The sequence below is a fragment of the Pan paniscus genome, chromosome 6 (assembly GCF_029289425.2).
Source record: "Pan paniscus chromosome 6, NHGRI_mPanPan1-v2.0_pri, whole genome shotgun sequence".
In the NCBI taxonomy this organism is placed as follows: Eukaryota; Metazoa; Chordata; class Mammalia; order Primates; family Hominidae; genus Pan; species Pan paniscus.
Genome location: NC_073255.2, coordinates 165576080 through 165711724, shown reverse-complemented (window position 1 = coordinate 165711724; position 135645 = coordinate 165576080). Strand labels below are relative to the sequence as shown.

At 53.3% G+C, this 135645-nt stretch overlaps 7 protein-coding genes and 1 non-coding gene across 32 annotated transcripts in view; 3 read left to right on the top strand and 5 right to left on the bottom strand.

The window, feature by feature from the left end:
* Positions 1 to 30284, top strand: part of KCP (kielin cysteine rich BMP regulator) — a 34134-nt gene extending 3850 nt beyond the window's left edge. The window contains exons 4-40 of the mRNA XM_055114852.2: positions 1 to 66; positions 804 to 888; positions 3022 to 3104; positions 3340 to 3433; positions 4302 to 4384; positions 12841 to 12934; positions 13079 to 13158; positions 13235 to 13328; positions 13667 to 13752; positions 13824 to 13905; positions 14121 to 14273; positions 14348 to 14454; positions 14535 to 14628; positions 15318 to 15491; positions 15604 to 15686; positions 15859 to 15952; positions 16041 to 16232; positions 16618 to 16788; positions 18080 to 18256; positions 19869 to 19954; positions 20203 to 20293; positions 20432 to 20514; positions 20612 to 20705; positions 21891 to 22064; positions 22298 to 22380; positions 23041 to 23161; positions 25145 to 25224; positions 25436 to 25535; positions 26076 to 26164; positions 26440 to 26542; positions 26633 to 26775; positions 27076 to 27248; positions 27332 to 27443; positions 27538 to 27639; positions 28439 to 28603; positions 29359 to 29665; positions 29838 to 30284. The exon at positions 1 to 66 is cut by the window's left edge and continues 11 nt beyond it. Coding sequence (XP_054970827.1) covers positions 1 to 66; positions 804 to 888; positions 3022 to 3104; positions 3340 to 3433; positions 4302 to 4384; positions 12841 to 12934; positions 13079 to 13158; positions 13235 to 13328; positions 13667 to 13752; positions 13824 to 13905; positions 14121 to 14273; positions 14348 to 14454; positions 14535 to 14628; positions 15318 to 15491; positions 15604 to 15686; positions 15859 to 15952; positions 16041 to 16232; positions 16618 to 16788; positions 18080 to 18256; positions 19869 to 19954; positions 20203 to 20293; positions 20432 to 20514; positions 20612 to 20705; positions 21891 to 22064; positions 22298 to 22380; positions 23041 to 23161; positions 25145 to 25224; positions 25436 to 25535; positions 26076 to 26164; positions 26440 to 26542; positions 26633 to 26775; positions 27076 to 27248; positions 27332 to 27443; positions 27538 to 27639; positions 28439 to 28603; positions 29359 to 29665; positions 29838 to 30106 — 4467 coding nt within the window. The 3' untranslated portion in view covers positions 30107 to 30284. The remainder of the gene's footprint in view (positions 67 to 803; positions 889 to 3021; positions 3105 to 3339; positions 3434 to 4301; positions 4385 to 12840; positions 12935 to 13078; positions 13159 to 13234; positions 13329 to 13666; positions 13753 to 13823; positions 13906 to 14120; positions 14274 to 14347; positions 14455 to 14534; positions 14629 to 15317; positions 15492 to 15603; positions 15687 to 15858; positions 15953 to 16040; positions 16233 to 16617; positions 16789 to 18079; positions 18257 to 19868; positions 19955 to 20202; positions 20294 to 20431; positions 20515 to 20611; positions 20706 to 21890; positions 22065 to 22297; positions 22381 to 23040; positions 23162 to 25144; positions 25225 to 25435; positions 25536 to 26075; positions 26165 to 26439; positions 26543 to 26632; positions 26776 to 27075; positions 27249 to 27331; positions 27444 to 27537; positions 27640 to 28438; positions 28604 to 29358; positions 29666 to 29837) is intronic.
* Positions 30285 to 35097: 4813 nt separating this feature from the next.
* SPMIP1 (sperm microtubule inner protein 1) lies at positions 35098 to 40802 on the bottom strand. Its single transcript, XM_008966048.5, has 2 exons — positions 40302 to 40802; positions 35098 to 38484 (listed from the first exon to the last, which is right to left on the bottom strand). The coding sequence occupies exons 1-2, from the start codon at positions 40720 to 40722 to the stop codon at positions 38375 to 38377; spliced, it is 531 nt and encodes a 176-aa protein (XP_008964296.1). The 5' UTR covers positions 40723 to 40802; the 3' UTR covers positions 35098 to 38374.
* Positions 36833 to 38205, top strand: LOC100992754 (uncharacterized). 2 transcript variants are annotated; one of them, XM_063606384.1, is made up of 4 exons: positions 36833 to 37053; positions 37612 to 37701; positions 37896 to 37987; positions 38072 to 38205. In XM_063606384.1, the coding sequence occupies exons 1-4, from the start codon at positions 36833 to 36835 to the stop codon at positions 38188 to 38190; spliced, it is 522 nt and encodes a 173-aa protein (XP_063462454.1). In that variant the 3' UTR covers positions 38191 to 38205. The 2 variants fall into 2 exon arrangements, with proteins under 2 accessions (XP_063462454.1, XP_063462453.1); XM_063606383.1 differs by having other exon boundaries at positions 36833 to 37192.
* Positions 40803 to 41280: 478 nt separating the features above from the next.
* Positions 41281 to 44572, bottom strand: ATP6V1F (ATPase H+ transporting V1 subunit F). Its single transcript, XM_003813504.6, has 2 exons — positions 44093 to 44572; positions 41281 to 41768 (listed from the first exon to the last, which is right to left on the bottom strand). The coding sequence occupies exons 1-2, from the start codon at positions 44248 to 44250 to the stop codon at positions 41567 to 41569; spliced, it is 360 nt and encodes a 119-aa protein (XP_003813552.4). The 5' UTR covers positions 44251 to 44572; the 3' UTR covers positions 41281 to 41566.
* A 3304-nt stretch (positions 44573 to 47876) lies between these two features.
* Positions 47877 to 76807, bottom strand: FLNC (filamin C). 5 transcript variants are annotated; one of them, XM_063606381.1, is made up of 48 exons: positions 76141 to 76807; positions 71564 to 71812; positions 69885 to 69982; positions 69594 to 69744; positions 69387 to 69505; positions 69078 to 69155; positions 68713 to 68875; positions 68339 to 68539; positions 66983 to 67120; positions 66469 to 66595; positions 66173 to 66309; positions 65780 to 65973; positions 65576 to 65689; positions 64770 to 64913; positions 64446 to 64569; positions 64190 to 64350; positions 63825 to 63915; positions 63567 to 63736; positions 63231 to 63348; positions 62878 to 63140; positions 61888 to 62485; positions 60981 to 61154; positions 60683 to 60845; positions 60241 to 60401; positions 59282 to 59449; positions 59078 to 59201; positions 58430 to 58586; positions 58165 to 58354; positions 57943 to 57966; positions 57569 to 57816; positions 57073 to 57171; positions 56664 to 56763; positions 56204 to 56344; positions 55787 to 55915; positions 55519 to 55692; positions 54398 to 54559; positions 54119 to 54322; positions 53529 to 53681; positions 53313 to 53435; positions 52934 to 53176; positions 52468 to 52737; positions 52238 to 52375; positions 51836 to 51951; positions 50500 to 50632; positions 50229 to 50405; positions 49814 to 50032; positions 48929 to 49142; positions 47877 to 48814 (listed from the first exon to the last, which is right to left on the bottom strand). In XM_063606381.1, exons 1-48 carry the CDS (start codon positions 76490 to 76492, stop codon positions 48766 to 48768), a joined length of 8043 nt encoding a protein of 2680 aa, XP_063462451.1. In that variant the 5' UTR covers positions 76493 to 76807; the 3' UTR covers positions 47877 to 48765. The 5 variants fall into 5 exon arrangements, with proteins under 5 accessions (XP_063462451.1, XP_003813550.1, XP_063462452.1 ...); XM_003813502.5 differs by having other exon boundaries at positions 48933 to 49142; positions 76141 to 76806; XM_063606382.1 differs by lacking the exon at positions 57073 to 57171.
* An 8170-nt stretch (positions 76808 to 84977) lies between these two features.
* CCDC136 (coiled-coil domain containing 136) lies at positions 84978 to 119102 on the bottom strand. Of its 20 annotated transcripts, XM_034964940.3 has the most exons (19): positions 116001 to 119093; positions 115103 to 115210; positions 112929 to 113183; positions 112763 to 112837; positions 105586 to 105909; positions 102359 to 102470; positions 101596 to 101761; positions 101221 to 101361; positions 100727 to 100885; positions 100264 to 100434; positions 99577 to 99762; positions 97478 to 97672; positions 96754 to 96981; positions 94795 to 95307; positions 94178 to 94399; positions 92168 to 92449; positions 91180 to 91473; positions 89247 to 89353; positions 85268 to 85309 (listed from the first exon to the last, which is right to left on the bottom strand). In XM_034964940.3, the coding sequence occupies exons 1-18, from the start codon at positions 116056 to 116058 to the stop codon at positions 89252 to 89254; spliced, it is 3591 nt and encodes a 1196-aa protein (XP_034820831.2). In that variant the 5' UTR covers positions 116059 to 119093; the 3' UTR covers positions 85268 to 85309; positions 89247 to 89251. The 20 variants fall into 20 exon arrangements, with proteins under 20 accessions (XP_054970814.1, XP_054970815.1, XP_008964299.3 ...); XM_055114839.2 differs by lacking the exon at positions 89247 to 89353 and having other exon boundaries at positions 84978 to 85309; positions 105613 to 105909; positions 116001 to 119102; XM_055114840.2 differs by lacking the exon at positions 89247 to 89353 and having other exon boundaries at positions 84978 to 85309; positions 105622 to 105909; positions 116001 to 119101.
* A 4926-nt stretch (positions 119103 to 124028) lies between these two features.
* Positions 124029 to 124100, bottom strand: TRNAP-AGG (transfer RNA proline (anticodon AGG)). The gene has a single exon. It is a non-coding gene; the product is annotated as a tRNA-Pro (tRNA).
* Positions 124101 to 127279: 3179 nt separating this feature from the next.
* Positions 127280 to 135031, top strand: OPN1SW (opsin 1, short wave sensitive). The gene is made up of 6 exons (XM_003813511.5): positions 127280 to 127867; positions 129043 to 132136; positions 132421 to 132589; positions 132910 to 133075; positions 133684 to 133923; positions 134912 to 135031. The coding sequence occupies exons 2-6, from the start codon at positions 131785 to 131787 to the stop codon at positions 135029 to 135031; spliced, it is 1047 nt and encodes a 348-aa protein (XP_003813559.1). The 5' UTR covers positions 127280 to 127867; positions 129043 to 131784.
* The last annotated feature ends 614 nt before the right edge of the window (positions 135032 to 135645 follow it).

Here is a 135645-nt window from a genome sequence, read left to right as displayed (position 1 = left end):
AATGGCCAGACCTACGGCAACGGGGAGACCTTCTCCCCAGATGCCTGCACCACCTGCCGCTGTCTGGTAAGCTCCCAGGACCCACCTGGATATCCCTCACCTGTCTGCCTCTCTTCAGCTACCTGTCACTGCAGTGTGGCACTCAAGATGTCGCATAATGGGCTCTGCCTGCCACTCCCACACCTTGCCACGGTGGCTTTCAGTTGATTCCGAGTAGGAAAAGGAGCTCAATGCCCACGGACACTGGGGGGTCCCCAGGCCACTCAATTCAGACCTGGCCAACAGTGGCATGGAGGGCAGAGAATGTATTAGGTTGGTGCAAGAGTAATTGCGGTTTTTGACATGACTTTTAGTGGCAAAAACCGCAATTACTTTTGCACCAACTTAATAGTTGCTTGTCCTCCTATATCACCTCCCACACTTCCACTGCCCATCTTCTACTTCGGAACCCCCTGGCCTGCCTATTCTCCCTCACCAGGTGCCACATCCACCTTCCCCCAGTCTTTCCTTCCTCCTTCCTCCCTGAGAAAGTCTTCGGTCTTCTTCCTAGGATCTCCCCTCTCTGGGGAATGTGCTGGCACCTGGAAGAGATGGTTTCCTAGGGTTAAGAGCATCAGGAGACGATGGGAGTGGGGGCAGGATGTCTCTTTTCTGCCTTTACACAGAGGGTAGCCCACATCCACAGAGCCAACTCATCCTCTTGCCCCTATGACATGTCCCAGCCTGGGCTGAGGTTTTACTTCCAGAGGCCCTGCCCTCCAGGGCTCTGATGTCTGTGCAGCCACCTCAGTCTGCTCCCACAGGAAGGTACCATCACTTGCAACCAGAAGCCATGCCCAAGAGGACCCTGCCCTGAGCCAGGAGCATGCTGCCCGCACTGTGAGCCAGGTCAGCCTCCTGCCAGCCTCAGCCCCACCTCCTGCATGCCTTCTCTGGCCCACAGACACAGCCTGCCACCTCAGTGAGTCTGGGACATGCCCAGGGGTGCCTACCCACTCACTCTGACAGTGGCCAGGGGAGTGCAGAACCCATGCGCAAATCAGCAAATACTGGCTCTGGCCGGGGACTGAGCCAGAGACCATGGGGAAACAGGCACAAAATCTTTTTCCTGCCCTCAGGGAGCCTCCAATCTAGTTGAGAAGATAAGTTCATAGCCAAGCTACCACAAGATTGAAGACCCAATGAGCAGATTAAGAGGAGGTGTAGAAGGCAGTGCAGTGTGTATTTTACCAGAGGAGGGTGAGGAGGCAGGGGAAGCCCGTCAAGGCTGGGCAGTCAGGGGGCCTTTACAGACAATGGGTCCTTTGAGCTGGGTCTTCATGGGAAAGTGGGGTTTCACCTGAAGGAGAAGGAGTACGTGAGGTTCCTCTGGGCACAAGGACAGGGTGGAGAGAGGTGGGTTGCAGGAAGTCCATGTGGGAAGGCCAGTGGGAACAGGCTGCTGTAAGCCATGCAATTAGGACTTTTTTCTATGGGCAGTGGGGGGTATTGAAGGCTGAAGCAGCGTGTGGCATGGTCAAGGGGGCGCTTGAGGAATATTCACCTGGTGAGGGCTAGATGCAGACAGAGGCGTCGGGGCTGTGACAGCAATTGTCTAGGCATGGAGCCAGGGATGGCAGTGGGCTGGAGAAAGGGGGACATTTCTAAAGGACGGGCAGGAGCCGATGACTGGCTGGGTCCCCTGGAATAGTGGAGGCCGAGCTTGGGACACTAGGATAGCAGTGGTGCTGGGGACATGAAGAGAGCTGGGAGGAAGAGGAGGTCATGGCTATGCAGGGGGGTGTTACTGGCTCATAAGGTGATAGTGTTGCCAGATTTAGTAAATGAAAGTCTAGAATGCTTTGTTAAATCTTAATTTCAATAAACGGCATGTAAGTTTTTAGTATAGGTATATCCTATGCAATATTTGGGACATTCTTATACTAAAATTGATGTCTTATTCTTCTGAAGTTCAAATTTTACTGGGCATCCTATATTTTATCTGGAAGCCCCTCCAAGAGAGGAGTCTCAGTTGGTAATAAGAAAGGTGGGACAAGGACTCAGACCAGTTGGGTCTGGAAATGCAGCCTGGAGTGTTGGCTGGAGATGAGGACTAAAATCTTGGGGGTTGATGGATCTCAAAGAAAAGACACACAAAGAAAAGACCCCCGACCCCCCCCCCCCCCACACACACACACACACACACTCTTCAGGGCACGTGGTGCCTCAGGGCCACTGCTAGCCTATATGATATCTTTGGTGAAATTTTAAAAGGCACCCTTTCCTCAAGACACTACTTCCATCTGTTGTAAAATAATGGAACCATGCTGATGATGTGCCTGTCGGACACTTTACTGCCATCTGCTGGAAAGGGGTAGTAAATATCAAAGTCTCTGATGTCTGTCACGTGAATGGTGCCCCTTTAATGTGGCACCCAGTCCTTTGGGTCTCTTACTTGGGGGTCTGGGCCTGGTTTTCTGGGCTGCCCCGGGGCCACGGGGTTGGGGAAACATGGCATCCAGAGCCCTGTGTCATCTGCACCTGCCAGGTAAAGGAATCAGCCACCACCCACATCCCTGCTGCTGGGCAGACTGCCAGCCTGGCCATGCCAAGCCCAAATGTGGGGGCTAGGCAGGGCTGCTACTGCCACTGCCCAGGCATCAGGGCTGAAGCCTGCTAGGCCTGCAGAGTAAGCCAGCTCTGGCAAAGGAGAGGGACGGAGCAGGAAGGGACGAGGAGGGAGAGCAGGAGAGAGAGAAAGAGGGAGGATGGTGGGGGAAGGGAGGGCTGGCTCAGTGTCTGCCCTGCAGGCAGGAGCCATGCGGTGCCAGGGGCCCTCGTGTTCAGAGCTCAACTGCTTGGAGAACTGCACCCCACCTGGGGAGTGCTGCCCTATCTGCCAGCCCAGTGACCTCCTGCCCTGCCCCGCCATCCCTTCAACCCCAAGGGTCCAGTACCTACTTGGGGTCATACCTTACCTCAAGTGATGTCCACCCACCCTGCTCCCTGGTGACCCACTTGTCATCCTGCCAACCTTCCCAGGCTGTGATTATGAGGGGCAGCTTTATGAGGAGGGGGGCACCTTCCTGTCCAGCTCCAACCCTTGTCTGCAGTGCACCTGCCTGGTGAGTCCACCTGTCCCCTCTGTCCAGGCCCTGCTCCTCCCTGGACACCTGCCCTGCCCTGGGCCCTACCTGCCACTCCTCCAGCCCCCTCACATGCCTCCCGAGAGGTGGAGCCAGCTAGGTTCTCCCTCCATCCCTGCCCTGTGCCACCCTCCTCCGAGGGTGCCCAACACCCGCCCACCCAGCCCTCTGCAGGAGCCAGACCTGAAGCCTCACAGCCACTGGTGCTTTACAGAGGAGCCGAGTTCACTGCATGCCCCTGAAGTGCCCGCCCAGCCCCTGCCCAGAGCCAGTGCTGAGGCCTGGGCACTGCTGCCCAAACTGCCAAGGTGAGAGCCCCTGGCCCCTCCCTGGTAGAGCTACAGGTAGGTTGTCGTGCCATTTCTTGAATTCCAGAGCCCACCTTGCCGGCCTCCGGTGGGTTTGGTCCATGGGGGAGATGGAATGCCTGAGCTCAAATTCTGCCATTGTCACCTAGTGCTTATGTGACTCTCTTCCTCAATTTCCCCATGTGTAAGGTGCAGATAATGATATTCCATGCCTCATAGTGCAGCTTAATAAATGTTTGCTTTCTACTTTGTGCTCCCCAATCATGAGACATGGGGTCAGCCCTCAGGGATGACCACTAGAGTGTGACACTGGGTCATACACTAATGCAAAATCTTGTAACAGCCAAGGGCAGGAATAGAAGCAGGCACCAGCTAGTGTGCGAATTCAGAGGAAGGAGACCGAAGCCAGCCTGGGCACAGGAGGGAAAGCGTCCTGGAGGCAGCTGGTCCCCAGGTGGCCCTTAAGGATAAAGAGCAGTTAGCTTGGTGAAGGGCTGAGGAAGGCAGTGAGCCTTCTAGGAAGAGGGGAGAAATCAAGCACAGGCGTGGCCCTGACACGGAGGGTGAGTGTGCAATGTTGGCTGGGAAGGTGTGAGAGGTGATGAGGGGCCGGAGATAGGTGGGGCACATGGGTGTGGCTATGCTCTGTCCACGGAAGACCAGAAAGGGCGGGCTAAGGAACTGAGGCCTCACCCTGCCTGGGGCACTGGGAGCCACTGGGGAATCTTAGGCAGAGATCTGACCCCATCTAGTCTTGGCTCGGGAGAGAGCCCTCAGAGGGCATGTGGACGAGGAGGGTGGGCAGGCTGAGGCTGGGGTCCAGGCCAGCTCCCACCAGGCCTCCTTCTTCTCAACCCCTCAACCCTAGGCTGCACAGAAGGTGGCTCTCACTGGGAACATGGCCAAGAGTGGACAACACCTGGGGACCCCTGCCGAATCTGCCGGTGCCTGGTGAGTCCTGAGGCTGCTCCTGGTCTGTCCCCCTCCCTGCCCTCAGGCCCACTGTATTCATTTGTTCATTCCATGGAGTACTTCGCAGAGGTTTTGAGAGGGGACCCAGTGGAGAAGACCTAGATGCTGTCTGCTGGGGGCTGTGCAGGCGGGGGCTGGGCAGAGCTCATCTGCGTGCCCAGCTCTGAGCCCAAGAGGTGCTCAGCCCGGGTTAGTGAATGAACTCAAGGAGCTCACAGGTTAGAGAAGGAGACCGGGCAGGATATGGCGAGCGGCAAAAGCTCCAGAGTAGGGGAATCACGGTTTGACCTGAGGCATCTAAAACTGTGCTGTCCAATTCACAGCCACTACTACCTGTGGCTACCGAGCACTTGACATGTGGCCAGGTTCAAAATGAGGTGTGCCATAAGTGTAAAATACATGCCAGATTTCAAAGACTTCCTATGAAATAGGGGAATGTAAAATAGTAATCCATTATATGTTGATTACATGTTGAAATAACAGTTTGGATACATTGGACCAAATGAAATATGTTGTTAAAATTAATTTCATCTGTTTTGTTTTACTTTTAAACATTTGTGAGGCTGAGCATGGTGGCTCATGACTGTGATCCCAGCACCTTGGGAGGCTGAGGCAGGAGGATCACTTGAGCCCAAGAGTTTGAGATCAGCCTGGGCAACATAGCAAGACTTTGTCTCAAAAAATTAAAAAACATTAACATTTGCTGGAGCACTTAAAATGACATAAGTGGTTAACATTGTATTTCTACCGGGCAGCACAGATCTAGAACATCTTCATGGGAGGGGTGGTGTTTACTTAGGCCTCAAAGGGTAAGTAGGATTTGAGCAGGGAAAAAGAGGGGAACGTACCCCAGATATAAGGAATAGCCTGGGGGAGGTAGGGACATGTAAGCCGTGAAGGCCAGGTGGGGGCACCTGAGGAGGGCTGTGTTTCATGGGAGCTTCCTGACAGCTTGCTGAGGACTAAGGACTCTGTGCGAAAGCTACAGGGCACCCAACCCCACTGCAATTGTTACAGGAAAGGGGTCCCAATCCAGACCCCAAAAGAGGATTCTTGGATCTCGCGCAAGAAAGAATTCAGGGCAAGTCCATAGAGTAAGGTGAAAGCAAGTTTATGTATTTTTTTTTTTTGAGGCGGAGTCTTGCTCTGTCATCCAGGCTGGAGTGCAGTGGCGTGATCTTGGCTCACTGCAAGCTCCGCCTTCCAGGTTCACGCCATTCTCCTGCCTCCGTATCCCGAGTAGCTGGGACTACAGGAGCCCGCCAACACGCCTGGCTAATTTTTTGTATTTTTAGTAGAGACAGGGTTTCACTGTGTTAGCCAGGATGGTCTCGATCTCCTGACCTCGTGATCCGCCCCCCTCTGCCTCCCACAGTGCTGGGATTACAGGCGTGAGCCACCACGCCCAGCCGAAAGCAGTTTATTAAGAAGGTAGAGGAATAAAAGAATGGCTACTCCATAGACAGAGCAGCCCTGAGGGCTGCTGGTTGCCCATTTTTATGGTTATTTCTTGATGATATGCTAAAAAAGGAGTGGATTATTCATGCCTCCCCTTTTTAGACCATATAGGGTAACTTCCTGACATTGCCATGGCATTTGTAAACTATCATGGCCCTGGTGGGAGTATAGCAGTGAGGACGACCAGAGGTCACTCTCGTCGCCATCTTGGTTTTGGTGGCATTTAGCTGGCTTCTTTACTGCAACCTGTGTTATCAGCAAGGTCTTTATGACCTATATCTTGTGCTGACCTCCTATCTCATCCTGTGACTTAGAATGCCTAACCATCTGGGAATGCAGCCCAGTAGGTCTCAGCCTCATTTTTATCCAGCTCCTATTTAAGATGGAGTTGCTCTGGTTCAAATGCCTCTGACATTTTCCCTCTCCCTTTTATAAGAGAACCCTTGATCCTAAGGGGTGCAGAGGGACAAAAATCCATCTTTTGTAATTTCTTCAGGCTGAATAGGGGCAATGATATTCCTGCCTAACTGTTAGGGTCTCTCTCTCTTGTGTTCAGGGTACAGAGGTGCTTAATCAGAAAGCATCAGCATGGCGAGGGCCATTCATAACTCTGAGTTCCAACAAAAGTTGATATCTGGAAGATTAATAAAAGTTTAATTTAAGAAAACATTGAGTAAGCTTATCCTTATTCCTACCCAAAGAGTACAACAGAAATATATTCCACAAGAGTAAAGCAAAATCAGTAAAATTATCTCAAGTAAATTAAATCAGAAGGCTTTCCATGAACTGGGCAACTGTTGGAACCAAGCTGTTATGGGGTTGCTAGATGATTCCAGTACATGCCCAGAATTAGAATATTGACTCCAGATTTTTACATAACTTGTCCTTTTTGTTTCTTTTGAGCAGCAGCCAGAGATCTCTGGTTGGGTCACAGGAGCAAGCAGTCAGTCTAAATTGCAAAAACTTAAAAACAACTGCTGAGACTAGAATTTAATAACAAGTATACCATAGTTCTTAAAATATAATATTTCTGTCTCTAGTTTCCCATTTTTACTAAAGACTAATCATGGTAACACTGACTTGCTTTATTATATTTGGCCTGATTATTTGTATAAAGTGCCGCAAGAATAATTATTTTTTATATAAGCTCTTTGAAATTGGCTTTGATGGAACTCTGTTTCATAAAGAATCTCAGATAAGATTTTTTTTTGAGCCAAGCCTTGCCATGGGTTTGTGCCCTCAAATACCTATGAGTTGAGGAAATTCCTCTCCTTTTGAGGTTCCAAGATAACTTGGGGCTCCTGGGCCTGTTAGAAAGTGACATTCTTTACTTACCACAGGTCAGAAACCCTGTACAGAGACTGTGTAGGCAAGGTATGAGGCTGGTTTCTCCAAGGGGCATTTATTGGCTCTACAAGTCAAATTTGATTCCTTAAGGGAAAGTATGCCATTCCAGTCGAAGCCTTGGTAAAATAGCCAGTTTCTCCAATTGTGTCCTGTTACAAAAGAGAACAGATTCTTATTGCACTCATGCAAATAGCTATATTGCCATAAATTAAGAATACTCACAAATAGTTTCCAAATTCTGGATAAATTAGGTAGAGAGAAATAAATATGCTCCAATTTTGTTCACAGGAGTGTACTTTACTCAATTGCCAAAAGCTGTAAATAGCTCAGAAAAAGTGTCCTTGACTATGAAAAACAAAACAAAGGATCAGCAATGTTTTGAGCAAAAAGTCAAATAGATAATGTCAGAGTCCATGCAGTTAACTTCTGTTTGATACTCATGAACATTTCAGCTCAGCTCTCTGAGTTCTGAAAGTTTTTTCTTCTATTCTGATGTCACAATCTCCAAAGTTATCAGAAAACCTGCATTTAAGAGCACCTGTTGAAGTCCTATAGTTGGTTATAAAACCACCTTTTAAAGAGGGTTAAAACAAGACAACAATTGTTTGTGGATGGCAAAAAGTTTTAGGACAGCCGCTATTAAAGCCACAATTGATAAGGAAATTTGGTTACTCTTGTGGCATATAACAATTTCACATAACAATTATAATTATTAATAACATACACTAAGTCATATCAGCATTATAGGAGTTTCTTATAATTTTGGAACACATACCAGTAACACATTTATACAAATACAGCCCAAAGAAAACCAAATACCATTTCATATTTGACAATACTTCCCATATGACTTTTATACCAAATAAGCCAAATGTCACTGTTGCATGGGTGCATTATTGATGTCAAACCCAATTCTTAATAAAACCTTATAGACAAATATATTTCTTAATCAGTTTATGGTAAGATTTTTATAAATGTTTTATAACCCTTTACAAATTTTTGTTAAAGAGCAGATTACAAGCAGGTTTTGCTTTAAGAAAAACCTGTTGTACTTTTATTCCAATGCTCAATTTACAGAAAAACTGAATAATACCCCTTTAACTTTAACCAATATGTTCACACACAATTTCTTTTACAAGATTAATTTTTCACAAACCTTCCACAACTTGCTCAAACCTTCAGCTTTATTCTATCTAACTTAAAACAATCCTTTAACTCTCTAAACTTAGGCTAGAAACCCACATTCCCATGACTTTTTATAATCTTTTACCAAAAGCACATTCTACTTTTCTTACATGCCTTGCATGTAGAACTGCTTTTTCAGTAGTCTCAATTACATGTTACAGTGTTAATCCTTAGCAACTTTTACTTTTGGTGAAAACCTTGGTAAGTTCAGGATTTTAACTATGTACTAGGTGTGGAGCCTAGCCTAGGACACACCAGGCAGAAGTGCAGAATAAGGTCTGACATTTTCCAGCACAGCTAGGGGGTGTGGCAAAATCCACATGTCCCAGGCCTTACCTAACTGTAAAGCAGGCAAGTTGTATAGTTAAGAGTCATAGTGGGGCTGGGTGCTGTGGTTCACACCTGTAATCCCTGCACTTTGGGAGGCCAAGGTGGGCAGATCATTTGAGGTCAGTGGTTTGAGACCAGCCTGGGCAACATGGTGAAACCCCATCTCTACTAAAAATACAAAAATTAGCTGGGCATGCTGGTGCATGCCTATACTTCCACCTACTCAGGAAGCTGAGGCAGGAGACTGGCTTGAACCCAGGAGGCAGAGGTTGCAGTGAGCCAAGATCGCACCATTGCACTCCAGCCTGGGTGAAAACAGTGAGACTGTCTCAAAAAAAAAAAGAAAAAAATAGTCACAGTGGCATTTTATGACACATTTAGGAGGCCTAACAACCTTTAAATTGTACAACATTTCTTGCATAAATTCCCTTTCATGAATTCTTTCATGACTCACACAGACAATCTACAATATGCTTGGGACTTTCTGACTTGTCCTAAACATTCCTCTTTTTAAACAACCAGTCATTTTACTTTAGGACAAGAGTTTACCACACAAGATCCTTTCTTATATAAAATCTCTTTGCTTTATAACCTTCTTTGCATAGCTAGGAGACATGGCTAATTCCACATGTCCCCAGGCCTTATCTAGAATCTAAAGCTCCAAAATAAATTGGATAATTTTCAAAAGTCAAAGAAGCAGGTTATGACCTTAAAGCATTTAGCAAACCTAATATCTGACCTGCATAATTTAGACCAAATGTCTACATTTTTGAAGATATTTTTATTTTATCAATAATCTTTAAAACTGTCCTTATTTCCCAAAGATTACTTAAGTCACATGAACTAAAAGGCATTAGACTTTTTACTTTTCTGACAAAATATTTAAGCTCTTATTAAACCAATTAGTTAAAGCTCTTTTCTATATAAACATCACACACACAACACATATAAATACACAGACGAAAGAAGATAAAGGACTCATCCTCTAAGTTGTGAGCTGAACCCTGAACCCAAGTCACCATTGTGATGGCAGAGACCAAGAGAAAGTACTGCCATGTGGTTACAAGGTCAAGTTCCCAAGGACATACAAGACGAGGGAAACCTTATCCAGTTATTTTTCAGGGACTTGCAGCAAAGTTTGTAACTGACAAGTTTGCTGGGCTGTCTTGCAAAGCAGGCTTACAGGTGTCCTAAGCCTGTGTTCTATTCTAAGGTACCTTTCTTTATGACAGAACAATACAGAAAGACACACAAAGCATACCAGATTCACTATAGCTTAAGACTAGCTCACACATTCTTCTTTTCCATTAATCAAAAGTTTGCAGAGGAAATAAACAGTGATTATTACTATTCATTCACCCAGCTTGCAGTGGAGGGCACAGGGGGACACATTGCCTGAGGCAGAGTGGGAAAGGCAAAGTGCTCAGGGAGGCCAGAGAAAGACCCACCTATTGCTCAAAAGTTTGGGTAGCTGTGTATCGGTAGAGAAGGGAATTTTTTTTTTTTTTTTTTTTTTTTCTTTTGAGATGGAGTCTTGCTCTGTCGCCAGGCTGGAGTGAAATGGCGCCATCTCAGCTCACTGCAACTTCTGCCTCCCGGTTTCAAGTGATTCTCCTGCCTCAGCCTCCCAAGTAGCTGGGACTACAGGCGTGTGCCACCACGCCCAGCTAATTTTTGTATTTTTAGTAGAGACGGAGTTTCACCGTGTTGGCCAGGATGGTCTCAATCTCTTGACCTCGTGATCCACCCTCCTCGGCCTCCCAAAGTGCTGGGATTACAGGTGTGAGCCACCGCGACCGGCCACGGAGGGATCTTTTTTGGCAGTCCTATTAGCTCTTAAGTTTTCCCTTTTAGGGAGGAAAAAGCTCCGCATGTCCCATGATCCTGTACTTGCCTAATCCTGTCACCCATAGCCGTCAGCAAAGAGTACAAGGCAGATTAATCCCAAGAGAATAGCAGTTAACATCCCGTAGTGCCAAACCCATTCTTAACCGGGAGGGATTTTACCCAGAGGGGCCTCTAACCCTCTAAATATTAGAAGGGACTGTAACCCTCCCCAGTTGGGCCTCTATCCCAAGGTCCATCAAGCATCCTTGCCTTTTATTAAGAGAGGCCTCTAACTCCCCTAAATTGGGCCTCTAACCCAATCCCATTATTTACCCGGGTATATGCACCCCACTTACCCACAGTCCGCCAGTCAGTGCTGCAGCCTATTTCCTTCTGGTCGGGGGGTTTCTTCAGTATTCTCCCTTCCATGGCTCACCAGAAAGATGTTACCAGACCCCACCACTTACCAAAAATTAGCCTTTGGGTCGGGGGTTTCCGCACTATCATCCCTTCAGTGGTCGCCAGAAAGATGTTACAGGAAAGGAGTCCTGATCCAGACCCCAAGAAAGGGTTCTTGGATCTTGCACAAGAAAAAATTCAGGGTGAGTCTATAAAGTGAAAGCAAGTTTATTAGGAAAGTAAAGGAGTAAAAGAATGGCTACTCCATAGACAGAGCAGCCCTGAGGGCTGCTGGTTGCCCATTTTTATGGTTATTTATTGATGATATGCTAAACAAGGGGTGGATTATTCATGATGCCCCCTTCTAGACCACATAGGGTAACTTCCTGACATTGCCATGGCATTTGTAAACTGTCTTGGCACTGATGGGAGTGTAGCAGTGAGGACGACCAGAGGTCACTCTCATTGCCATCTTGGTTTTGGTGGGTTTTGGCTGCAACCTGTTCTATCAGCAAGGTCTTTATGATCTGTATTTTGTGCCGACCTCTTTTGTCATCCTGTGACTTAGAATGCCTAACCATCCGGGAATACAGCCCAGTAGGTCTCAGCCTCATTTTACCTAGCCCCTATTCAAGATGGAGTTGCTTTGGTTCAAACGCCTCTGACACAACCACGTCCTCCCTCTCCCCACCCATGAGAAGTCATTGGCTGCTCAGACCCTGATGGGGCTGGAGGCAGTGAGCCCAGTGATGTGGGTGTGAATTCAAGGCATGGGGTCTTTTGGGGTCAGGCCATGGGGTAGTGGCAGTAGCCACCATGCTAAGTACCAGCTTCTAGAGGTAGATGCCACACCAGACCCCTTGTTTCCTTTCATCCCACAACAAGCCTATGAGAACAGGACTATTTTTTCAGGTCCATTTTTTTTCAGACGAGTAAACTGAGTCACAGAGAGCTTAAGTGACATGCTAGTTTATGTATCTGTATGAGTTTCCTGGGCTGCTGTAACAAAGTGCATAAGTGCATACTGGGTGTCTTGAACAACGTAAATATATTCTCTCACAGTTCTGGAGGCCAGAAGTGTGAGATCAAGGTGTGGGAGGGTTCCTTCTGGGACTGTGAGGAGGAATCTGCTCCAGCCTCTGCCCTCGCTTCTGGTGATTTGCTGGTGATCTCTGGCATTCCTTGGCTTCTGCAGCACCTGAACCTCTGCCTTCTCTTTTCCATACCGTTCTCCCTGTGTGTGTCTGTGTGTGAATTTCCCCTTTTTAGAAGGATATTGCCTGGAACAGTGGCTCACACCTGTAAACCCAGCACTTTGGGAGACCAAGACAGGTGGATCACCTGAGGCCAGGAGTTTGAGACCAGCCTGGCCAACATGGTGAAACCCCATCTCTACTAAAAATATAAAAAATTAGCTGGGCGTGGTGGTGCGTGCCTGTAATCCCAGCTACTTGGGAGGCTGAGGCAGGAGAATCGCTTGAACCCAGGAGGTGGAGGTTACAGTGAGCTGAGATCACACCATTGCATTCCAGCCTGGGCAACAAGAGCGAAACTCCATCTCAACCTGCAACCTGCAAACCTGCAACTTGTTTTATCAGCAAGTCTTTTTTATCATCTCAAAAAAAAGATACTAGTTATATTGGATTAGGGACCCATCCTGCTCCAGTATGACCTCATCTTAACTAATTACATCTGCAATGACCCTGTTTCCAAATAGTGTAACAGGCTGAGGTGCTGGGGATGAGGAGTTCAACATATGGATTTGGGGGCGGGGACACACAATTCAACCCGTAAACACATCTAATAAGTGGATAGCTGGGATTCTAATGCCATTTCCACCTCTCAGTTGAGCCCTGTCGGCCCCTTCCCCTGTTCATTCTCCCCACCAGGAAGGTCACATCCAGTGCCGCCAGCGAGAATGTGCCAGCCTGTGTCCATACCCAGCCTGGCCCCTCCCAGGCACCTGCTGCCCTGTGTGCGATGGTGAGTCGGTGGGTAGGGCAGGGACCTGACCATGGTGGGCAACCTGGAGAAAACTGATGGGTGGCCCTGCTCGGGGGCCCATGAAGGCCAGGAGACGGCGGGGAGGGGCCCCTGAGGAACATCTAAGGCCCCCCTTCCCAACAGGCTGTTTCCTAAACGGGCGGGAGCACCGCAGCGGGGAGCCTGTGGGCTCAGGGGACCCCTGCTCACACTGCCGCTGTGCTGTGAGTGTGGCTGCCTGGCGGGGAGGGCCTGGCTCCGGGGCCTGCCTCTGGCGTGCTGACCAGGCCCTGTTGGCAGAATGGGAGTGTCCAGTGTGAGCCTCTGCCCTGCCCGCCAGTGCCCTGCAGACACCCAGGCAGGATCCCTGGGCAGTGCTGCCCTGTCTGCGATGGTGAGTGGGGGCCGGGGTCTCTGCGGGAGGGGCAGGCCTTGGCTGTAGAGAGGCTGTAGGTGTGGGGGATTTGCTTCTCTTGGACCTAAGCCCCTGTTCCCCTGTTCCCCTGTTCCCAAAGTGAGTCCTCACCACACCTTCTCATGGCAAACTGGCACCATGCTGGGGCCTGCGCTTCTGTGGCATAGCTGTGGGGGGGCAGGGGGCTGCTGGCAGGGCGCCCTGGAGAACTCAGCTGGGTCTTCTTTGTCAGGGTGGGGGTTGGACACCTCAGGGTGACATGAAGCTTCCCCTCTGCCTCCAGCCCTATACCCCCACGCCCCTGTCATCCCATCCAGGCTGTGAGTACCAGGGACACCAGTATCAGAGCCAGGAGACCTTCAGACTCCAAGAGCGGGGCCTCTGTGTCCGCTGCTCCTGCCAGGTAGGCGGTCCCTCCGCTCACACCCAGATCTGCCTCATTCCTTCAGGGTGTCTCACCTGCTTCCCTCCTAGGCTGGCGAGGTCTCCTGTGAGGAGCAGGAGTGCCCAGTCACCCCCTGTGCCCTGCCTGCCTCTGGCCTCCAGCTCTGCCCAGGTGTGTGTGAGGGGGGAGGAGCAGCTGCTATGGGCGCTGCCTCTGAGGGCTGCAGAAGGAGGGTGCTCCTTCCCAGGACGGGGTACGGGTTGCTAAGTCCACTAGCCATTCTACAGTGTCAGTGGGGATGGCGAAGGTGGGGTCCCTGTGTCCTGGGAAGGACAGGGATGGGTGGGAGGTGTGCAGGCTGCCATGTGACAGCCCCCTTACTACAGCCTGTGAGCTGGATGGAGAGGAGTTTGCTGAGGGAGTCCAGTGGGAGCCTGATGGTCGGCCCTGCACCGCCTGCGTCTGTCAAGATGGGGTACCCGAGTGTGGGGCTGTGCTCTGCCCCCCAGCCCCCTGCCAGCACCCCACCCAGCCCCCTGGTGAGTGCCTGGGCTGATCCTGGCTTTCTTCCCCTGCATTACCCAGCTCACCCTGACCAGCCTGCCCCACCCAGGTGCCTGCTGCCCCAGCTGTGACAGCTGCACCTACCACAGCCAAGTGTATGCCAATGGGCAGAACTTCACGGATGCAGACAGCCCTTGCCATGCCTGCCACTGTCAGGTAGCTGCCCAGCCTTGCTGCTGCCCTGCTGAGCCCCTCCTGGGCATGCCCCGATTGCTCTCTCCCCTGCTCTTTCGCAGGATGGAACTGTGACATGCTCCTTGGTTGACTGCCCTCCCACGACCTGTGCCAGGCCCCAGAGTGGACCAGGCCAGTGTTGCCCCAGGTGCCCAGGTATGTGGGCACTCACTGGGCCTGAGGGAATCAGGGCCCCAGAGGCTGCTGTCCCACAGCCCCATGGGCCCAACAGATACCTTAGAAAGCAATGGCCTTCTGAATGGTTTCAGTCTTGTTTCAGAGCTTAGAACTCTCTGGAACTCACGGGGTGTGGGTGGGAGGGAGAGTAGAGAGATTTGTTTATTCCTGCCTGTACCTACACCACCCTCTCCTCCCATGCTCCATTTCCTCTTCTAGTAACTACTGCCCACCCCACCACCACCACGCTAGGGCCCCCACCCCCCTACCCCCCAGGTAAACCCATGTATCTACCTGGATAACACAGGTTCATGAGCAGGCACTTGAGCCTGCCACGTAGGAGGCCGGGTGCTGGGATGCATGGGACACGTCCCTGCCCGCATAGAGAGTCTGTGTGAGGGCGTGTGTCAAACACAGGTACACACGTGTGTAAGCACTCCCCTTCTTCCCCTCAGAGACACACATCTGCCTGCAGGTGAATGACCCCCAATGCGCGCACACACTCGTGTGTGCTCACAACGATACACATGCCTGTGCACATGGCCACTTCCTCCTCTTTCCCCTCGAGTCACCTTCCAAGTGGGTACTTGCGTGGCGGCTCTGGACTCCAGGGCTGGAGGGACTGTCAGGCTTTGCCCTCATACCTGCCCCCACCGTCCACTGCCCAGACTGCATCCTGGAGGAAGAGGTGTTTGTGGACGGCGAGAGCTTCTCCCACCCCCGAGACCCCTGCCAGGAGTGCCGATGCCAGGAAGGTCATGCCCACTGCCAGCCTCGCGCCTGCCCCAGGGCCCCCTGTGCCCATCCGCTGCCTGGGACCTGCTGCCCGAACGACTGCAGCGGTGAGATGGGCGGGTCACGGCGGCCTTCTGGGATGGGATGGCGTGGCCCTCGGAAGGCAGCACGCCCTGGGGCAGTCGCCCTCTCCCAGGCTATAGCCGCTCCCTCCCCCAGGCTGTGCCTTTGGCGGGAAAGAGTACCCCAGCGGAGCGGACTTCCCCCACCCCTCTGACCCCTGCCGTCTGTGTCGCTGTCTGGTGAGTCTGCACCTGGGTGGGAGGAGCCCAGGGGAGTGGAGGCAGGACTTGCAGAGGCCAGGAGAGGCCCGCCCAGGTGGGAGGGGTGGGACCTGGTGGCACTGGGTGGGAGGGGTCTCCTCGGCCTCCCCCAACTAACCCACTGACCCGTGGTGCGTCTGTCGGTCCGTAGAGCGGCAACGTGCAGTGCCTGGCCCGCCGCTGCGCGCCGCTGCCCTGTCCAGAGCCTGTCCTCCTGCCGGGAGAGTGCTGCCCGCAGTGCCCAGGTAGGGGCCGCACCCCTCGGCTGCTCCTCCCTGGGGGTCCCCTCGGAGGCCTGTTCCTGGGCCCCTTTGATGCGCTCTCTCGCCGCAGCCGCCCCAGCCTCCGCCGGCTGCCCACGGCCCGGCGCGGCCCCCGCCCGCCACCAGGAGTACTTCTCCCCGCCCGGCGATCCCTGCCGCCGCTGCCTCTGCCTCGACGGCTCCGTGTCCTGCCAGCGGCTGCCCTGCCCGCCCGCGCCCTGCGCGCACCCGCGCCAGGGGCTTTGCTGCCCCTCCTGTGACGGTAACGCCCTGGCGGTGCCCCTCCCGGCCACCCGCGTCCTGCCGCCCCGCCCCGGAGCGCCCTGCCCAGTCCCCTTCCTCCAGGCCCGCTCCGCCCACGTCGGGGATCTTGTTAGGAATGTAGTGTCCGGTCAGCACGGCCTGGGAGCCAGCCGGCACGGCCCTCCATCCCCCACGGCCCCAGCCCCCCACGACACCCATCCTCCACGGACCTCAGCCTCCACGGAGCCCACGGCCTCCCCGCCCTCACGGACCCCCAGCCCCCACGACCCCCAGCCCCCACGGCCCCCACGACACCCATCCTCCACGCCCCTCAATCCCACGACCACCAAGTCCCCACAGCCCTCCAGTCCCCACGGCCCCCCAGCCCCTGCCCTTCTCCCCAGGCTGCCTGTACCAGAGGAAGGAGTTTGCCAGCGGGGAGCGCTTCCCATCGCCCACTGCTGCCTGCCACCTCTGCCTTTGCTGGGAGGGCAGCGTGAGCTGCGAGCCCAAGGCATGTGCCCCTGCACTGTGCCCCTTCCCTGCCAGGGGCGACTGCTGCCCTGACTGTGATGGTGAGGGTCATGGGATAGGGAGCTGCCGGGGTGGGATGCGGGGGACCAGAGGGCTGGGTCAGAATAATCTTTACTGCCCTAGGGTGGATCTAAAATATTTATTACAGTAAGAAAAAGCCCTGAGGCTGGGAGCCATAGCTGAAGCCTGTGACCCCAACAATTTGGGAGGCTGAGGCAGGAGGATCGCTTGAGCCCAGGAGTTCAAGACCAGCCTGGGCAACATAGAGAGATCTTGTCTCTACACAAAAAATTTAAAATCAGCTGGTCCTGGTGCCTCTTGTAGTTCCATCTACTCCGGAGGCTGAGGTGGGAGGATTGCCCAGGATTTTGAGGCTACAGTGAACCGTGTTTTCGCCACTGCACTCCAGGCTGGGTGACAGAGTGAGACCTTGTCTCAAAAAAAAAAAAAAAAAAAAGCCTGAGACTAAAGCCTGGATCTTCTCCTGCCTCTGTTGCTATTTGCCGTGTGGTCTTGGGCAAGTTACATAGCCTCTCTGGGCCTAAATTTGGCTCTTGTAAAAAGACCCAGTCCCCCAGTCCCCCGTCTTCCCTCACTCTTGTGCGATCTTGGCCATTTTGGCCACTTGCCCTTACCAACTGTAATTTTATTTACTATTTGCCTTCCAATTAACTCACTTATTAATTTAAATTGATTTAGAAAGGAGTTTTATATCACACTGTGAGTGGAAAATTAGACTTGCCAGAACCACATTACCATAAAAATGAATGTAATTAAAATTATAATGTTGTTAAATCCTTGTCAGATACTTTTGCCCACTAAGGCTTTGAGCCTGAAATTCACCCCTCTTTTTTAAAAAGGGAGGTGAGCAAATGGCAGAGGTGCCAAGAGCAGGCTGCCACCACCCTGGGACCCCACCCCTTCCTGGATTCATCAGTGGGCTCGGAAGAGCGTGGGAAAGGCGCTACCTTGGGTCCACACCACCTGAGTCAGCTGGGGCTACTCCCAGCTCTCCGGGTTGGGAAACTGGTGCCTCTGGCAATGGCCTGCTGAGTATTTAACCCCAGGGGCAGCAGATTCCTTGTGGGTGTTTTTCTACAAATTAAACAGGAAGGTTTTTTGCAGGATAAAGGGGAGAAAGTTTGCCTTTTGGCCAATCCAAACCCCGCCCCCCTCACGGCTGCTTTGCCCCCTGGGCTTGGCCTGTGACCCCCCAGCCCCCAAGCTAGATCTTTGAGATCTTGGATGCATAACAGGCCCAAGCTCAGAGCCTATGACCACTGCCCTCTCATCCCTTTCTGTCCCTCCCCTCGGCCTCTCTCTCTTTGAAAGGCTGTGAGTACCTGGGGGAGTCCTACCTGAGTAACCAGGAGTTCCCAGACCCCCGAGAACCCTGCAACCTGTGTACCTGCCTTGGAGGCTTCGTGACCTGCGGCCGCTGGCCCTGTGAGCCTCTGGGCTGCAGCCACCCACTCATCCCCTCTGGGCACTGCTGCCCGACCTGCCAGGGTAGAGCCACACCTGCCCTTCCATTCCCCCTGCTGGGGCTCCCGGGGTGCCTTTCTCACCGATTCCACTTTCCTCCCAGCCCTCCCACTGCCTGCCGCTCCACCATACTTTTCTCTCACTCTCCGACTCCCTCACCTTTGATAGAGGTCCCGGGCACGGCTGTGTGTTTGTATGTATGTGTGTGTGTATGTGTGGCTCTGTGTGTGTGTGGCTGTGTATGTGTGTGTCTGTGTGTATGCATGTGTGTGTGTGTGTGTCTGGCTGTGTGTGTGGCCATGTGTATATGTGTGTATGTATGTGTTGCTGTATGTGTGTATGTGTGTATCTGTGTGTGGCTGTGTGTTGGCCTGTGTGGGTGTATCTGTGTATCTGTGTGTGTGTTGCTCTGTGTGTGTGTGGCCATGTGTATATGTGTGTGTATGTGTGTATCTGTGTGTGGCTGTGTGTGTTGGCCTGTGTGTTTGGGTGTATCTGTGTGTGTGTGTGTGTTGCTCTGTGTGGGTGTATCTGTGTGTGTGTGTTGCTCTGTGTGTGTGACAGTGTATGTGTGTCTGTGTGCGTGTCTGTGTACATGTGTGTGTGACCGTATGTGTGTCTGTGTATGTGGCTGTGTGTGTGTGGCTGTGTATCTGTGTGTGTATGTGTGACTGTGTGTATATGTGTGTTTGTGTGGCTGTGTATGTGTGTGGCCCTGTGTGTGTGTGTGTGTGTGTGTGTGTGTGTGTGTGTGTGTATGGCTGTAGCTGTGTGTATGTGGGTATGTGCGTGTGTATCTGTATTTGTGTCTGTGTATGTGGGATGTGTGTGTGTGTGGCTGTGTGTGTATGTGGGTGTGTGTGTATGTGTGTGTGGCTGTGTGTGGGCGTGTACGTGGGGGGGTCTCTGTGTGTGGGTGTGTGCATGTCTGTGTATGTGGGGATGTGTGTGTGGCTATGTGTTTGTATGGCTGTGTGTGTGGGTGTGTATGTGCGTGGCTGTGTGTATGTGTGTGGCTGTGTATAGGTGGGTATGTGTGTATGTGTGTGTGTATGTGGCTATGTGTGTATATGGGTATGTGTGTATGTGGGTGTGTGTGTGTGTGTGGCTGTGTGTGTATGAGGGTGTGGGTGTGGCTGTGTGTGTCTATGGCTGTGTGTGTATATGGGTATATGTGTGTGTATGTGTGTGTGTGGCTGTATGTATATGGGTGTGGTTGTGTATGTATGTGTGTGTGGCTATGTGTGTGTGGGGGTGTAGGTGTGGCTGTGTGTGTATGTGTGAAGGGGGAGGGGCTGTGTGTGTATGTGACAGTGGCAGTTCTGTTGATGGCAGATTTTCTGTTGCACTCCCACCTGCTGTGTGTGTATGCGTGTATGTATGTGTGTGGCTGTGTGTGTGTATGTGGTGGTGGGTGTGGCTGTGTATATGGGTATATGTGGGTATGTGTATGTGTGTGTGTGGCTGTGTATATGGGTATGTGTGTGTATGTGGGTATGTGTATGTGTGTGTGTGGCTGTGTGTGTGTCTGGCTGTGGCTGTGTGTGTATGCGTGGAGGGGGAGGGGCTGTGTGTGTGTGTGACAGTGGAGGTTCTGTTGATGGCAGCTCTTCTGTTGGACTCCCCGCTCTGCCAGGATGCCGCTACCATGGCGTCACTGCTGCCTCCGGAGAGACCCTTCCTGACCCACTTGACCCTACCTGCTCCCTCTGCACCTGCCAGGTGAGGCAGCCCCTTTAGGACCTTGGTAACCTTTCCTCCCTTGATACTCCTCTCTGGCCAGGAAGAGGCTGTCTCCTCCACTCAGGTGGCAAGGGCTACGCTCTGCCCTTCACATCTCATGGGACAGGACTGGGCTCAGGTGTCCCGGGCCAAGGGAGGGTGTTTGGGCCCCTGCAGGCTCAGTAGGGGCTCCAGCCCTGGGGAAATGTGCAGTCCAGTTGAGGGTGTGACGGGCCTCTCTCCCCCAGGAAGGTTCCATGCGCTGCCAGAAGAAGCCATGTCCCCCAGCTCTCTGCCCCCACCCCTCTCCAGGCCCCTGCTTCTGCCCTGTTTGCCACAGTGAGCTGCCTTCCTCATGCGCGGCCCCCATGCCCTTCCCCGCCTCTCCCTCCCCCTTCCCTTCCTGCCAGGCCCAAGGCTGGGCCGAGCAGGGCAGGGTGGCACAGGCCCCCCACCCAGGAGGTGTGTCCCCCACAGGCTGTGTCTCTCAGGGCCGGGAGCACCAGGACGGGGAGGAGTTTGAGGGACCAGCAGGCAGCTGTGAGTGGTGTCGCTGTCAGGTATAGCAGGAGGTGGGGGGTGTGGAGTGACAGCTGGACCATAGCACCTCTGGGCCCCAGTCTAGGCAGCGAGCCAGTGTCCCTGCATCTCCTACAGGCTGGCCAGGTCAGCTGTGTGCGGCTGCAGTGCCCACCCCTTCCCTGCAAGCTCCAGGTCACCGAGCGGGGGAGCTGCTGCCCTCGCTGCAGAGGTATGGCCGCCTCTAGCCCTACCCCTTGCTTCAGCCCCTTGGCCCTGTGTCCCTCTGTCCACCCCACCTCCCTCCCCTCAGCCAGCTCTTCTCCCACCTCCCTGCCCCAACAACTGGCCCTTGCATACACCCTTGCCACCTTCAGCTTCTCCTACCTCTCCCTGTCCCGGACTGCCCAGACCATCCCTCTTCCAGGTGCTGGTTAGAGTTCCCTCAAAGCTGCCTGTCTTGGGCTGGGTGCAGCGGCTCACATTTGCAATCCCAGCACTTTGGGAGGCCAAGGTGGGAGGATCACTTGAACCCAGGAGTTTGAGGCTGCAGTGAGCTGCATTTGCACCACTGTGCTCCAGCCTGGGCAACAAAGAAGACTCTGTCTAAAAAATAAAACAAAAAGCTGCCCCTCTTCCTAACCACACCCCATTCATCATCATCATCATCATCACCATCATCATCAAGATACCTGACATTCAGTGAGCAGGTAGCATGTGCCAGGCCCTGAGCACTTTACGTGTATTATCTCATTTAATCAGCACAACAACCTTACCAGATAAGCACTCTTAGTCCTCCTATTTTACAGATGAGAAAGTGGAGGTACAGAGAGGTAGAGAAGGTGGCAGAGTCAAGATGGACACTTGGACCATCTGGCTCTGAACTTGAGCCTTTCTTAGCCTGCCCACTGCCCCCTCGTCCCACACCCTGCCCAGTGTGGTGGTGTTTCTACAGAACCACAGAACTGTCATAGCATTTCACTTGCTCTGGGAGGGAGGCAGGACAGAGGAAATCCCCATTTAACAGATGAGGAGACTGAGGCCCGGAGAGAGTGAGTTACCTTGGGCCCATGGTTAGCGATGGAGCCATTCACCTGGTCCACATGCATTTATGACACAGCTGCTGCATGCCAGGTCTGTGGCCGGTGCAGGCTGCACTGGGCAGTGCCTGCTGCCTGGAGCTTGGTCTTGAGAGCAGGTAGGAACAGAACAGGATTAGAACCCAGGTGTTCTGAACCCCTCCCAGTGCCTTTCCCCTCCACAACAGACAGGAGTTCTGCCCCATCGCACCTTCCCGCCATATCCCTGCAAACTCACTCCTGGCGCCACGTGCCTAGCTGACCACTGAGGGTGGGGGCCAGGAGCAGATGTCCAGATCTCAACCTCCGAGCTTGTCCCTGCCCACTTTGCACCACAGGCTGCCTGGCTCATGGGGAAGAGCACCCCGAAGGCAGTAGATGGGTGCCCCCCGACAGTGCCTGCTCCTCCTGTGTGTGTCACGAGGGTGTCGTCACCTGTGCACGCATCCAGTGCATCAGCTCTTGCGCCCAGCCCCGCCAGGGGCCCCATGACTGCTGTCCTCAATGCTCTGGTACTGGAAGCCTGGGGCGGGAGGGGAAAGGCGAGGAGGGAGCCCTGGGCCCACACCTCCCTGCCGCTGCTGGGCCGGGTGGCAGAGACAGGCAGTTGGAGAAGTGGCCTCTGTCCTTGTGCACACTCCACTCCCTGGGGTCAGGGGGAGGCTGGAGATAGAGGACTCCACCCCTGCCTCGCTGCCAGCCTGAAGGACCCCTGGTCCCGTTCTGCTCTCACTCCACCCCAAAGACTGTGAGCATGAGGGCCGGAAGTACGAGCCCGGGGAGAGCTTCCAGCCTGGGGCAGACCCCTGTGAAGTGTGCATCTGCCAGGTAGGTGAGGGCACAGTGGTGGGGCTGGGGCACCTCGAGGTGGCGGGGAGTGGGCAGCATGGGATGAGGCCCAGCCAAGCTGGTCACTGCATGGAGCAGGCACTCTGGGGGCCAAAGGAGTGTATCCCTGTGGCCAGGAGACAAGGCAGGGTTGGGGCCAACAGGGCCAGGAGGTCTGGGTTTAGACAAGGAGTGCAGGTTCCAAGTGTGCAGGAGGCCGTAGGTGGCCCCCCTGGCTGCAGTGCAGGGCGGGTGTGTATGGCCGGAGAGCCACCTGGGACGTGGCTAGGGGTCATATTGTGGAGATTTTATTTGCAAGGCCATGGAAGGGCTTGGAGCAGGCAAATGACATCACAGGTCAGGGTACTAAGCCATGGGCCTGGGGAGGAGGATGGCATGAGCCTGCCGGAGGATCAAAGGTCACATGAGGGCTCAGGCCCAAGTGACTTAAAGGAGAAGGAGACATCATCTCAGAGACTAGGGCATGGGGTGAGGAGCACGTCTAGAAGACACTGAGTCTCTCTTCAGCCTTGAGTTCAGGGCCCAAGACATGTCCCGGAAGAGGCTGCAGCAGGCAGAGGGAGGGGCCGGAAGTCCCGGCCAAGGGCAGCTCTGGGTTTTCGTGGCCCAGGACCCACCGCTGCTCACTCATTCTTGTAGCCACAGCCTGAGGGGCCTCCCAGCCTTCGCTGTCACCGGCGGCAGTGTCCCAGCCTGGTGGGCTGCCCCCCCAGCCAGCTCCTGCCCCCTGGGCCCCAGCACTGCTGTCCCACCTGTGCCGGTGAGTCCAGGGATGTGGGGGTAGATGAGATATGAGGTTAGGGCTGCCACCCCCCGCCGCCCTTCCTCACCAGTCCCAGCCCCAGATTCTTCCTGACTCCAGTGGACTGTTCTGGAACCCCATGCCTGGCCAGCGAGGGCTGCACCATCCCTAAGGGAACTGGGGAAGCTGACAGGAACCCTTTGCCTCTCCGCAGCTGGGTGCAGTTTGTGGAGCATCTTGGCCAGCAGGTGGCACTGCAGGGCGACAGTTGTGCTGAGACGTGAGGCCCAGGCAGGCAGGGGGTAGCCCAGCCACAGGGGTGGGCGAGCTTTTTTTGTTGTCGTTGTTAGAGTAAAAATTTATTAAGATTGGGGGGAAAAGTAAAGAAACAGTTTTATTTTTGTTACAAATATTGAAAGATGGCCAATTTCTGTCTCCTGGATTTAATAGTTGTTTACCCAACACAGCCATTTTACATTTGTTGTGGAGGGAATGTTTTTCTGTTTCTGGTCCTATACCAGCACTGAAATGATAACCTACCTTTGCAATACAGGTGAACGTTATCCTTACATAGAAAAAACAGGCCGAGGTTGGTAGCTCACGCCTGTAATCCCAGCACTTTGGGAGGCCAAGGTGGGAGGATCACAAGGTCAAGAGATCAAGACCATCCTGGCCCAAATGGTGAAACCCTGTCTCTACTAAAAATACAAAAATTAGCTGGGCGTGATGGGGCATGCCTGTAGTCCCAGCTACTCGGGAGGCTGAGGCAGGAGAATAGCTTGAACCCGGGAGGCAGAGGTTGCAGTGAGCTGAGATGGTGCCACTACACTGCAACCTGGCAACAGAGCGAGATTCTGTCTCAAAAAAAAAAAAAAGAAAGAAAAAACATACTTTTTTTTTTTTAAAATGATAGTCCTATTTTCTCCAATTTGGTTTTTTTATTTGGGTTTTGGTTTTTTTGAGACGGAGTCTCGCTTTGTCGCACAGACTGGAGTGCGGTGGCACAATCTCGGCTCACTGCAACCTCTGGATTCGAGGGATTCACCTGCCTCAGCCTCCCGAGTAGCTGGGATTATAGGCATGCGCCACCAAGCCTGGCTAATTTTTGTATTTTTAGTAGAGATGGGGTTTTAACATGTTGGCCAGGCTGGTCTCGAACTCCTGACCTCAGGTGATCCACCCGCCTCAGCCTCCGAAAGAGCTGGATTACAGGTGTGAGCCACCTCGCCGACTTTTCTGTTTTTTGTTTGTTTGTTTGTTTTTTATGGTGGTAAGACACTAAAATGTACAATCCTAACCATTTTTAAGTGTACAGTTTGTGGTATTAAATACGTTCATAATGCTGTGCAGTCATCCCTGGCATCCATCAGGGAGGGTTGCTCTGATCAACACCTGCTAGGGGGTGCTTCAGGGGAAGGGAAGAAGACTAACATTGATTAAGCACCTGTTCCATGCCACAGACTGTACTTGGTGCTCTTAATAAAGTCTCTCGCTTCATTTTCGTAGTTACCCAGTGAGGGAAGTATTATTAATCTCTTTTTACAGATTAAGAAACTGAGGCTCAGAGAGGTGGATTAATCTAACCTAATAAGCACAGGCACTGAGTGCTGGCATCAGGATTCGAACCCGGGATGCCTGGCTGTGTGCTTCCCTGCGCTGTTGTAGCCACACCGCTATTACAGATAGCGGGAGGGAGAGCAGGCCGCAGACTGGCCATTTTTAGTGACCTCAGGCTAAGGAAGCCATGGTTGGTCTGTTTCCAGTCACCTTGCACCCCCACCCGGCCCCAAATAATAGCCTAGCAAAGTTTCTTTTAAAACGTGTAAACTTGACTGAATTGAAGAGAAAGAGGACTTATCCTCCCTGGAGTCAAGGTGCTGGGATATGGGTATGCTCAGGAGTTCGAGTTAGAAACCTGGGGACACAGTGCATGGGGACAGCTGGGATTTCCAGCCCTGTGCCCCTCTTTCTGCCCCCCACTCTGGATTCTTGTCTTCACAGAGGCCTTGAGTAACTGTTCAGAGGGCCTGCTGGGATCTGAGCTAGCCCCACCAGACCCCTGCTACACGTGCCAGTGCCAGGTGAGCCCTCCTGCCTTGGGGACTCACAGAGCCCCTCTTCTTCCTTCTCTGTGGGCTGTGGCTGCCATTCCTCTCCTGCAGCAGCTCCAGGGCTCTCCATTCGCCCTGACATTTGCCCACTTGTCCTGACTGTCACATCCTGCCTATGCCTTACTCCTCCACCAGCTCCCTGAGATCTGCCATTCTCTACCTCTTGTGTTCACATGGGCAGGACCTGACATGGCTCTGCATCCACCAGGCTTGTCCTGAGCTCAGCTGTCCCCTCTCAGAGCGCCACACTCCCCCTGGGAGCTGCTGCCCCATATGCCGGGGTAAGTGCCCAGCCTTGGCCTCCACCCTCAGAGAGGAGCCCAGGGGGAACACAGGAAGGGGAGGCATTCATGGGCCAAGCGGGCAGCCCAGGGTTTGTACTCGGTTTCTAGAACAGAATGCAGGGTTCATTCTTTTCTAGAAATGGAGGGGGGCTGTTCTTGAGGTGGAGAAGAGACCCATGAGGCAGGGGGAAGCTGGGATGAAGCCTAGATTCTCAAGGTCTGGCCTGATGCCTGTCAGGGGGCTCGGGATCCCCAGGCCCATGAAGAGGGCATTGCACTGCTGAGCGGGCAGCTGGCCCAGAGTGGGGTTCCAGCCTCTGGCCCTTTGGGCTCCTAGGACCCTAGAGACATCCTGAGCTCTGATGCGAGGCCTGATGTCTAATAGGCCCTGTGGATATTGGCTGAAGAAATCAACACCATCAGGGTGGTAGGGACATGGAGTGGGTGCTTTCCTGCTGTGAAATGCTGGGTAAGCTCCAAGGAGGGAGGATACAGCTGGAGGGACAGTGCCTGCCCATCCCATGTCTCCCCCCTCAGAATGTGTGGTGGAGGCCGAGGGCCGGAGAGTGGCAGATGGAGAGAGCTGGCGGGACCCCAGCAATGCGTGCATCGCCTGCACCTGCCATGTGAGCTGGGGTGGGCCTGGGAGGGTGGAGGATCTCGCAGATGGATAAAGGGAGGAGTGTCCAACACTCCACCAGCAGATATGGGGTCTTTAAGGGTCAGGGGCATCCCTGCACCGGGGCATGGAGCCGAAGGCTGGATTTCATTCCCCACTTGAACTGTGAAGAATGTATTGTGGGAGGGGCAGGCAGAAGTCCATGCCCAGAGGCCCCCAGAAGCATGAGGCTGGGGACTCCGGCCCTGCAGAAAACCCCAGAACAATGATGTCTGTCCTCAGCGGGGCCATGTGGAGTGCCACCTTGAGGAGTGCCAGGCCCTCTCCTGCCCCCATGGCTGGGCGAAGGTGCCCCAGGCTGACAGCTGCTGTGAGCGATGCCAAGGTGCGCAGCCAGGGTGATGGGGGAGGGGTAAGCCAGACCTTCTGGGCATGTGGGAGGAGCAGCTGACCCTCCCAGCTCCTATCCCTTCAGCTCCCACCCAGTCCTGCGTGCACCAGGGCCGTGAGGTGGCCTCTGGAGAGCGCTGGACTGTGGACACCTGCACCAGCTGCTCCTGCATGGCGGGCACCGTGCGTTGCCAGAGCCAGCGCTGCTCACCGCTCTCGTGTGGCCCCGTGAGTGCCGCAATCTAAAGTGGTGGGGAGGGTCAGGGTGGGGGCACATGGTACCGCCATCCTGGTGTGACCAGGCATCAGAGAGGGAGGCTGGGCTCCTGCCGCCAGCTGGGAGCTGGGGACAGTGCTGTTCCCAGTGCGACCACGAAGTGGTGCCCTGACCTCACTCACAGGGAGCCTGGGAGCCAGAGTCCTGGAGATCCCTGGAGACTCCTGGGAGATGCTTGGTTTTCTGGGAGGGTCTGCGAGAGGCATGACGGGGAGGGCGGTGTGTCTGACAGTGTCTGGGGCTGAGTGCAGGACAAGGCCCCTGCCCTGAGTCCTGGCAGCTGCTGCCCCCGCTGCCTGCCTCGGCCCGCTTCCTGCATGGCCTTCGGAGACCCCCATTACCGCACCTTCGACGGCCGCCTGCTGCACTTCCAGGGCAGTTGCAGCTATGTGCTGGCCAAGGACTGCCACGGCGGGGACTTCAGGTGTGCATCCCCTGTCTCTCTTCTCCCCAACCCCTACACCCAGCCCTGCTGACCATTGGCACCTGGGACTTTCCTGCCCACAGTGTGCACGTGACCAATGATGACCGGGGCCGGAGCAGTGTGGCCTGGACCCAGGAGGTGGCGGTGCTGCTGGGAGACGTGGCCGTGCGGCTGCTGCAGGACGGGGCAGTCACGGTGAGCAAAGCCGAGGAGTGGAGGAAGGTGGATCCTGTGCTGTCCACCCATGTGCCTCGACATCACCCCTCCTCCCACCTCCTTTATCCTCCAGGTGGATGGGCACCCGGTGGCCTTGCCCTTCCTGCAGGAGCCGCTGCTGTATGTGGAGCTGCGAGGACACACTGTGATCCTGCACGCCCAGCCCGGGCTCCAGGTGCGGCTCCAGGGCGAGTCTGGGTGGGCTGCCTGCTGGGAGCTTCAGTCCTGTTTAGGCCTCTGTATCTGTAGAGGGGGTGGGGATGCCAGCTACCTCCTAGCCAAAAAAGGCAAGGAGTGGGGTGCAGGGGTGTGAGGGGAGGTGGATCAGGGTCAGAGATCTCCCCAGGCAGTCAGAGGAGTTCTGAGCTCTGAGCCTGATTTCTAATCTCGGCTCAGCCTCTTAAGCCACCACCAGCCTCCTCTGGGCCACAGATTTCTCGTCTGTAAAGTGGGGAATGGGAAGGGTCAGTGGCAGTGGGGAGGATATCAGCTGAAGTCTCCTGGCGGGGTGTCTCAGGTTCCTTCCAACTCTCATGTGGAAGAGTAATTTGCCCCCTGCCCCCAGCAGGAAACACAACTCGTAAATTCATAGAATAAGGGTGTACACTTCTAATCCGGACCCTAATTGTGCTTTGTCCTCTGCAAGACCCGAATGCCCATGAGAAAGTGAATCCCTGGAAGGGGGTTGCATTTCACCTGGGGCCCAGTTCAGGGATGGCAGCAGGAGAAGGTGCCCTCATGCAGGAGCTGTGGGCAGCTCCTCCTGTCATCTGTCTTTGCCCAGGTCTGGCACAGAATGTATCCACTTGGCCTTGGCCAGGGTGGTGTTTCTTCCAAGGGGAGACTCCACCTGTCCATTCTCCTCCCCTACAGCACTGGCCGCACTGAACACAGTGCCTGGGGCCATGATGGACCCTGGGCTTCTTAAGGCCCCTGTCCTTCCCTGCTCCCCAGTCCCAGGCCTCTCCACACAGGTGCTGTGGGATGGGCAGTCCCAGGTGGAGGTGAGCGTACCTGGCTCCTACCAGGGCCGGACTTGTGGGCTCTGTGGGAACTTCAATGGCTTTGCCCAGGACGATCTGCAGGGCCCTGAGGGGCTGCTCCTGCCCTCGGAGGCTGCGTTTGGGAATAGCTGGCAGGTGAGTGGCACAGGAACCGGGGATGGGGATTAGGGGAGACGCAGCTGAGCATGAGTCTCAGAGCAACCCTTTGGCATGGAAAGCAGGGAAGGGGGGCGAAGTCACACAAGATAGGCTTTTGGGCTTTCAGGGAGGTGTGGGGGCTTCTTGCCTGTCTTGGTGCTGGAGAGGTAGGGCGGCCTGTCAAAAGAGGCCTCATTGGCCGGGCAGGGTGGCTCATGCCTATAATCCCAGCACTTTGGGATGCTGAGGTGGGTACCTGAGGTTGGGAGTTCGAAACCAGCCTGACCAACATGGAGAAACCCCATCTCTACTAAAAATACAAAATTAGCCCAGCCTGGTGGTGCATATGCCTGTAATCCCAGCTACTCGGGTGGCTGAGGCAGGAGAATCACTTGAACCCAGGAGGTGGAAGTTGTGGTGAGCTGAGATCGTGCCACTGCACTCCAGCCTGGGCAACAAGAGCAAAATTCTGTCTCAAAAAAAAAAAAGAACCTTGTTACTTGAACCCTCAAGCCTTGCTTTGCCACTCACTGGCTGTGTGATCTTGGACAAGTGCTGACCTACTCTGGCCTTGGTCTGTCTATCTGTAAAATGGGGACAAAAAGAAGGTAGACAGTACTTCATTTGCTGTTCTTTTAGGGAGGTTTTGGGGACTAAAGCAAATGACTGGGTGGGAAGTGCTTTGAAGAGCACGGCATGCAGAGGCCAGCTGCCAGTGGTGCTGTCACGTCAGGGCTGCTCTCCCCACCCAGGTCTCAGAGGGGCTGTGGCCTGGCCGGCCCTGTTCTGCAGGCCGAGAGGTGGATCCGTGCCGGGCAGCAGGTTACCGTGCCAGGCGTGAGGCCAATGCCCGGTGTGGGGTGCTGAAGTCCTCCCCATTCAGTCGCTGCCATGTTGTGGTGCCACCGGAGCCCTTCTTTGCCGCCTGTGTGTATGACCTGTGTGCCTGTGGCCCTGGCTCCTCCGCTGATGCCTGCCTCTGTGATGCCCTGGAAGCCTATGCCAGTCACTGTCGCCAGGCAGGAGTGACACCTACCTGGCGAGGCCCCACGCTGTGTGGTGAGGGGGTGATGCCCGCTGCAGGTTGGGGGAGGCTCAGCACAGAGAAGAAGGGCAGCCCGGAGGGCTCGGGGCAGGACCAGGCCGGGTATGGCGAGTCTCGCAGGGGTATGCACAGCAACTGGGGCAGTTTCAGGTGCCTTGGTAACCCCGCCTCCCACTCCCCCTGCAGTGGTAGGCTGCCCCCTGGAGCGTGGCTTCGTGTTTGATGAGTGCGGCCCACCCTGTCCCCGCACCTGCTTCAATCAGCATATCCCCCTGGGGGAGCTGGCAGCCCACTGCGTGAGGCCCTGTGTGCCTGGCTGCCAGTGCCCTGCAGGCCTGGTGGAGCACGAGGCCCACTGCATCCCACCCGAGGCCTGCCCCCAAGTCCTGCTCACTGGAGACCAGCCACTTGGTGCTCGGCCCAGCCCCAGCCGGGAGCCCCAGGAGACACCCTGAGCCAGGACAGTGCATGATCAGGGTTCATCAGGCCAGGAGTCTCCCCTTGGCGAGCAGTTCCCACCCTGGTTAGGGCTATGGAGAGAATGCCCTGCCTGGACACTGGAGCCTGGGCCCCTGCCCTGCAAAGACCCTCGCCATGTTGAGTCACAAGCAGTAAACTCTAGGCCTGCCCGAAGGCTTCCTTGTGTGTGTGTGTATTTCCTCCTGGTGCTGGGACAGAGGCTGGGCTGCCAGGAACATGGGGTCCAGTGATCAGTGGCCGCAGAATCACAGCACCATGCTTACTCTTTGCACCTGCATGCCTGGGCTGCCCCACCCAGCCACTCCCTGGTGCTGTCTGGGAAACCCTGCAGTGGGTAGAAGGAGGACCCTGGTGCCCTGGTCTTAGCCCTGTGCTCATTCTGTGTAGCAGGCATGACACGTGGCCCCATGTGGTACCTTCTGTGGATCCATGTGGGATCCTGCAGGGGCTGAGGAACCACGGAGAAGGGGCTGCATCAGAGAATGGCCTCCCCCTTCCTTGTGGCTTGGGGATACTGAGTGTGCAGGCACCTTCTGGGCCACTCTGAGAGCTAGTGACACAGGGACCCTATGCCTGGGGTGAGAAACAGAAGCAATAGACCACAATGCAGTGTGGACATGTACCTGCGTGTGCACACAGAAACACACACACAAACACACATCCCTCAGAAACCCAGATAAGCACGTGCAATGCATACCTGCCTGCCTTCACAGCCACACCCACCCTGGGCAGACATATGGGCAGTAGACACTGGCAGCGTGTAAAGACGTCACTGTAGGGAGGGAACATGGGTTTTGAGATAGAAAAAGTCCAGAATTCAAGTTTTCTTTGCTGCCTACCAGCTCTGTGACCTTGGTGTTTTAGGGACCTTGGTCATGAGGTCAGGGGACTCCATCCTCATTGCTCCCTGCTATTCCAACAGGGAGTGAAGGGCTTTGTGCTCAGGCAAGGACGCAAAAGAGTGCCAGGTTGAATTGGAGGCCACTCAGCCTGATTGCTCTTTCATTGACGCTGTTTTCTCTTCTGGCCAAGAGGAGGGTCTGCTCCGTTCTCTCACGGAATGGGGACAAAGTAGCCAGCAGGCAAATCTGCTCATGACAGGGCAGGATGTAAAGATGGCAGAGCTCCTGCACTCAGCCCCTCTCCTGATTAGATAACTTAAATGACCTGTCTATTCATCTGCGAGATGAGGATGATAGTAACAAGCGTCTGGTATGTGTTGGGGAATGAACAGTGACGCATGGACAGCACTTACCAGGTGGACAGCATGGATAAGCATGTGGGCAGTGCTCGCTGGGGCAGGGCCTCTTACCACTCGCCTCTTGCTGATGGACGGCCTGGGCTCCCGGGACCATGTCTTCCCAGAGGGTATCACATCCATCCATCTCCAGATGAAAAAAATGCTGCCACATGTTAAGACAAGCTATTCCTTTTTTTTTTTTTTTTTTTTTAAGAGACAGGATCTTGCTCTGTCACTCAGGCTGGAATACAGTGGCACGATCACAGCTTACTGCAGCCTTGACCTCCCAGCCTCAATCAATCCTCCCATCTCAGCCTCCCAAGTAGCTGTGACTACAGGCACGTGCTACCACTCCTGGCTAACTTTTTTTTTTTAAGAGGTGGGGTCTTGCTATGTCACCCAGGCTGGTCTCAAATTCCTGGGCTCAAGCCATCCTCCCACCTCATCATCCCAAAGTGGTGGAACTGCAGAGGTGAAGCACCACACTTGGCCTAGGAGAAGTTGCTTTCTGAGTCAGTCTTCTTGCCTATAAAGTGGGGATAATAATAGAGCCTGCTTCATAGAGTTGCTGCAAGGAAGGATTATATGTACGAAGCATCTTCATTCCCGCACAAGCTAAACTGTTGGTAGCAGCTGCTGTTGCTACCCATATTGGGCATATTGTGTGCCCAAATAATGCAGCTGTGTGGTTGATGTGCATATGTGTGCTTGTACAGTATATGTCAAACAAATGCTCACTGGGGGCTGTAAACAAGCATATGCATATACCTCCCTCTCTCGGGGTCACACTGCTCACTCCACGCTGCCACTTGTAGGGCCATAAAAGCCATCTCAGAGACAGGTCAGAGTCTATGAGGCTTGGCCGCGGTCCAGCCAGGGCTCAGGTGTCAGGCCCTGCATGATTGAGATCAGAGCCTTTGTCCTTCCTTGCTCCTGGCTCTTGGTTTCCTGTCCTCCGTTTCCCTCCAGGCTCCGCATGGTGCAGGCAGCCACCCCGGGGGCCTCAGGGCTCCCCTGCAGCCCCAGACAGGCCTTGGCTTTGTACCAGTATCTCTTCTGGTGCCCCGCAAGCCCAGGCCAGCTCAGGGCTGCACTTTGGCAGGTGAGGGAGGGGCACTGCCTCAGAAGGAAGGAGACAGGCGGGGACCTGACACCATCTTGCCCCTCCAGGTGCAAGAGGGCCGCGGGTATCCCCCAGGGCTGGAGCTGCCCCCTGTGCTGCTGCAGATGGAGTGGAGCTGGCGGGCCCAGGAGCAGGTAAGGGCTGGCTGGGGGTGTGGCTGAGGCCAGGGTGGGTGCCCCCTCACGCCCTGGCATCCCATCTTCCTGCAGCTCCTGTGGGACTTGGAACTGCTGACTGGTGTGGAGCTGGGCCTCTTCTGGCCACCCCAGGCCCAGTTTTTCGGTCCGAGGGGCCAGGCCCAGCAAGCATGGAGCCAGTGCTGTCAGCCAGGTGGTAGCACAGGTGGGGACCCTGAGCAGCCGGTGAGTGGGTGAGGGGGCACGGTGGGGACAGAGGTTCTGGGAACACTGGGGCCCTGCTGTGGTGAGGGCAAGCGGAAGGGGCAGGGTTTTGGAGACAGGGCTGGGTTTGAATCTCCACACTGACCACCCCCGTGGGCTCTGAGTTTACCTTTCCTCAGCTAGAAAATGCCCACGAGGCCGGGCGTGGTGGCTCACGCCTGTAATCCCAGCACTTTGGGAGGCCGAGGTGGGCGGATCCCCTGAGGTCGGGAGTTCGAGACCAGCCTGACCAACATGGAGAAACCCCGTCTCTACTAAAAATACAAAAATTAGCCAGGTGTGACGGCATATGCCTGTACCTGTAATCCCAGTTACTCAGGAGGCTGAGGCAGCAGAATCAGTTGAACCTGGGAGGTGAAGGTTGCAGTGAGCCGAGATCGCACCATTGTACTCCAATGTGGGCAACAAGAACCAAACTCCGTTTCCCCCAAGCCCCCCGGCCAAAAAAAAAAAAAAAAGAAAACGCCCACAAGAAGAGATCTTTCTCTAAGGGCTGTCGGGAGGAAGAGTGGACTCATGGGCTATGCCTGGCACACAGGGTCTGCTCTTTCCAGGCAGGCCGTTATTCTCATTCCACAGTTAACGACTGTCTTGGTCAAATCACCTGTGTGGTGATATCTGGAAGCCTTTCCATGTTACCGCAGCGTGGGAGGAAAGTAGCCTGGCAGGGCCCCAGAGAGCAAAGGCACTGATGCCCAGTGTGCGCCTGAGACACAGGGGCTGAGAGCCCCAGCCGCTGGCCCCTCCCTCCAGGGCTGCAGCTGGGCTGAGCCTCCAGGAGGGGGGTGCTGTGGTGACTGGGCCCAGAACAGAGCTGGGAATTGGGAATGTGGGTCCCAGTCCTGGCTCAGCCACCAGCTGTCTGAGTTACTTTGGGCAGGTTGGTAGCCCTCTCTGGGCCAAGGCACTCTCCACTGTAGCAGGAGGGGTGTTCGTGGTGCAACTTAGGAAGGGTTCAGCTGACGTCGCTGGAAAGAACTGTGGTCTCATCTGAGGCTCAATCGGGCAGGAGGGATCTGTTTCCAAGCTCCTTTGCATGGAGGGGAAGCGGGGGTCACAGAGGGCATGAATTCCAGGAGGCAGGGATCATTTAGGGGCCATTTTAGAGGCTGGCTGCCACACTGGGGGATGGAGCCCTGTGGACTAGGGTGCCCCCAAACCTTCCAAAATTCTAGGCTGCATGCTCTACCCCAGGACAGGGACTCCCTGAGCCAGAACCATCAGCTCCTGGAGGGGTGAGTCTACCCGGGGAATCCTGCCTTTCCCTCTGTGAACTGGGCTCTTTCCCTGTCACCTTCTGCAGTCCTGCCCGGTGCCCCTCATTACGCCTCCTGGGCTCTTAGTTGCACCCATGGTTGCCCCACAGCCCTTGGAAAGGTTAACCTCCAAACTCCAGCTCCCAGGATCTGGTGATGGGGGAGGAGGGGAGGGTACTGGGGGCGGCCAGCCAGGACTCAAGTGTTTGGATGCTAGGGTGGGGGTCTCGGGAGACTGGCAGGCAGACTCCCTCCCATTCCAGAGCCCATGGGCCCAGAGAGGTGCATCAGAGGTAGCCCTTGAACTCCTGTAGGGGGCAGGCCGGAGACCTCTCATCAGCCCCAGATCTGGGTGAAACCGGTAGTGGTGCAGACCAAGGGTGGGAGAGCCCTGGAGGACCTGCAGAGCCCACACACGGTACGTCATCAGACAGCCAGGAGGGCAGGGGGCCCCTGGGGCTGGGGCAGCCAGACTGGATTGGGATGAGGCAGGAAAGTCCTCTCCCCAAGTCGCAGGACTTCATTCTTCACTCATTCGTCATCTCACACTTCCTGATGGGAATGCCGGGACACCCAGCGATGGCAAGTAGGTTTTATTTGATGTGCCAATTCCACCTGGTTGGTACCAGCTGTCTTAGGCACTGTGTCCAGTAGGATTCTGATGCTAAACTGGGGTTCAGGGGAGAAAGTTCAGGAATGAGCATCACTGGCTGCCCGGGGATGAGGGAACAGAATACCAACTCCAGGCCACCTATTTGCCACCCTTCAGCCAGGCACAGGCCACCTGTTTGCCACCCTTCAGCTGGGCAATGGAGATATACAGAGAACAAGGAGACTAGGTGCTTGTCTTTAGATCACAGGCTAGAAATAGCATGACAATAAACAGGCAGTGGAATGGATACTGTGAGCCTTGAGCCTATTAATTTAAATGAAACAGACTCTCAAATTGTTTGTTAAATAATAGATCTAGCAAAGCCATAAGCTTTTTATTGTTCCATCATGCACATGAGAGAGAAGAAAAGTGCCAATAATTATTTTCTGATGGACAGAGAAGTTTTTACAAGTATTTTACATCTTGAGAAGACAGGGATATCAATTATAACATTATTACCAGAGAAATAAATTTTCTAGTAAGACAACAGATGAGAATTACAGAAGTGGGAGGTTGGAGATTGTTTTTGCAGTTTGTGGCAATTATTTCTAAAGGCCCAGGAGTCTCCTTTGTTTAAAAAACTCTTTGAAAGATGTGTTTTCACAGAGAGTGCACCCATTTGGTTACTGTTAGGAATATTCACACGTCTGTATATTGCACAAGAGAACAAGATGCAGTATTCTTGGGAAAGTTCTCAATTTCAGACCTTATGAAATCCCTTTTAACTGGTTTTTATGGATGCAGAACAGCTCTCCTTCCTCCACAGCTGCAGGGGAGCGGCAACACATCATCTCTTTTTTTAGATTTCTTTTGTTAATTATGAACACTTGCAGTTTTTAGGCCAGGCTCTGGCCTAAAATTTCATCTTGAATTTCCTTTGATTTTGCTGTCAGAAACAAAGAAAAGGCTAAGGAAGATTTTTCTGAATAAGAGTAAAAAGTAAGACGCCCAGAGCGGGTTTCTTCTCTGGGCCTGATGGGCACACCAGGGCAAAGTGGGAGTGGCCGGTGCTGAGGAACCCAGGCACCCAGCACCATGACCCTTCTCACTCCCAGGCCTCCTGTGGTGGTCTTGAGGAAGGGGCTGTGCAGGTCCCTCTGGAGTGGTCTGCCTTGGCTGGGAGGATGAGAAAGATGGGGCAGGCTGTTGGCAGGCACACCTGACAGGTGCATGGCTGGCTGATTGATGAACTGTGACAGCCTGAGGTTCGGACAGCGCCCTCAAGGCACCCCTAGCCATGCACTGGGACTCCCTAAACTTCCTGGCTCTAGTCTAGGTGAACTGTGCATGAGGGGCTGGGACATGAGCTCCCAATACTGGTCTTTCTTCCTCAGGCTCCTTACAAGAGCTCAACCCCACTACCAGGAGGAGCTTTGGGGTGCCAGGTAGCTCTGAGTGCAAGGTGAAAATGTCAAGGGTCTCAGGTTGGGGATGGCAGGGGTGGGTCTGCCTGGGAGGAGGCTGCTGGGGTGAGGGGGAGGCTCTTCAGTGAAGCACCTTCCACACTACATAAAATGGCTTTAACAAATTCAGGAATCAGGCAAAGGCTGGCCCCTGGGGTCTGCAGGTTCCCTCTCAAACCTGGGCCCAAAGTGCTTTTCCTTTCCAGGACCTGGCCCAGAGGGAAGAGAGGAGTGAGGCAGAGCCTGAGACCCAGAAAAGAAAGCTCACTCCCGGGACCCCTGGGCCGGGGGACCTGCCCTCCCAAAACCTGCCTTCCCAAGATGCCCTTGAAGGGCTGGGCTCGGACCTGCACCTGGGCCAGGAGAGAGCAGAACTTCAAAGACCACCAAGGATGGACACCCCTGAGTCTGAGAGAGGAGGACCCTCAGGATCAGAAAGCAGAGACCCCTCAGCGTAAGAGGGCGGAGGCCTCCCGGGGCGAGATCAAAGATGCTCCTCAGAGTCAAGAGGGTGAAGACACACGGGGGCCAGAGCCCAAGGGCTCCTCAGGGTCAGAGGGAGGAGTCGAAGAGAATTTAGTCCTAAATGCCAGGGAAAGGCGAGTCCCCAGAGTCCAGGGAAGAAGATGCTGCGGTCTTGGGAAGGCAATATCTCACAAGCCTGGGAGGTGGCTCCCGGAGAGGCCACTGTGCAGCCCCCAGAGGAAGGCGACCCCCATAGCCATCCGAGGGACCCCTGCGGGTCCCTGAAAGCACAGACTCCAAAGCCTGTGTGCAGGGAGAGCCCAAACCTCCGGAGAAGGACTACCACGCTGACGCAGAGCATGATCAAAGGCGAGACACAAAGGTCAGCACCGGCGGTGGCAAAGCTGGGGGCCGCCCGGGAGGGGGCGTGGGCTGCGCTTACGGGCCCGAAGCCCCCGGCCCGGCGGCGGCTCCCAGGTCGCGGAGCCGGAGCCGAGATGCCAGCGACCCTGCGCGCCGAGGTATCCGGGCAGCAGGGGCTCCTCGGGGCTCTCCGGGGGCCCCCAGGCCTGGAGCGCGATCCGCACGGGCTGCAGGGCCCTGGAGTGGGCCCCGCCCCGGGGGAGCAGGAGGTGGGCCAGGCTTGGCTTCTGGGTGCCCTCCGGGGTCGGGTGGGGGCGGCCCTGAGCGTCCTAAGGCCTTGATGGCCGCGTGGCCGGCTCCCCTCAGCACCGCCAAGGCGCCTGCGGGCTTAAGCGCGGCGCAGCTGGTGACGGCTCTGCAGCGGCTGCTGGAGCTGCACAGCGCGGCCAGGCGGCGGCGCCGCCGGCGGGACCGTGAGCAGCAGCGGCTCCGGGTGTGTCCCCACGCCGGGATCGGGGCCTGCCTGGAGCGGGCGGGGCACCGAGGGGCGGCCGGACGCTGACTGCCGCCTCTGCAGGTCCTGGAACGCCTCCACATCGCCAGGAACCGCCACTGCCGGGATCACCCCGTGGGGCTCCCGCCCAGTCCGGCTCAACTCCCGCCACAGGCAAGACCCCTAGAAGGAGGTGGGGCCACAAGGAGCCTGCGCGGGGCAGGGGCCGAGCTTGGCGCGCCCGGGTCCCTTTGAAGTGAGCGCACTGCACTCTGGCAGTGACTCGGCTGGGCGCGAGGGGCAGGTGTGCCAGGTGCTGCCCCGCCCGCCCCACTGAGCCGCGGACGCTCAGCGCTCTGCACCACCAGGAGGACGCGGCTGGGCGGCGGCGCGCCCTGCGGGAGCAGCTGGAGCAAATGCATCGGGAGAGGACCGAGCGGCTGCGGGCCCTCGGGGCCAGGTGAGGGGCGGGCAAGGAGGGGTGTGGCGGTGGCAGGAGGCCCCTTTCCCTGGCCTCCGAAATGACAAGCCGCTCTCTCCCCAGGAACACCCAGAACTTCCTGGAACTACTGTGTTCCCCTGGTGCTGAGGATCCCGTGCCTGCGAAGTAGTGCTCGCCTTTCCCAGCCCCCTCTGGTCATTGCTGGGTCCTCAAAGGGATGATTAAAGAGATGAGGGTTACGGAAAAAGCAAGAGGGCAACTTGCAGGTCAGATAGTTTCAGAAAGGCCTGAATGCAACCTCAGGGACAGGGAGAGCAGAGGGGCACAGACACACACAGCAGCTTTGCCCCACCAGGAGGCCTGTTATTTCTTCTTCCCTCCTCTAAGCCCACACCTGGCCCACGGTCAGAGGGCCAGGTCTCGGGGATCAAGCAGTGCGAAGGCCCCGTTCTTGCGGAAGAATGACTCAATGCGGCACATCTTGCAGGAGACCAGTTCTTGCTTCACTGGGGGGCCTGGGAAAAGATGTCAGAGGCCAAGCATGGGTTCCTGAGGGAGGGACACGCAGAGCATGGGAGCCCTGTCTGTCTGCACAGCCCTAGGAATCCGTCAGTGGAGTAGCCACTTTGTGGGAAGAAATAGAAAGTGCTTTGGAGGAATGGGAGCTATGGGCAAATACTGGGAGCTGGCTGGATGCCAGGAAACAGCAGCCATCTGCCATCTGCCATCATTACCCTAGCTTCAGGATCCTCTACCTGCAGGGAGGGGGGCCACCCTAGCCTGCTTGTCACAGGGACAGACTGTGGAGAGATGAGATTTCCTTCGGCCTCCTGCTCCCCCCTTCTAGGGCTCGCCTCCTGCTTTTGTTAGAAAGTTATTTCCCTGACTTCCCCTTTAGGGGCCTGGGGGAAAGGGATGTTTGGGGGCAAAATCTCAACTGAGTCAATCCCCAACCATCCACCTTTTCTGCAAGACACTCAAGCAGCTGGAGAAGGGTACAGGGCTGAGGAGTCTCACTTGACATTCATGAGCACAGACAGCAATGGGATGTGCAGCAACATCGCCCAGCAGCCCTGCCTGGCACATGCCTGTTCCACACCTTTCCTCTTCATCTCTAGTTACTCCACTGCCTCAGCTCAGCTCCCTCCCCGCTGATGGCCTTGACTCAACCTCACAGAAAAAAGACTCAGCCGAGATGGACAGGCTTCCTGCCAATGACATCCCCTACCCCCTCTGGCTCAGCCCTCCTGCCCCCACTCCCATCAGATTCCAGCAACTTGAGCTCCCTAGATCTCATGGATTTAAATAGCACCTATAGGCCGGGCGGTGGCTCATGCCTGTAATCCCAGCACTTTGGGAGGCCGAGACAGGCAGATTACGAGGTCAGCAGTTCGAGACCAGCCTGGCCAATATGGTGAAACCCTGTCTCTACTAAAAAAACAAAAATTAGCTGGGCGTGGTGACACACGCCTGTAGTCCCAGCTACTTGGGAGGCTGAGGCAGAAGAATCTCTTGAACCTGGGAGGCAGAGGTTGCAGTGAGCCAAGATCGTGCCACTGCATTCCAGCCTGGGTGACAGAGTCAGACTGTTTCAAAAAGAAAAAGAAAAAAAAAAAGCACCTATATTCAAATGACCTCCGAATTTGCATCTGATTAAAGCTCTGACTTTAATCCAGACTTATAGACACAGCCACCCTACAGACACTTCAAGCATAACATAGCCAAACACACATGGCTAAATAGGACCTGTTCATGCACGCTCCAGCCCTGACCTCCCCCAGTCTTCCCTGTCACTGCAGCTTTAGCTAAACACCTGGGTGATTGATCTCTCTTCCCCTTATTCTCACATTCTATCCATGGGTGAGTTCCACCGAGTCTTCCCCCAAAACATCCTGAATTGATTTCAGCTCTATTGCTGATCCCTCAGGCCACTACCACAGGGTAACAAAACAGATGCCCAACTCATGTGCCAGATTCTACCATTTCCCCTGAAAAAGCCACTGCCTACATACAGGTCAGGGTGACTTTTTAAAAGGTTCACCAGTGTCACTCTTGAAATCTGCTTAGAACCCTCCATCAGCTTCCCTGCACAACAGATAAAATCCAAACCCATCCTTATCATCTGGCTCTCAGCCTCGGGTCCTCAGGCCTTTCCTGACAATCCAATAAATAGCAGCACATGGCCGCTGCCTCCCTGCCCACCGCCACTCCCTAGTTCTGTGGAACGTGTCGACACTTCTTGGCCATCTCTGGACCCTTCACCAGGATGCCCACTCCCTAGCACATGGCTAGTGCTCTGTTTTTGAGGTGATTTCCAAGAGGTTGGGCTCACCCAGCTGCCAGCCATACGTGAAGCTGGTGGTGACGGGGAAGAGGTATCGCGTCTCTGGCATGTCCAGTTTTCGAGTGTTGAGGTAGCGGTAGCGCCCCTGGAAGTCGTGGGAGATGCCTTCATACAGCAGGGCTCGGGTGATAGGTGGTACCGGGTACATTTCCGACTGAAAAGGCGCCTCTGGGACAGGGCTGGGCACCTTGGAAGGGGCTGACTTGGGGGCGGGTGGGGGTGAGAGTGGGGCTTTGGGGTGCAGGGTGGGCAGTTTGAGGGGCAGGCGGCCTGCGGCCTTAGCCTTCTGCTTGGCCTTCACCATCGACCCATACTTGCGGTACCATTCACAGCGCAACATCTTTTCCCTCAGATATTCCTCCTTCCAGAAGTTCTGCCGTAACGTGTCTATGTTGAGCTGCCGTGACATGGTGGCCAGGGAAGGAGTGGCACCAGGGTGGCCACAGCTGAGGGGTGAGCACAGCAAGCAGAGTGCTTCTGACAGCGAGTGGCTGCCCAGGCACAGTCACCTGGCAACCATGCCTCACCTCACACAGGGCCAGGGTTCTACTTGCCATGCCCCCAGCAGACCCCATGAGCCTGGCTTCCTGAGGCAGCCTGAGGCCAGGGCCCACTGGTTAAGAGCCCTGCTCCCCAAAACTCCCGCAGGGCCCACGCGGGATCTGGCATCACAGGCTCCCAGGTTTCGTGTGCTTTCTGCTTCTGTCCTTTGGATCTGGCCCCCTTCCCAGCCCAATGCCGAGCAAGGTAGGGGAGGCAGGAGCTGGGCTCAAGCCTCCTCCCATTCCTCCCCAGACCAGAGCTGGTCTTCTCTGATCCAAGGACCAGTCCTTGAGTTCTGCCTCCTGGCACAATCCTCCTGGGCCAGCTCTTCTATGCCTGTCTTTGGCAGCACCTTTTCCATCCTTGCCAACCGAATCTGCCCCATGGCCTCACCCCACACATGTCCTTTCCAGCACCCAACCCGTCTGGAGAGAAGCAAGAATATGACTTTAATTTAACATCAACAATGACACTGTGTAACAGCACAGGGAAGAGGTAGTGGAGGGAGATGGTCAGGCTTCCTGTTCCTTAACCAGCTTTGATTTTAACAGCAGAGCCCCAGCAACCTAGAAGCGCCTCACCTAGCCTCTTAATGGAGTGGGAAGGAGCAGGGAATTGGAAATCAGAGGCTCAGAAAGTAAAGAAGGCTGATGGCAAGCCTGGGGAGAGGCCTGGAAACGAGGGAAGGGCTGAGGGCTATGAGGAGTCCCCTAGCGCAGGTCTTCGGCAGTGAACATGCCCCTGGCCCTGCGCAGGATGGAGTCCTTGGCGGCGTCATATGGGTGCTCCTTGGAGGGGATCTCCAGGACAGCGGGGATGGACTGCTGGTGGGCGTCCAGGGCATGCCGCACCATCTCTGCGATGTACTGGTTGATGAGGATGATGCCAATGTCATCCCGGTTTAGAAATTGCCTGTGGGGAGAGATGAGAAGGGAGTCCAGGACAGCTCTGGGGGCTGCCGTCTCTCCTACCCAGGCAGCCCTCTCCGAGTTGTTGGGCTGGGCTGTGGAGGGGAATGAGCATGACCCAGAGGGCACAGAGGACAAGGGGAAAGGCTGCCACGCTCAACCCTCTGTCAACCCTACCTAGAATCAATTTCATCCCAAAGCGGGGGGTCACACTGATTAGGGTTGGCTTCTACAACACTGCCCGGAAGGCTTCCAAGTGAACTGGTAATGAAGATTGATTAGGGTGCACACTGGTGTATTCAATATGCAGTGATGTGTCAGAAAGGGGAAGGATAAGATTATATGTATGCAGATCCCTTTTTATGTGCAGATACTGAAGACCAGCTGTGATGGCTCACGCCTGTAATCCCAGCACTTTGGGAGGCTGAGGCAGGTGGATCGCTTGAACCCAGGAGTTTGAGACCAGAATGGGCCACATAGTGAGACCCCCATCTCCTTCTCTCTCTCTCTCTCTCTCTCTCTCTATCTATATATACACACACAAAAAAATGGCTGGATGTGGCGGATCTATCTATCTATCTATATATATACACACACAAAAAAATGGCTGGATGTGGCGGCATGTGCCAGCTACTTGGGAAGCTGTAGTCCCAGCTATTTAGGAAGCTGAGGTGGGAGAATCACTTGAGCCTGGGAAGTCGAGGCCGCAGTGAGCTGCGATCACGCCACTGCAATCCAGCCTGGGTGACAGGAGTGAGACCCTGTCTCAGAAAAAAAAAAAAAAAAAAAAAGACACATTAACTTTTAAAAAGAAAACAAATTATTTAAAAATAAGGCTGATGAGACCACTGAAGGCCTCAAGGTCTATGCTGATGAGGGCGGTGGAGGAGTCAGAGGGAAACTTTGGCATGAACCAAGATCACAAGCTAGGAAGAGGACACCTTGATGAAGGAATCACACTTTCTGCACAAAAAGAACCTGGCCTTGTGCTCCTTCTCTCCTGTGGTCACCCACCCATTCATTTGTTTATTTTATTTTTATTTTTTTGAGACAGGGTCTCCCTCTGTCGCCCAGGCTGGAGTGCAGTGGTGGATCTCGGCTCACTGCAGTCTCCACCTCCCAGGTTCAAGCAATTCTCCTTCCTCAGCCTCCTGATTTGTTGGGATTACAGGCACCCGCCACCACGCCTGGCTAATTTTTGTATTTTTAGTAGAAATGGGGTTTCACCATATTGGTCAGGCTAGTCTCAAACTCCCGAGCTCAGGTGATCCACCCGCCTCGGCCTCCAAAACTGTTGGGATTACAGGCGTGAGCCACTGCACCCAGACTCATTCGTTTATTTACTGATTAAAAATTACTTACTGAGCACCCACCCCCTGCCAGTCACTGGGTTAGATTTGATCTCTGAGGTCCCTTTTGGTTGGAAACATAAAAAATTCTTGAAGTAAAATTTGTCCTTCTCCCATGATAACTTGGGTCACTTTACCAGACAGCTTAGAGATCGGCAGATAACAGCCTCCCAGGTCAGGGACTACCTAATACACCAGGCAGCAGGAACCAGTCTCAGCCAGCGGCCCTGGGCTGGACTGTTTGGGGGAAACAGGTGAGTGGTTTATTCCTGAGACTTGGTACAGGGGCCCTGGAGAAGGGGTGAGGAATAAAATAGGAGGCTGGTATCCTTAATTCCAGTCACCAGGACCCCTGGTGGATTAAAAGCATGTCTGCACCCACACTCTGACCTAAGGCAGGCAGTGAGGGCTTGAGTGCAAGGTCTTAGCAGAAGGCTCTCGCAGTCCCGACATTTCTGCCTACTGTGCTCAAGACTACAAGGAAATTCCGAGGCCGCCTGAGGAGACCTGCAAAGAGTGTGTACCTGGCTTACCGGAGGCAGAAAGGGTTGGGATTGGGTTCAAATTCTAGCTCTGCCTCTGCCGACTCGTAACTTTAGTGTGTGCCTTACCCTCTCCGAGCTTTAGTTTTCTCACCTGTGAATAGGACAAAAATCATCCCTGCCTTACGGGACGATGGTGAGCCTCTAAAGGAGGAGAAAGCAGAACAAAGTCCAAGCCCACTGTCTAGGCTGTCACGAGCTCTGTTCCCCTTCTTTCATGACACACGATCATGTGAGGTGGGGGGGGCTCGTGGACCTGATACAGCTTCTGTCCCACCGAGCCCCAAACGGGAACTTGGGGCGCGGAGGCCTCCGCTCCGGAAGGGCGGAAGGACTTTCAGGATCGTCCCCTCACCCCCGTCCGGGCAGCCTCCAGCCTCGCCCCGCACTCCACCGAGCAGCAGAAGGGCCCGTTCAGGCCTCGCGCGGTACCGTACCGGAAAGTGTCTTCGATCTCATTGATGGTTGTATCCTTCTCCACCACCAGGAAATTGGGATGGCGGTTCTTGTTAAGCTCCCCTATGCCGCCCAGCAGGAAACCAGTCACCGTGTCCTCGTCTCCGATCACTGCGATGAGCTTACCCCTCCCCGCCATCCCTGCAGCCGGGCAGAGCTCACCCTAGAGCACCAGAAGCCACTGAAACCCCGCCTCCGCCGTACGGCGCCCCGTCGGCCTCAACCCCCACCCTTCGAGCATGCGCAGTCCTCCCAGCCGCATTCCGGGACATGCGCATTAACAGCAACACGGCCTCCATGTGAATACGCCTGCGCCGTAAAGACAGGCCCGAACCAGGAGACTACGATTCCCAGAAGACCGCGCGGCACCACGTCCTTCGCGGGCATTCATTCGTTCATTCACTCGTTCCTTGGTTCATTCGTTCAACAAGCGCTTTGGACCTGACGCTGTTAGACGCCGAGACCCCAGAGAAGAGACGCAGTTACTCATCTCAAGGGCAGGGTCTGGGTCTTTATCGTGTATGTATGTGTGTAACTATGACACATAGTTAACAAGTAACACACGTTTGTTCAGTTAAAGGAATGCAAAAGTTAATGATGATACTGCCTAGTGAGGTGGAAAGTCAAGGGAACAGGCGACTACAAAGCTGTGTGTTAATGGTTAGAATGTGAAAAGTATATGGAAGCACACATCCATGGCAACTAACCCATGGAGAGAGGGGGCGTCCAAAGAACCCTTCCCCAAGAAGCTTGCTTCAGATCTAAGCTGAGACCTGAAGGACCTGCAGGATGAAGGGGATAGAAGTGAGGACAAGACGGTGTTCTAGGCAGAGGAACAGCATGTGCAAAGGCGTACTGACTAGAGAGCGTAGGGCCTTCAAGGAAAGTTAAATAATTGGTAAGGCCAGGCATGGTGGCTCACGCCACGCCTGTAATCCCAGCACTTTGGGAGGCTGAGGCAGGTGGATCACCTGAGGTCAGGAGTTTGAGACCAGCCTGGCCAACATGGCGAAAACCCGTCTCTACTAAAAATACAAAAAATTAGCCGGGCGTGGTTGTGGGCGCCTGTAGTCCCAGCTACTCGAGAGGCTGAGGCAGGAGAATTGCTTCAACCCGGGAAGCGGAGGTTGCAGTGAGCCGAGATTGTGCCATTGCACTCCAGCCCGGGTGACAGAGCGAGACTCTGTCTCAAAAAAAAAAAAAAAGAAAAAAAATTAGCCAGGCGTGGTGGTGCACACTTATAGTTCCAGGTACTCGAGAGGCTGAGGCAGCAGGGCTTGCTCAGGAGTTCAAGGTTACAGTGAGCTATGATCACGGCACTGCACTTAAACCTGAGCAGCAGAGCGAGACCCTGTCTAAAAAAAAAAAAAAAAAAAAGGGATCTGCAGGCTGGGCGCGGTGGCTCACGCCTGTAATCCCAGCACTTTGGGAGGCTGAGGCAGGTGGATCACCTGAAGTCAGGAGTTTGAGACCAGTCTGACCAACATGGTGAAATCCCGTCTCCACTAAAAATACAAAAAAAATTAGCCCAGTGAGGTGGTGTGTGCCTGTAGTCCCAGCTACTCGGCAGGCTGAGGCAGGACAATTGCTTGAACCTGGGCAAGGGAGGTTGCGGTGTGCTGAGATGGCGCCACTGCACTCCAGCCTAGGTGACAGAGTGAGACTCTGTCTTAAAAAAAAAAAAAAAAAAAAAAAGATCTGGAAGTTATCCTGAGGACAGTTATCCTGAAGCTGCTGAGGGATTTCAAGTAAGAGAGTGCTATCGCCAAACTTACGTTTTAGAGCTGTCACTCACTGTGACTGTGCTGTGTGCAGAGGCGAAACTGAGGGAGGAGAAACCAAATTGGGAGGCCATTGTGAGAGATAATGGTGGCCAGGACTCAGGTGGTGATAATGGGAAACGCAGAGAAGTAGGTAGAGCCGAGAGATATTTAGATATTTAGGACAAAACTGGTTTCAGAGTGGATGTGTTTGGGGAGTGAGGTAGAGAGAGAGACCTGGGTGATTTCCAGGTTTCTGGCCTGTGCAGCACATGGATGGGAGTAACATTGCCAAGAAAGTGACCTCTGTAAGATGAGCAGGCTGAAGGGGAAGGAGCCACTCTTTCCTCCTCCCTTTTAACAAACCAGCACTCCCGGTGTCTGGCATGGGGTTTGTGAGTTTGGAGTGCTTGAGACGTGCCCGTGGTCTGGTCTAGCGATTGTATGTGTGATAAGCTTGGGATTCGGGCACACCTGGGTTTCAATCTGTGCCCCACTACTTAAAGGTACGGTTTCAGACTCATCACTGAAATTCCCAGGGCCTTGGTTTCTTCAGATGGTAGTAGCCCCCCCTCGTAGGGCTGTTATGAGGATTAATGAGGAAGGGCCTGTAAGGCTCAGCACCCAGGGCCACACTGTGGCTGGCTGGAAGCAGGCAGGCTGGAGGTCTGTGAGCTTATCAGCCACACACAGGTGGAGGCAGCCGAAGCTGAGGGGGAAATTAGCACATCTAGGGGTGAGGGTGAGGGTGAGGGGGGCAGAGAGTGAGGATGGGTGTGTGGGAGGGTGTGAGGGAAGAGGGAGGAAGCACAGAGCCTGGTGAGAGAGGTGGGGAGGTCAGGGATTAGGAGTTGGGGACTCGTGGGTTTTTCTGCCAAGCCCACCACCATGTGCTGAAATGCCCAGGTGGGTCTAGATTGTGGGATCAGTTGAATGAAAGACTTCTTTTCCCTGCTGCAGCTACTCAGCTGCTCATTTATTCATTCATACCCATTCACTCACTCATTCACACCCAGGGCCAGGGAGCTCCATCTGGTGAGGAGCCGTGGATACATGGCCACAGCTCAGGGTCGTAACTACAACTAGAGATGTGTCCCAGGGCAGTTTGGGAGCTGGGGGCACTGATCCAGGAGGGGTAGGGAGGGGTCCAGGAAAACTTTCTGTTGGCCAGGAAGATGAAGAGGGTGGGGAGGCAAGGGTGTTTCCGGGCAAGGGCCCAAATTACAGCATGGGTGCCCAAAGGTAATGAAGGGGGGTTGGAGGTGGAGGGTACAATGGAGAGTGGGCTTGCTGCCCAACTCATATGGCTGGGGAGGCTGCTGTCTGAACCTGGGGGGCCTTGGAGACCTTGTCAGGGAGACTTTACTCTGGAGCAGGAGGGAGTCACAGATGGCCCTAAACCAGAGAGGGGCATATACTATCTTTAAAGTGACCCCCCCGCCAAGCTGCAGCATGGAGGGGAGGTTGGAGGGAGCTGGCCAGGGCAGGGCTGGTGCAGGAGTTCAGGAGGGAGGCCCTGTGCAAGCTTAGTGCTGGAAAGGGGCATGAAACAGGCCAAGTTGATTCAGGAACTGACTAGGGGGAAGGTGCTGAGTCTGCAGGTGGTTCTGCCTGCCTGCTGGTTGAGGAATATTCCTGTTTGAGTCAGTGCTCACTGTTTTAAAGTCTTAATTTGAAAAACATCCTTGAGGTCAGGCTGAACTGAAACTGGCCTCCCAGGGGTCCTGGGGCAGTACTGTAGAACACAGTATCCACACCCTGTACTTTCCACGAACCCTCCCGCTGGGACCCCTTCCCACATCCCCGAGCCCCCAGCCCCGGTTCTTTCAAGCACTCTGCCAACATCCCAGACCTCACTTCTGCCCCAGGACCTTTCCCTCGACTTGGGTCAATCTTCCAGGGAACAGCCAGGCCGCCTCTGCCTCCCCAGGGCCCGGTTTTTCGTGTGGCAGGCCAGAGGGCAGCCAGCCACACAGAGCACACCCCCAAGGAACAGCCAAGCCTCTGCGACAGCCGCACTTTATTTGGAGTTTTCCACCTAAGCAGCTCCCAGCTGAGCTGCATGACATGTGCAAAAGTCCCCTAGAAAGCTGGGCCTCGCAGTGTGTAAAAAAGGCCCCCCATGGGGCAGAGCCGTGCAACCATTTTAAAAAAAAGAGACAGTGAGAGAGAAATCAGGCCCCCTGGGAGCCTGGCTTGGGTGGAGTGCACATTGCTCGGGCCAGTCCATGTGCCAGGCCACTCCTGCTGGTTCAGGGGCTGTTTTCTTCTCTGATTGTGCTTTCCTTTCCAAGTCCTTAAAACTCTGGGGTTGTAGCCACCAGAGAGACCAGACCAAGTCCTCAGGGGCAGGAGGGTATCTGGCCGGCAGTGCAGTTTGAGGGTGACCTCACACACAGACACCCACAACACAATGTTCCCCACTGCTCAGCCCCGCCAGAAAACTCAGGGCTTCCCTGGCCTCGCAGCCCACTCGTCAGCCCCTTGTGTCCCAGCCTCTGCCCCTGAGCCTGGCTCCAGTCTGCCCTCATGTCACATTCCCAGGGAGGGACATTGTCCTGACACAGACAAGGTCCTCCAACCCCTGGGGCGCGGTGGGGTGGGGAGGCTGGGCCTTCACTTCACCCCCAAGGCAGGTGTTTGTAGTGTCTGATTCTGTGCGTGTGTCTGGGTGTGGCACATTTGTGTGTGTGTGTGTGTGTAATGTGTGTGTGGCTGGAGGTGGGGGCTGAGGCTGGGGAGGCACTTTTGGGATTCAAGGGACCTTGACTTTGAAGGGGCTTCCAGGGACACTTTCGTCACCCCACTTGACAATGAGGATGTAGTCCCCTTTCTCCTTGACAGTGTAGGTGACATTGTACACCCGGTTCCCCATGTGCTTCACGTACACCTCCTCACAGGGGGTCTTGGGGCCGTGCACGCCCACCATCATCATGTTGGTGCCTGGAGAGGGAGGCAGAGGGACAGGCTCACACCAGGGAGTCCCCTACTGTGACCCACACCCTGCTCCCCGACAGCTTCTGGCTCACACCCCGGGAGACGCCCTCCCCCTGCCACCTGCCTGCTTTGCTGCAGTCCACGGTGAAGGAGTTCTTCTGGCCCACGAAGGCCTGGGACAGCCCAGGGCCCCGAGTCACCACCTTGCTGGCATCTGAGGAGAACTTGGGGATGGAGCTGTAGCTGGAGCCCCGGCTTGAGGAGGACTTGGTCACAGTCTCCACCAGAACCGTGGATGTTTCGTGAAGGCTGTGGCCTCCGGACAGCCTCGGACCTGAGGGGTGGGTGGAGGGGGCACAAACCTAGTCAGAAGGGCTTCCTGTTCTTCCCCAGGCAGGGGACCCTCGGCCAGCACTGGCACCCTGTGGGACTCACTGCCTGCATTTGAGGCTCCCCCTCAAATTCCTCCAAGGGCCACTCTAGGAGCACAGCCTCATTCCCAGCCAGGGCCCTGAGCTGCCAGCTCCAATTGGTGCTCCACCCTAGGGCTGGGGTCTCAGATGCTGCGTCCCTCATCCTTGCAGGCTTTGTCTGGGAACTCAGGCTAACTCACAGGGTAAGAGCCACTTTACAAAGGAACACCCACCCAACTCATCCTACAGACAGCCTCAAGAGGGGAAGCTTGCTCAATACCAACTGTGTCTTCTTGGAGCGGAGGAATATGGGAAGCCAGGGGGGAAGAAAGTGGTGCTAGAGCCTGAGGAGACAGCGCAGGCCAGAGCTGAAGGAGTGAGGGGCCACGATGGAGAGGAAGAATGGCATTTTTACATGATCATGCCTGACTCCACAGAACGTGTACTGTGTAGAGCCAGGCCCACCTCTAGCCCTGGTAAACTGACCATGATGTCTGGGGGCAGACTATGGCCTAGATGTGCGTGGCCACCGGAGCCCTCCAGGCTGGGCTGGGCTGCAGGCTGGGTGGACCTCCCCCAAACCGGCACTCACCAGTGACCTTGGCCTTGAAGGGGCTGCCCACGATGTGCTGGGGGCCACCGTACTTGATGGCAATGAGGTAGTTGCCAGGGGCCATGGGAGTGTAAGTGACCACATGGCCCTCAGGACACTCCCGACAGTCCAGCTGCACCTTGGAGGGGCCATCAATGGTGACAGACAAGGCCCCCGAGCCGGCATTCAGGGTGTTCACGATGAACTCTGATGACACACCTGGGGGCCAGAGGTAGCAAGGCTGAGGGCAGGAAGGGCTTGTGGCCCAAGAGGGACTGGGCCCCAGCTCCCTGGACAGCCTCTGTGGGGACTCCTGGCTTAGGAAGCAGGGCCCCTACCTCTGGAGCAAAGCAGCACCAGACTAGTGGCCAAGCATCCCCAGAAGTCACCCTGTTCCCCAGCTCCAGGCACTCACCGGTAGTGCCTCCCTCGAGCCCAGGACCGTAGGCTGACACCAAGCCTGGGTCCCCAGCCTGGCTCTGCTCCCCAACGCGGATCTTGAAGGGACTTCCAGGGATGTGGGCACCATTGAACTTGACATCGATGGAGTGGACGCCATTCTCGTGGGGGATGAAGCGGATGGTGTGCTTGTCTGTGGATAAAGGGTTGGTGGTTTAGCCTCCATCCTTCCCCTCCCCAGAAGGCCCCAGCCTGGAAGGGAGTTGGCAGGGGCAGGGCCAGCTCACCACTGTCCAGCTCAGAGACGTAGCACTCCTCCACAGCCCCCGACGGTGTGTGCACCCGGGCATCAATCACGCCCCGGGCACCGTTCAGCTGCACGGCAAAGGACGCTGGCTGGTTCACCTTGAGCCCCGTCTCCTGCAAAGGCCACGGAGGATGCTCAGACTCCTGGGAGGCCGGGGCTGGAGCAGTCTTCTCTGAAGCCCCACACGGTGCTCACTGTAAGCCCAGCCCAAAGGCTGCCGCCACCCCATGCCCAGCCTGGCCCCTGCCTGCCAGCCCAGCCTGGGAGCAGGAGGAGCCAGGGTCTGGTATGCAACCCTATGTGTGCACCTGCTATCCTAGCTGTGCTTGGTGTGTGGGAGATGACAGACGATGTGCCCTGTCCTGGCTGAGGAAGGAAGGGCCCCACTCTGTGTGAAGCAGGCTGAGGGCGGAGGGCAAGTGCCTGATGGGCTGTGTGGGCTGGGGGTGCCAGAGAGCTCTGAGGTAGGAAGCTGAGTTTCACTGGCCTGGCCTGGGAGAGCTTCCTGGAGAAGGTGGACCAACAGGGAGGACCAGAAGAAGCACAGAAGGGCTCTTGGGGAGGGATTGGAGCCTGCATCGGGGAGCCCAGTTCAGGAGTGGGAGGAGGAGATGCACAAGGACTCTGGATGGGCTAATGTGACCACCCTGAGGGGCAGCCAGGAGGCGCGTGGGAGAAGGAGGTGGGGTGAAGCCCATTCTGTGCGCCTTATGCAGAAGCTCCTTTACAATGTGTCCCCTGGACACCTGGCCCCCTGGTTTGCATGTTTCAGTGTGACTTGCTGAAAGCCTTCCTTGCACATGTCCGCTGTGACAGAATGAAAGGAACATACCACATCTCTAGAAGTCAGCAGCAAGAGAAAGCAAGCCAGGCCCCCAGTGGCCTGAAGAGGATGCAGCCCAGGCTCTGCAGCCCATAGGCATTCCCTTTAGAGGAGCCTCTCACACCCTCTGTGCAAACTGGTTTACTCTTAGTTTGTATAGATTTTATACTCTCATTCTTATAAATGTTGTCATCTAGCATTCTTACAACAGAAGGTGGAACAACCTGTAACAAGAAATGGCAGGTGGCAGTAGGACAGGCAGACACACCCTGAGAAAGGCAGAACGAGGTGTGGCATGCCTGAGTGCACGGGCAAGCCCCCAGGGTGGGAGCCCACCGTCCCCAAGGGCCCTGCCTCGTGCCTTATGAGAAGGGACTCCTAACTGGCCCTTCCAAGGTCACTGCTAAATCCCTGGCCCCATGGACCTGCTGTCCTCAACTCCTGCCCATCTCTCAGATAGCAGAAACCCTCCACCCCCACCCTGGGCACAAACCTGGAGGCTGGTGACAGTGAGACGGCGAGCGTCATCTGAGAGGGAGGCCACAGGCACCACAAAGGGGCTGTCTGGGATGTGCTCATCATTGAACTTAATGGAGACCTCATAGTCACCTGGGGAGAGAGACCAGTCAGCACAGGTTCCGGGATGGAGGTTGGCAGGGCGGGAGCCTCCCCACCCTGGCCTTATCCCAGGAAAGGCTCTGTGGTCAGTGCTCAGATCTGGAGGCAGACACATGTTTCTGAGGGTGTGGGGTAGAGGGAGACGGGGCAGAGGAAGAGCAGGGGGCTCCGGGGAGGGGAGTTCTGTGGCCCCAAGCATCTCCTGCCTGGCCAGTGGGCAGAAACCCAGTCTGGAAGGTCAGGCAGGCCCAGCCCCACTGCCAGTGTGGACGCCCACCTGGTTCCTGGACGACATAGGAGACGCCGCAGGAGCCATCTTTGCGATCCTCAAATGCAATCTCCGCTTTGCTAGGACCCTCCACAGCAATGGACAGGCCCCCAGCGCCAGCCTCCCGGGTCCAGATGCTGAACTCGGCTGGGGACAGGCAAGGTAGGGGACTTCAGCATCATCGCCCCTCACACTGGCTGCCCTGACTTCATCCCCACTCCTGGCCACCTGCCCCTTACCTGGCACGCCGGCCACACCTCGCTCCAGCCCTGTGCCTCCGGCCCGCACCTTGTGGGCACCACCTTCACCCAGCGGCCCCACAGTGAACTGAAAGGGGCTGCCAGGCACGTGCTGGCCACGGTACTTGACAGCGACCGTATGGGGCCCCATCTCCTGGGGCACAAAGCGCACGCTGTAGGCGCTGTCCTCGCCCTCGACGATCTCTGCGGCTTCCATCTTGCCCGATGGGCTGGTCACCTGTGCAGTCATGTCCTGAGAGCTGGCCTCACCTGCAGGGTTTGGGGGATGTCAGGGCAACACTGGGATTCCTCCTAGCCCTGGCCCTTCCCTCTCCCATCAGTTAAACCTCCTCCTCTGCTCAGACCCGCCCTGGCCTTCGGGGCCAGTCTGCCAGCATCAAGCCTGGTCCGCAGCACCCTCCCATCCCGCCGTGAGGACCCGGCCGGCCCAGTGCGCGGTGCTCACCCTCCTGCTGCCGGGTGATGCTGCCGAAGGATCCCAGGCGCTCCCGGCCCAGGAAGTCCCCAAACACAGCAGGGAAGGGGTCCCCGCCGACCTGGGTGGACTCCTCCACCCGCACCTCGCGCTTTGTCTCCCCGCCCCGCGTCTTGCTGATCTCCGTGCGCTCCGTGCGGGTGTAGGTGTGGCTGCTGCGTGTGAAGGTGCGTGTCAGGCGCTCCTGGGCAGACACCATCTGGAACCAGTTTCCTGTGTGGTCAAGGGAGCCAGGGTGAGGGAGGGAAGCGAGGGGTGAGGAAGCAGGGTGGAGGCCCGACAGGTGGGCTCTGGCCCGGGCCAGCCCTCTCCCACCACCCGCCCCACCCAGGGTCCTCCAGGCTTCTACCTGGGATCTTGAGGTTGAGGTCACAGGTGCTGCCAATGGTGGCGATGGAAGGTGCCTGTCTCCGCCGGGTGATGCTCTCCTTCATGCGGCCCTCGCCGGTCACCTTCACAGTGAAGGGGCTTCCTGAAGTGGGGACAAAGGGTGGGTCAGGAATCTCAGAGCCCCAGCCTCCTGGCCTCCCTGTCTCTCACCACCGACCTCTGCCCAGAGCCTTACCAGGCACGTGCTTGTCAGCAAACTTGATGTTGATGATGTAGGTGCCGGGCTCGGTGGGGCAGTAGGTGACTTTGCATGTCCCGTCCTCCATGTCCTCACAGTTGATGTCCACCTTGCTTGGGCCTTCAATACTCAGCCCCAAGCCCCCATAACCTGGGGGAAAGCAAGGAACACATCTCCCTCAGTCCTAGGCTGGCCAAGCCACAATGCTTTCCTCTCCCCAGACTGCAGGCTCCACCCAGAACGGGCACCGATGTGTGTAGTGACCACTAACAAAAATGGCTCAGTGGGAGGAGCGGGGGCACCACGGGACAGGCGGTCTGGAAAATTCCCTAAGGTAAGCCTCTTGGATTCCAGTGAGCAAGGGAGGGACAGAAACTCAGGACAGCTGAGCTTTCTCTTAAAAGGGAGAGAACTGATGCGGGGCCATTCACTTTCCCGCAAGGGGCCCCAGAATGCGAATCCTGACGCAGACTGGTCAGGAAGTTTCAGGGAGGAGAGAGTGCGGCCAAGGGGGTGCTGGGCAGGACGAGGACAAGTGCCTGTGGGAGGCACCCGCTGGAATGGGGGCTCTCTGGGGCAGGAGGTACCTGCATTGCGAGTGTCCACGATAAACTCTGCCACCTGGAACGTGTGTCCCTCGGAAAGGCCCTTGCCCCAGACCCGCACCTTGCTGGCATCCCCGATCTCAGATGGCCCCACCAGGATCTTGAAGGGGCTGTTGGTGACGTGCTTGCCACTCTTGCGCACGCTCACCACGTGCTCCCCGACCTCCTTGGGGGTGAAGGAGATCCCTGTGGAAAGTGGGTGTTAGGCAGAGCATCCTGTGGGCCCCGACCCCTGAGGTCCCCGTGAGGCCCCACGCTCACCAATGTGCCGGTTGGGCAGGCGCTTCAGCAGGCAGGGCTCCTCGTTGCCCGAGGGGGCACGGATGCTGGCAGTCAGCTGGCTCAGATCACTCTCGGTGATCTTCAGTGACACGTCCGTGGAGGTGCCCACATTCAGCTGTGAGGTCCTCATGGAGTCATCACCTGGTGGGGGAGTTGGGGCATCAGGCTGCTGTGACTCCAGGCAGGCCCTGCCGTCACAGGGCTCAGGAACCCTCCTGAGCAGCCCCTGCTGGACTCAACAGACATGGGGGGCCACTCCCAGGTGCACGGAGGCCCAAGGCCTGGAAAGTGCAGTCTGCATTCACATGTGAGCTGGCAGAGACTCAGAGGGGCCTGTACCCCAATTCCACTGTGGCTGCCTCAGTCCTTGTGGGCTAAATCCCTAAAGAAAACCTCCTGCATTTTAACCCTGAGTCACATGATGTTGTGATAACAAAACACTAGACTGGACCGCCCAGACCCCTTCCTCGCTGTGTGGCTGTAATCATGTTGCTTGGCCTCTCTGGGACAGGGGTTCCTTATCTATCAAAAGGATTATCCGTGCCCTAACTTCTTAAGAGTGACTTCATGCTGGGCGTGGTGGCTCACATCTGTAATCCCAGCACTTTGGGAGGCCGAGGCAGGTGGATCACAAGGTCAGGAGATCGAGACCATCCTGGCTAACACGGTGAAACCCTGTCTCTACTAAAAATACAAAAAATAGCCGGGCATGGTGGCAGGCGCCTGGAGTCCCAGCTACTTGGGAGGCTGAGGCAGAAGAATGGCGTGAACCCGGGAGGCGGAGGTTGCAGTGAGCCGAGATCGTGCCACTGTACTCCAGCCTGGGTGACAGAGCAAGACTCCGTCTCAAAAACAAAAACAAAACAAATGACTTCAAAGACTAAATGAGGCAATGTGTTTTCAGGCACAAGGGGTGGCTGACTGCTTCTTAGCTGCTGTGGAGAACAGAGTGTTTTTACATTTATCAAAATATGACCCCTCACACCTCGAAGGGCCTCTGCCCTGTCACGAGTGACTTGAACGGGCTGGGTTTGCACATGAGTGCACTGTATGCGGTGTGTGTGTCTCATGGGCTGCACATGCCCATACACCCGCCTCACCTGTGATCTTGGCTGTGAAGGGGCTCCCCGGGATGTGCTTGTCATCGAAGCGCACGATGATGCTGTAGTCTCCAGGCGCGGTCGGCAGATAGGACACGGTGCAGGTGCCATCCTTGTTGTCCTTACAGGTGATCTCTGCCTTGGATGGGCCCTCCACGGCCAGTGACAGACCCCCTGTAGGTGGAGGTGTGGCCAAGATCAGAGGTCCTGCCCTCACCCCTGCCCCTGGCGAGTCTCCACCCCAGCCTGCGACCTGCAGCTCCCTCACCTTCTCCAGCATCTTTGGTGACAATAGTGAAGGTGGCTGGCTTGTTGACCATGCCATGGCTCAGGCCTGGCCCATAGGCACTGACATGGCGGCTGTTGATGGCATCTACATAGAACTGTAAGGGGCTCCCTGGGGATACAGAGAAAAAGGGGGCTGGGTCAGCATCAGGGATTATCTGAGCCCACCTTGGCCCCAGCACCTTCCAGCAGCCTCCCTGCCAACCCCCTCCGTCTGTGCCGTAGGGACCTGGCTGGTGGAGGTCTGCTTCCCACCAGGGTATAAGCCTCCCTGGGGCCTCGCCTGGTGTCTGCACACAGCGGGTGCTCAATAAATATTTGTTGAAAGAAGGAAGGCAGGACTGAAGCTGCGGCCTGCTCCTCTCACCCAAGCCCCAGCCCAGCCCAGCCCCCAACTCACCAGGGATGTGGTTGCCGTCATACTTGATCCCCATCTGGTGCAGGCCTTTCTCGGTGGGTGCATACCTCACCGTGATGGTGCCGTCCTTGTTGTCGGTGATGTTGGGCCGTGCCGTCTTCCCCGAGGGCATCCGCACCTCTCCTGCAGGGCAGACACAGTTACGTGGAGACCCTGGTTTCCCCCACTGCAACCTCCCTGCTGTCCCAGGCCTGGTCCTGAGGGCTTCTGCTGCCACCCGAGAGGCCAGGCATCAAGAGACAGCCTGTGGCAGTGGCCTGAGCCCTGAACTGGGGACAGATGGCTTGCACCTGAGTTCTGGCTCTGCCCAACTTGCTGTGTGACCCTGGGTAGAGCTCACTTCCTCTCTCTGGGCCTTGGTTTTCATCATTAAGACACAGGACTGGGCCTGGAAGAGGGTTTCTCCCCTCAGCCCTCATGCCTGGGGGCCACAGGGCAGTACCTGTGAGCTCCCCTTTCTGCACCGCGAAGGGGATGACCAGGTTGAAGGGCCTCAGCATGGACTCCATTGGCTCCACAGGCACCACTGGCTCCTCTGTGGCCTGCAGCAGGTGAGAGGGAACAGTCAGTGACTGGGGAAGGCCCAGGAGTTTGGCCCATGCTATGACTGAAGCTGGAGAGTGAGGAAAGAACAAGGTAGTTAATCGTGAAACCAGCGTGGCAGGAGAGGTGTGTCAGCTGCAAGAGAAGGAGTGCTGTGCCCAAGTGGGGTTCCATCTGCCCAGCCTAACTCTTGCCTGCTCCCCGAGAGGCCCCCAGACCATGTCCCCGCCCTGGCTGCAGAGGAGTAGAGAGAAGAAATGAAGGAAGGGGAGGAGGAGGAGGACATCGCCTGGTGGGAGGCGCAGTACCCAGTGTGTGGGGCGGGCGCCGGGCCGGGGAGGAGCGTAGGGCTGGCGCAGCTGTGGCACTTCAGAGGGCTCCTCCTCGTGCGGCAGGGGGTCACACGCCTGGGGAGGCAAGGCACGGGGGCACAGGGTGTGGCAGCCTCACAGGCCTAGGGGCTGACTCAGAGAATGGCCCAGGAACCTGAAATGCTGGGTGGTAACTTGGGTGTTCATCCTCCTGCAGGGCAGCCTCTGGGGAGATGGAGCTGGGGATGGTGGAGAGCACAGCGGGTTCCTCCAGAGAGAGCTGACAGCACTGGGCAGGGGGCAGGGCCATGCTCTCCTCCCACTTCGGGGGGGCTGTGGGGAAAGTTAAGGCTCCATCCTGGAGCACTCTGGCCCCAGGAGCCCTCAGAGAAGTGGGATTCCTTGGGGACAGTTATCTGGGATCCCTGCTGCTGCTAAAAGGGCCAGGCCCCCCTCCCCAGCCATCTAGTCTTGCTGTGGCTACAGAACTTACCAGCACGTGGAAGGGGCTGTTGGGGATGTGCTCGCCCCCGAAGCGGATGGTGATGACGTACTTGCCCGGCTCGGGCGCTGTGTAGTAGATGTCAAAGGTACCGTCATGGTTCTCAACCACATCCACATCGAGCTCTGCCCCATCCGGCGTGGACACCGTGCATGTCACCTTCCCCTCACCGGCTGCCTTGGCATCCACCGTGATCACCGTCTCCTGCCCAATCTGGATCCGGGGGCCCAGGCAGGCACCTGCCATGCGGGAGATCCTGCTCAGGGAGCTGGTGGGCTGGAGCCAGCCCTCTCTGTTCCCGCTGCCCACACCCTACTGCCAACCACCCTGGCCCACAGCAAGAAGAGGAGAGAAAGGGCACTCACCCAGGCCATGGCCTCCAATGGACACTGGAAAGAGAGAAGAGTGTGAGGCCAGGTGGTGCTCAACGCGGGCTGGGGCATTGGGCGGGGGTGAGGGAGGGAGGGGCCAGGGCTAGGGCATGTGTGCTCTCTGACCAGCAGACCCCTGGGGACCAGGCCAGGGTTCTGGAGAGGCTTTGAGGGGCTGGGTGGTGAGCAGGGCACGGGCAGCGGGTGGGCACCCACCTGTGACGAGGCACTTGCTGGCATCCCCAGTGGGCAGAGCATGGATGCGGAAGGGCGAGTAGGGGATCTCGTCACCGCCATACTTGATGGTGATGGTGTACCGGCCGCTCATGTCCGGCAGGTAGGACACGGTGTACGTGCCATCCCCATTGTCCCGGATGTTGGCCTTCTTGGGCTTACCCTCGGGGTCCTGAGGGAGAAGCAGAGGTCAAGGCCCGCCTGTGCCTGGAGCATGACCTGGGGGGTGGGATGCGCAGAGACTCACCAAGATCTGGACAGTGAGCAACCCCTCGCCCGCGTCCCGTGCGTCGATGGTGAACTCCACAGGCAGGCTGGCAGGGATGCCAGAGGCGTTGAGGCCTGGGCCGCTGGCCCGCACCTTGCTGGCATCATGAGCTGGGAGGACCTTGATCTTGAAGGGGCTTGAGGAGCAGAAGGGATAAACAGTTGGCCGGGGGGCATGGACGGGGCGGTGGGGGGTGATCTCATCTTGAGCCAGAGTCCTCCCCATAGACATGGGCAGGAGGGAGGACTGTGGGGCAGGGAGGAGGGACCAGTTCCCAGAAGCCGATGACATTCCGTGTCTGGGGGTGGGGGCACTCTGGGACTCCCTCGACAGAGCCAGGGTACGTCTCCATTCCCCAGGAAGGTGCTGTGGGAGGGTCCAGGAGGAGGCCCTGGCCCAGGCCTCCTGCACTCTTCCTAAGGCGCTAGGTTTGCCGTAAAAACTCCTGGGGCAGGAAAGCCTCACAGCAGAGAGCCCCGGGGAAGAGCGGGATGGGGTGGCGAGACTGGATGAGGCTGAGAGCCGGGAGAGGCTCTCCAGGGGACTCCAGCAGTGATCCTGAGTGCCACCCCAGCAGGAGCACCCCAGAGCTCAGCCACAGCACAGGAGCCCAGGGCTGGTCCTCACCTGCGTGGCACCTCCTGGTCAGCATACTTGACGGCTACCGTGTAGGGCCCGTCAGTGGCTGGGGTGTAGTGGACAGTGTGGGTGCCATCTCCATTGTCCCGCACCTCCACAGGCTCGGCCACACCTGGGCAAGGGGCACAGGGTCAGCAGAGCCTCCGGGCGTCCCGCCCCACCTCCCTCCTCCCTGCCCCGGCCATTCTATACCTGTGGGGCCCAGCACAGCCACCTGCAGGGGCGCCCGGCCAGCTTGACTGCAGTCCACTGTGAAGGTCTGAGGAACCCGGGCCCTGACACCAGCCCCCAGCCCTGGCCCTGAGCACTTCACCTTCCCAGGGTCCACCACATCCTTCACTGGCACGCGGAATGGGCTCCCTGTGAGGAGAAGGACATTAGACCCTGACCACCAGCCCTGATGGGTCCCCTTGATGCTGAGGAGCCTCGGAGGAGGAGGCCTTCCCTGCCTTTGAAATGCCCACAGGGAAGCCAGACCAACATGGGAAAATGGCTAGGAACTTGCCAAGAAAACACACACAAGAATAAATGAACTTGACTGCAGACTGAGGCTGGGCAAACCTCACTCATGTGGGTCCCAGGCCTGGAAGAGAAGGCCTTCCTAAATTAATAAAATGTGAAAATAAAATGTTTTCAAAAATGAAATGTATTTCTGACACTGTGGCTGAAATAATAAAAAGATGGGAAATTAGATAAGGGAAAAAATTTCTAATTTCAGCAGTCCCAAGTCATACAATATTTGAAGACATGACCTGCCCGGGCAGCTGGGCCTGCAGAGGGCAGGGGAGTTCTGCAGACGATGCGTGCAAGAAGGCCCAAGGCTGGCCTGAGCCGCCAAGAGGAGTGGGCTGTGTCTGAGTTTCTGGACACACAGTGAGTGGTGGACCTGCACAGCCAAGGTCTTGAGCTCCAGGCAAGGGGCTAGGAGGCCAGAGTGTGTTCCTGTGATTGACCAGGGGGGCTGTCACATCAACCCTCATTGCCTGCCTCCTCCACGTCCTCCCTCTGGCCGGGCTCCGGCCCCAATCCACTCTAGGCTGTCCTCTCTATGAACATTCTTACCCAACTTCCTTCCAGTTTTCCCCTTGTGGGGCGAGCATCCTGCACCCTCCCTTGTCTTCCCTGAGACCCCGACCACTCTCTCTGCACACCTGGGATGGGCCGCCCCCCGAAGGTGATGTTGACGTCATAGTCTCCAGGAGTGAAGGGGATGTACTCCACGGTGCAGCTACCATCCTTGTTGTCCTTGCAGGACATCTTGGCTTCCGAGGGACCCTCGATGGCTAGGCCAAGGCCCCCGGTGCCCGCTCCCCTGAGAGATAACATCCCCCCATCAGCTTCATAAGACCAGTGAGTGAGGATGAGGGAGTAGCTGAATGGGGGGACAGGGAGGAAAGAGGGCAGGCCGCTGGGGACCCAGCTGAGGAGAAACGAGCTACAGGGGCCAATCTGGGGTCCTGGAGGGGGTCTGCTCCTGCCTCATCCCTGAGAGAGGATGGGGTGGGGCTGAGGCCCAGGCAGAGGGATGAGCGAGGAGGGCCAGGGGCTGGGAAAGGGTGGTCACAGATTTAGGCTAGCAAAGGGGGAGGATACCTGGTCTCCACAGTGAAGCGGTTGGCCTTGTTGACCAAGCCACCCTCCAGGCCTGGCCCGAAGGCTCGGACGCGGGTGGGATCACAGCCCTCGGTCACGCCCACTCGGAAGGGGCTCTTGGGCACAGCGACCTCATCATACAGGACCTCCACCAAATGCACGCCTGGAAGCCAGCCACGGGCATCAATCAGGGAGTGTGCGCCCCCACCACCCCTCCTGCCCCGAGAGCAATATCATCAGATCCCGGCCCTGCCCACTCGCCCAGCCCTGCCCACTAGCCTGGCCCACCGGCCCTCACCCTCCTCGTAGGCGGTATACTGCACTCGGTAGGTGCCATCCCCATTGTCTGTCACATAGGTATCTGTCTTGGCCCCCGAGGGGTTGAGCACACGAGCCGTCACGTGGTTGCCGCCTGTGGCTGTTAGGGATCTTGCATCCACAGTGAACTCAGTGGTCACCTCCCGCAGGACACCTGGAGCCCAGGGGTGGCGTGTTCAGCAGGGGTGGGGGCAGCCTTCACACAGATGCTCCCTCTCCTCTCCCCCTCCTTTCCCTCTCCTCTCCCTCTCCTCTTCCCCTCCTCTTCCCCTCCTCTCACCCTCCTCTCCCCCTCCTCTCCCACTCCCCAACTCCCAGGCTGCTCCTCTAATCGGAGCCTGGGCCCCCACCCTCCCCTGCACCTCTGTGAGCTCCAGCCTCTGCCTTCACTCCCTTCTCCATGTAGTGACATTCTCTGTTCACTTGAGTCACCCACCAGGCTGTGGGCCTGGGTCTTGCATCCCTCTGCCGTGCCCCATGCCTAGCCAGGGTCTGGCCCCTGGCAGATGGCCCATTCCCACTTACTGTCTTCTGACTCTTGTCATCCTCTACCCCAAAGCTTTCCCCGTGCCCCTCTCCAGAGCAGAGTTTTAGCTTTTTGGATCAGGGTACCCCTTAAGCACATGAAAGAAGAGATCTCTCCAGAAAAACGCCCAGAGGCAGGTGCAGTTTTGCCACAAGAGCAGAGGCTAATCTCCACCCCTGGTCTTCCCCTCCACTCCTTCTCTGGGGTTTCTGGGCCAGTAAGGACTCTGGGGCTGCTCCGAGAGCCCTCCCTTCACCCCAGGTTGCTCCTCCAGCTCTCAGCTCTTCTTCCCTCCCTCCCACGGACTACCCAGCTCCTGCACCTGCCACTTGACCTTTCTTGGCTCCTCCTGTCCACTCACCGTGTGGCTCAACACCAGGCCCTGAGACCTTGACGCCACTGGTATCGACCGCAGGCTGCACATGGACACGGGTGGGGAATTTGGGCACGGGATGCCCGCCATACTTGATGGTAATGGTGTAGGTGCCAGGGAAGGCGGGGCTGTAGGTGATGTGGTAGGTGCCATCCGCGTTGTTGTGGATCAGCACCTCGGCCTTGACCCCGGCGTCCGACAGGATCTCAATGGTCAGCTCCGCCTCGCCTGCCTCTGAGCAGTCCACAGTGAAGGTGGCTGCCTCACCGACCTTGCCGCGCTCCAGGCCCGGTCCACTGGCCCGCACCTTGCTCGGGTCAAACACAGGCCGAATGGTGGCTTTGAAGGGCGAGCCAGGGATGTGGGCTTCAGCAAACAGGATGTTGATGGTGTACTCGCCAGGCTCCGTGGGCAGGTAGCTGACAGCACATGAGCCATCACCATTGTCCTGGCACTCGATCTTGGCCTCGCAGGGGCCCTCCACGGTCAGCCCCAGGCCACCTGTGCCAGCCCCCTTGGTGTCGATGGAGAATGGCGCGGGGGTGCCTACCAGTCCACCCTTGAGACCGGGGCCATAAGCACAGACCTAGGGGAAGAGGCAGGTGTGTGGGTTCCCTGCACCTGGCCTCCTCATCCCAGCCTTCATGGCCCCCACCCAACTCATCACCTCCAACTGTGGCTGCTACTGTGGACTGAGTGCTTATAACAATCCCAGGTGATGACATTGAGGCAGCGAGATGAAGCAATTTGCCCCAGTTAGTGGACCTGGGATTCAAGCCCAGGTGTGACTCCAAGGCCAGGCTCTTAATAGCTAAGTTGTCTCCAAGGCAGGTGGTGGGGTGGGGCTGGCCTCAGCCCCACACCCTTGGCTGTGCCCACTCCAGGCACATAAGTCCCTCTGGCCTCTGCCCCCTATGACTCATCTATCTTCCCAACAAGTCCCCAACTCCCAGCCCCAACCAGCTCCTATCTCCTCACCTTGGAGGGATCAGGGGGCAGGACACCCTCCACAGCAAAGGGGCTGCCAGGCACCGGGTGACCATCGTAGGTGATATCCACCTTGTAGGGCCCCTCCTCCGGGGGCATGTAGCGCACAGCCTGGGCTTCCGCTCCACCGCCTGGCTCCAGCTTGCAGGGGATGGGCCGGCGAGAGGGCGAAGTCATCCGCACATCCAGTTGGCCCTGACCGCCAGCCCCTCGTGTGTTCACAGAGAATGCTTGTTCCTGTCCCACAGCCACCTCTGCGTGGAGGGCAAGTGACACCATGAGGAGACTCCGGTCCACCCTACCCGAACACCCCTCACTCCCAGGGTGGCTCTTGCCCCACTTACTGCTATTAAGGCCCTGAACTTTGATTTTGCTGAGGTCCAGCGGGGGTGCCACATTCACCACAAAGGGGCTCTTGGGGACAGGGTCCCCGCCGTAGGTCACTGTCACTGCCATGTTGCCCTGTTGGGTACAATGGTAGGTCAGAACTGGGTATAAGGCAAGGTCCTACAACATCCTGGTGGTGAATATGGGCTCTGAAGCTCAGATCCACCATGAGAGTGAGGGCAGGAGGCAGGAAAGGCGTGGAGGATCCAGAACTGGTCCCATGGGACTGGAGGAGGGAGACCCAGGGCTCTGGCGGGCCAGCCGGGCGGTAGCATGGGAGGGGCAGAGCGCACCTGCTGGACAGCGGTGTACTTGACAGTGTAGGAGTAGTCATGGTTGTCTATGATCTCAAAGTCCCGCACAACCTCGCCCTTGGCTGTCCCTGCAAACTGCACATCCAGCTTGGCCTTGCCGGCTCCCTTGGTCAGCACCGTGAAGTGGGTGGGCTTCCCGACTTCCACACCTGAGGACCCACCCAGAGATGTGGTGAGGGCCTGGCAGTCACCTAACCCCAACCTCGAGCCAGTCCCAGCCCCTGCCCAGACACTCACCTGTGCGATTCAGCCCAGGGCCCTCGGCCTTGACTTTGCTGGCATCGTGGGATGGGTCCACCTTGATGTGGAAGGGGCTGGCGGGGATCTCCTGGAGGTGGAGGAGGCTCAGTCAGGGCTCTCGAGGGGAACACACCCCTGCTCTCGGCTAGATGCTGGCTCAGGACACACCCAGGGGACCCAGCATGGACAGGGGCAGCCTCCAAAAGGGCCCCCTTTGCTTCCTCTGCGGCACCCTGCCTCACACAGGTAGGGCTCCACCATGTCTGCGGAATCATCCCTCCCTGTTCCCAGTGACAGCATCTCCAGCTGCCTTCTGGAGCTGGGAGGTGCACGTCGCTGTGAGTACCCAGGAGCTTGGGTACCTGGTTGGCAAACAGCACCATGATGGTGTAGCGGCCCGCCCCTGGTGGCGTGTACTTGACGGTGAAGGTGTCGTTGTCATTCTTGATGATGTCGAAGTCGATGTCAGCCTCTGCAGGGCCCACCACGCCTGGGGCGCACTTGATGCCGATGCTCACGTCGCCTGCAGAGAAGCGGGCACTGCTGTGAGTTGGGCTCAGCCCCCGCCCCGACTCACCCCCGCCCCCTCCCAGACCCGCCCCTTCCGGCTGGGCGCACCTTGCCCCGCCTCGCTGCAGTCCACCGTGAAGTAGGTGGGCTCGTTGGCCTTGAGGCCCGTCTTCTCCACTCCGGGGCCGTACACCTTTACCCGCTCGGGGTGGCTGCCCTCGCCCACGTTCACCTGCGGGAGGGGTCGCAGCTCAGCGTGGTGCCCTCCCTCAAGCCTCATCCTCCTGCCCAGCGCACCCGGCCCAGCCTCAGTGGCACCAGCCCAAGCCTCAGTCCCAGCCTGAGCCCAGGGGCAACAGGGACTCCAGCGAGGGTTCCGCCCTCCCTCAGGGACCCCTGGTGGTGGGCACGGGGCAGGCCGGGAGGACGCACCCGGAAGGGGCTCTTGGGCACGTTTACGCCTCCCCAGGAGATGATGATGGTGTGCTTAATGGGCTTGGTGGGCACGTAGGAGCAGCGGAAGGTGCCGTCGCCGTTGGGGATCACCTTGATGTCGATGGGACAGCCGTCGGCGTCCTGTGGGCATCACCCAAGCAAAGTTCATAGCTGTGGCCTCTGCAGAGTGCCCTCTGCTGGCCGCAGGTGAACCCAGCGCCTCCTTTCCCACCCCAACACTGGCACTCCCGCCCCCACACCAGCCACTGAGGCCACCAGAGCCCAGGGCCACGTGCTGTGGCGGCCAGAGCCCACCCTGGGAGCCTGGCTCAAGGCCATCTGTATGGCTTGCTCTCCCAGCCTAGGTTTCCTCAACTCTGAAATGTGTTGGACAGGAAGAGTGTGGGCTAAATTTATGTTCCTAAAACTGAATCATGAGCCTTTCAAAGAAGAATCACCCTCTTAGATCCTCAAGAATATGTTCATTAACCTCTAGGGGTCAATGGACACCAGTCTGAGAAACTGACTTGGGAAACCAGTGTCTTATTCAATGAAACAATCTTTCAATTACAAATTAGCACAAAAATGACTCTTTGGTAAAATACGTTTTTAGGTTATCATCGTTAAGAAAACACAAAATTTAAAATTTTCCATGGTACTGATGGGCCCATGAGTATCAGTCCTGCCTGATCTTCTGTGATGCTGTCATTTCCTGCTGGGAGGCCTCTGCCTCTGGCCTGGCCCTGCCTTCCAGGGTCCCTGCCATGGGTAGTAAGGGCAGCAGAGACTGGACAATGACCTACCTGGGCATAGAGCTTCAGGTCTCCCTTGCCAGCTGCACGAGCATCAATGGTGAACTCAGCGGGCTTGTCCACGATGCAGCCGGTAGGCTCCAGGCCAGGCCCAAAGGCCTTCACCTGTGCGGAGGGAAGAAGGCTGAGTTGGGGAGGGGAGGAGAACCAGCTTGCCCCACCCCTGGGGCAGGTGTGTGTGAGCTGCGACCACACCTTATCTGGGAAGCAGTCAGGTGGGGCGGGCAGGATGTGGGCAATGAAGGGTGAGTCTCGGATGTCCTCATCGTCACAGATGACGTGCACAGCGTACTCCCCGGGCTCCGTGGGCCAGTACCGCACATCGCAGGAGCCATCCCCCTTGTCGTCACATTCGATCTTGGCTTGTGAGGGCCCCTCGATGGAGAAGCCTGGGGCAAGGTGGGGGAGGGTCGGGGGTCCAGCATCAGGCAAGACCCTTCCGTCCCCCAGCTCCCCTCTAGCTGCCCTCATGTCCTATCTCCCTGCTCACCCCAGTGCTCCCCAGCATGCGCACTGCACCCATTACCCACAGTGTCCCCTGCTGCCCTCCCCCGCAGCACTCCCTCCTCCTGCCTCCCAGCCACTTACCCAGTGTCCCCACCTCGGTGCCAATGGCTTCCACCACAAAATCGGCTGACTTGCCCACCTGGCCAGTCTCCAAACCAGGACCCCAGGCCCGGACCTTTTGCACTCCTGCCTCTGGGCTCACCTGTACCTCAAAGGGGCTGGGCAGAGAGGGAGCTGGTGTCCATGCCAGGAAGTGCCCCCCAAAGTCCCTCGCAGCCCAAACTCCATCTCCCCTCAAACTCCCTCGCAGCCCACTGCCCCTCGTCCCTCCCTGTGATGGCCTAGACAGGACAGCATGGGGGGTGCAAGGTACTCACCTGCGAGGGATGGCGTAGCCGCCCCACGTGATGGTCACCACATACTTCCCAGGCACCACCGGGTAGTACTCGCACTCGAACACACCGTCCCCAGCCTCCCGCACCTTCACTGGCTCCTCTGTGCCCTCTGAGGAGATGGGGGCAGGGTGGGGAAGAAGGCAGATCAATATCCTTGAAGTCCCAGCTCCTCAATCCCCTCAAGGAGCCATTGGGACCCCGACCCAGCCCGAGGGCAGTGCTGTAGTGAGCAGTGCTGCAACTCAGGGCAGGGAACACTTGTCATCCTTGTGCATAACACCCCATATAGCACTTAGGGTGGAGAGAATCATTCCTGGCTTGTAGACCAAGAAACTGAGGCAGAGAGGAGACAATGAGCCTGAGATTCTGGGGTGCCTCTGGTCACTGTGGAGCTGTGGTGCTGGCTGTCACTGCCCTCTGGGAGTCAGAACCACTGGCCATACTTCCCTTATGATCCCCCAGCCCCACCCTCACGACCCTGGGCTCTGGCACTCACTTGGCCCCTTGACCGTGACCTTGAGCTCCCCGCTGCCGGCACCCTTGGTAAACACCTTGAAGTCAGCCACCTCTTTCACGCGAACACCCTTGGGCTGCAGGCCTCGCCCAGAGGCGCGGCAGGCGTTGGGGTTACAGGCTAGGGGAGGAAGAGAAAGGAGGTTGGGGGTGCTGAGGGGCCTTGGACCACTAGCCCCCACCTCCCTGTGCACAGTCCTTCTAACCCCTCCCAGGCACAGGCAGTGGCCCACAGCCCTGCTCTGGAGCCCTTTGTGTCCCCAGCACAACCGGGGCTGCTGGGCTGGAGCTGGCTACAGGCCCCAGATCAGGCAGGTTACAAGAAAGTTTCCGAGCCAGTGCCACTGGGGAAATGCATGGCAGAGCCTGGGCTGAGAGTGGGCTCAGAGAGACAGGGAAGGCCCCTTTACCCAGCCCAAGGCCATCCATCTAGAGCCCTCTGGGCCTCTCAGGGCACCAAAGCAACCTTAGGATCTAAGTCATGCCACAAAACATCCAGCAATGCCACAGAACAAGAGCTACTTCATAGAACTCGAAGCCTGCCATACAACACAGGCAACGTGTGGACATCAGCCTACCACAGACCGTGGCCAGTGGCAATGAGCCCAGGCCTTGCTATGGAACACAGGCAAAGGAATGGGAATCTCAGCCTGCCACAGAATCCAGAAAATGGCATGGGACCCACAGGTGCTACGAAATAGGACACGACACATATTCCAGGACTACCATGACCATAGGCGATGGCACTGCCCAAGGGGTACCACGGAACACAGGCAATGGCTCAGAGCCCAGATTTCATCATAGAAATCACCAGGCAAGTGGCAAAGACACTAGACCTGCCACAGAACACAGACAACGGCATGGAACCTGGGGCCTGCCACAGAATGCCATGGAAGTGGGGGCGATTCCACACGGCCCAGGCCATGCCACACAGCACAGGTGAGGCCAGTCAGCTGCGGCCATGCCTGGCCCCGCCTCCACTGGAGAGCATTAATGTGGCATCACTCTCGGCCTGGTGGACGATGGGCACTGAGTGCAGGGAGAGAACAAGTGGGGCAGTCACCACCTGAGGGCTTGGCATGCAGGCAGTACTCCCTAGATATGCCCCCACCCATACAGCCCCATCACTTCCGATCAGCCCTCCCAGGGTGGCACGTGTTCTGGGATCCTTCACTGTGGCCTCCCAGCTGTGCTCTTAGGAACTCCAGCCACCTTGGGGGTGGGGTGGAGGACTCAGGGAGGGGGTCTCTGCAGAGCCCCGCCCCAGCTCTTCCTCCTGCCCCTTGCAAGCCTCTGGCTTTGGTAAGGGCTACCGTGGGGAGCAGTGAAGGGCCCTTACCTTCCGACACATGGACAGGGAAGGGACTGCGGGTGATGGGGGCACCCGCAAAGGCCACATGCACGGTATGTGGCCCCTCCATGGCAGGTCTGTATGTGCAGCGGAACGTGCTGTCACCCTTGTCCTCCAGGGCCACCTCCACTGTGTCCCGCCGGCCCTGTGGGTCCACGATCACCACAGCAACATCGCCAGTGCCAGCCCCTGCCGAAAACAGAGGCTGTCAGCACCCACTCTGGACACACACAGCTGCCCCAGTGCCCTCACCCTGAGGCTGCCCACCCTCTGGCTGGCATCCCTGCCCAGCCTCCCCCCACCCCCACACAGCCCCACATGGTCAGGGGCTTTCCGCCTGCACCCCCTGGGGCCCGTCCTACCCGCAGTGTAGATGTCAAAGTAGGTGGGTTTGTTGGCCACATTGCCCACAGGTTCCAGGCCAGGGCCACGGGCTGACACCTTGTTGGCATCTCCCAGGGCCATGCCCACGTTCACCTCAAAGGGACTGTGTTCAATGTTCTGGCCAGCAAAGAGCACGGTCACCTAGGGGCCAGAGGTCAAAGGTTAGCTTCTAGGGGAAAGCAGTCCTGAGAGGGGGCAGAGGAGCACAGCCAGGCCAAGGAGGGTGAGAGGCGGGCAGCTGGGGCTCTGGGCAGGCGCGAGGTACAGGCTGAGAGAGGGGTCCATGCAGCCGGAACCAAGGATGTGAAGAGCAGCGCAGGCAGGGGGGCCTAGAGGGAGATACCTTGTGTAACCCAGCGACCTTGGGCACATAGGAGACAGCATAGGTGCGATCCTTGTCATTGTTGGGAACCACCTTGGCCTATTAGGAAGGAAAAAGATTGGAAGCCTCTCCAATGACCATAGCCCCTCCTGACCCCACAGTGCCTTATGCACCCCAGCCCCACTCAGCCCCCATGGTGACACCTTCCCCAGACTGCACAGCACAGTGTGTGGCTCTGGCAGTCACCTCCGGGCCATTCCTGTTGTTGGCCCCACGCTCTCTGGTTCCAATCCCAAGCGAATCCCTCTGTCCCCAGCAGCCTCTGCATACCTCCTCGGTGTGGCCTTCAGGGTCCTCGATGTAGACCAGCACCTCGCCCACGCCCGCGTCCACCGTCTGCACGGTGAAGTGGGCAGGCTGCAGCACAGTGTTGCCCTGTGGCTCGATGCCTGCGGGGCAGGAGCAGAGCCCAGGTTACTCAGGGAGAGCCTACATGTGCCCAGCTGCCCAGGAGGGCCGCCAGAGGCTCACACATACCAGGCCCATAGGCGATGGCTTTCTTGGGGTTCAGCTGCTTGGATCGAACAGGGGCGCCAGGTTTGAGCTTGGCCTTGGGGAACTGGGACAGGTAGGTCATAACAGAATGCTCATCCACGTTGGGGTCCACGATCTCCTCAGGGGCAATGACCTGCGATGGAAAGGAGTGATGTCACATGGCGCCCTCTTTTCCCAGCAGCCCCAGTCTCCCCCTGAACCCTGGCCAGGTAAACTTACAGACCCAACCTCTGCCCCTGCCCCCTTTCCCCCCTGCCCCATCTGCGCATGTACCTGGGGCACCCCAAGCCAGTCGTCGGCCTGCTGCATGGCCTCCCGGGCGTTCTCCACGGGCTGGTTGGGGTCCCAGGCCTCCCAGTCGGGGCAGAGACCTGGAGAGGTGATGGAGACGATGGTGAGGGGCAGCCAGCCGGCCAGGATGCAGGGCATTTGTTCACCCAACACCCTCAGAGGCTGTGGCTTTACACCCCTTCCCACCAGCTCTAGGCCTTGACCAGCCAGGTTCCTGCTGACCCCATCAGCTTCGAGGCCCCTCACCACGTAGGAGCAGGACAGCCCTCTCCACCACCAACAATGAAGCCTTTCTGCCCTGGCTGACGCAGCCTGGCACCAGCCCTGCTGGCCGGCCTCCTGCCTGCCCAGGCCCCAGCTCAGACCTTGAACCCCAAACCCTGGGAGGGTACCCCCTCTCGCTATCTCTTGCCTCATTCAGCTTTCTCAGGGGTGGGCAGAGGAGGTCAGAGTGCCTGTCCCACATATGCCCCTGACCCATCCCCCCTAGAAGGCCTCCTCACAGCTGCCCCGAAGCTCTAGAACTCCAAACGCTTTCCACACCAGTCTTAGGGTATGAGACTCCCTATTCCTTCTAACTGCTCACTTGGGGAAACTGAGGCATTAAAGGGCCTGTGAGGAGAGAATGACTTCTCCTCTGCAGCCCTCAGGAGCCCTGCCTTCCTAACAGGAAGGACGCTGAGGCAGCCCCAGATCACTCCTATGAAGGGTGCAGGTGAAGGGGCGCTTGGTTCAGGCCAGAGCTGGAGGAGGGGGACGGCACACCGTTTCGGGGAGGGGGCCGGCTCAAGGCTGGAATCCATGACTGGCTGGAACAGCTGAGCTCACTGCTGGCAGCCACACCAGTTATGGGCCATGGCTCAGCAGCTGGGAATGCTTCCCAGGAGGCTGTGCCCCCGCCTCCCACCCCCTGCTCCCCGGCTGACCCCAGGGTGGAGGAGGATTCTCCCGAGGGGCTGTGCCTCCTGGAGAAAACCTATCTTTTCAGGAGATGAGGGGCAGAAAGGGAGCTGTCCATGGGGTACGCTCTAGCCAGTGATGCCTCAGCTTTTTTCATGGCCCCTGAGCTGCCCCCACTTGACCAGGCCAGGACCTACACGGAGAAGGGGCAAGGCTGGGTCACCTGCCACCAGGCAGTGCCCCACTGGCCTCATCCCACATCATCCTGAGCCTCAACCCCTTCTCAAAGTCATCCCAGGGTCTCCCAGAGAAGAGCCTTCTCTGGAGCTAACTCCTGGTCTTGCTACAAGTCCTGGTCACCACACTGCCTCTCTCTCAGCTCGGCAGGAATAGTGCCTCGTGGCACAGTAAAAAATTCATGGGGCAGGGAGTCCAGGCCCTGGGCTCTAGGTGGTTCTGCCACAGATAAGCTGTGTGATCTTGGATAAGTCACCAGCCCTCTCTGGGCCATAGTGTCCTTGTCTGTAAAATGAGGGGTTTTAAACCTCTTCCTGCCTCTGCGGAATCTGGCACACTCATCAGGTAGGGCCTGCCACCAGCCAGCGGAGAGCCACAGCTGGAGGAGGACAAACCCTGCAGGGGATCCTGGCCCCCAGGCCCCAGGGTGTGCATTCTGACAACCACACGCCTTGGCAGCCCCAGCTTGTCCCCTCTGTCTTTGGGAGCTAAGGGCTCCATGCTGTGCTCACTGGCCCACTCACCGGGGGCGCAGTTGTCCACCAGGGCGCCCAGAGCTTTGCCGTCCTGCCAGTCACGGTTGAAGTTGGTGATGGGCAGCTGGGGCACCTTGTTCTGGATCCAGCCAAGCAGCCGCTGCTTGGGCGTCTGTTTGCGGGCATCCTCATCATCTTCATCCTCCCACATGGGCATGGAGATGGAGTAGTGCAGGATCAGCGTCCAGATCAGGCCCAGGATCAGCTTCAGGTTCCCATCCACGATGGCCTTGCTGTCTGCAGAGGGGAGGGCACAGACGGGCTCAGGGGCGCCCCACCCTCCACTGCCCCAGAGCACCCTCCCTCACCTGCACAGCTCCTCGGGCCAGAGCTCTGGGGTCAGGCCTCTAGTCTCTGCCTACCTGACCCTCTCCCTCCTGCGAGGCCCCACTCAGATGCCAAGTTCTTTATGGGGCCCTTCCGGTCAGAAGGCTGCTTCTCTGTGTTCCTGTGGTTCTGGAAGGTACCCTCACCTCAGCTACAGCAAGTGAGTCTGCCTCCTGTCTATGTAATTACCTGGTTTCTTTCTGGCCTTGTGGGATTGTAAGGCTCCCAGGGCAGAGCCTTTTTGTTTTGTTAACAGTTCTACTGAGCTATGATTGACATACAGCAAACTGCACACGCTAGAGAATGAAGTTTGAGAAGCTTTGATACTATGGATATATCACGAAGCCGTCACCACAGATGGAGAATAATGAAGGTACCATCCATCACTCCCCAAAGTTTCCTTGCACACACCCCTTTGTGAGCCCTCCCTCCTGCCGTCCTTGTCCCTCCATCCCAAGCAACAACTGATCTGCTCTCTGTCACGATAGATTACTTTGTATTTCCTAGAGTGTTATATAAATGGAATCACACAGTATATACTCTTTTTTTTTTTTGGTCTGGTTTTTTTCACTCTAGACACTAGGTTTTATCTTTCTACAATGAAGGTCTTAAACATAGTAAGGTCTCAATAAATATTGGTTGAATGAATATTTTAAGAACTGAAATTGGAGTGGGGTAGGACAAGTTTCCACTCACACTCTACCCCGAATGCCAGAAAGGGCTTTAGAAACCAAGGGGTTCTGATAGTGGGGCAGGGGTGGGTGGGTGGGGTCCAGTACATTCTCAGTTAAGTCTTGAAAGTCATGTTGTCAAAGGCTGGGGGCCAGAGGGACTCCAGCCTCAGGAGCTGACACACTCCACCCATCACCTCCTTTGAGGAATCCTTTGAGCCAGAACTGGTTCCTCAAGATTTGGGGGGGGGGCCTAGATCCCCCTTAACAATCAGAAAGAAATATCCAGAAGCCTGGGGTGGCCTAGCACGTAGATAGATCTTTGGAATTCAGCTTACTTGTAAAGGGCAATGAAGTTCTGAAATCTATCAGCTTCCCAAAGCACTGCTTTCAGGAGGCTGGAAGGGGGTGGAAGACAGTCTTGTTTACTGATGTTGCCCGAGAGATGGGAGAGGGTGGAGTGGAGCCTTCCCCTTACACATCTTCTCCTCTCCACCCTTCCCCAGGTCTTGGGGAAAGTGTTAGGAGACCGAGAGCCTGGGAAATCCAGGGCATCCCCTGCCCCACTCCCACCTGCCCCGGGAGGGGTGCCTCAGTCTCCCTGTCCCTCTGGCTGGGGCTCTGGCCTCCTGGGCTCCCCCACCCTGTCACTGATTCATCCTTCCTTCCCCAGCAGCTCCCCAGCCCACCCCCTTCCCCTGGCTCCACTGCAGCACAATGGTTTGGCAGCTTTCAGATTCCATGACACACTCACTCCCTGCCTCCCGGTGCTTTCTCTCAAACACACAGGCTCCAACACTTTCACACAGTCTGGATGCCCCAGTGCCCCCAGCCTCTCACAACCCCGACAGCCTCCAAAGCTCACACGCCCAGAAGTACTTCTTGCAAACTGGAGCCAGACCCCTGGGCAGGAAGCCTTGAGGCTGCAGGGGTTGGGGGGGTGTGTATATGGGGAGGGTGGTCATTCATATTTGCTGGAGAGGGAAGTTTCTCCCCAGCAACTGGCCCTGGGCCAGACAGCAAGTGGTCCAGGCTTGGGGCAGGAGAAGGGCAGTGGGGCCCCAAGTCCCACTCTGGAAGCAATGACCTCCCTCTCCCTCCTCCCTCTCGGAGGCCAGGCAGAGGAGAGGAGCTCAGCGCCACCAGGGCTCACCAAGCCACTTCTCCATCTGCCTAGGGATACCCCCAAAGGAGTGGGAGGAGCCAGACAGCTAGTTCCCGAGGCCACCCCAGGCCTCAAATGGAGGGGGAGGAGAGGGCTGGGCCTAGGGAGGTGCTGGAACAGCTGCTGCCCCCTCCAGCCCCTCCCTTGGTTGTTGGCTCCAGGAGAAGGAATAGCAACTGGGGAACAGCTGCGAGACAGAGCTGCCTCATAGGCCTCTTTGTTCGGAGGGAACGAGGGGTGATGGGGGGCCAGGACAAGGTGGTGAGGATATGAAGGGCACAGCTCCTTTAACCTGGGCTCAGTGCCCCTTCTTCAGGTGGACTTAGATCCCAGCTGCTACTCCAGACCCTGACTTCCCGCCTGGAAAGAGAAGTGGGGAGTCTTTCTGACGCCCCCTGAGGTGCCCAGATGCTCGATTTCGGTGCTGAGACAATACTCAGAAGGTGGCCCCATGGATAGCCCCTTCCCACCATTAAATGGAGTAGGGGAGCTAGCAGAAGCAGGATGCCCCTGCCTCGTGGGCAGCCCCTTTGAACCTCCTCATGGTGGGGCGCCCCAGCTGGTCGCTGCCGGTGTCCCCTCCCCTCCAGCCTCAGCCTGGGGCCGGCAGCTGAATTGCTGACAGCTTATCTCATCAGCGCCAGTGAGCCACTTGGCCCAAATGGGGACTGCCTCCCCTTCCTCCCAGCGCGAACCAGGGAGCTTCCCTCCCACCCTCAAACCAGCTTTTGCTTCTTCCCCTCTGCTCTGAGCCAGCCCCTCCTCCGCTGAGCCAAGGGGGCTGGAGCCAGGCACCGCCACGGGGGAGGGGAGAGGTGTGCTCAGGAAAGACGAGGCCTGGAGAGGGGCCGAGAGCCCCCGCAGACTGGAGGGGAGGGGAAGGCTGAGCGGTTTCCTATATGTCTTGCCGAAGCCTCCGGCTCTTCCCCCAGACCCCACCTGGTACAGTCAGTCCTGCCTTTCAAAACCCAGCCTGCTGAGGATGCCGGCCCAGGACTGACTCCTCGCTGACCCCTCAGCCTCCATCACGTAGCCCTCAGTCTCACTACACACTCCAGGCTCCCTCCCCCACCCCCTGCCCTCAGCCTTGTCCTTCTGGAAAGCTCAGAGACATCTGCTGTGTCACGGAGGCAGGGCTATTTCCAGGACAGGGCAGGCGGGTGGGGTGGGGGGGCAGTATTGGGGCAGGAGGGGGTAAGGGCTAGGGAGAGGACTGGACGGGGCAAAGGGCCCTGGGCTGACCTCAGCTGCTATATCAGGAGGCCTAGAGATGGCCCCAAGGGAGAGTGGGGCTGACAGACATCAAGTCATCTGGAGAAATCTCAGGGAACATCCTGTGTGGGGCCCACCTGGCCCCACATGAAACTCCCCTCCTGGGGCCGTGGGGTGCACCGTCCAAGGACCTCGTCCTGCAAATCCCAGCAGGGTTCTTAAGAGCTCTCCACAGGGGTGGGCGGGGGGATCTTCCCCAGGCCCCCAGCCTCAGGGATGACTGCAGGACTCTGAGGGCAGGACAGCCTCCTGCCACTCCAAGCCCACCCTTGGCGTCTCTGCTCCCAAGACTAGACCTCCCCGCCCCCACCCTGCACTACACACCTTCCAAATCTGGTTACACTCAATGACTTCCTCCCTTCCACAGGCCTTTCCCTCCCTCCCCGCAGCCCAGACCGTTAGCTGCAGCCAATCCCGGGGTAGGGGGTGGGCTGGGGCAGGGCCTGGACTTGCGGAAGCCCCCTCCACCGCAGGCTGAAGCAGGAGGAGGACAGTCAGGGGTTAAGTCTCCCCGCGCTCGCTCAGTGCCTTTTTAGGTTTCTGAGGCTGGGCCCTGCCTGTCCTGGCCCCCGGGCCTGAACCCAGCTGCTGAGCACATGCACGAAGAGGGCCTCCCGCGCCAGCTCCCCTCGGCCCCAGAGCCCGCAGACGCGGGCAGTGGTTGGGGACCTGTCTTCAGCCCTCTCCCAGCCCGCGGAGGGGCTGTGAAGCTGGGAAGCCACTTGTTTTGTTGGGGGCGGGGAGATGCCCCCAGGAATCAGTGACAGGCACTGGTTCTGTCCTCCCGAGTGTGGGCTAGGGTTGCCCGATGGAAGGAAAGGGAACGGTGAGCCGAGGCGGGCGGTGGGAATGTGCATGGGGAGGCAGCAGCTGGAGGGCTCGCAAACCCTAAGGCCTGGACTCCCCGGGGCACCCTGGGAGTGCTCGCTGTCCCCAGAGGGGTGTGCAGGCAGTGCCCGTGGCCCTTGTCGATGGGTGGGAGGGCCGGGGCCAGGGTCTTCTCTCTATACCAGGGGGGTGCCCTCTGCCCTGTCTCTCAGCTCCCCGCGCGCCCACCCCGCACCTGTGTCCCCTGCCCCATGGGACGACCCTATCCCCGCAGCGCCCGTGCCCTCGCCCCCGGCACTGACCTATGGACACGAGCTTGATGTGCTCGCGCTCGAGGAACTCGAGGGCCACGGACACGTTCTCCAGCTTCATTTGGCGGAAGTTGGGGCGCGGATGGAACTTGCGGTACATGCGCTTCTGGCTGAGCACCTCGAGCAGCGCGATGAGCCGGAGCCCGTCGCTGAGGTCGCGCTGCAGGTCGGTCAGGCGCTTGCCCACGCACTTGAGGTGCTCATTGCACCAGCGCGTGAATGTGTTCTGCTGGATCTTCTTCCACGGCGCGTCCTCCGCCAGGTCCTTCTCCGTGGACGGCATCTCGTCTGTCTCATCGCCCAGGCCGAGGCCGGCGTCTGAGTAGCCGCTGTTGTTCATCATGCTGGCGCGGGCTGGGGGTGCGGCCGGGGCTAGGGCCGCGGTTTGGGCTATCGGGGGCTGTCGGGCGCTGTTGGGGCGCGACCACGGGACTCGCTGCGCTGCGCTGCTCTCCTCTCCAACTTCTCTCGCGCCGGGGCTGGCGGGGCTCGGCGGGGCTCGGCGGGCCTCCTAGGCGCTGGGCCGCTCTCTGGCTCTCTCTCCCTCCAGGGGCGGAGCGGTGCTCGGGAAGTGCGGGCTGGGCCGGGGCGGGGGGTTTAAGAAGCCCCCGGACCGCCGCCCCCCCGCCGCGCCCGCGGCCCCCGGGTCCACGTCAGAGCGCCGGCCTCCCAGGAATGCCGCCCGGCCCGCGGGTGGGGGCCGCGCCGCACAGGACGCCCCGCCCCCGCCGCCCCTCCCCCGCGCCGCCCGAGCGGCGGGACGGGGTTGAGGGCGCCAACCCCTGGGCCCCCGGTGCCGCCGCGCTGGAAGGTGGCGGGGAGGGCCGACAGTTCTCCATCCACACCCAACACACCAAACTGTCAGGAATGAAATATGCTCCCTCCACACCCCGCACGGGCTGAAGAGGTAAATGGGGAAACTGAGGCCAGTGATTAGGGCAAAACCCACTGATCTGGTGTTCACAGAATTTTCTAGACTAGTTGGTGGCAGGCTGTTGACAGGGCCTGCGAGGGCTGGCTCCTAGCCCAGGGCATTGTCCACCTGTGGACAGGGAAGGGAAGTGTGTGCGCTTGTGCAGAGACGGCCTGAGAGGAAGCAGGGACCTTGCCCGGGCCAATGAAGGAGAAGCCTGCGGGGGGGCGGGGGGTTGTGTGTGCCTCCCAGCCATTGCTTGACTTTACAGATAGAAAAGCCTCATGTAGGGCCCAAATCCAGAGGCCCAGGAGTAAGACCGGGGCCCCTGCCCCTGACTCAGTGTCCCTGTCACCAGCCCGTTTGGCCTCATCGCCTCGGTATGAAGCTGAGCTCAGGAAAAGGGTACCCAGTGACTCACACTGTGTATCCCCCTCCCCCAAGTCTGACTCAACTGAGATGATAAGAGGGGAAGGAGAGACTCTTCCCCCATAGTGCCAGGGAGCCCCCTGGGCAACATGCCCTTTTGGGCCACAGGGCAGATCCTGCCAGGGAAAGGGTGGGTCAGCCAGGCAGAAACAGGGAGAGCCCCAGCCAGAGCAGCCAGGGGGAAATGTGACCAGGCGGGTAGGCAGGGCCAGGGGCAGAGTGGTCAGGGAGAGTCTAAGGGAGCCAGCTGGGATGCCCAGGCAAAGCTGCACTCAGGGCAAGCCAAAGGCTGCAGGCCTGGGGAATAGAACAGCAGGGAAACCGAGGCACCCAAACAGACTCTGGCCTGGGGTGAGGAGAAAGAGCTAGAGAACGTATTTCTTTTTCTTTTCTTTTCTTTTTTTTTTGAGATGGATTTTTGCTCTTGTTACCCAGGCTGGAGTGCAATGGCATGATCTCTGCTCACCGCAACCTCTGTCTCCCAGGTTCAAGCAATTCTTCTGCCTTAGCCTCCCAAATAGCTGGGATTACAGGCATGCACCACCACGCCCAGCTAATTTTGTATTTTTAGTAGAAACGGGGTTTCTCCATGTTGGTCAGGCTGGTCTCGAACTCCCGACCTCAGGTGATCTGCACGCCTCAGCCTCCCAAAGTGCTGGGATTACAGGTGTGAGCCACCGTGCCGGGCCTAGAGAATGTATTTCTATAAGGAGAGGATCCATTCTGCAACTTTGTAACATACGTGCAGCCATATCTCCCAGTTCCCCCTTTTTCAAGCCATGTGTCTTCAGCTTTCCCATCCTTCTAGACCTAGTAAGTCTAGCTGAGCTGGCTAGGAGGCCATATCTGAGCCTGAGAAGTTTCTTTAAGCCAGGGAAGGTTCTGGGCCCTTTTAGATGAATCATTATATCTAATTCCTCTTCTACCCCTAGACCTGGTGTAAAAGAAGGGATAGTGAGCATCTTTGGGGGCTCTTTCCCCCAAGGGCCAATGAGGGCACCCCCTGTTACGGAGCTGAGGAAAAAGTGTCAGGGTTCTGTGGGGGCAATGCTTATGATGACAGGGGTCTATGAATGAAATTGCCTGGTCCTTAGGTAGGGAGGGGGAGGAGTAGAGAAGGGACCAGAAAGAGCAAAAGGACCTGCTGTGCGTGGCTGGAGGTGGGGGGAGCTCTGGGGACCCTGATAGTGACAGGCGAGGTATAAATAGCCTGGGCCCTGCGGCTCATGTTCTGTTGGCTGCCTGTGACGAGGTGCTCAGGAATTCCACTCTCCTATTGGCAACCCCTTCTCCCTATCTCTAGAACTCTCATTCTCCCCAAGCCACCTTCAACTCATGGCTAAATCCACCCATCAGGCACCCGTGCTGTCCATACACTTGAGAGGCTGAGCTCTGCTGTGGAGAGAGGCCCCGCTCCTAGGACACACAGCTGGGCCTCACAAGGGAACTGTGTATGTAGAAAGGCCGACTTCTGACAGCCAACCTGATGTGCCAAGGGCTCAGGGTTCAGCAGTGCTGCCTCTGAATCCCTGGTGAGTAAACTGAGACACAGATCTGAGAAAGGATGCATTCCTCTTTGAGCTGCTGGGGAGGAGAAAGGGTTAAGGTGAGGTAGCTCGGAGCTGACAGCCCCTTTACAGACCCTAATGGTCCACAGTCCTGTTTTGCAGGCATTATCTGAGGTCCCCCAGCCAGCTGAGCGCCTCTGTTCAGGTGGGAGAGGCCGGAGGAAGCCAGGGAGGGTAGAAGGAACTCCCAGCGTAGCTTCCCTTGCTTTCCCTCTGACTCAAGAGCTCGCTCCAGGGGAGGTCAGTGTGCGGGTCCCAGGGGATCAAGTGAATGGTTGGCAGAGGAGAGGAGGGTACAGAGTGCCAAAGGATGATTCCCGTCACCCCCCGCAACCGTCCTCAGAAACCTGAGCCTGTTGCTCTCCAGGATAAATCGGGGCCTGACTCAGGCCCCAGCAGCCAGTGACACTCAGCCTGACCCAGGCGCAGGCTGGTGACTCAGCCCTCAATATAGCCCATGAACCCAGGCCCTGGGCCTGGCCAGCCAGGCTGGAACAGACCGTGCACAATGCTGGGCCCGGCCTGCCAAGTAGGGCCCCCTCCCCGAGGAGCGCTGACATGCTCCTCCCCAAGCCAGGCAGGGGCACACAGGGGGTTACAAGGGGTTTCATCAGCTGAGTATCTGGGCAGTGCTGGCTGGGGCCACAGGCCGTTTATAGCCCCCTGACTCACCACCTGCTGACCTATCTCAGGAGACCAGGTTGCCTGGCTCTTCACCTGGTCCTGCCTCTGCCATCAAGGGGCTCTGCTCATCAGCCACCAATACTGGCCATATTTATCTTGGGCTGAGCTGAATCCAAGTGAGCGGATACAATGAGCCATGTTTGAAAATCCTGTTTTTCTGGAACCAGGGACATTTCCACAGTCACCTGTGATGATACTGGGCTGGCCAGGTCACAACAGGCACTTTCAGTGATACTGATACTGACTGTGGCTCTGACCCAGGTTCCAGGGACAGTGTGGTAGAGTGGAATGATCCATGGGCTGAATTCCAGCCTCTCTACTTCTAGCTCTGCAACCTTGGGCAAGTAATGTAACTCTTTTGGGCCTGTTTTCTCATCTTTTTTTTTTTTTTTTAATGTGTGAAAATGGAAGGAAATCACAAGAAAGATGATTAGCATGGTGCCTGGCATCTAATAGGTGATCCAAAACAATTAGTTTGCTTCCTCTGATTATCTTGGAGACTAAGGGGTTCTGGTGAGAGAGGCCTTCCCCTGCAGCTCTGTGTCCACACCTCCGTGGGGACCACTGCCTGGATCTCCAGGCTGTTCCCCTCTCCCCTTCCCTGCAACCCAACATTCCCTCTGCCACAATCAGAACCGGCAGTACCTGTCATCTTTAGAACCACCCACCCTGCCCCAAAAGCAGCTGGTCCTTGACAGGAGTGGCAGCGGGTGGCTGCTCTACCTCTTGGCCTGGGAAGGGAAACCAGACAGGGCTAGGCTGCAGGGAGCTCGCAGAAAGGAGGCAGTTATGCAGAGGGCAGCAGCGGGGAGAGATGGAGGCTCCTGAAGGTGCTTTGAGTCCCTGGTTCTAGCACACCTAGGCCCAAGTGCACGCCTGCCTGTGGCTTCCAAGGCGTACCCCTCCAGACTTAAGATCAATCCCTCCTGTCTTTTTTTTTTTTTTTGGTATAAATTTAGAGGGTGCAAGTACAGTTTTGATACATGGATATATTGCTTAGTGTGAAGTCTGGGCTTCTAGTGTAACATCACCCAAATAATGTACATTGTACCCATTAAGTAATTTCTCATCCCTCCCCTCGCCCCATGCCCCGACCGCCCCCCTACCCCTCGCCGCTTCAAAGTCTCCAATGTCCATCAGTTCACATTCTATGTCCCTGTGTACACATTATACACATTCTTTAACTCCACATTTTTTTTTTTAAAGACGGAGTCTTGCTCTGTCACCCAGGCTGGAGTGCAGTGGCACAATCTTGGCTCACTGCAACCTCCACCTCCTAGGTTCAAGCGATTCTCCTGCCTCAGCCTCCCGAGTAGCTAGGATTACAGGCACCTGCCACCACGCCCAGCTAATTTTTGTATTTTTAGTAGAGACGGGGTTTCCTCATGTTGACCAGGCTTGTCTTGAACTCCTGACCTTGTGATCCACCCGCCTCGGCCTCTCAAAGTGCTGGGATTACAGGCGTGAACCACTGCGCCCAGCTTTAACTCCACTTATAAATGAGAACATCCTACTGCCTTTTTTTAAAGCTAGCTCAAGTGAATGTTTCACATTCAACAAAAAAGATTCCTCTTAAAAAAAAAAAAGATTCCTCTTTAATATGCCTGGGTAACAGTGTATCATTAAGACAAGGAGACAGTCCAAACCAAATGAAGAGAATGGGATTCTAAAATGAACGGAGGGCCAGGTGCAGTGGCTCACACCTGTAATCCCAGCACTTTGGGAGGCCGAGGCGGGCGATTCACTTGAGCTCAGGAGTTTAGAGCAGCCTGGGCAACATGGCAAAACCCCATCTCTGCAAAAAATACAAAAATTAGCTGTGCGCAGTGGTGAGCGCCTGTAGTCCCAGCTACTCTGGAAACTGAGGTGGGAGGATGGCTTGAGCCTGGAAGGTGGAGGTTGCAGTGAGCCGAAATTGCACGACTGCACTCCAGCCTGGGCAACAAAGCCAGACCCTGTCTCAATCAATCAATCAATTAATCAATGAAACGAACAGAGAAGGACATGTCCTAAAGGGAGGGGTTTTGTAGTCTAAGCAAAAAAGTGGGAAAAGCAGGCCCACATTCCTGTCATTAGGCAGGGTCTAGGTTCAGGTCCCCTAGCTGGGGACCACCCTACTAGAACCTGACCTCTATCCTGGCTTGTAATTCCAGGTTAAATCAGTGATCTTTGGTGTCTTAGTCCATTTGGGCTGCTGTAACCAAACACTATAGACCGGGTGGCTTATAAACAACAAGAATTTATGTCTTACAATTCTGGAGGCTGGGAAGTCCGAGATCAAGATGCCTGCAGATTCCATGTCTGGCGAGGGGCCTACTCCCTCACAGATGGCTGTAGTCATTTTTTTTTTTTTTTTTTTTTGAGATGGAGTTTCACTCTTGTTGCCCAGGCTAGAGTGCAATGGCATGATCTCGGCTCACCACAACCTCTGCCTCCCAGGTTCAAGCGATTCTCCTGCCTCAGTCTCCCGAGTAGCTGGGATTACAGGCATGTGCCACCACGCCCGGCTAATTTTTTGTATTTTTAGTAGAGATGGGGTTTCTCCCTGTTGGTCAGGCTGGTCTCGAACTCCTGACCTCAGGTGATCCGCCTGCCTCGGCCTCCCAAAGTGCTGGCATTACAGGCATGAGCCACTGCGCCCGGCCTGGCTGTAGTCTTACTATAAACTTACGTGGCAGAAAGGGTGAGGGATCTCTCTGAAGTCTCTTTAATAAGGGCTCTGATCCCACTCCTGAGGCCTCTGGTCTCATGACCTAATCACCTCCCAAAGCCCACCTCCTAATATTATCACTTTAGGGGTTAGGGTTTCAACATATGAATTTGCAGGATAGGGGGCAGACACAAACATGCTTACCATAGCATTTGGCTATAAGTCCTTTCCACCACCCATACCCATGTTCTTCAGTCAACTGGTGGCGGCAGTAAAGTGGGTAAATAGCAGTCTCACTACACTGAAAAGCAAGCAGCCAGTGGCACCAGGTCAGTTGTGAAATAATTTCTTTAGGTTACAACTGAGAACATACAATCTAATATAATTGACTAGGGTGGTGCTTCTCAAATCTTACCGTGCATACGAATCAACTGGGCATCTTGTTGGAAATGCAGATTCTGCATCAGTAGTTCTGGGTTGGGGCCTGAGATCTGCCTTTCAAATAAGCTCCCGGGCAATGCTGATGCTGCAGATCTGTGGGTCACATGGACTAGCAAGAAGCTAGACCAGCCTAGGTCAGAACTGTCTTCAAAGAGGAGTCACTTAGAGCTGGGGTGCCCAATCCCCAGGCCATGGACCGATACTGTCAGGAACTTGGCCACACAGCATTAGGTGAGTGGTGGCTAGGCAAGCATTACCACCTGAGCTCTGCCTCTTGTCAGATCAGTGGCAGCATTAGATTCTCATAAGGAGCAGGAACCCTATTGTGAACTGCGCATGTGAGGGATCTAGGTTGCACACTCCTTACGAGAATCTAGCTAATGCTCTGAGGTGGGACAGTTTCATCCCGAAACCATCCCCATCCCCTCTCCATCCGTGGAAAAATTGTCTTCCATGAAACCGGTCCCTGGTGCCAAAAAGGTTGGGGACCGCTGATTTAGACAAAGGCAAAAGAGGCATATGGCACTGTCCTCAGTTTGCCTAGTTGCAGTCACGTTTCTAGGAGGCTAGTCACAATTTCAGCATTAGCCCCATGTCTGCCAAAATGGACTTTTGATTCAGCCGTGTCACTTCTCTGGGCTGAATACAACTTGAAAATATCCTAATTCTAAATGTCCTTGCTACTCCCTGTAGGTAAGAGCTAGAGAAGGAAAGAATTCATTTAGCTTGGCAGTGCTACCACAGTATACACTCTGTACATGTGTTTCTTTGGATGTTTGGTTGAATGGAACAAAGTCCTTTTGGGTGAGAGGGAGGAAGAAAGAGGGGTCCAAAGAAAGCCAGGAGTCATGGGGTCATTGTTTCCACTATGGTTTAAGAATATGCTTGGGGCTGGGCAATATGCCTCATGCCTGTAATCCCAGCACTTTGGGCAGGCTGAGGCAAGAGGATTGCTTGAGCCCAGGAATTTGAGACCAGCCTGGGCAAAATGGTGAAACTCTGTCTCTACAGAAAATACAAAAATTAGCTGGGCATGGTGGTGTATGCCTGTGGTCCCAGCTACTTGGGAGGCTGAAGTGGGAGGCACTTGAGCTCAGGAGGTGGAGGTTGCAGTGAGCCAAGATGGTGCCACTGCACTCCAGCCTGGGTGACAGAGTGAGACCCTGTCTCAAAAAAAAAAAGAAAAAGAAAAAGAAAGAAATAAAAAGAATACGCTTGGGGTCTTCTTTCGTAAGGAAACATTCATGATGATAAACTCCAATCACAAAGGTTCCACAGGAATGAAGGTAAACAGGAACACACATAAACTACCCTCATCATTCTACTTGTCCCAATTAGATCCATCTTCAGGCCTCTGTCCTGCTCTAAGCTCCAGGAGGCTGAGCTTGAAAGATTACATCACCTGGGCACCTCTGCTCTTTGTCTTCCCATTGAGTTCAGCTGATAAGGTACCAGTAGAATACTGGCAGGTGGGAGGAGAAGGTAGGGGAATATATATCCCACTTCGTCACGGCTCTGGCGGGGGCTGCACCCCATGTGGCTGCCACTCCTGCCTGGGGCCCATTTTCAGAGCTCCAGCTCTTGCTTCCTTTCCTTCCTGCTTCAGCCTGGGATGCTAACAGCTTTACACTGTTGCTAGTGCCTGGTACTTCACTATTTTTTGTTGCTTCTCCTAACTCTGCCTTTGGTACGTAGTCCCTTCATTAAACTCTCTTCATGTAAAGCTTTGAGTGTGCCACCTGTTTACTGCCAGGACCCTGGCTGATTAAAGTCATCTCTGAGGGCGAATCCCTTGAGAAGTCACAAAGGCTAAGTCACGAAGGCACACACGTGGATCTTCTTAGGGCAGCCTTCTCATGTAGATAGGTGTGGGCACAGAACCTAAGGGGAGGTCTCCCCAGCCCTCATTCACTCCATTTCTCCATGCTCAGGAGAGTACCTCAGGATGGGGTTAATAAGCACAGACTAACCCCTCTGTGAGTCAGCTGACAGCACAAGGGGCTAGCCTTATTTCTGAGGTCATCTGCAAGGTGAGAAGCCGTATTTAGGAGTCAGACCCTTATGTGAGGTACTTGGTTAAAGGGGGACTGCTCTGTTCTGGTTGTGTTGTGAGGCATTTAGCAAATAAAAATCCACAGTCTCATGTAATTCAGTTGATATTTAATTACAAGGAACTCAGGTTCTTACACAAGGCAGGAGATGGAAGTCAGCCGCTCCCCACAAGCCTTTTCAGCCTGGGTGACTGAGGCTGAGGAGATGGGGACGCATGGAACATATGGGGAGGGTTCTGGCACAGTGTGTCCTGCCCAAAGCTGAGGGTGGTGGCCACTGGGGATCTGCCCTCGCGCTGGCCAAGGTCTGCCATCACTCCATGAGGCAGAACTCTGACTCCTGCTGTCGCATGTTGGGTAACACATACAGAGCCACAGCTGCAATAGCCAAGAATACCATAGGCTTCCACAACCCAAACATGTTCTGTGGGGACCAAAGAGAAACTGTGAGTGCCCAGCCTCCTGAACCCTGCCCTAAGCCAGAAGTCACCTGCCTATGGGTGCCCAAGACACCTCAGGAACATTGTGGATCAGTCTCTGTTACCTCCTGGGTAACCGGTGGAGGTAAGTGATCTCTCAGTCCTGGCACCACTAGACATGTGGCCCAACACTGTACGCACCACCTTAGGTGACCGCCTGTATTCAGGCCTCCGTTTCTCCCCATGGGCTGAGAATACTAGCTCCCATGTGAAGAAGCGGGCTCAGGGGCCAGACTTCCAAGTGGTTGCAATGAGAAAGGACTGGATGCCATGGCAAGAAAGAGGAGGGGAAATCTGGGGCTTTGGGAAGAGCAGCAGCACCTCATTAGTTTCACTGCAGTGAAGTGAACTCAGAGTCAAGAGGATGGGGAAGGGGGAATAAGGCTGAGGGAAAATGAAGAAAGTGCACCACGGAGTGCAGGTAAGTAGGAGGTTCTTAGGCAGACAAACTTTGACAGAGAATGACATTGGTTCAAGGAAATTTAAGGAAACCTGTCACTGGGCCTGGGTCATTAGAACACTCCTAATCACCAGGTATGTTGACTGACTTCCTGGTGCATGTGCTAGAGTATGCTGAGGCTTCCAGACACTGCCGGCCACTAGGGAACCCTGCTGATTCATGGGACAAGTGGCACCATCGAAGATATCCAAAAAGCATCCATTAGGTAATATGAAAATCTTAGACAAGAAAATACATACTTGGGGAAATAGGTTTTATTTTTATTACTTTTTTACTCTACTAACTGAAAGGCAGAATTTGGATTTTGAGTCATAAGCTATGGCATAGGTAACAGAAGGATGGTTTCAAGTAAAAATGGAATATAGCCCATTAATGCTAAGAACACATTTTCTCAGATGATAATTGAACTAAAAAGAGGACTTTAAGCCTGCTAAAGACCAAAGAAAATCTCCTGAGCTTGTAGAAATAGCTACTAAGAACAACAGAAGGTATGAAATGGAAAGCCAAGCAATGTTACAGGTGGATATACAGAGTAACTCATGTAAGAAAACCAAGAGATCCGGAGGCTGAGGGAGGAGGATCGCTTGAGACCAGGAGTTCAAAGTTACAGTGAGCCATGATCATGCCGCTGCACTCTAGCCTCAGTGACAGAGCGAGACCCTGTCTCTAAAACCAAAAACAAAAACTAAGAAGGGAGCTAGCTAGAAAAAAATATTCATATGCTCAGATGCTTCTATCCTAATGTGCATTGCTAAGAATGTTAGTCTGGTGTTCTTAAAGGAGGGAGGAGCTGAAATCCTTAAATGTGACCAGTGCACCTCACACTGGGCAAAGGCAAGCTTCTACATGGGATGGGGAAAGGGCTGATGTGGGTGTCCCAAAGGGGAAGTCGTGTCAAACTCTCCTTTTAAATTAGGTGACCTAAGTGACAAATCACCGGAATCATGTTTTTGGACATTGAGTTGTTTGACAGAATTTTCTATGATCTTTGCAGATAATATGCAGAAATAAGGGTAGGATGACAGTACAGTTTGTTGAATGGCAGGTAAGTGACCAATGAGCTGAATAAAAGAACCCCAAGAGACGATACTCTAGAGGCTCTGTCCTCACTCTGTCCTCTGTAGATGAAGACAGGGAAGGAGGGCTTGCCACCCCTGTAGATGATGTGAAGGTGGCACAGGAAGTGAATATTTTAAAACCACAGGGTCAAGATTAAAAACACATACACACAAAACCTTATAAGGTAAGAACAATGAACTATAATAGGGAAGAATGGAAAATTCTGCCTTTGAAGCCTCAAAATCAAATGCAGGTACAGAATGGGGAGAGGACGCTTAGCATACACAATCTGCAGAGGGGCTTATAAAAAATACATGAAATAAATAAATAATATATTAGTTACCTAAAGAGCTAATGTGATCTGAGGTTGCCTAAACACAAGTATGGTGTCTTCCTACTTGGGACCAATGAAGAGAAACTGCTCAAAATGAGGAGAGACAATAAAGGGAAGCAAGACTGGAATCTTATTTGTTGCTAATATTGAGTCCTTATAATCTGACTCACAGCTTCCTGGCTGTTTTACTTAACTTCTCTATGCCTTAGTTTAATCATATATATAAAAAAAATAGGAGTAGCTTCTTCATGGGGTTGTTGCAAGGATTAAATCAGTTAATATACGTAAGTGATTAGAACAGTGCCTGACACATAAGACTGCATTTTGTAAGTGCGTGCTCTTTTTATTAATGATGGGGTATTTTATAATTTATAGAATACTTTCATCTACTTCAACCCATCTGGTCCTGACAAAAACCTGTGAGGAGGGCAGAGGTTTGATCATCCTTTGCTTACATTTGAAGAAACTAGAGCTCAGAGTGTGCATTTTGCTCCCTGGGACAACGCCTGTCAGTAGAGACAGACTCAACCAAGTTCTTCTGACCGCCTGGCAGCCATGCTTTCTACCACACTGTGCTCCCTCAGGTCCTGGCTGCACAGGTGCATGTCGGGGCCTCCCAGAGCTCTGGGAATAACAGGCCCCACCAGGAGAACCCTTCACCAGCAGTTCTTCCTCTCCCTCTGATTGGGCCGGGCTGGGTCTGAGGTGGTGGAAGGCTGTGGCTGAACTCTTTGGGTTTCACCCGTAGTGCCTTAAGATTTCTGGGGGGTGACAGGGGAGAAACAGTCATAGAGAGGGGCCCCGTCACTAAAGCAGTTGTGGACCAGGGAGTAAAGGGAATACCTAAGGTCAAGAAGAAAAGTGGAGGCTTGAAGATGAGTAACAGGAAAGCTGGGGAGGGAGCAGGAGGAAGGACAGAAAAGGAAATGGAGAGAAGTGCCACCAACAAATCCTCCAGTTGCCACCCTGTGCATTAAGCTACATTCCGTTCACAGGAATGTGAGAAGAGAGGGGAGTGGAGGGGGAGGCAGGGAAAGCATGAGAGAGGAGCCAATGCAGGACTAGAGAGAATACCTTATGGGTTCCAGAAGGCAGGTGGAACCCCAGGCTTCTACCTTAGGCCGTAAGACCACATTCTGCCTCCTGAATTTGGTATCCTGTTGACAGTGTAGATTACATGTGTGGGAGCTGACAGGAAAGTGGCCAGAATATATCAGTCTTGATTTCCTGAGAACATACATCTCTGGCTAGTAGAAACTTTTCACTAATACCTCATTCTCTCCAGAAAACCTAGCTTGGGAAGCCAATTACCATGGAATCTGGCCCACAAAATAGATAAATAGATAACTAATAAAATTTCCCGGCATTCTGTTCTGACTTTTCTGGAGACTGGAAGTCCAGAAGCAGAGAACTGTTCAGTAGAAAGAGCAGAATACAGTAGGGGTTCGGTTCCATTTCACCAAGCTTGATGGACCAACTTAGGTTGCCCTCCTACCAATGCCCCTGGGAGGATCATGAGGATCAGAGCTCTTCAGACCTCCTCTCTCTCCCAACAGAAGAGGGATTCCTTATTTTGCCATCTTGGGTAGCAACAGTAGTGAGAACTTGGCTCCGGAGTTAAACCAAGACAAAGAGAGTCCAGGCCAGCCTTGCAAATATCAGCTCATCAGAAGTGGTCAGGCTAGCCATCACACAGAGGATGAGCGGGGATAAAGAAGTAGTGAGGCAGCTTTGACAGTAGCAACCAAGCTGGGCTTATCCAAGTTTTTCCCAGCCAAGGATTGAAACTCAAACCATGTCTCTGGCAAGCATTCCAACCTCCTATGCATTACGAAGACATGCTCAGAGATGTCAGAGGCTTTGCAGTAGCCCAAGGAAAAGTCAGAACTAAAACTCAGACCTGAGCATCACCTATTATAAAATGGCACAAGCAAGAAGCAAGCAGCTGGGAGAAAAGGGAAAGAGGAGAGGCCAGGGCAACCTGCACCCTCCCTCTATCCCTCAGAAGGAGAGGAAGCAATACCAGTACCTGCATTAGGACGACGTCTCAGCCCACCAGCACCAGAGCAAAGCCGAGATGACCACCAGGCCTACAAGAGGCAAGGAGAAGATGGGGGGATTGGGGGTAGGGGATGACTGCAACACACCAAAATGAGAAAGAAGCACGAGGAGAGACCAGGATATGTGAGACATAAACGCATGGATCCAACAGATAATGAAGATGAGAAAACAAAGGGAAAAGAGAAAGGAATCAAGAGGTTAAAAAACAGGTAAGCTAGAGCAGTTGCATGTCTTTTCTGCTGCCTGGGCCTTGGTTCTTTCCACCGGCAGTCTGCAGGAATTGCAAAATTGAATGGGTTAAGCAGCAGCTAGGTCCAAGTCAGGCGGTGAGTCCAGTTTTCTTTCTGTCCCGTCACATACCTCTCATATCTTGTCAAGCAGGAGGTATCTGCATCTAGACCTTTCTTGTGACTTTTCCTAGGTCACTCTAGGAAGAGCCAGTCTTCTACCAGGTCACCTGTCCCTTTGTTCTAGCCTGCTTTCCATTAAGTTTCTTGGTATTTTGGGCTCTGGTCCCTTTGATCCCCTAGGAATCTAATGATATCATTGTAAGACAACATGCACCGAAACAAACTGACAAGGGAGAAGGGCTAGTTCTTTCACTGCAACAATCTTCCAGAGAGAAACCGATTTTGCAAGGTGGTAATACGCATGCCCTAGAGCTGCCTGCAAAAGACGCAGGACCCACGGGGCAAAGGGATCTCTCCATATATAGAAACATAGAATATATTTGAAGTAGAAAAATCAGGTCTAGCTTTAGAAATGTGGCACCGAAGGTAAAGACATCTGTGAGGCTCTGAACCAGCACGTGGTGGAATATGATGAGCTCAAGGAAACATGATAGTGGGAGGGGCTGCAGTGGTTCCGACTTTCCACATCTTAGGTAATGGTCCCCTGGCACAAGGTAAGCAGAGCACTGCACACTGGATCCTTAGCCAGTGCTGAAGACCAAATTGCTGGAAATTCCAAATATCCTCAGAGTTGACTGGATAATCCCACCACAAGAGGCTTTTTTCTTTACCTCTGTTTAGAACAGAAAGAACCTGTAATGTAAGCTGAGGACTTACACAGGAAATACTCTAACTCTGTAGGGACTCTGAGCCCTGAGTTAAGCCCAGGGCAAGAATTCAGTTGCTACATACCTGCAGAGACGTACCAGTTATTAAAATATGGAAGTACTTCTATATTGTTGGTAAGTTACCTCTGGCATTCTGGCATATATATCCCAGGATACCTCCACCCCAACCTCTCAATGATCTAGCAACTGAAGGGTTAAGGCTAGGGATGGTCTCCTTGGACTAGTCTTATGCTCCTACTGTACAGACGTGAAATATTTTCACTATCACTCTTGATCACTTCCAGGCCCCACCTTCATGTCCTGTGATATACAGAATCCAGGGGGCAACATGAGCCTACAAAGAAGAGATTATCCCCTGACACACCCCTAACAGCAACAACAAAGGTTAAACCTAACAGGGCACCATAGGAAAACTGGACTGAGTGACTTGCCCAGACCGACAGAAATGGCCTGAAGTAGACTTCACACTGTCAATGTCCTTCCTGCAGTGCCAAAAGAGGGATGAGGGAACACTCCCGACATAAGGAAGGTAACAAAGGCTACTATGTAAATGAAAGGACTCCAGAGACCCCACGCTGGTTCCCAGAAAAGGTGGTCATTGTGAGGTGGTTCCACAGCAAACGGGGCTGAGCCCATGATTTCCTGCAGACAGACTGCTCTCATCTCCCCCTTCTGCATCTCCACCTCCCCGAAGGGTTGTGCCTTAGAGCGCGAGGCCTCCACTCCTGGAGATATCCATCCTTGGCAGGGCCACCCATTAACTCGGAGGTATCTGAGCCCAAGACCCCACTTCCCACTTGATCTAGGCTTTGGCTCTGGTTACCTTTTTGCTCTCGGAAAGTCTGAGGGAGTTATTTTCTTCGGGACTTTCAAGGGAAGAGTCGACGTCATCTTCCTCCTCTTCACTGTCTTCTTCCTTCTCCTCTTCCTCTTTGTCCTCATTTTCCTCCTGATCTTCTGTGGATTTAGCTTCCCCAGGATCTGCTGGCTCAGCAACTAGCTCATCCCCATACTGCTCCTTTGCTTCCTCTTTCACTTCCTCCTTTTTTTCCTCCTCTTTTGCTAGTCCATCTAATTTCCTCTGGCTGGCCTTGTAGTACAGCACTACCTCCAGACTCTGTGGGGTGGGAGTAGGGCAGGATGGGGCCTGTGTTACCTGTGAAGCTCCTAATCTCATGACAATGCTGTACTAGCTCCAGGAAACATGACTTCCAGCATGTCAGAGTGCAAGGGTGTGGCCCGGTGCTCTGGGACTGTGAGCCAATCCCCTGAGCATATGTAGAGGGCATCACACCTCACCTCTCAGGGCCACTATGTCTGTTGGCCATTAAGCCATTTCAAACAGCTACCACAACTAAAGAGTCTTGGGCTCTGCACCTAAATTGTTGCTTCCCACCCCTACAGTGACTCTTCTTTTACCCAATCCTCTTTCACTTATTAGTATATAACTACTTTGAACAAATTCCTCCCTCTTCATCTATTTGGTTCTTCTCTTGGGCATGTAACCCAGGAAGAACAGGAGCCCCAACAAATGGGGCTGGGCAAACTGAAGGAGTTGTCCAGCCTAGGGGCTGTGGTCCTTTGGGGCTGCACCTCCCGATGTGAGTTGTCTGTGTTCCACTCTCCCCATAACTTCACAGGAAAAGGGAGCACCCACTTTCCATTAAGATGGGAACCACTGTAGACACTTCAGAGATCCCAGAAGCTTCTCTACAAATCCCTTGCCTGGTTGAAAGGGTTGTGGAGGCAATGCTTCTTCCCAGGATCTCCTCCTCCTTTCTGCTTATCTGGCTACCAAGGTTACTACTCACCTTTCTGGTCTCAAGGTCGCTCTCAGAAGTATCCGAGCATGGCTTGGTCACCTTTTTCATTTTAACCCCATTGGCATTCTTGTTCATGTTCTTATTAGCATTCTTCCCCCGGGCTTCTTTGACAACAGAGGGCCTCTTCTCCCTGAGCTGGCGGAGCTCCTCCTGGCAGCACTGCAGCTGCCCCTCCAGCTGCTCCTGCACTACCAGAAGCCGCCCCTGCTCATCCATGCTAGCCTGGTATTGCAGCTGCAGCTCCCGCAGCTTGGTCTGCAGTTCTTTGATCTGTTGGTAGTGGAGGGCCAGTTACCCAGAGTTGGCTGGTTATGCAACCGGTTGGCTGACCACGCAACCAAACTCAGCCCTGCTTGGGGGTCACTGTCTCAGAAATCTCCCTGTTAAAGCCCGTAGGAAGTAGACAATAAAGAAAATATTCAACTGTGGAAAATGAGCCTCTCAAATAGTTTTACAAATAGCTTCTCCTAACTTGAGGCACCTGATGATGTCCATCTAATAAGATGAAAAAAACGGCAGGGCGCAGCGGCTCACTTGCCATCCAGTGTAATCCCAGCACTTTAGGAGGCTGAGGTGGGCAGATCACTTGCGGTCAGGAGTTCGAGACCAGCCTGGCCAACATGGTGAAACCCCATGTCTACTAAAAATACAAACATTCGCTGGGCTTATTGGAGCGCGCCTGTAGTCCCAGAAACTTGGGAAACTGAGACAGGAGAATCACTTGAACCCAGGAGGCAGAGGTTGCAGGAAGCTGAGATCGTGCCACTGCACTCCAGCCTGGTGACAGAGCAAGACTCTGTCTCAAAAAAAAAAAAAAAAAAAAAGAAGGTCAAAACAATGATTTAAATGGTGTTTTCTACTGTGACTGGGGAATAACAATAGGGCTGCTACCAATTCTGAACCTCAGGGATTTATTATATAATTCTTTTTTTTTTTTTTTTTTTGAGACAAGAGTTTCACTCTTGTTGCCCAGGCTGGAGTGCAATGGCATGACCTTGGCTCACCGCAACCTCCGCTTCCTGGATTCAAGTGGTTTTCCTGCCTCAGCCTCTTGAGTAGCTGGCATTACAGGCATGCGCCACCATGCCCAGCTAATTTTGTGTATTTTTAGTAGAGATGGGGTTTCTCCATGTTGGCCAGGCTGGTCTCAAACTCCTGACCTCAAGTGATCCACCCACCTTGGCCTCCCAAAGTGCTGAGATTACAGGGGTGAGCCACCGCACCTGGCCTAGAATTCTTTTTATGGGAACTCCTACTTCATCCAACCCATCTCTCTAACAGGAACAATTACTTAAAGAACTGTGTTGTATACTCCTGAAGTGTGTACTGGGCTCCTGCACCTCACCCTGGAAACAGAGGCAAGTCACATCCTGCTCCCTGATCTCGGGTTTTGTCTTCCTTGGCTGATGGCAGTACACAACCATCCCCTCAGTAGGTACCAATACTAGCCAATCTGGACCCATGTGTTCGCTGCACTCTGAATCTCTCCCGTGTGTATACAAAGAGACCCCCACTGGACCGTGAACCCCTGGCCAGAGACAAGACTTCTGTCCCATTCCTAGGGGGTGCAGAGCACTCTTCTTGGCATTGTGAGAGATCCAAAAGGAGACATGTCCCTGTCCTTGAGCTGCTTACAATCTAGTTGGTGCTCCTAGTTGGTGCACCGGGAGACAAGGCAAATGCACACAAAATGATGAAAGAAGATTGGCAAATGCAAAAATACAGTTCTACAGAAGTGGTCTAGAACACAAAGCAAAAGAGAACAGAAGTGGCAAAGGGAGAAAGAGAGAAATCATTCCATGAGAGAAGTCCTGATGACTAGTAAACCCCAGCTCCACGGGCACTTGGGAAATGTCATCAGGGATGGAGCAGACTGCCCAGCCTCTGAGGTGCATACTCTCCCTGCTTTGTCCCTCTCTTTAGCCTCTATGAAGTGGCCATGACCTCTATGGCTCCAGGGGCTGCCAGAGGAAACCCTGCCTCCCTGACAGTGGTTACCTCATTCTTGTCGTTCTGGGGGGCCACGGGCTTTTCAAGGCATTCCATGCACTCCTTGAACTCCCTTTCACAGGCATCCAGCTCTTCCTTCAGGTCTTTCTGCTTGGCCAGTAACTTTTCCATCTGCTCTTGCAGCTGGCTGTGTTCCTCCTGGCTTATCTGGTACATGGCCTGCACCGCCTGCAGCTTGATCAGCACTTTCACAACCATTTCCTCAAAGCACTGCGGGGGGTGGGGGAGCAACAATAGCACCCTGAGGAGCACCTAAGCTCCGCCCCACTCTGCTGGGCCCTTCCCTGGATACCAAACAATGGCCACCAGGATCCAGAGATGCCCGTGGGGGATTACTATATTTACCCCCATAAAGAGCATCGTGGCTGTGGTGAGGAAACGGACTGAATCTTATGGGCCTCTGTCCAGATGGGGGCTTCTCTCTATGAGAGGGCTGAGCGGGAGACCAGGCTGCCATGGGTAGAGGGCTTCGCTTACTTCCAATAGTTCCCCAGGTCAGTTCTGACCCCATTCCCACACTTCTTGCCCCTTCCCCTGGCGATGTATCTCTTAAAAAGACAAGAGTCCATCGTCCCCTGCCTGACCTGTCACCTGGCAACCATTACCTCCATGTCTTCAGGCTCAGCAGGTTCCTCGTCAGTGCAGCTGCTGACAAAACTCTTCTGGCAGGTGTCAGAGCTCCTGGTGCTGCCGTAACTCTTCTTATAGGTAATGCTGCTGTTGCTGGTGGTGCAGTAACTCTTCCCATAGGCCTCACTGGCACTAGTGCTGCTGTCATAGCTCTTGAGAAAGCTCTCGCTGCTGGTCTGGGTGCTGGTGTAACTCTTGTAATAGCTCTCATTGTCATCCACAGTGGTATCATAAGTCTTGCGACAGTTCTCATTGCTGGGGACCATGCTACCATAGCTCTTCCCGTAGGACTCAAGGCTCATTTTTATAGAAGGGGACTGGACTTGAAGCAGCTGCATTTCTTCCAGGCAGAGCTGCAAGTCTGCCTGCAGCCTCTTCCGCTCCTCTAGGAGCCTCCCTTGCTCTTGCTGCAAGAACTCCTGCTCCGCCTGACCGGCGTCATACATCACCTGCAGGGCCTGCATCTGCTCCATGAGCAGCTTGGATTGCTGGGGGCAGGGGTGGGGAGACAGTATCATTACTCTGACACTTCAGTCCTTCCAGCTGCACCTCTCCTGGTACAGATGTCTGAGAGCACACCTTAGAGAATGGCAAGCCTACATTTCCACCTCACCCCGGCCTATGTCTCTGACTTAGCCTACAGGTAACTGGCATGTATCAGTTTCTTTCTCATTTGGGAAAATCTCCCCAGGGCAGATACTCCATGATTTCCGGGCTCCCATTTCGGCTGGTTTCTGCACTTTGGTACATCCCTGTCTCCTTGGAGCAGTGCCAAGTGGGTTTCCAGAACACCCTGGCTCCCTACCACACCCTCTTCTCAGTCAGGTATACCTGTTATCCTGACCTTCAGGCTCAGTCCCCTCGCCCACCCCTAGTTCTAAAATCAGCCCCGGACTTGAATGCGGCAATATGAAGAATTGGAATCAAAGTCTTACTATTAGTTCCTGTATCTCCTGCCCCAATTCTGAATCTGGCCTCTGGGCATGTTTCCCAGGCTCTCTGGGCCTGGCTTCTTGGCTGCTGATGTCCAGGATGAGATCTGATCAGTTAAGGAAATATTTTATACCTGGTTCCCAGCTGTGTTACCCAGGCCTCCAGCCTGGACATCTGATGCCCCTGGAATATGATCCAGCCTCACAGTGTTGACTTCTGCTACTCCCTGGTTCTCCTTGTTCAGAATAAGATCTGAATGAATAGATTTGGCCTAAACCGAAACTGTCTACCTGCCCCTCCTTGCCCACGCCGAGACCTCAGAACAACTTTATCCCCCAACCCTGAAGAGAATTGTACGGTGATCTCCACCTGTGTCACCTCATCTGAATGACCTCTTGCTGGTACTTGAGAGGCATCGATTTTCCGGTCTAACCCCTGTGACCTTGCTCTATTACTGCCACCAAAGTTCCAATGAAGATAGTGTGGTCAGTACTAAGAACCCCATATGCTAGGAATTCTTCTCTTGGAAATGAAAGGCCCCAAATTTGCCTCATAGAGAACACCAAAGGTGATAGATTTTGATAACTGAGAAGTCTACTTTTCCACTCAAGAAAAAGATGACATTTAGAGTCAGTCCAAAGGAATCCAAACAAACACCAAACTGATATTATACATCTTACTGGGAATGAGTCAAATGATCTGATGACAGACTTCTGGTCATCCCAGCTCTGCCCTGAGTGCTCATAGTGCTTCAACTGGGCACTGTGAATATCAGTGTGATAAAGGATAATGGCATCTAGGTGAGGTCCTCAGGCCGTATCTAAAAGCCACCTCTTAATGGAGCCTGTGAGTGGTCACAGCTGGTGAAAGGCAGGGCTTTTGCCTTATCCTTACCCCTGGCCAAACACGCCTTCCCAACTCTGACCCTTGGGCGGTGCCCACTCTCCCTGCCATGCTGTTGTGCTCAGGAGAACTGTCTCCCTACCTCTTGCTATGGTTACCTTGTTTCGATTACATTTTGAGGACTTAGCCAATTTGGAATCATCGGGATTCTCCAACACTTCCTGGAAATGAGACTCTTTGAAACGTCGCAGCTCTTCGTGGATCTCTAATTGTTCCTTTAATACACAGTCTTGGTTCTGTATCAGCTTCTTCTGTTCCTCCTGCATGCCTTGGTAGAGCAGCTGCAGCTCACACAGGTCTTCTAACTTGGTGAGTAGCTCCTGACTCTGAGGCGGAGTAGAAGGAAGGAGGCAAGGGATTGTGGTGGTTACACAGGAAGTCTGATGCCTCCTTGGTGCCTCATCCCTGCTGTGAACAATTCCCTGAAGAATCTCAGGGTTGACTTCACAGAGCCCATCTGGGGACAGGGGGAGTCCTTCTATGGAGACCTGCTAAAAGTAGCAATGGTCTCTTATGTTGGGATATATTTTGTAGTTTACAAAGTGGTTTCAGGTGCATTTTCTCCAGATGGACTAAATATCTAAATATAAACTGCTGCACAGATTCCAGAGTATAAAAGGTATTTTAAGATTTAAAGCCCTTATAAGAAAAACTCTAATTGGCTCTATGGAGCTTTTTGGTTTGGGGAGAGTGGTGAGAAAGTAAGGAGTGGTTGGTAAGAAGAAAAAGTTCAATCCCCACCCTTTTATTTTTCCCTAGTCACACAGGGAAGCTTCTCAGAGCAGCTTCCCCGCAGTTAGCAGCTGCCTGTGGCAGAGTTACCTTGAGTAAGAGGCCACTCTTTGGCAGTGGCAGTGTGAGCCTGTGCAGCTCTTCCTGCAGCTGGCCCTGCTCCTCCTGCATCCTCCTCTGATCCTCCAGGAGCTCACACTGCTCCATCTGCAGCTGCCCCATCTCCTTCTGGCTGGCCTTGTACTTTTCCTGCAATTCTGTCAGTCTGGACAGCAGTGTGTCACACTGTGGGCGGGGGCGGGTGTGGAGGGGGTGGTTACTCTGTAAGGTAAGCTTCTTGGGTGGCTAACAGAGCACTTCTGCGCTCTCCTGCCTCTTGTGATTCTCTCCCCGTGCAGTCACCTTGGACTGGTCACCCCAAGCCACAATGCAGCCTGGCTGTTTAGATACCGATTGGGGATCCCCTGCAGGCTGCTCCTTCAGAGCAGGTTGCTCTAGACTGGTGGCTGGCCTTGCTCTAAACTTCCACCATTCCTTTCTGGGGGCAGTTTGATGGGGAATGCTATCGATGCCCCTTTCTCATTTCCCCCTTCCTCTTCTCCGGCCCTTTCCTTTATACACCATATTCCCACCCTATTGGGAACTCTTAGCTCCTGTTATTCTCATTAACCCCAGTTGTTTTTTAATGCAACTACATTCCTTATAAATAAGGACTTAATTTCACCCTAATTTTTCCCATTTTTGCTTTCCTAATTCTCTCTTTAAATCTTTAGAAAGTATGCGCTATTGCTAAATTTGGGTTGAGAAGACTAAATCATCCCATTTCCAAAAACCCAGATCTTCTAATATCAGACAGATCTCAATGCTGTTTTATGGCTAGAGAAAAAGCAGGTGCTGTCTGCCAGCATGCTTCTCCTTTCCCATCATTTTTCCCATTAGGGGAAGAGGTGACGAGCAAGTCACGGATCACCTGGGCTCCTAAATTGAGTAGAAGTGGAAAAAGGAGGAAATGTGAGCCTGGATATAGAAAGGCAAAGAGACTGCTGAGGTGGCCCAAATAAACTTCCCAGTCCTCCGTCTCCTGAAGGCCTTTCCCCAGGGACAGGAACTACTGAGTTTTCTGGCAGAATGTGACCAACTCCACCATCTTTAGAGACTCTTGGGCCTCTTCTCCAACATGCTTCAACACCTTTCCATTTCCCATCAGTAATCAGGAGCTGAAAGTGCTCAACAGGATAAATGATAACGGCTTGCATTTTATACACTATGGAAAAGAAAAAAAATGAATAAGGCCTTATTTATCACTACCAGGATTTACTGCTAAAAGGAAGTGAGTTAAGAGTAGTATTCTCTTCCATTTAAAGAGGGCACAATTCAACCTTCAACAATTTAATTACTGGCAGGGCATGGCGGCTCATGCCTGTAATCCCAGCACCTTGGGAGGCCGAGGCAGGTGGATCACCTGAGGTCAGGAGTTCGAGACCAGCCTGACCAACATGGCGAAACCCGGTCTCAACTAAAAATACAAAAATTAGCCAGGCACAATGGCATGTGCCTGTAGTCCCAGCTACTTGGGAGGCTGAGACAGGAGAATTGCTTGAACCCAGGAGGCGGAGGCTGCAGTGAGCTGAGATCGTGTCACTGCACACTCCAGCCTGGGCGACAGAGTGAGACTCCATTTCATAAAAAAAGAATTTAACTACTTCAAAGTCACAGAATAAATCCTAGAAGAGCCTAGGTCCTTCTCTTGCCCAATCAGCACTCTGGGCACAAGACCGTACCCCTTTATAAGAGCATTTGCAATCTGACCCAGAAAACTGGCCCATTTCTCTAGTTCCAACAATAATATTTGTGTAATGGGCCCATGTATATGTTCCTCTCCAAGAATGACTAGATATCACTACAGTTCTAATACCATTGTATAAATGTCTACATACATGGAATCATGTGTAAAACTTTCAGGGGTTCAGACTGGGATCCAAAGATATTGATCCTACTAAGCTGTGGCTCTGGCTCAAAGTCAAGGTCAGGGCAAACAATTTTGAAGTTAGCAGCATGTGGCCCTGCCTCTGCTTCCTGCCTAGGAAGGCCATCAAGCCCTTGGGTTGGGTGCCTTCACTTTTTGCCTCTGTACCTCTTCTCTCTGGAGCAAGTGCCCAGGAGCTGTCACCTCTCTGAACGACAATTACCTTATTAGCACACTTTCCTTTGTCCTCCGGAATGGGCTGGGAGGCCTTGAGCTCTTTCAGCTCCAGCTGGCAGAGCAGGAGGTCCTGCTCCAGCTGGTCATACATGTGCTTCTGCCGCTCCAGCTCGTCCTTGCTGGCCTGGTACAGCTGCTTCATCTCCTGAAGCTGAGCGTGCGTCTCTGTGTCCTGGGCAGGGGAGGCAGGCCTGGCCATCATCCCAGGCACTCCTGCTGCTGGACTCTCTCCTCCCAGGCGGGGACTAAGGGGACCCATCTTCCCTTGTCCTTCTCAGCCCCAATTTCATCCCAGCCAGGGATAGATACCCAAGATGGACCCGTCCCTGACAGGCTTGAAACACAGACCTTCCCAGTGTAGCCTTTCCAGTTAAATAAATAAATAAATAAATATAAAAATAATTTAAAAAGAAACACAGACCTTCTGGGGCTTCCTTTTTTGGGAGGTGGGGAGGCAAAGGGACTTCCTTTTTATATGCTGCTTTTCTGATTTAAAATCAAAGGAAGCTGAGAGCCTTGTGACTCCCCAAGGTCACCTTTCTCCTAAGCACCTCTTTGGCCCCCTCACTGCCAGCTCCTCCACACTCCTACCATTCCCTCTCGTCCTCTGTGCTCTCACCCTCACACAAGATGATGCCTGGCTACATCCTCCCTCACCAGGAGCTTCTTTTACCTTCTCATTGCTCTCTTTGAAGGAGGCCACCGTATCCCTGAGGTGCTGCAGCTCTGCCTCATGGCACTGCAGCTCCTCCCGCAGCTGCTGCTGCCGTTCCAGCAGCTTTTCCTTCTCACATGTGACGTTCTGGTGCTGGAGCTGCAGCTTCTGCAGCCGGCACAGTAACTCCTATGGTAGAGGGGGCTTTGGGCAGTGCCTTTGGGCTCCTTAACCCACTCACTCTTCTGTGTGAGTCACTTGAAGACACCAACAGTCTAAGATTTGCTTCTTCCTGCCCTTCACTTCCTAATGTCCTCATATCTAATGTAGTACTCGAGCAGGGCTGGAGTTCTTTACTTGTGGTGCTGCCTATGTGGTTGCTGGAATTATTTTTAACTCACTACTCTTATCCACCTTCCCCAAAACCTCAGAAGGATGCCCTTAGCACCTAAGTTGTCCCCTCACCTCTGGTTGCTGTTACCTTCTCACTCTGGTTTTCTACAAGTGTGGATTTCATGACTTTGAGCTGCCGGAGCTCAGTCTGAAGTTGCAGCTGCATCTTCAAGAGCTCGTTCTGCTCATCCTGGCTAGTATCATATTTTTTCTGCAGGGTACAGAGTCTGGACTTCAGCTCCTCATTCTGTGGTAGGGAGGATGTGAGTAGAACAGTTACTCTCAAGAAACAGCAGATCTTTCTATGGATCAGTTGGGTTCCTTTTCAGATGCAGACATCTTGAGGAGCTCCCACAGGTCTAGGGTTTGGTTTCTTCTGTGAGATGGACACTCAGTAATGACCACCATTTCTAGAATGCAGTGCTATATGACTTCTACAGTTGGTTTCCAGCAGACTGTGCCCAGTTGCAGGGCAAGAGTCAGCAGAGCACAGCCATACTCACTGTGCCCACCCCGGTTGAAGCAGCCCCTCCATGAGGCCCTTCTGCCCCCACCCCAGATGCCTCCCCGGGCAGTGTTTACCTGGGTGACACTGTGGGAGGTCTGAAACCGAAGCACCTCATTCTGAGCACACTTGAGCTCCCTCTGCAGCCGGCTGTGCTCCTCCTCACTGACCTGGCGATGATGCTGTAGCTCTTCCAACTCACAACACAATTCCTGACACTATGTGGGAAATGGAACAGGGAGGCTTGTTTACTAGATACCACATGTGCTCCAAGAACAAGCTTGGGGAAAGCATGGCGCTCTTTGACTGGAAGATTTACATCAGGCAAGTAAGACCCCAGAGTACTATCTCCCTCCACAGTGGATGCCTATGGAGATGTTTCTACCACAGGCTGGGAGAAGGTGAAAGAAAGACAAGAAATGTGCCTGCCTTCCCCACCCTCTGTGCCCTACCTTGTTCTTCATGCCATGCATCTGCTCTTCAGCATCCCGTAGCTGCTGCCGTAACAACTGCATTTCAGGATCAGGCTCTAAGAAATCCATTTCTGAAGTCTGAGACTCTGCTGACGTCATACTCAGTGTTTGGGACTGCAGCCATCTCTCTGTTGCTCTCTGTGTCCTGCAATCCAGAACCGCAGAGCTATGCTTGAAGGGAGTTCTGCCTGGCATCACCAGCCATGCAGGCTTTGTCCTGATACCTTCATTTTAGGCCAAAGATAGTAAGGGGCCTTCTATTGTGACTCACCGCTCAGATAAACATGCTTAGAAGACTACAGAAAGTCTCCAGCCCCTCAATCTGCAAAGGTGTGTTTGGCTCTGGGAGACCCTTAGAGTGCCAGTCCAGTTAGTTTTGAGGCTAGGCCTAGTCAAGCCCACTCCAATCTGGAAGCATTGTGCCTGCCATTAGACTGAAACAAGTCTGTGCAGACAATAAAAGAATCTCTTCTGATCCACTTTAGGGCAGAGCAAACCAGAACCCAGTGCCTAGAGCAGAAGTAAACTTCAGAACTCACTCCCTCTAGTCTTGAGATAATTGGGTCGGATCCCCATGTCTGCTTGTAGGTGGTATCTGTATCCTTTGGAAACCATGGAAAGGACTGGGTCTCCAGGAGCAAAGGAACCCTCACTGCCCTGGCATCTGCCTTCAGGGAAAGCCCAAGGTAAGGCAGAGTCCTGTGGAACCCCATGACCTCTCACTCTCCAGAGACAGCTGTACCTCTCACTCTCCAGATCTGCAAGCTGCCCCGTGAGGCTGCTGTTGCTCTCCTGCAGGGCCCGGTATTCCTCATTCAGGAAATGGTAGCGTTCCCGCAGCTCCTGCAGTTCTTCTGCAGAGGACAGGCAGAGAGAGATGAGACCGGGAGGAAAGGAAAGCACTGATGACCAGCCCCCAGTCTTCCTGTCTTGAAACCTGAGAGCAGAAGGTTAAAGAGCTTCTCTTTTTCTAAAGACAGAAAAGAGGTAGAGGCTTAGAAGACAGGGCCCAGGAAATTCCACAGTGCCGTGAGTCTTTCTCCTCTTCCCAATAGCTGTCCTTCTCATCTGCCCTGAAGATTTACCCTGTGTGCTTATCTTCAAAGCCTCAACCGAAGCAGACTCTTGAACTTTTAGCAATTTTTGAAAGTTTAATTAACTTTTGGGTTTACTGTATGTAAAATTTCCATTCAACTGTTTATGATTACCTTCCAATTATGCTTTTAGTACAAAAAGCTGAGAGATGTGAACTGTCAGATGTGACTGCCAGTACCTGCCTTTCAGGCATTCTGAGTTTCCTTTTATGTTCTTTATTCCCACACCAAATACATTGGTCTGAATGTGGTAAAGAATTCTTGCCAGGTGTAGTGGCTCAAGCCTGTAATCCCAACACTTTGGGAGGCCGAGGTGGGCAGATCACTTGAGGTCAGGAGTTTGAGACCAGCCTGGCCAATATGGCAAAACCCCTGTCTCTACTAAAAATACAAAAAGTAACCAGGCGTGGTGGTACATGCCTGTAGTCCCAGCTACTCAAGAGGTTGAAGTAGGAGAATTGCTTAAACCCTGGAGGCAGAGGTTACAGTGAGCCAAGACTGTGCCACTGCACTCCAGCCTGGGCGACAGAGTGAGACTCTGTCTCAAAAAAAAAAAAAAAAAAAAAAAAGGAATTCTTTCTAATGGCCTTTTATCTGCTGACAGGCCCATCCTAACCAGACTCACATATCATCCTCAAGCATTAGAAGAGATCCGGTTGAAATACTCCAGCACATGTCTCTAAGCACCAGTCACCTATACCTATACTTTTTCCTTTTTGGTTTTGTTTTGTTTTGAGATAGTCTTACTCTGCCATCCAGACCAGAGTGCAGTGGCACAGTCATGGCTCACTGCATCCTTGACCTCCCTGGACTCAGGTGATCCTCCCACCTCGGCCTCCCAAGTACCTGTGACTACAGGCACACAGCACCAAGCCTGGCTAATTTTTGAATTTTTTTGTAAAGATGGGGTTTTGCCACATTGCCCAGGCTGGTTTCAAATTCCTGGGCTCAAGTGATCCACCTGCCTCGGCCTCCCAAAGTGGTGGGAGTACAGGCATGAGTCACCATGCCCACTTTTAAGGCTGTGATGATACAAACACCTGTATCTGTTTTGTTGCTTCATGATTAAGAATTATGTTGGCCGGGTGCAGTGGTTTACACCTGTGATCCCAACATTTTGGAAGGCCAAGGTAGGAGGATCATTAGAGCCCAGGAGTTCGAGACCAGCCTGGGTAACAGAGCAAGACTCTGTGTCCACTAGCAAAAAACTGAAAAAGAATTATGTCTCTTAGAACATTAATTCTACTGATATTTAAAGAACACTAACTTGCTCTAATTAGAACACAAGACCTATCTTACCTGCTGGAAGATTCAACACCCTAAAAGTAACTTCTAATGTTTCCTCTTAATTCTAATCAGAATTCCTTAGAATACTGCAGATTACCATATAAGGGAGGAAGGAAACTAATCTTTAATGAAAACTAACCATGCACTAAGCATTAGACTTGATAGTTTCAGCCTCAGATTTGGTAAGTGTGCAAGTGATTTCAACATGCTTCACATTTCATTTAATTCCCAAAATAGCTCTGTAAGGTTTTTTTTTCTTTAAATAAACTTTGAATTTTAGAATAGTTTTAGATTTACAAAAAAAGTTGCAAAGGTAGTACGGAGTTTCCTGGGAGGGTTCTCACCCAATTTCCCTAATTGTCAACATCTTACATTACCATGATATACCTGTCATGACTAAGGAATCAAATATTGATACATTACTATTAACTAAACTCCATAGTTTACTTGGATTTCTCTACATTTTCTCTAAGGTCCTTTTCCTGTTTCAGGATCCCATCTAGCTATAAGGTTTTATTAACCAATTTTGATTTCATATCCTGGATATAGAAACAGGCTCAGAGAAAGACCGTAACCAGACCTCCTACGTTCATCCTGCTAATTAGTGGAGCTGAGATACTGAACTCAGGTCTGTTTGACTCCAGCCCAAGCCTTCCCACTGTGCCAACCTTCCTCTCCCAGCATCATTTAATCTAAAGGCTCTTCTGAGAGGCTTGATACAGCTGGAAAAACTTGCAGTTCTTTGATTCCTTGTTGATTGCCTCTGCTTGACCTGGCCAAATATAGGACCTCCATTATACTCAGATTATAAATCTAGCCTCAGAATAAAGGCAAACTCTCTGATGTCATGAATCCTAGCAACTAGCTGGGAGACACACTGTCTGAAAGCAGGGCTCTAGGCTTTTGGGTACCTCATGTATCACTCAGAATAACTTTTCTTCTCTAGCTGTCTTTTGTTCCGATTTGTTGCCCCCCAAAGCTTCTATTTTGAGGAGAGCTAATGGAACCTAAGAATTAGCATCCCTGCACCTGGAAGCAGGGCCAGAGGCCCCCTATAAAGCATTCCAGGCAAAGCACCATGATGCCAGGGCAGCAGGAAGAGTTTCCCAAGGTGACAGGTCCCTCTTTGCCCATCCTAGAGCTGGAAATTTTCCCAGGAAGGGTTTTCCCATAGTCAAATCAACAAAGACCCAATGACTCTCTGAAGAATTCCCAGGGTACCTCTCCATGGTGCTATTTCTTACACCACCATGGACTGGTTATGTAACATCTGGGTAGGTTTTTCCCCTTTACTGTCTTTTTAAAATTTTTATTTAAATTTTTCTTTTAGAAAGAGATAGGGTCTCGCTTCGTTGCCCAGGCTGCTCATGAATGCCTGGGCTCGAGTGATCCTCCCATCTTGGCCTCCCAAAGTTCTGGGATTACAGGCATGAGCCATCACGCCTGGACCCCTACAGTCTTGAATTCAACCTGGAGGTTTTTTCTAGAGATTCCCAATTCATGATCTAACACCACCTTCTACCATTTTCCTATATATTATCTCCTTTCCTCTGCTTGACTTTACTGACCCACTTGATGGCTCTCATACCTTGTAACCCAGAGTAATCTGAGAGACCTAAACTACCGGATGGTTCAGAGCTCTTCATCTCCATTTCTGCACGGAGGGAGGCAATCTCCATCTCATAATCTCCCCGAATGCGTTCCATGTCTTCAAGTTCATTCTGCATCCGGCAGAGATCCTCCTGCAGGGATGCTATGTCACTCTCATGTTCAGTTGCAGAATCCTCTGCTGCTTGCCGCAGACTCTGGATCTCAGCCTGGGCCAAATGCAATTCCCGTTCTATTTCCTTAAGTTCACTTTCTTTCTCATGCTCTAACAGGGAAATCTCCTCCCGTAGAGAACGCAGCTCACCTGCAAAGTCCAAAGGTTGAGATGATCAAGAGGGCAGGTGAACTAACCTACCATGTTCTAGAGGCACAAAATTAAAGGGAGACTTATTTCTTGTCTGCAAAGTCCTGAAAACCTTGTCTCTACCCCATCAGAGAAGTATAGCATCATGCCGGACGGAATAAAAGGAGTACCTAAGAAGGGAAAAGAGAGTGACTCTATGTAGTAAGGTCCAATAGAAAAGTAGATTTTGAGGCCTGGCACCAAAACAATCACTTAGTCTACTGTAAACAAAAAGTATTTCATGCTTCTAAGGAATCACCTGACAGTTAAAGACCTAACTTCATTTATAGTATTTTCTTGATGCCCTGAATCTTTCTAAAAATCCCCTGACTCAAAAAATGTATACAGACTATTTTCACCTATTCATCCTGAGAGCTCAGAAATTACAGAGCCTCAGAGTTCCCATGACCTACCTGTGGTAAGTACTGGACCTAAAACAATGTGCATTTAGAGTTCACAACTCAAATTCAAATATAAGTTCACTGCATAATAACCAAACACGGGATAATAATCTAAGTGTCAGTCGATAAGGGATTGTTTAAACTGATGATAGGCTGGGCGCAGTGGCTCATGCCTATAATCCCAGCACTTTGGGAGGCCAAGGCAGGTGGATCACTTGAGGTCAGGAGTTCAAGACCAGCCTGGCCAACATGGTGAAACCCAGTCTTCGCTAAAAAAAAAAAAAAGAAAGCCAGGTGTGGTGGCATGCCCCTGTAATCCCAGCTACTTGGGAGGCTGAGACAGGAGAATCATTTGAGCCCGAGAGGCAGAGGTTGCTGTGAGCCAAGATCGCACCACTGCACTCCAGCCTGGGCAACAGAGTGAGACTCAGTCTCGAAAAATAATAACAATAATAAATAAATAAACTGATGATAGTTAAATAGAATATCGTGCAGCCATTTAAAAGAAAGTATCAGATCTATGGTGAAAACAAAGAAGTTTCTATATTAACTGAAGAAAAAGAGCTGTAAAATATATGCTATGATCTAATTTTTGCAAAAAATATTTTATGTATAGTATATAACACACAAATGGACAAACATATAGAAAAAGGCCTGGAAAGATCTATGCCCAAACCATAATGAGTAGTTGTTTCTGAGGTATGGGATAACATGTGGTAAGGTTTTTACTTTACATATCATATCTATCTGTGCTGTTTGGATTTTCAGAACAAGCCTATATTTTCTATTTTTTAATTTACAAAATAATGGGTTAAGAGTTCTCTGTATCTATGGAGCATCTCAGAGTTTCTAGACACATGTACCCATCTGGGATCAGAACGAAAAAGTGGAGAGAGTAAAAGGCACTGATACCAACAGTGAATTTAGGATCTGAGGGCCAGGATTAGAGAATTAATGAGGATTGGGTTGGGAGGGTCAGGATTTTCCCATAAATCCTTTGCAAGGCACATTCTCCCATCCCTTCCCCCAACTTCTGCTCATTCTACTCACCATTCAGATGTCAACTTTTCTAGCCTGTACCTCCACTTCCTCAAAAAAAATAAGAGAAGTCCTCTATTAAATGGTCTCATAAAACCTTGTACTTTGCTATATGTGTGTGTGTACTTAAGTCTCCCCTTCACTTGGTTATAAGCTTTATCGAGGCAGAGAGCATACCTGGTTTGCTCACCATTACAGCTCCAGGATCTAGTATTGTGCCTGAAAACGAAGCTCAATAGATATTTGATGTATTCATGCATAAGTAAGGCAGCAGTTCATCTATTCAACAAACTTTTGCTAAGTATCTCTTATGTGTACAGAACTAAACATTTGGGGTTTGGGGGGTTTTCCTTTCTGTTTTTGAGACAGTCTTGTTCTGTTGTCCAGGCTGGAGTGGAGTGGCATGATCATGGCTCACTGCAGCCTTGACTTCCTGGGCTCAAGCAATCCTCCCTCCTCAGCATCCCTAATATCTGAGACTACAGGCATGGGCTACCATGCCCTGCTATTTTTTTTTTTTTAATGTAGAGATGGGGGTCTCTTTCTGTTGCCCAGGCTGGTCTCAAACTCCTGGGCTCAGGCGATCCATCTTGGCTTCCCAAAGTGCTGGGATTACAGGCATGAGCCACCACACCTGGCCCTGTTTGGATATTTTTTAAAAATTAGAATAGAATCTAGACTTTCAAAGAAGACAAATTTGGACACGCTTCATAGATAGATGCTGAGTGGTGAGGGCATCTCAGGGGAAGATCTACCCTGTTCCCCTGAGCTCACATGTGGAACTATGGGCATGTCTTTTGCCAATCTTTCCAGTTCTAGAATGATCCTAGCTGTTACGTCTCCTTGATCTATTCAACAACTATTAACTGATCCTTAACTGCATGCCAAGGCCAAGAATCTCCTGTTAGATTCTCTGACTTCCTATTGGAAGAAAAGTCCGCTCTACCCCCACTACTGAGCAGCACAGTGAGGTCTGTCTAGCTAGGGAGACACAAGAGGAAGCTGGCCATTAGGACAAAGGCCCTAGAGTCTGGGGTGGGTGTTCTGGAGAAACAGACCAACCTCCACCTCCCTAATATGCTTTTGATGTTAGGGTTCAACTCTCCCTTAGGTGCTTCTGGCCCTAAAAAAATGGTATTGTCGGCCAAACACGGTGGCTCACACCTTTAATCCCAGCACTTTGGGAGGCTGAGGCTGGTGGATCACTTGAGATCAGGGGTTGGAGACCAGCCTGGCCAAAATGGCGAAACCCCATCTCTACTAAATATACAAAAATTAGCCGGGTGTGGTGGCTGGCATTTGTAGTCCCAGCTACTCGCGAAGCTGAGGCAGAATTGCTTCAACCAAGGAGGAGGAGGTTACAGTGGGCCAAGGTCGCGCCGTTGCACTGCAGCCTGGGCGACAGAGCAAAACTCCGTCTCAAAAAAAAAGGCATTCTCAGATCTACTGGGAACAGAAGAAGGTGCAGGGTCACCTAGAGTCACCCGGGACAGGACCCGAGGCCTGGGCAGACTAATCCAGGAGCGCCCTGGAGATGAAGAGGCCAGCCAGGGTCCCCCGGGTTCCGAGGCGCTGGCGCCCGTTGAGTATGGGGCTGGGACCGTCCAGGCGAGGCCGAGGGCTGAGGAGTCGGGCTGCGGGCAGAGAAGTGGATTCTCACTCACTGGTTATGGCCTCCATCTCGCCGCCCCCCGTAGAGCTGTGTCCCTGGGGGGCCACCCAGCCGCTGGCCGGTCCCGCCCCGGAGGGGCTGTGGCGGCCGGAACGGCCTCTGAACAGCAGCTGCCTCTAAGGCCGCGCGCGCCCCGTCCAGGCGGAAACGGGTGACGCGCGTGCGCGAGGGCAGCCTCGGTCTCTCCCGCAGGGCCGTGGGGGATCTCAGCCTAGAAAGCACCCTACTGAGGAGCAGGCGCGGTGGCTCACGCCTGTAATCCCAGCACTTTGGGAGACCGAGGGGGGCGGATCACGAGGTCAGGAGTTCAAGACCAGACTGGCCAAAATGGTTGAAACCCCGTTTCTACTAAAAATACAAAAAATTAGCCAGGCATGGTGGCGGGCGCCTGTAATCCCAGCTACTCAGGAGGCTGAGGCAGAAGAATCGCCTGAACCCAGGAGGTGGAAGTTGCAGTGAGCCAAGATCTCGCCACTGCACTCCAGCCTGGGTGACAGAGCAAGACTTCATCTCAAAACAAACAAAAAACTCTACTGAGGAGAGAATCGCTCTAGAACCCTATTTTCGGCCGGGCGCGGTGGCTCACGCCTTTAATCCCAGCACTTTGGGAGGCAGAGGCGGGCAGATCATGAGGTCAGGAGATCGAGACCATCCTGGCTAACACAGTGAAACCCTGCCTCTACTAAAAATACAAAAAATTAGCCGGGTGTGGTGGCGGGCGCCTGTAGTCCCAGCTACTCGGGAGGCTGAGGCAGGAGAATGGCGTGAACCCGGGAGGTGGAGCTTGCAGTGAGCCGAGATCGCGCCACTGCCCTCCAGCCTGGGCGACAGAGCGAGACTCCGTCTCAAAAAAAAAAAAAAAAAAAAAAAATAGAACCCTATTTTCCCAGGTAGTTCCTGCCTGCATCTCTGCTTCAATTCTGACTTTTCGCCTGTTTGAATGGAGGAACGTTCCTTCTCCAGGCAAAGGCCTTTTTTTGTACTGGATCTTTTCTTTCATTATACATGATCTAGCATTTCCTACCTTTGAAAAAAGAAAAGAAATAATCTTTTGACCCTATTTCCCTTACTTCTCTGCTTCTCTTCAAAATGACTACTGGAGTTATCGGTACTCACCTTCATCTCCCATTTCCTCTCCAAACCCAATCCAATCGGTGCCTCCATGCACTGAGATGTCTCAGGGTCCTCCCTCTTGCCAAATCCAAGACCATCTCACTTGACTTAGCAACCTGACACAGTGGATCACTGTCTCCTTGAAGCACTTTCTGCTCTGGCTTACAGGGCATGACATGCTCCAGGAGTTCCTCTCACTTTACTCTTTTGTTCACTTCTCCTTCTATACTGGACCTCTAAATACTGGAGTGTCTCTGGGACTGGACCCTTTCTCCTCTTCTGGTGTCTCTCCATGTGACTGCACCATTATTTCCCATGGATTCTAATGCCAATTATATGCTAATGACTCCAAATTTACATCTCCGGCCCTGTTTTCTCCCTGGTTCTGCCTTTATATATCCAACTGCCTCAATATATTCACTTGGATGTCCACAGTTACTTCAAACTCAACAGAGGAAAACATGTTTTAAATGGCTCCCCTAGCCCCAAAACTTACCCCTTGCCAAGTCTTTCCCAATTCAATAAACATCACCACCTTCCATCAATTTTCTCAAGGCAAAGTCATCTTTCATGTCTCTGTTATCCCCTGATCGAATTCATTAGCAAATCCCGAGGGCTTCACCTTCAAAATATATTCTGAATCATCTCCATTTCTACAGCCCTAACTCAAGCGACCATCATCTCTTGACTGGACTATTGCAGTAACTTGCTGACAGGACTCACTGTTCTGAGTCACTTCCCTCCATCTTAAGTGTTTCCACTTAGTGGCCAAGTTCTCTTTTAAAAATGTAAAGCAGATCGTATCATCCCAGTCCTGGCTAAGACCCTCTCCTGGCTTTCTACCACACTTAACATGAAAGCCAAACCTCTTGGCTGGCCTACAAGATCCACTGTAATCTGGCCTCTGCCTGCCTCAGAACGTTCTCTTGCCAGGGTCCTCCACATGCACTTTGCTGCAAACACAGTGGCCTCTGTTCTGTCGCTCAAACAAATGAAGCTCATTCTCACCTCTGGGCCTTTGCAGTTGCTGTTGCTTCTGCCTGGTATGCTCCTCCCTCAGATCTTGGATGGCTGGATCCTTTTCATTATTCAGGTCTTAGCTCAAATGTCATCTTCTCAAAGATGACTTTCCTAACTGCCATATCTAAAATAAACTCCCTTCAAGACCAGCCTGGCCGACATGGTGAAACTCCATCTCTACTAAAAATACAATAATTAGCCAGGTGTGGTGGCGCATGCCTGTAATCTCACCTACTCAGGAGGCTGAGGCACTAGAATCGCTTGAACCCGGGAGGCAGAGGTTGAAGTGAGCTGAGATTGTGCCATTGCACTCCAGCCTGGGCAACAGAGTGAGACTCTGTCTCAAAATAAAATAAACTAAACTCCCATCCCACCTCCTCTCTGTATCATATTATTATATCGTGTTCATAGCATTTATTGCCATCTGAACTTGTGTTGTTTATTTTCTGCCTCTCTCCGTTAGAATGTACTCTTCATTAGGGCAGGGATGTGGTCTGTCTCATTCACAGCTGGTCCTCCAAGTATAAAGGCACCTCATAAATAGGTGATAAATAAATTAGTCCCATTTTACAGATAAGAAATGACATCTCAGAAAGATAAGTGACTTGCCCAAGATCACACAATTTCTAAGTGGTATAGCGGGGCCCAGGAATCTAGGTCATCCCAGACCAATGCCCACATTCTTCCCTATGTGACATGTGTCCTGCCACTTTCCTCCTCTGCAAGCCCCTTCACTGACCACCCTTCCTGTATCTACCTTTGCTTACATTTTCTGTCCCCGTCTCCTCTCCTCCCCCTCTTACACCTCTGCTTGCTTCTGTCCAGGCCTGCTTCCTGGCCTTCCTTTTTTTTCTCCATTTATACTTTTCTTTTGGCTTGATCTCAGTTCTCCCCAGAGTCCCTGCCGTTTTCTAGGGCAGCTCCCCTAAACCTTCCGGAGGCCCACAGAAGTAACAAAAGCTGCCTCTTTATTTGGTGGTGTGGTGGAATGTGGGGCATCTGCCTTGCTGCTTCCCAGAGACAAAGGGACGTGGGTGTTGGCAAAAAGGGATTTGGGGCCCACAAGCTCAGGTCCCAGGCAGCAACAGAAGTGCTGTCATCTGTCTCTCTTAATAGGTGCAGAGAGGCCCCACCAGTCACTTCTCATTGGCTTCATGCTTTCCCATGCCATCCTTGGAGGAACCAGAAAAAGGAATCCGGCTTGGAATTCAACTTGGATCACCCACCCCTGGCACTGACCAGGAGAACAAAGGGACAGGGATGCAGTATGAAGGAGGAGGCTGAAGGGGCAAGAGGAAAGAGCCCACCAGGGACAGGAGGTGACAGGGAGGCCAAGAAATGGAAGGGGAGGACAGAAGAGCCACGTAGATGTGCAAAGAAAGAAAACTGGGGACAGAGGAGGATGGAGAGACAAGGAGAGGAAAAGGGTGAGACTAGTAGAGGAAAATGAGGTGAAATTACTGAATTTGGTTATTTTTATCTGCTATGCTTCAGTCAAACCCTCAGGAAAAAAGTACTTAGGTGACCACTTGGATGGCCACCTCCCTCCAGTCCAAGTCCTGGGAATTACCTTGGAGCTGCTGGATCTGCTTGGTGAACACCTCTGCCTGCTGGGCGCTGGCTAGCCGTTCATCCTCCAGGAGCCCTGCAGGGAGAGGGGCACCAGTGTCAAGCTCGGATCCAGGGGAGTGCAGAGCCTCTGGGCCCGGGCACTGGGCCCTGGCCCAGGCACTCACCCTGTAGCTCCAAGGAGTCGTCCTCATGCTGCCCTGCCAGTTCCCGGGTCTCCTCCAGTTCTGCCACCAGCTGCAGCACCTGAGCCCGCAGCTCCTCCAGCTCTGTCTCCGTGAGGCTCAGTCCCCGGTGCTTGTTGACTGACAGAGAGCCAACACTGCCACCTTTCTGCACTTGTTCTTCTTCTTCTTCCACCTCTTCTTCCTCCTCTTCCTCTTCCTCTTCCTCCTCATAGAGAGCTGGGAGTAACACCTCCCCTAGGAGACACAGCCATCCCACCAAGGAGTCAGCATCAACTTCCTTTCTGCCGTCCTTCCAGGGCCCTCAAACTCACTATCCCAGGGCAGAGATGACATACTAGTGCCACCTGGTGTCCCCCAAGGAGCCCCGGGGCAAGACCTGTACTCAAGATGAGTCCTCAGGTGTGAGAGTCAAGTTGAGAAGCAGCCCCTCCACCTCCCAGGCCCTTCCTGGACCAATGTTGCACTTGGTAGCCTCCTATCACTGCCTGTGGGCAGGCTGGTGCCCGCTCAGCCATGAGACACTTGCACAGGATTACCTGCTTCTTCTAGGCTGGCCTCTGAGTAGCAGGACAAGTAGTCAAGAAAGGAGACAGTGAGCAGATCTTTCAGTCAAATGGGGTAACAGTTACAGTTTGGAGATTTCTCGAAAGTTAAAAAAAAAACAAAACTGGCCAGGCATGCTGGCTCATGCCTGTAATCCTAGCACTTTGGGAGGCTGAGGTGGGTGGATTACTTGAGGCCAGGAGTTCCAAACCAGACTGGTCAACATGGTGAAACCCCTTCTCTACTAAAAATACAAAAAAATTAGCTGGGCGTGGTAGTACACGCCTGTAATCCCAGCTACTTGGGAGGCTAAGGCAGGAGAATCGCTTGAACCTGGCAAGTGGAGGTTGCAGTGAGGTGAGATCGAGCCACTGCACTCCAGCCTGGGCAACAGAGTGAGACTCCATCTCAAACAAACAAACAAACAAACAAAAACAACCAAACAAAAACTATCCAGGTGGCTTGTGAAAAATCAGCCTTTCCATAATAAGAAAGCATTGCCCGTCAGCAGGTAGAGAAAGAAAATATCTGATTGTAGAGGTTTCATTGGACAAACTCGGGCGCCCTTTCGAATGTATATTATTAAATACCTGTTTGAAATTTTCTACAAGGTCCACCTTGTTTTTCCCTGCTGCATGTCACAAGGTCTCCTCTCCCCTAGCTGAGCCATATGAGGCCCCTCCTACTCTGCTGACCACAAAGCAGCTTTCAGGGGAAGTTTTAGGCTGTACTTGTGTGTAAAAGAAAGCCTACCATTTTAATGCATTTAAAAAACTGGGGTTTGGTGCTGGCCCCCAGCCTCTGGTTGTGAGCACCCGCTCCTTTACTGCAATGCAGTCCCTATAAATAGCAAAATGTTGTCTGGATGGTGATTGTTTGCTTTGTTTTAAAATTCTGAATCTCTGGTCTTACTTTATCTAATAGCAGCCTTAGGTTCAACTGGGACCCTTCGTGCCATCTGTCCCCCTTAGGGGGAGCAGGTTTGCCCATACTGAATGTGCAACATGCAACACTTCACAGGAAGTACTGGAAAATGGACCAGCGTCCTTCCAGGGGCCTGGTGTTGGCAGCAACTGCCAAGTCACATGGGTGTGGTGGGGATACACGTGTGTTGGGAGGATGGCCTCACGCGCCCCCTTCTAGGCTCTCTCTTTCAGGCAATAAGGTATCCTAAAGAACCAAAGCCACAGGCTTCCATTCGAAGTTAATGGTGGTGGCCCCAGAAAGACAATTCACATGCCCAGTTCCTTGCTTTTTAAAATAAGAGACAGCTTGGGATCTGGGTCGGCAGGCAGTGAGGACAAACCCCCTGCTGAAAGGCTGCTTCAAAGCTCTGTCCAACAAGGCCTCTTTCTCTGTCTGGCGGCTCCCTCGGGACACATAACCTGGTTAGCTGGGGGGTGATTGGGGTCCCGAAGGGATGCATCCTGAACTTCTGTCAAAGCCTGAGCCCTGGGAAGGGCTGGAGCTCTGAGCTGCAGGAAGAGGGGCTAAGATGAACTGAGGGAAGGGCTGTGTCCTGGCTCAGAGGCCTGGGGGTCAGAGGGAGGAAGGAAGGGAATTAAGGGAGGAGGGGAAGGGAAAGAAAGAAGCCTTTTGGGAAAACTCACCCTCCATAGCTTGCATCCCCCGTCGTTCCAGGGACCCCCAGCGTTGGCCCTTCTTCCTCTCACAGCCCTCGGAAGCCTCATAGGAGCCTAGAGTGGTCACTGTGGGTCCTGAGAGCAGGGAGAAAGGAGGGGCTGGGGGGTGGGGGGCTGGCTGCGGGCTGGGGTGCAGAGGAAAGAAGGGGACATGCCTTCCAGCTCCTCGGGGCTCTGGGATCTGTAATCCCAGTGGAGGTGCCTGACTCACTCTGCCGGCTCTGCGACTCCTCTCTCTCGGCCACCTCTCACGCTCGGCCTGCGGAGACCCCAGCCCTGCCTCCCAGCCTCCTCAGAACCCGCTGTTCCAGGACCCTCTTGCTTGCACAGAAAGAAAGAGGGGGTGTGCGTATTTAGTCCGGGGGGACAGGGAGGAGAGGGCCAAGACTGAAAGAGGGCGGGAGCCAGTGAAGAAGAGGCTGAAAGGGTGAGGTGGCCTACAGATGGAGGGAGGGAGGAGTGGGGGGCGCGCGGGAAGGGGTAGGGCTGCGACCGCTCCCCTCCCCTCTCCTCCCATTCTCTCGCTGGACCTTGCCCACCCCACCCTCGCCCCGCGCTCAGGAGTCTCCGGGGCTGCAGGAGGTGTAGGGTCTGGAGTCCCGAAGGCTGGAAGCACCGTCGGACTGAAGTGGAGAGACGCGCTGGGGAGGGACCACCAGGCAGGATGCGGCCGGTGCGCGGAAGCCTCAGCCCCAGGCCGGAAAGATGGAGACTGGGCCCCGGTGGAGGCCAGGATGGAGGGAGGAAGACTTTGGGCGGAGAAAGGGGAGCCGCGGAGGCCGGGAGCACCTGGGGGTCTGGAGGGAGGAGGGATGGAGGAGAGAAAGGAGGGGCCGTAGACAGGTGAGGGAGGGGTGGCTCTGACCTGGGCCCGGGCAGCTCCAGCCCGCGGCTCCCGCGCCGGCTCCGGCGCCCGCCTCCATGACCGCTCCCGCCGCCGCCTTCCGCCTCCCCGAGCAGAAGCCGCAGCCGCGAGCCCGGGGACCCGAGCCGGGTGCGCAGGGAGGGAGGGAGGGCGGGCGAGGGGGCGGGGCCTGGCCAGGCCTCCTGACACCGCCCCCCGCCGCTCGCCGCCGCCCGGAAGCCCTCCCAGCACTCGGGAGCTCCGAGCCGGTGCAGGGGGCGGCGTGGGAGGGTAAGCGCGACCCCGGATACGCCCCAAGGCTCTCCCCTAGGGAGCGCGGGGAGCCGCGGGGCCCGGACAGTGTCAGGAGCTCCTAGGCTTATGGCTGCCCCAAGAGGGAGGAGCGAGATCCCCTGGTTCTGGCGGCGGGTCCCCCCGGGGTCTGCTGTGCCCAGGGACCCTTCTGCACCAGGTGTCAGGGCCCGGTCATGCTCAGCAATGGGGACGGCAAAGGACGAGGTGGGACTGTTTCCTCCAAAAGCGCAGACACGCGCGCCCCTCCTTCCTTCCCTCCCCCGCCCAGCTGGCGCCCCCACCTAGCAGTCCGCGCTGACTCCGGCCCCAGGCCCTGCCCACCCCTGCCCGGTGGCCCCTCGGCAGCCTGGGGGCCAGAGGAGGGAAGTCGAGGCCTGGATGGGCGAACGGCAGGGCCCTGACCTCTCCGCTTTCCGCGACCCCCCACCGAGCCAGGGCCAGGGACCCTCTTAGGAGGAGCCCTCCGGTGGCCCCATCAAGCCTCAGGGCCGGAAGACCCCCTCTCCTCCGCCCTGCCTTCCCTTCCGGTCCCACACCCGGTGGGCTGCGAGCCACGCCCCCGCAGTAGCCCGCTCAGAGTGGGCACGACTGATGTTCACTCTCGTGGAAGGGAGATTCGGAAGCCCAGGGGGCTTATTTCACGTCTTCAACCATTCGTTTATTCAGGCTATGACTACTGGGTGCCAGCTCTTGAAGAGGCAGTTCTCACATCTCGGCAGGTCTCGGCAAGGATAGAAGTGGGCACAGTTGGGAACAGGGGCTCCCCAGCACATCCAGGAAATGGCTGGAAGACTCCTAAGCCAGGGACACACGCGGATCCCCTCTCTGGCACATCCACTCACAGGTCGAGGGCTAGTATTGTCTGCGTTCCCCCCGCTGCAGGAAAGGGATCCGGATCCAGACCGCAAGAGAGGGTTCTTGAATCTCACGCAAGAAAGAATTCAGGGAAGTCCATAGGATAAACTAAAAGCAAGTTTATTAGGAAAGTAAAGGAATAAAGAATGGCTACTCCATAGACAGAGCAGCCCCAAGGGCTGCTTTTTTTGGTTATTTCTTGATGATATGCTAAACAAGGGGTGGATTATTCATGACACCCCCTTTTAGACAATGTAGGGTAACTTTCTGATGTTGCCATGGCATTTGTAAACTGTCATGGCACTGGTGGGAGTGTAACAGTGTGAGGATTACCAGAGGTCACTCTCACTGCCATCTTGGTTTTAGTGGGTTTTGGCCGGCTTCTTTACTGCAAGGTGTTTTATCAGCAAGGTCTTTATGACCTGTGTCTTGTGCCAACCTCCTATCTCATCCTGTGACTTAGAATTCCTTAAACGTCTGGGAATGCAGCCCAGTAGGTCTCAGCCTCATTTTACCCAGCTTCTATTCAAGATGGAGTTGCTCTGGCTCAAATGTCTCTGACATCCCACAGGCTCCCACGTCCACAAGCCATCCCTGTTCCACGGGAAGGAAGCTCTTCTTTGCCTGGACTTCCCCTCCTTTTCAGCTAGGGGTCACCTCCAGGTGGCCTTCTCTGACTGGCACCCCATCCCTGCCCCACTAGGCGCTTTTGTGGTGCTCGCCCCTATTTGTCTGTAACAGCACCAGGCCCTCCGGGTTGTCCGGGCTCTGCCCAGTTTCTTGAAGGTTAGGGGGATCTTAGTTATCTTTGTATTTCCAGCATCTGAAAGAGTTTCTGACACAGGATAAATGAGTTAAAGGTCAATCTCCCAGCTACCCAGTTAATGCCCTGTCTTATCATTTAACATGATTTCATATTTGTGGTGTTAAATGTTGCCTATTAATGATGATGTTGCCCATAAGTCTCTCTCCCTCCCCCCACTCCTTGCTCCTTTTTTCTTCCTCTGCCTCTCTCATTATCTCAGCAGAGAGATGATGAGCAGAGATCAAGAATGTTTTCTTTGCTCCCAGATGACAAGATTCTACTCCAGATCCTGTGGCCAAGGTGACACAGTTGTGGGGAAAGTTGAACAAGCCCACCCAGACCCCTTCTACAGAGGGTTTACTGCAGACGCCAAGCCTGTCCAGATTTGGGGAGCAGAGCATTTGTCAGGGTGGTAGAAAGGGGCTGCACTGGGGGCTTGAGGGATGCAGTGCTCTGGGAACTGGCAAAGACTAGTTCTGGAAGCTTACTGGCTGTTCTTTCTGCCCAGCGCAGCTCCTCCTGGTTCTACCTCCGCCAGCAGGGCCACGTTAGCAGTTGGCCTTGACTGCTGACCTCTTGGTGAATGTAGGGAGGCACAGCAGGGAAATTGTCGATGGTGACATCCACGGTTCAAGCTCTCCTCAGGGAGCTCTGATCCTGAGTATTAGGACTAATCTCTCCCTGGCTCCTGGCATGCAGGTCACCTTTCACCCTTGATTTGGGAGAACATTTAAGAGAGACCTGAACCAGTCTATTTTCAGGAGCCAAACTTGGTCAAACCCTGGCCAGACCAGTACTGGGTTGAGGGCGGAGGGAGGCAGTTAAAAGGCGGGAGAAAAGAGCTTAAGAGATATGAGGGAGGTGGGCTGTGGTCCAGAAATGCATCTCTGAGGGGCCAGGAGTGGTGGGCATGTCAGCCAGGTGATCAACCTAGGGGGATGATCTGAATTAATCCCTGTAATCCCTGGACTCAGGGCTCAGCCTCCCTCCTAATCCCATCCCAGGAGATCATCCTCTTTGAGGACTGATGTAGCCATTTATCCCCCTTTACCCTTATTTCCAAATGCCTAGATCCTTTCATTAAAAAGAAAAAAAATATGAGTATTTGAAACATGCAGAAAAGTATGGTACAGAGAATAACGTAACAAATAACCAAGCACACAGAACTGAAATCCTACAACCAGTCAGATCTTGCCACATTTGATTCAAGGTAGCCCTCTATGGTTTTCCAGTTTTACCTGTATGTATGTTTTACCTTTTACAAATGTGTCTACCAACAATACATAATTGCGACTTGTGTGTTTTAGAAATTTATGTAAATAGTGTTATATTGTACACATTTTTCTGCAAACTCTTTTTTTGTTTTTTGGTTTTTTTTGCATTTATCCATGTTGTTTCATATAGCTCCAGTTTATGAATTTTAACTACTGAATACTCTTTCATTGCTTGAATTCACTGCAATTTATCCATTTTTCGGCTAATTGACATTTTGACTGTTTCCAGTTTTCCATATTAAAAACAGTGCTGCACTTGACAATTTCATGCATTCTCCTAGGATGGATGCCTAGAAGTGGAATTTCCGGGTCATAGAGTAGGTGCATCTTAAACTTCACTAGCCGTTGCCAAATTGCTCTATTGTGTAGTTAGGCCAATTTAAACACCACTAACAGTGGCTTCAATTTATCCTCTGGCCCCCACTGATTTGGAAGTTACACATTCTATTTCTACTCTTTCAGTGATTACCTCTTTATATATTTCTAAACATTCTTACTTAGGTCTACAGTGAATCAATATCACTATACTTTTTCTGAATAATAGATCTTAGAACATGTTAACTCTGTTCTTCTTTCTCCACCATCTCCCATATTTCTATCTAGTATTTTAGTTTCCCCTTCTTTCTAACCCCAGGAAGTGTCATCCTCACCATTATCACCACCACCACCACCATCTTTATCATCATCATCTGTCTCAAGGCTTGTTTAGATCTACTAACATATTTATAAATTTCTCTGCTCACCATTCCTTCTTATTTCAGTTTCCTTCTTATAAAATCTACCCTTTTGTGGCATTTCAGTGTAAGTCTTTGAGGGGTTAGCATTCTCAGTTAATGTCTTAAAATGTCTTTATTTCATGCCCTTTTAATGAAAATTTAGTAGGCATCAAATTCTGGATGACAGTTATTTTCTCTTCGCCTTTTGAAGATATTTTTTCCCTGTAATCTTTCGCTGCTAATAAGTGACAAAGATTTTTTCCATAATTTTAAAAAATAAGTATTTTCTTTTCTTTTTTCTTTTCTTTTCTTTTTTGAGAAGGAGTCTCACTCTGTTGCCCAGATTGGAGTGCAGTGGCGTGATCTCAGCTCACTGCAACCTCTGCCTCTCGGGTTCAAGCGATTCTTCAGTCTCAGCCTCCCAAGTAGCTGGGATTACAGGTGGGCACCACCACACCCAGCTAATTTTTGTATTTTTAATAGAGACGGGGTTTCACCGTGTTGGCCAGGCTGGTCTTGAACTCCTGACCTAAGGTGATCCACCCACCTCAGCCTCCCAAAGTGCTGGGATTACAGGCATGAGCCACCACGCCTGGTCAAAAAAATGTCTTTTCTATAATCTTTTTTTTCCATTCTTTTTTTTCCCTTATAATTAATCTCCTGTTGCTAGAAGTGAGCTGCAAATATAATTGTTATCTTTGTAGGCAGACAGGCATTTTTATTTCTGGTTATTTTAAGGTTTTTCTCAGGTGTGGTGGCTCATGTCTATAATCCTAGTGCCTTGGGAAGATGGCCTGAGCCCAGGAGTTTGAGATCAGCCTGGGTGACATGGCAAGACTCTGTCTCTATAAAAATTAAAAAATAACTCCAGCCTGGGTGACAAAGCAAGACTCCATCTCAAAATAAATAAACAAATAATTAGGTGGACATGACAGCACACACCTGTGGTTCTACCTGCTTAGGAGGCTGAGGTGGAAGGATTGCTTGGGCCTAGGAGTTTGAGGCTTCAGTGAGCTATGATCACACCACTGCACTCCAGCCTGGGCAATAGAGTGAGACCCTGTCTCAAAAAAAAAAGACTTTTCTCTTTCTTCAGTATCCTGCAGTTTCTCCACAGTGTGTTTCAGAGCTCAGGACTCTTCAACCTGAGAACTGTGTCTTTCTTCCATTAAAATTTTCAACCATTATCTATTGGAATATTATATTTTCCCCATTCTCTCAGTCACATTCAGGAACTCCTATTAGATATATATTAGTCTGTTTCATTCTTTCCCTCATGTTTTTTTAGCTATTCTTTCATATTTTCTATCTTATCACTTTCCTACTTTTTCATATTTTGAATTATTTCATCAGCTCTTTTCCAGTTCACTTATTCTCTCTTTGCCTGAGTCTAATAATCTACTGTTTAATGCATCACTGAGTTTTTAATGTCTTCTTTGTTATTAAGTATAATTTTCCAGTGCTAAGAGTCGTTAATTTCAATGTTTATGTCTTTCATTTCTTCATGTTGTGTTTGATTTTTTTCCCTATGGTTTATTTCCTTGTCTTTAATACTTCTACATATATTTATTATATAATGTTTTTCATGTTGTTCTATCATGTGTAATTCTTGGAGAGCTCTCTTGTTTGCTGTGTCCACCAACACTTCCTTATGATGAATTGCTTCCTTGTCTAGTTTTGTTTCTTCTCAGCTGAACCTGTGGCTAGAATCACCCGAAAAGCAGGAACTCCACAAGGGAGTGCCCCAAACTGTTCTGAAATGGGGCTGGTTGAGATTCCAAAGACACCAAGCAATGAACATCAGGGGATTGGTCCAAAGCATTTATTAGGGGAATGTACATAGAAAGTGAGCTGCCGTGGATCCTCGGGGTAGAGAGCGAGACAAGGGATGTTCTACCTAGGTGTGTCCACAATGAGGGAGTTTAAATGAGGTTTATGAAGTTTAAATGAGGGTTTCAGGAATTTGGCTGGGGACAGGGCTAGCTTCTATATGTTTAGCAACATGGTTGGTCTTTCAGTGTTTTCAGCAACAACCTAAACACCTTTATCAGTGCCTGTGAACGTTCAAGGCCCTAGCTTGGGTTCAAGCCTATAGGGGAAAACATTTCAGCTGGCTGGGTCACAGAGCACTTAAAGCAGTCTGTATCTCTCAGTCTGGACAGAGGGAAAAGCAGGGAAAGTTTATAATATTTTATATTATACAGGTTCATAATTTTTATTGTGAGCTCTTCTTCAGCACATCTTGGGTTTTTGTCATTTCGATGGGTTGGTTGGTTGGTTTGTTTTGGTGGGAGTCCTATATGCCCTGGTTATATGAAAACAGTCTTATAGAACTCTTTTTTGCTTCTGTGTGGCTGTGTGGTATTCCTAAGGATTTCAAGGGTCATAAACCAGGTTTATATTTAATTTCTCGCTTGGATTCAGCACCATGAAGACATAAATCCAGATACAGTACAAGCACTTGGTCAGACTTAGAACATCAATTTCTCAGGGTTGACTTGTATTTCCACCCCTTTTCTTGCTTCCTTGCCGGTTTTTAGTCCTCTTTTCTTTTCTTTTTCTTTCTTTTCAGAGACAGGGTCTGGCTCTGTTGCCCAGGCTGGAGTGCAGTGATGTGATCATGGCTTATTGTAGCCTCAACCTCCCAGGCTCAAGCAATCCTCCCACCTCAGCCTCCTAAGTAGCTGGGACTGCAGGTGCACACCACCACACCTGGCTAATTTTTTAAATTTATTTTTTGTAGAGAAGGGGTTTTGCTATGTTGCCCAGGCTGGCATCAAACTCGTAGGCTCAAGTGAGCACCCCACCTCAGCCTCCCAAAATGTTGGGATTGCAGGTGTAAGCCACTGTGCTCAGCCTTTAATCTTCTTTTCATGAACAAGATGGAGCTTTTATATTCTGAGCTTTATGCAGGGGGTTCGGCTTTAGCTCCTTGCCTCTGGTAGGTGAGGCCACATATCCTACAATTGGAAGCATTGAGACACTCCAGATCTTGGGTGTCTATCTTATCTGTGTGTGACATCCACAATAGGCCGTTGTGATATCCTTCCCCCTGCCCCCCCGCCTTTTTGTTTTGTTTTGTTTTCATTATTTATTTATTTGTTTGTTTGTTTGAGATGGAGTCCCGCTCTGTTGCCCAGGCTGGAGTGCAATGGTGCCATCTTGGCTCACTGCAACCTCCGCCTCCAGGTTCAAGCGATTCTCCTGCCTCAGCCTCCCAAGTAGCTGGGATTACAGGTACTCACCACCATGCCCAGCTAATTTTTATATTTTTAGTAGAGATGGGGTTTCACCTTGTTGGTCAGGCTGGTCTCGAGCTCCTGACCTCAGGTGATCCACCCGCCTCGACCTCCCAAAGTGCTGGGATTACAGGTGTGAGCCACCGCGCCCGGCTTTTTTTTTTTTTTTTTTTTGGTTTTTACATTCCTTCTTTAATCCTGATAGCTGATAATTTCCTTTATTAAAAAAAAAAAGTTGGGATTGTCCAATTTTAATTTTTGAATTCTATTTTATCCAACATCCCTGTGTGTGTTTGGGGGCAGTGGATGAGGGGGTAGCTACCTTAGTCCAGTCTTTCATGTTGCCAGAAGTTCCCCTTTAGATTCTCTTTATCTGTAATACGATTCCTAACAATCCCTATATCTCTAGGGTGCATTACAGTTTCTGATTTCATCCTCCCAACAACTCTGAGAAATAAGTTTTGAGACTCAGAACTGTAACTGTCGTCCTAGCTTTTGGACTTTGAATCCAGTGCATTTCATAGCTTAGGTTTTATGTTGAGAGCTTGCCTGATCCTGACCTCCAGCTCTGGCCAAGCCCGCTCCTTGTCCTGATCTCTCTGACAGGCTGTCTTTCTGCCAAATAAAATGCAGGCCAGCCAGATGCTCTGCCAGTCCGCTCTTGGTCAGTTTGGCCCCAGTGGAAATAATGGGGTACATATAGGCCATGGCTAATGGGGGGACTGACTGCCAGTTTGTCCTCAGGGTCCTTTAGCCACACACCATGAGGCTACCTTTTTGCTTCCATCCTAGAAGGGGCAGGCGGTGTATGTGTACGTGGCAGCAGAGAAGGGACAGAAAAAGCAGGGCTCGTCCGGGATTTGAACCCGGGACCTCTCGCACCCTAAGCGAGAATCATACCCCTAGACCAACGAGCCACTGGTAGTTACCTCTTGCCAGATGTGCTCTCCCTGCCACATCAGCAGCAGCCACAGCAGCAGTCTGTAGTTCTTAGAACGGGCCTCTCTCCTCCCCCTTCCAGGCTGGCTTCCAGCCCAGGCCACTGTGCTCCAGCAGGCATTGCTCCTGAGTTCTCTCCTGCTCCTCCGTAGCTCATTGCGGAGCCACACGGATGCTCCTCTGCCTAGGCCTCCAGGCAGGGTCTATTCTTCCCCGTGACCTGCCAGTTACCCCGCCAGGACTCCCAAGCAGAGTTCACGGAGGAGCTGCTGGGGAAGAGGCCAGGATCCAGCAACCACCACTTCCGTGGGGACCCCCAGGGCTGGTGAGCCCATCTGGGGTCTCTTGCACTCAATTGAGAACTACTCTTCTTTCTTACTTCATGATCAGACCACCAGAAAAGCATTCTCCAAACCCATTAGACTCCCAGGTGAGGACCCAGAAGAATGTCTCAGCTTACTCTTGACTAGGTGACGTTTGCTAAATTACGCAGTTTCTTCATCTGCTGGTTGGGGAAGGTAACACCTACCCTGTCTACCTTACAGGGTGAGGATCACATGAGACAGTGTATATGAAAGCACCTTGCGAACTGTAAAGTGCTGTCAAAGGAAACGGGTTACGATGGCAACATGAGGGAGGGGAGAAATACATAGTAGGAAAGCTGGTATTTAATGCTTACTGTGGGCCAGGCAGTGTGCTCCGTGCTTTACAGATCTTATTTAACCTTCCAGCAACCTTGTGAGAGCAGTATCACCTCACTGTAAAATAAACAATTTGCCTGAATTCAGCTTCTACTTCATGTTTATCTGAATGCTTCAACTTGCCTAAATTCAGCTTATTCACGTTTATCTGAATCCGAAGGCTGTTTTAAATGCAGTACACACTGCTACCCAGACTTTCTAAAAAACCAGAAATGGGGACTATATCTTGTCAATACCCACACGCCCTCCCCCACGGTAGCCTGCCCTGCTCATCCTACCCAGGGAAGCTGCCCAGGAAGAAGCTGCTGACAGCCTAAGGGTGGCCTAGATTGGGAGGTTCCCAAAAAGAGTGAGGGGGGTGATCACACCTCAGAAACTGGGGCCTTGTAGGAGACCCTGGTGGTCTTGGTTGGGCTCTCTGTCTTTTGTGCTTCCACCATCCCTGTACACATCCATCACACCCTGGATTCTTGCTCACTTCCAGAGCGGAGGTCTTTTGTGAGCTGAGAGCTCCACCAGGGCAGATACCTGTTTTATTGGTCTTTGGGTCTTCCCCAGTGTCTGACCCTTGGCAGTACTGCTGACAATACAGACGATTCCCAGGCATTTCTGTGTGCCCAGCCTTGTGTAAGCACTTTACCAGATTAATCCCACTTAATCCTCATAGCAGAACTGTTGTCATAGTCATCACTTAGCACATGTCTGTGGAATGAATGAATGAGTGAAAAAAGAAAATCCAAGAAGTGTGCACAAAAAAATCACTAGTGGCAACAGATATGCGGGTGAGTCCTCACCACTTGGCTTGAAGTAGAAATGGTAACCCTGGAGAAATCTTCCACACGCCATCCTTTTTTTTTTTTTTTTTTTGAGACAGAGTCTCACTCGGTCACCCAGGCTGGAGTGCAGTGGCATGATCTCAGCTCACTGAAACCTCCGCCTCCCGGATTCAAGCGATTCTCCCACCTCAGCCTCCCAAGTAGCTGGGATTACAGGCGTGAGCCACTGTGCCCAGCCCACACTCCATCCTTTCAAGCAGGATTCCTACTGAACCAATCCCTCCCTTGGATAGGTGGGAAGAATGGCCCTCACTTTAGAGAATACATTGGCCAGCATTCTTTTGTACTCAGGGGCTAAAGTTGTATGATTTCCATCGAAGTGTCTGAACCAGACAACTGGCTCTGCTAACTAATCATGGCCAGAGAGGAAAGCAACAGCTCATCTATTCTCAAACCAAAGAGACTTTTTTGGGTCGCCGTTCCCCAGCTTTAAACTGACTTATAAATAAAAGCGCATGCAACATGTCCTTCCATTACCTCAGCACACATTCCCTAAATTGTTCCTCTTGGTGAGCGTGCCAGAGAGTGATGCTGCTCAAAGCTAGGGCTCCTAGGGGAACTTTGCTGAAGATGTTTCAGAGCTGAGACCAGGGTTGGGTCCTAGCCAGTGCTTCTCTCAGAGGTGCTGTTGGAATTTGGGGCAGGATCATTCTTCTTTGTGTGGCCGATCTGGAGCTGCATCCTGTCCACTGAATACCAGTAATTCCTTCTCCACTATTGTGATGGCCATGAAACACCCCGCATGCTTCCAAAAGCCTCCTAGATGGTGGAGTCGGTGGAGAGGAGCATGGCCCTGGTGGAAATCCACTGGTACATACCTTAAATTTGCTTCCAGGCTAAAATCACTGTGTCCTTCATCTATGCAGTAGGACTTCAGGCCGTCAGTTGCTCCTTTGTCTCTTAGGGAGAATCATGGCCCTCCCTCCAGGAGCTTCCTCACTCTCTTCCTAAGTGTGGGGATGGCTTTTAGGCAGATCCTGAATCCTCATTTTCACAAGAGCATGTCAGTTCTTCCCTTATCACTTGTCTGGAGAGCCTTATGGGTTAGTATTTAACAGACAACATTGTCACACACATCATCTCAAGCTCACTGTCACCTATATATATAAAAAACAGCAAGAAGCTACCACTGGTTGCCTCTGAGAAGGTAACTGAGTAGTTGGGAGGCTGGGTGGAAAGGAAACTTCTTTTTCTCTGAATATTCTTCTTCCTTTTTTTTTTTTTTTTTTGAGATAGAGTCTCACTCTGTCCGCCAGGCTGGAGTGCAGTGGTGAGATCTCGGCTCACTGCAACCTCCGTCTCCTGGGCTCAAGCAATTCTCCTGCCTCAGCCTTTCAGTAGCTTGGATTACAGGCATGTGTCACCATGCCCAGCTAATTTTTGTATTTTTAGTAGAGACGGGGTTTCACTATGTTGGCCAGGCTGGTCTTGAAATCCTGACCTCAGGTAATCCACCTGCCTCGGCCTCCCAAAGTGCTGGGATTACAGGTGTGAGCCACTGCGCCTGGCCATATATATATATATATATATATATATATATATATATATATATATACACACACACACACACACACACACACGGAAAAACAAATTTTCACTTGATTGTATTATATTGGGTTCTGAGCATTTGTAAGTCTAAATCTAAATCAATGGTTGGATCTCAGCTGGAGGGGAGGGGAGTGGGGAAGGGTTTTGTCTCTCAGGAGGCATTTGACAATGTCAGGAGACATTTTTGGTTATCATGACTAGGCTGGTAGTGTTGATTTTGGCATCTAGAGGAGAGGGACACTGTTCAACATCCTACAATGCACAGGACAGCCCCCAGACAAAGAATTATCTGCGATGTCAATAGTGCCGACGTTGAGAAATCCTGGTCTAAGTGTATTTCGTGTGATCTTCTGTAAAGCCTTCGTGTATTAACATGTTCTAAATTAATAAGGTGATTTTCAGCCTGGGAAGAGCACTGTATAACTAAATGCACTTAAGATGCCTCTAGTTTTTATTTTTTATTTTATTTTGTTTTTTTGTTTTGAGACACAGTTCCGCTCTGTTGCCCAGGCTGGAGGGCAGCGGCACAATCTCAGCTCACTGCAACCTCTGCCTCCTGGGTTCAAGCGATTCTCCTACCTCAGCCTCCCAAATAGCTGGGACTATACAAGAGTGCGCCACCATGCCCAGCAAATTTTTGTATTTTTTGGTAGAGACAGGGTTTCACCATGTTGGCCAGGTTGGTGAACACCTGACCTCAAGTGATCTGCCCACCTTGGCCTCCAAAAGTGCTGGGATTACAGGTGTGAGCCACCGTGCCCAGTCTGCCTCCAGTTTTTGTATTTTCTCTTCCTCCTTTACCCCATGCCCCTTCCTCAGAAGCTTGCCTCCTCCTACTCCGTGGCCTCCATGACTTTGGAGAATTTTTGTCCATGGCTTGAGCACCGGTAAGACTTTGCGCTTGGGTGAGGCTCTTTTTGGTCTGAGCCCCTCGGGGATTGGGTTGCCTCCAGCTTGGGCCCATTGTCTCCCTCTGCTGTTGGGGGAACAGGGTGGGAGGGCACTGTCTGGGAAGGCGTGAGGACAGTATTAGGAGGGGCCAAAGATGTGGCCACCTAGCCTTGTACACTGGATGTAAAAGGGCCCGGGGTGTCTTGCACCCTGGCCATTTAGCCTCCCATCAGAAATGTTTGCAGAGGTGGGCACCTCAGCAGAGCCCAGCGGACAGTGGAGGCTGGCTTGTTCCACGCAGGCCAGGCTCACACACAGTCCATGTGCCCTGCTCAGGGATAGGCACCTTAAGGTGACCTCTGGCCCTGGTCCTGAAGTCCTGCCCAGGGCAACGGATGAGCAGCTCTGCTCATCTGTACAAGGCTAGGTGGCCACATCTTTGGCCCCTCCTAATACTGTCCTCACACCTTCCCAGACAGTGCCCTCCCACCCTGTTCCCCCCATGACTCAGGCAATCTGGCTGGACCCTTAGCTGGCTCTCCCCAGTAACCTCCACCAGGACTCCCACCTGCGGCCGAGTGTTTGTGTGGGATGTGCATGTGTGCGCATGCACATGGGAGTGGCGGTCTTTCGGAAATAATTAAGTCAGCTGGGCACAGTGGCTCATGCCTGTAATCCCAGCACTTCGGGAGGCCGAGGTGGTCAGATCACCTGAGGTCAGGAGTTTGAGAACAGCCTGGCCAAAATGGTGAAACGCTGTCTCTACTAAAAATGCAAAAATTAGCTGGGCATGGTGGCACAGACCTGTAATCCCAGCTACATGGGAGACTGAGGCAAGAGAATCACTTGAACCCAGGAGGTGGAGGTTGCAGTGACCTGAGATTGGCTCAGATCCTACTGAGGAGATGCTGGAGACAGGAGAGAACTATTTTGTTTTGCTTCAGGTTTCATTGATTTTTCTCCATTCTTTATTCATTTTTAATTTCAATGTTTTCTGCTCTGCTTTTTAGTATCTGCCCCTATTTATTTTAGATTTGATTCACTCTTTCAGCTTCTCAAGGTGAAAGTTTAAATTTTAAACACTTATTGTCTAGTATAAATACTTAAAGCTATAAATTTTTCTCTAAGTACTGCTTTAGCTGACTCCTTCAATTTCTAATACTTTTTTGTTGTTATTCAGCTCAAATTCTTTCAGTTTTTCCTTATGATTTCTCTTTTGACTCACAGGATATTTAGATGTATATTGCTTATTCATAAGTGTTTGGGGGATTTTCCAGATATCTTTTTGTTATTGATCTATCTGTAAGTTCAGTGATCTTTCTTCTGCTGTCCAATCTGCTGTTCAGCCATCTAGTGAATTCTTCATTGGACATGTTGTAGTTTTCAGTTCTGGAATTTCCATTTGGCTATTTTATTTTTCCCATTCTTCTGTTGAGATCCATTAACTCACGATGATCATTTTTTTCCTTCCAGTTATTGAATATATTTATATCGCTGTTTGAAGTTTTTCCTGCTGGTGCCAACTTCTTGGGTCATCTCAGGTTCTGTTTCTATTGCTTGCTTTTTCTTTTGGCTATGACTCATACTTTCCTGTGGGTTTTTTTTTCTTTCACATGCCTTTTAATTTTTCATTGTATATTAGACATTGTAGATAGTGAACTTTAGAAACTGGGTTATCTTCCATTGAGGAGTGTTGATTTTTGTTCTAATAAGCAGTTAACTTACTAGTTGATCACCTTGAACCTGCTGAGGCTTGGTTTTATCTTTTGCTAGTATGAGTCAGCTTTGGCTTTGACCTTACTCTCAGAACAAATATTTAGTCCTGGGATATAGATTTTAGCTCTATGGTGTGGCCTTTTGGGAGTTTTAAGTGGAAAGCCCTAAGTTTTACCCAGACCCTCTGACTTGGGATTCAAATTCAAACTCTTTCTCTGCTACAGTGGGTAACGGTCAAAATCTGCTTAGCTCTTTCAGACCTCCAGTGGTTGTCTTTTACTGGGCTCTTGGAAATTCCTCCATCCACAGTTCAGCAGTCAGCCTATGATTTGAGGGGAGTTTATACGCAGATTTAAAGACTTTGCCTTCTGTGGCTTCTTTCATTCCAGGAAATCCACCTTCAGCTGTTCTGGAGTCCCAAACTGTCCTCTGTCTCCTGTCCTCTGTCCTCTGACTCTTCAAGCCAAAAAAGGCTGGGGCTTTCTGCTCAAGTTCTAGCTATCCTGTGCCATTTATACTCAGGAGTACACTCAGGGAAAAAAAACAACAACAATGTAGATGGTTCTTTTCATTGAAGAGTTGAGTTCCTTTCAGTTTCTGCCTGCTTTGGATACTTTAGGTGTTTTCAAAAAGTTGTTTTTCATATTGTGTCCAGTTTACAATTTTTTTGCCTAAGGGGGCATTCATTTAATAAACTATTCTGCCATTACTGGACCATCCTTTCACTTTTAAACTTACTTATACCTAAAGTGTGTCACTTTTAACTCATCTATATATATAGTCTCGCTCTGTCCCACAGGCTGTAGTGCAGTGGCGTGATCTCGGCTCACTGCAGGCTCCGCCTCCCAGGTTCACGCCATTCTCCTGCCTCAGCCTCCCAAGTAGCTGCGACTACAGGCGCCCACCGCCACACCCAGCTAATTTTTTGTATTTTTAGTAGAGACGGGGTTTCACCGTTAGCCAGGATGGTCTCGATCTCCTGACCTTGTGATCCGCCCATCTCAGCCTCCCAAAGTGCTGGGATTACAGGCTTGATCCACCGCGCCCGGCCAACTCATCTATATATTTATGATCTGCTGAGGTGGAAAAGATTCATTCATAAAGCCTAAAGTGTAGTACTGAGTACAAGTGCAGGTGGAACTTAAAGCAGAGTTGGTGTCACTGGGGTGGGCTGCACAGAAGAGGTGTTTGTGAGGTAGGCTGTGAGGGCTAGGTAAGACTTCAATGAACAGACAGGAGGAAGACGGTGGTGACTTGTTGAGCTAAGGGTAGGGGTAGGCATGAACATGGCGTAAGGACAGTGAACAGACCCGCCTCCCTGGCTGGAGGTCTGAGTAGGAAAGGCACACTCTTTGAGTAGATTCAACACAAAGAAATGGAGGCAGCCTGGCTCAGGGATGCCCTAGACCTCTAGGCATTGTCAAGTTGCCTAAGTCCTGTTCCATCAAGGCTGTTTACTGATGTGCTTCCAGGGCACTCCCCACTCCCAGCCCTTTCCTGCAGCCCAGGGCTGGTTCCTAGCCTCTCAGCAGACTTAAGATGGGCACCTTCCACAAAGGGGCAGATGAGTTGAGGAAAACTTAACTGATACAGTTGTGCCAGAAGCCAAAATAAGAGGCGTGCCCTTTCTATAGCCCCATTAAAAGAACAACAAAAAAGTGGAAGCATCTTCACTGAATATGGGTCAGCACCTCCCAGACCTCAGGGAGTCCACTTCTGTTCATCCCAGCACCCAGCATTGCATATCCAGATTATTTGAGCCCAATCTCTTATCCTCTGAAGAACACAATCGGCTTTGGGGCCACAAAAGGTTTAGGTAGTGGTTTAGGGATTTCTAATCCCAAACTTTGTCCTTGGGAGGTTTAGGCTTAGTATTGATCATTCACAGAGCCCAAGTGTTTTTAGAGGAGGGGTTTTGTGGGGTGGGAGGATCACCTATAAGAGGACTCAGAGGGGGGTGTGGGGCATCCATGAGAAAAATGTCAGAGGAAGAGTTTTATCTGTTCAAAAATATCTCTTCAGTGGGGCCGTGGGATGGGCCTCAGTACCACATTGCCCCTGTCTGGGCCTTCTACCTCCAGGCAGCTTTCATGGGCACTGTCTTCCTTATAGGGTTCCCACTCAATGCCATGGTGCTGGTGGCCACACTGCGCTACAAAAAGTTGCGGCAGCCCCTCAACTACATTCTGGTCAACGTGTCATTCGGAGGCTTCCTCCTCTGCATCTTCTCTGTCTTCCCTGTCTTCGTCGCCAGCTGTAACGGATACTTCGTCTTCGGTCGCCATGTTTGTGCTTTGGAGGGCTTCCTGGGCACTGTAGCAGGTACTGCAGGGGAAAAAGGGGTTAGGGGAAGGCAAAGGTTGCTACTCCACTGGAGGGGGTTCCTAAAGAGGAGTCTGGGGGAAATGAGTCTGGTGCTTTTTAAAATACTGGGGTACAAAGCAACCCAGACTAGAAGTTTGGCTAAAATAGGATGTTTGAGTCTTCACTCCAAATGTCAGTCCAGCCCTGTCTCTCTGTGCTTGCTCCACCCGATCTGTTTGCCACTCTGCCAGCCAGGCTGGGTGGGGCTCTGTCTAGCCCATTATCCTCACATTTCACCACAGGTCTGGTTACAGGCTGGTCACTGGCCTTCCTGGCCTTTGAGCGCTACATTGTCATCTGTAAGCCCTTCGGCAACTTCCGCTTCAGCTCCAAGCATGCACTGACGGTGGTCCTGGCTACCTGGACCATTGGTATTGGCGTCTCCATCCCACCCTTCTTTGGCTGGAGCCGGTGAGAGTGCAGGGCAGTGGTGCTGAGTTAACTAGGAGCTCAGGTTGATGTGGGTGGAAAGAGCTTGGGTATAACTATTTAGTCTTTGACCTCTACTTTTAAAGAGTTGCAATATGAGGCGAAAGGGCAGTGGGAGACAAGTGCTAACGTTTACTCTGCAGTTGGAATTGCTGTAGCTTCTCCCAGTCAGGACAGAAAACCCCCCTGCTTGAAGCCTTTGGGCATTCCGTGGGTTCTAAGTGGAGAACACAATCCAGGCATCTCAGCTCCCACTGCACTCTTGTGGAGAGTCCAGTGAGCAAGTGTTTGGTCCTTTGCAGGTTCATCCCTGAGGGCCTGCAGTGTTCCTGTGGCCCTGACTGGTACACCGTGGGCACCAAATACCGCAGCGAGTCCTATACGTGGTTCCTCTTCATCTTCTGCTTCATTGTGCCTCTCTCCCTCATCTGCTTCTCCTACACTCAGCTGCTGAGGGCCCTGAAAGCTGTGAGTGGCATTTGATAGTCAGGGAGGAAGGGGTTCGGGGCTCCACATGAGAAGGAAGAGTGCTCTGGAACATAAGATGCCTGGAAATGTCCATAGCCAGAGAGGGTATCTAAAAGCAGCAAAGGAAGTAGGAGGAGGGAGAATGATGGAGATCCAAAGGAACTAGGCCAGGAGATGGGACAGAAAAGAGGCAATCAGAGTGGATGCCCCCTCCCCCATCCCACAGAAAAGCATCCAGAGACTGGGCGCAGTGGCTCACGCCTATAATCCCAGCACTTTGGGAGGCCAAAGCAGACGGATCACCTGAGGTCAATAGTTCCAGACCAGCCTGGCCTACATGGCAAAATGCTAAAATGCGAAAATTAGCTGGGCACGGTGGTGTGTGCTTGTAACCCCAGCTACTCAGGAGGCTGAGACAAAAGAATCACTTGAACCCAGGAGGTGGAGGTTCAGTGAGCCGAGATTGCACCACTGCAACTCCAGCCTAGGCAACAGAGCGAGACTCGGTCTCAAAAAGAAAATTAAAAATTAAAAATTAAAAAAAAAAAAAAAAGCATCCAGAGGGCCAGGAAAAAGAGGGATGTGATGCTCTCTGTGCTCCACCGCAGGTTGCAGCTCAGCAGCAGGAGTCAGCTACAACCCAGAAGGCTGAACGGGAGGTGAGCCGCATGGTGGTTGTGATGGTAGGATCCTTCTGTGTCTGCTACGTGCCCTACGCGGCCTTCGCCATGTACATGGTCAACAACCGTAACCATGGGCTGGACTTACGGCTTGTCACCATTCCTTCATTCTTCTCCAAGAGTGCTTGCATCTACAATCCCATCATCTACTGCTTCATGAATAAGCAGGTAAAGCTCTTTATTCACATTCCTATGGTCCAGAAGACCCTGGTTCTTTTCTCACCATTGACTTTTAACTCAGAGCACCCTGGACTCTACTCAGGTTTCTAGTAGACGAGGGAAGCCACAAAACCCCCGAGTAGGTTGGGAAGCCTTTGGTAAGCACAGGGAGGAAGGCATGGTTATCAAGACGAGAAAATAGAACCCCGGAGGAAAGAACTTGAGTCAGGAAAATGAAGTTGCTCCAAAGAACAGGATGAATGAAAGCATTTTATTGAAAAACTCGTGCAGCAAACCACCATGGCACACGTTTACCTATGTAACAAACCTGCACATCCTGCACATGTATCCTGGAACTTAAATAAAATTAAAAAAATAAAAATAAAAACTCAGATTCCTCTCAATTTTCAGTCCTTGCATTTAATAATTTCTTAATCATTTCCCTTCCAACTTTTAGCCTGCACGAGCATGTGTGAAGCACAGAAATCATACCACATGCAAAAATCTCTAAAATATCTTATCATCTGAAGGTACTGGGGGATTTCCTATCCCATCTGAAATCCGAGCTAATAAACACCAAACCCTAAGTGGCAAAAACCCTACTTTCAGATGGTATTGTTTCCTCAATCCCAGAGGTAGACTCAAAACTAATTTGAAACCTCCCTGGATAGAAGAGATTAGCAGTCCTTTCCAGCTGGGAGCACCTGCTAGTAACGGAGGGGCCTCTGTTGACAGTGCTTTTATGAAGCAGGATGGTTTGTGAATTTACCAACAGTGAGGTCTCAGACTTGACCAGTTTAGGATTACCGTAGACCCAGGAGTAGTTCTAGACTGGAATCTAGATAGTTTTCAGGATGGGGAAGATAGATTCAAAACCACCTAAGGGCATTCTGGGTACAAAGCATTGTGCAAGGCTTTGGTGATACAGAGAATGAGGTCTTTTTTCCCATACTTTCTCATCTGCCAAGGTCATCTCCAATTGTACCTTTCTCTCCAGTTCCAAGCTTGCATCATGAAGATGGTGTGTGGGAAGGCCATGACAGATGAATCCGACACATGCAGCTCCCAGAAAACAGAAGTTTCTACTGTCTCGTCTACCCAAGTTGGCCCCAACTGAGGACCCAATATTGGCCTGTTTGCAACAGCTAGAATTAAATTTTACTTTTAAGTAAGTTTCTATTGTCTCCGTCAGAAACCAAACTACTAAAAACACAAAAAAGATGGTAAGAGGAGTGATGGCAGTTTGGGGAGTCAATTTTTCATTTTCTTACTATTGCCTTCTTGCCTACAAAGCTACTGTTTCCACTGGTCTATTTCAGACCACCCAAAGGCCATTTCAACAATCATCAGTTTCTACTCCTAAGTGGCACCATTCACAGCACTTGGAGAACTGATTTCTACATACAAGGCAACCAAAAAGGAATATGCTTTAAGTTTTCAGTGTATGGATACTTTCCTTTTTAGTAACTTTTTTTTTTTTTTCCTGCTGGGGATCCATTCTGAGATGATATATGCTGAATTAGAACAAACTTAAGAAAACACCTTAGAAATGGGAGAGACATAAAGAAAAAACAAAAACAAAAAAAACAAAAAAAACGTAGTGGCCCCAAATATGAGTTTGAAAGAACTTTTGGATAACTGCTACAGCTTTGGCAGGAACAGCCATGTCCACAAGCCCCTGAGCAAGCACAAATTATTCCAGGTGCTTCCTCCCCGTTGCATTTGGCTAAA

Coding starts and splice junctions, on each gene's coding strand:
- FLNC (XM_003813502.5), bottom strand. CDS start 76,492: ATGATGAACAACAGCGGCTACTCAGACGCCGGCCTCGGCCTGGGCGAT. Junction 59,202..59,281: donor GGCTGTGCTGGGCCCCACAG/GTATAGAATGGC, acceptor CCCCTTGCCCAG/GTGTGGCCGAGCCTGTGGAG. Junction 55,916..56,203: donor TGACGGCAACCACATCCCTG/GTGAGTTGGGGG, acceptor CTGTATCCCCAG/GGAGCCCCTTACAGTTCTAT.
- SPMIP1 (XM_008966048.5), bottom strand. CDS start 40,722: ATGTCACGGCAGCTCAACATAGACACGTTACGGCAGAACTTCTGGAAG. Junction 38,485..40,301: donor CACGTATGGCTGGCAGCTGG/GTGAGCCCAACC, acceptor ATCTTTTCCCAG/GCCCCCCAGTGAAGCAAGAA.
- OPN1SW (XM_003813511.5), top strand. CDS start 131,785: ATGAGAAAAATGTCAGAGGAAGAGTTTTATCTGTTCAAAAATATCTCT. Junction 132,137..132,420: donor CTTCCTGGGCACTGTAGCAG/GTACTGCAGGGG, acceptor ATTTCACCACAG/GTCTGGTTACAGGCTGGTCA. Junction 133,076..133,683: donor TGCTGAGGGCCCTGAAAGCT/GTGAGTGGCATT, acceptor GCTCCACCGCAG/GTTGCAGCTCAGCAGCAGGA.
- ATP6V1F (XM_003813504.6), bottom strand. CDS start 44,250: ATGGCGGGGAGGGGTAAGCTCATCGCAGTGATCGGAGACGAGGACACG. Junction 41,769..44,092: donor GAGATCGAAGACACTTTCCG/GTACGGTACCGC, acceptor CTCTCCCCACAG/GCAATTTCTAAACCGGGATG.
- LOC100992754 (XM_063606383.1), top strand. CDS start 36,833: ATGCTGCGGTCTTGGGAAGGCAATATCTCACAAGCCTGGGAGGTGGCT. Junction 37,702..37,895: donor CGGCTCAACTCCCGCCACAG/GCAAGACCCCTA, acceptor CTGCACCACCAG/GAGGACGCGGCTGGGCGGCG. Junction 37,988..38,071: donor CTGCGGGCCCTCGGGGCCAG/GTGAGGGGCGGG, acceptor CTCTCTCCCCAG/GAACACCCAGAACTTCCTGG.
- CCDC136 (XM_008966051.4), bottom strand. CDS start 116,058: ATGGAGGCGGGCGCCGGAGCCGGCGCGGGAGCCGCGGGCTGGAGCTGC. Junction 101,762..102,358: donor GCAGATCTGGAGAGTGAGAG/GTACAGCTGTCT, acceptor TCTGGATTGCAG/GACACAGAGAGCAACAGAGA. Junction 94,400..94,794: donor CTGAGCCTGAAGACATGGAG/GTAATGGTTGCC, acceptor CACCCCCCGCAG/TGCTTTGAGGAAATGGTTGT.